The following is a 129,235-nucleotide window of genomic DNA, read 5'->3' as shown; positions in this document are numbered from 1 at the left end:
ATAATAGGATATTATTTCATATGCATTATAATCTCTTCAGTGCTTAGGACTTTTCTTAAGATCTTAATCCAAGCTTGCTTTACAATTAAGACCATAAATATAATCATATTGTGGTACTTATATAGTGACAATATAAATAAGAAGGAACTTTCCCATCTATGCCATTTTACTCGAAGAACTATCTCTGTATAAAGGTCCTTTTAGAACAATTTGAGTTTCAAAAGCTTCCTTTCTTGGTAAAGCAAATTTCATTTTCCATCACATTTTCAAGCCAGTGTAATGCAATCCTTTTTTAATCTCCACAGAGTGTATGATGGATTGAAATCCTGCCGACCTGGAGTTTTCTAAATGGTGACTGTGGAGAGATGCCAAGGAAACTGAATGGTGCCAAATGCAGAATCCTCAAGTTGCTCTCTAAACCAACAGAAATTCATTTGGGAGCTGGATTTCACTGAGGCAGGAAGTATTTCACCTACAAAGATAGTGCATGTGTGGAGATTATATTTGGGATCAGGAAATAAAGAAGAAAAGTAAAGCTACATTGTATTTCAGTAGACGGTCAGAAGAGAACATTCCCTGAAGAGAAAAGGAATGACCTTCTGTGAGGGAAGAAAGAATGCTTCAGCAATGGTTTATAACTACATGTATTTAAAACGTTTCCCTTAGAGTAAATTAACTGTGGAATAAGCTTAATGCATTTTGAAGATACAAGTTCAGTTCAGTTCAGTCGCTCAGTCGAGTCCGACTTTTCGCGACCCCATGAATGCAGCACGCCAGGCCTCCCTGTCCATCACCAACTCCCAGAGTTCACTCAGATTCACGTCCATCAAATCAGTGATGCCATGCAGCCATCTCGTCCTCTGTCGTCCCCTTCTCCTCTTGCCCCCAATCCCTCCCAGCATCAGAGTCTTTTCCAATGAGTCAACTCTTCATATGAGGTGGCCAAAGTACTGGAGTTTCAGCTTCAGCATCATTCCCTCCAAAGAAATCCCAGGGCTGATCTCCTTCAGAATGGACTGGTTGGATCTCCTTGCAGTCCAGGGACTCTCAAGAGTCTTCTCCAACACCACAGTTTAAAAGCATCAATTCTTCGGCACTCAGCCTTCTTCACAGTCCAACTCTTACATCCATACATGACCACTGGAAAAACCATAGCCTTGACTAGACGGACCTTTGTTGGCAAAGTAATGTCTCTGCTTTTGAATATGCTATCTAGGTTGGTCATAACTTTCCTTCCAAGGAGTAAGCGTCTTTTAATTTCATGGCTGCAATCACCATCTGCAGTGATTTTGGAGCCCAGAAAAATAAAGTCTGACACTGTTTCCACTGTTTCCCCATCTATTTCCCATGAAGTGATGGGACCGGATGCCATGATCTTCGTTTTCTGAATGTTGAGCTTTAAGCCAACTTTTTCACTCTCCACTTTTACTTTCATCAGGAGGCTTTTTAGTTCCTCTTCACTTTCTGCCATAAGGGTGGTGTCATCTGCATATCTGAGGTTATAAGCATAGATGTAAAAAGATCCAGAGTTATTTCAAATTTTAAAATGTATGTGTGTGTGTGTGTGTATGTATGTGTGTGAGTCACTCAGTCATGTCTGACTCTTTGTGACCCCATGGACTGTAGCCTGCCAGACTCCTTTGTCCATGGGATTCTCCAGGCAAGACTACTGGAGTGGGTTGCCATTTCCTTCTCCAGTATATGTATATATTTGTATACATATTAATGTATATATGTATGCATATATTTGAAATAACCTTGGGTCTAACCTATTGCAAATATTTATTACACATTTATAGTGAACAAGACACAAGGATGTCAGGGAATACCAAGAAATCTAAGTCCCAGAATCTGTACTCTAAGAATCAAAATGCCAGTTGGGGAGATAAATTAGAGACACGATAATGCCAAGCATCCTGTGGTAAATGCTGAATAAATAATAGAGCCCTAATCTCTAAAACCTTTTCCATCATTAATGTTCTTGGGACCAAGTAAGAGGTGGAACTTGAATAGTATCTCAAAGGACTTGTAGAAATTATAGGGTAAGGAAGGCAATAAAAAGGATTTCAGCTTTCAGAAACACATGGAGGTAGGAAAATACAGAGCGCATCCAGAGACCTTGAGCAGATCCTTTTAACTGAAACAAAGATGCTGGATAAGGAGCTTGGGCCTCTAGTCTGAAGGGTCTGACTACTAAATTAAGACATTTGAATATTATCTTTGTAGGTAGTAAAGAATCAAAGCTGCAATTCCACTTCTACGAATAGACCTACAGAAAATGAAAACAGGAATCCAATATGTTAAATGTACTCCCATGTTTATCAGAGTATTACTCACAATAGCCAAGACATGAAAACTCACCCAAATACCCATAGAAATATGAATGGATTTTTAAAAAATGATGTCACACCTATTGGCTTCCCTGGTGGCTCAGACAGTAAAGAATCTGCCTGCAATGCAAGAGACCTGTGTTCAATCCCTGGGTCGGGAAGATCCCCTGGTGAACTGGTGAAGGGAGATAGTAACCCACTCTGATATTCCTGCCTGAAGAATGCCATGGACAGAGGAGCCTGGTGGGCTACAGTTCACAGGATCACAAAGAGTTGGACACAACTGAGCCACTAATACTTCACTTTTCATTTCACAAATGCCGATTGATGGATGAATGCGTTAAAAAAAGATGAGGTACATGTACATAATAGGATATTATTCAGCCAAGAGAAAGGAGTATATCCTTCTATTTGCAATAACACGGACAAACCTTGAGCACATTATGCTAAGTGAGATAAGTACGGTATCACTTATAAATGGAATCTTAAAAAGTTAAACCTGTAAAAAAACAGACTGAAATCATGTGTACCAGGAGCCAAGGCAGCGGGGGTAGGGGGTTTGGGGGATGGATAAGAGTCGTGGTGTTTAAAGGTACAAATTTGCAATGAGTAGTGAATGAGCCACTGAGATCTAACACGCAGGATAATGAATACAGACAATAACATTGCAATATAATTAGGTAATGTGGTAAATACCACTACACAGCAATCATATTACAATATATAAATGGATCAAAGTAACATGCTGTACATCTTAAACTTACACAATGTCACACATCAAATATATTCAATTAAAAAAAAAAGTCAAACCAGAACTTCCCTGGCAGTCCAATGATTAAGAATCACGCTTCCATTGAAGAGGCCAAGGATTCCATCCCTGTAGGGGAATGAAGATCCTGCATGCCTTGTGGCCCAGAGGAAATTTGGAAAACACAGAAAAGCATAAAAATCAAACCCACCATTCAGAAACACAGTATACTTTCATGGATAAACTAACAGCAGTTTTTCTGGTATATATATTTGTGTGTGTGTGTGTGTGTGTGTGTAAACTGAGAGTATGCTTAATTCATTAACATTATCCTGCAAATATTTTCATATTAAAAATTATAACTACACTATATTTCATCATATAAATATAATATATTATACTTACCCAATTTTTCATTTTCATCCAGGTACAAATAACTAAAGTTAATCCAAGGTTAATCTAAGCAGTATGTTCAATAGATTGTAAGAAGGATGAATTGAGAGCAGGAGTAACAGTCAGGAAGCTTTGGTTGAGGACTGCTTATTCAAAAAAGGCATGTTCACAAACTAGAATCATTTATAACTATCCTATTACAACATAACTCTTATTTCAAAGAACGATGATGCTCCATGTGTATTATTTCAGGATAAACTCCCAGATATATTTTCTCTTCTCACAGTTTCTTAGATTTGGAGTGCTCCAGAACTCAGTCCTTTCTCTTCTCCTCCATTTCCATCTCTTCCCTTGATGATCTCATCCAGTCCCAAAGATTTAAATATTGTCTACATGCTAATCACCTGTGGAAAGAAAGGGTATTCTATATACAGAAGTAGATACAAGTTTTATGAAAACGAATCCGAAACTCTAAGTAAAAAATAGCTCCTCCACTCCAATGCTATCCACTTGGAGAAATTACAAATACAAAATGCTGGTATTCTGCTCTGAGAGGGGTCCTTAGAAGTCAAGGGCCTTGAAACCGGTGGATGCAACAGCTTAATCAAGGGCCTGGAGACAGAAGCAGAAGCATATGATGAAGGAATCAGTAAGGGGGCATCACTTTTCAAAGTCAATGCATGGGATGGTAGGAAAATTCCCCCATCAATTTAGGCAATTTGCTCTTTGACCTTTATTCATTTCAATGTTTGTTGAATAACAACCTGAAACCATTATTTGATTTGGAGTCCTAAAATATGATAACATAACTCATTGTGAAAGGCAGAAAGTTAATGACCAGAATAATGCTCCTGAGACAGAAAGCAAATGTACTTGGTTCTTCATTTCCAATACCTTCTCCATGTCAAAGTTTCTCTCATTATTCCTATTCCAAGCTCTACAGCAAGTTTCTTCAGTCTTGGCACTAATGATACTTACATATGTGTGTGCTCAGTCGTGTCCGACTCTCTATGACCCCATGAACTGTAGCCTGCCAGGCTTCTCTGCTCTTGGGATTTCCCACAAGAACACTGGAGTGGGTTACCATTTCCTCCTCCAGGGGATCTTCCAGACCCTGGGATTGAACCATGTCTCTGGGGTCTCCTGCATTGCAGGAGGATTCTGCTTTTCACCAAATAACACACTCAGCTAAAATCTGCAAAGAATTTTTTTCTTTCCATATTGAAAAGGTCTGGCTACTTTCATATGACTGTGGTTTGCCCCCCATTATTTGTGAATACAAACATGTGAAAATATTTATACATCTCTCCAATCTATAGAAAACCATTTTGGGGTCTTGAAAACAGTCTCTTTACAGATGGAGAGAATCTGAGAGAAATGCCCTCAGTGTACTGGCTAAAAACTGCAATGTCTGCCCAGCACTGTGCCTCCTCTCATAACAGGGGATGCTCTGCTGAATGAGCCCTTGTATGTCAAGATTCAAAACGTTCTTGTTTGCTCCGGTGGAACAAAGCTCTCACAGACAGTGGGATCTGCAGGGTAGCCACCAAGTGTGTTAAACCAATGTTCCCTCCACCGCATTGCCGAGTAGTTTATCGTAATGGCAGTTCTCACCTTCATGTATAGAGGCCGGTGTTCAAGTTGCCATCCTGCACAGAGCTCCCACTGACTTCAAAGGAAATGACATAGAACAGAAACCCATGGTGTAAGGAGAAACAAGCAGCATCTGATCAGAATCAGGCCATATTTTTTTTTTCATTCTCTCTCTATAAATGGCTAAATTTATATACAGAATATCTAAAGGCCACTTTTTACTTCAGCAGTTATGAATTGTCAGATGTACATACACTTATTGGAAAGCTTGACACTGAGCTGTTTTTCATGGAGGAGGAGAAGGGAGGGAGTTGTGTTGTAGAGAAATCCGTTCCAATCCTACAAGTTTTTTGGGGGGTGCTGTCTACAAGAACCCCAAGAGACCAAAGTGATTGGGGCTTGTTTAGTGACTTGTTTTACTTAAAGCTTGCCTTGAGGCAAACCCTAAAAAAAAAAAAAAGGGGAGAAGAAAAGAGGAGGAGAGGGAGAAGAAGAAGGAAGGAGAGGTAGAGAAAAAAGAAAATATAAATTTATATTTATTAAATAGGGGAGGTCTCTTTCTAAGCTTAGAAAAAAGAGGAAGAGTGAAAATATTAGTAAATTTAACTACAAAAAACAAATGAAAAATTCTACATGTTAAAAATCAAAATAAGATTTAAATGGCAAATAAAATGCTGGGGAAAATATTGCTGACAACTGTGATGAGGAAAGGATTAATACTGTTAATATTAGAATTTTCTACAGATTACATAAAAATATAAGTAAGTTCCAAACGGAACTTGGAAATGTTTAACATATTTCTAAAAATGTTTAACAAAAATGTGTAACATTTCTTAAAATGTAAAGTTTCTGAAAATCTTTAACAAAAATAAAGTGTAGGTGAATATCTGATCCCTGGAAGTTAAAAATAACTAACAAAAGATAAAAATATTAGGCCATATGAAAATTTTCAATTCTGTAAATGTGAAAAAAAGAAAATTTAAACCAATCAATTAACTGGGAAGATCCTTGCAGTAAACAGGCTGTTATTCTGAATCTATAAAGAACTCAAGAAAGTTGCTTTTTAAAAAAACATTAAAATTCTCAGAGAAAAAAACAAAAGATGCATACAAGTCACAGAAATATAAATTAAGATGACTAATAAGTATCTGAAAAATGTTCACTGTTACTGCTGCTGCTGCTGCTGCTAAGTCGATTCAGTTGTGTCCGACTCTGTGCGACCCCATGGACTGCAGCCCACCAGGCTCCCCCGTCCCTGGGATTCTCCAGGCAAGAACACTGGAGTGGGAGTAACCAATAAAAGTTATGAAATAAAAACGTTCTTACCCAAGATTGGCAAATATAAAAAAATGGAACTATATATCATAGCCTTTTCAAATATAAGCAATAAACAGAAAACGCAATTTTTTAAAAGTGCCTTTTAAAAATATCCATAAAGCGAATGAGATACCAAAGAATATACATAATAAAACACATGCAGAACCTCAATAAAGGAAATGAACTTCCCTTTCTTCCTGACCAGGAGAGCCGCGTGAGGGCCAGGCCTACGCTAGAAGAGTGTTCTGGCAAGGTGGCAGCCTAAAGGTGTCAGGAAATTGGCTACACACAGTGACCAAGCCGATTAGTAGAATATTGAGGATGATGACAGTAATGTTTTTCACTGTGTGAGAAAATTTATACCTTCCAGTATAAATACGGAAGGAGGAAAGCTAGAATGAACTCTGTAGTATGGATGGAAATGGAACATGTCAGTATGAATTCACGGTTTTCAATATAGGTAGATACAGAAATTGGAAAAGGAAATGGCAACCCACTCCAGTCAGCGTTCTTGCCTGGAGAATCCCATGGACAGAGGAGCCTGGAAGGCCATGGTCCATAGTGTCGCAGAGAGTCAGAGACGACTAAAACAACTAAATACGCAAGCACACAGATACAGAAATAAACACAGATGTAAATGTATGTGTGAATATATGCATATTCCTAGCTCAGTCCAGTAAAAAACCCTAGAAAAGACACTCTTAATAACTGATCTAGTGCGCAGTTTCTATTTTTTGGCCGTGCTGCTTGTGGGATCTTAGTTCCCCAACCAGGGATTGAACCTGGGCCCTGGCGGTGAGACAACTGAGTCCTAACCACTGGATTGCCAGGGAATTCTAGATCTTGGTTTCTAAATAACACCTTCTTCACCACCTAGACTTTAGTCTTTGGAGAGCTTGTCCATTTCCTAAGGCTTCATGATGAAACCAACATTAATATGTCAAAACTAAACCTTTCATCTCAGATGGCTCAGTAGTAAAGAATCCACTTGCCAGTGATGGAGACCTAAGAGACACAGGTTCAATCCCTAGATCAGGAAGATCCCCTGGAGAAGGAAATGGCAACCCACTCCAGTATTCTCGCCTGGAAAATCCCATGGGTGGAGGAGCCTAGTGGGCTACAGTCCACAGGGTAGCAAAGAGTCAGACACGACTTAGTGACTGAGCATGCATTCAAACGTTTTGTCTAAGCCCCATATTAATATATTCAAGATGCTAATTTGACAGCTCTACTTTATTGCCTCATAAGCATTTCAAACTTAAAATAATCAAAATAGAATGTTTGACTTCCCTGTGTTCTCCCTAAACCATTCTTCCCCATTTTCCCTATTTCTATAAATATATATATAAATATAAATATTCACTCAGTCACTAGAGTCAAATAACCAGGAGTCATCCTAATCTCCTCCCTTCCCCCTATCCTTCATACTCACTAATCCATCAACAAGTCCAAATGGTTCTACCTCCAAAGTATATCTTGAAGTCATTCACTTGTCCCCATCTTTCCTTGTGACTATCCTAGTGTAAGGCACTATTCTCCCTCTCCTGGATTACTGCAGTGGCTTTCTAACTGGTCCCTCAACTTCCTTGGTAATCTTCTTGCATTCCATTATCAACACAGCCAGTGTGAACTCTTAAATGTAATTGGAGCATGCCTCTCTCCTTCTTAAAACCTGTCTATTATTTTCCAACCTGTTGGAACAAATCCAAGTGCCTGGCTATGGCCAAAAAGACCCTGCATGATCTGGCCACCTCCCTAAGGCCTCCAACTCCATACCATGTACCTTATCCCACCAGTCAGAACTCTCCAGTCCAAGTGTCCTCTGCAGCCAGAGTTCCTGCAACACAACAAGCTTTTCTCCATTTCAGGAATTTTGCATTTGCTCTTCTTTCTGCTTACAATGTCCTTCTTTCAGTTTTCACATGCTTGGCTCCTTCTCATTCTTTAGTTCTTAGCTTCAATGTCAATTCCTCAAAGCAGAATTTCTTGGCCTATTCTTCCTCACTGCTGTCAACTGTTTATTTTCTTCCTAACACAAGCAGCGGTATTTTTGTTTATTTGTTTGGCTCACTGTCTATTTCTCTCACTAGAGTATAAGTTATGTGAGGGGAGTAACTTGTCTTTCCTGTTTTCTTTTGTATTTGCATACCCTAGTACAGTATCCACTATCTACCATGCAGCTGATGAATTTTAAAAATATATGTAGTAATGTACTTCAAGTGTTAGGGATTTTAGGTATTAGGGATTCAGAAGAACACAAAATTCCCTCAAATGGCTTATAATCTAAAAGAGTGATCAATAGGAAGGTAAATAAGAGACTACAATTCTGCATGATTAGTACTAAAACAAGGAAATTACAATGGAGGGAAGCCCCTAATCTGGGCTTAAGGAAGATCACAAAAGGCTTATTGGAAGATGTGACATGGTAGCAAATCCTGCAGTATAGACAAGGTTGGTTATGGAAATAGAGTGGGAGATATAGTATAGTGGGAGATATGAGAGATATAGTAGAGCAGAGGCAAGGAACAGCATGTGCCTGAAAATGAAGTAGCGTATGACACATTCAGGGAACTAAATGCCTTAGGGTCTTAGGGTGGAGAGTAGACATGAGGGTGAGGAGAATGAATGGTGAGAGATGAAAACTGCAGAAATACGCTGTTATAATGGTTTGTACTTCACCTTAAGGGAATGAGATGGTCACTGGAAGGTTTTCTGCAGGGAGTAACATGAGCGGTTTGTGTTGCACAGAGGTCATTCTGACTGCAGTATATGGCAGGGATTGAAAACCAAGAGTGAGGAAGTTACGGAAACAATCTAGGTGGAAGTTGGTAGGATGATAGTGACCTACTGGAAGAAGCACAAAATGGAATCAAGATTGCTGGAAGAAATATCAATAACCTCAGATATGCAGATGACACCACCCTTATGGCAAAAGTGAAGAAGAACTAAAGAGCCTCTTGATGAAAGTGAGAGGAGAGTGAAAAGTTGGCTTGGTTCAACATTCAGAAAACTAAGATCATGGCATCTGGTCCTATCACTTCATGGCAAATAGATGGGGAAACAGTGGAAACAGTGTCAGACTTTATTTTTCTGGGCTCCAAAATCACTGCAGATGGTGACTGCAGCCATGAAATTAAAAGACGCTTACTCCTTGGAAGGAAAGTTATGACCAACCTAGATAGCATATTCAAAAGCAGAGACATTACTTTGCCAACAAAGGTCCGTCTAGTCAAGGCTATGGTTTTTCCAGTGGTCATGTATGGATAGGAGAGTTGGAATGTGAAGAAAGCTGAGCGCCAAAGAATTGATGCTTTTAAACTGTGGTGTTGGAGAAGACTCTTGAGAGTCCCTTGGACTGCAAGGAGATCCAACCAGTCCATTCTAAAGGAGCTCAGTCCTGGGTGTTCATTGGAAGGACTGATGCTAAAGCTGAAACTCCAATACTTTGGCCACCTCATGCGAAGAGTTGACTCATTGGAAAAGACTGTGATGCTGGGAGGGATTGGGGGCAAGAGGAGAAGGGGACGACAGAGGATGAGATGGCTGCATGGCATCACTGATTCGATGGACGTGAATCTGAGTGAACTCTGGGAGTTGGTGATGGACAGGGAGGCCTGGCGTGCTGCAATTCATGGGGTCGCAAAGTGTTGGATACGACTGAGTGACTAAACTGAACTGAATTGAAGGACCTTTAGTTCCTTCTCAAGGGCTATAGATAATATTCTGAGCCATATCTTGTAAGCTGTCTTATAGATACTGAAACCCTCACCAGGTGTAGAAGTTAACTACATGATGACCAGGCTTTAGCCATGGCATGCTGCTGCTGATGCTAAGTCGCTTCAGTCGTGTCCGACTCTGTGCGACCCTATAGATGGCAGCCCACCAGGCTCCCCCGTCCCTGGGATTCTCCAGGCAAGAACACTGGAGTGGGTTGCCATTTCCTTCTCCAATGCAGAAAAGTGAAAAGTGAAAGTCAAGTTGCTCAGTTGTGTCCGACTCAGCAACCCCATGGACTGCAGCCTACCAGGCTCCTCCGTCCATGGGATTTTCCAGGCAAGAGTACTGGAGTGGGGTGCCATTGCCTTCTCCTGCAACTCCTCTATAATGTCAGTATTAAGCATAACATTCTGACCAAGTCTTCCTACTTTTAAGCTTATTCCTGACTCCAAAATTTTGTCAGATATGCCTACACTTGTAATTCACGATTCTTCTGTCATTTTATTATCTCTAATCTACTTCCATTATTATCTGACTTACATCATCAACCATTGTGATGAAATTTCCCCTGCATACACATGTCTCTCTTGCTTTTTTTTTTTCACCTTGACAAATTCTGATTAAATCTAAATTTCCACCTGTTTATCGCCTGAGTGAGTGAGTGAGTGAGTGAAGTCGCTCAGTCGTGTCCAACTCTTCCAGGCTCCTCCACCCATGGGATTCTCCAGGCAAGAATACTGGAGTGGGGTGCCATTTCCTTCTCCAGGGGATCTTCCCGACTCAGGGATCGAACCCAGGTCTCCCGCATTGCAGGCAGATGCTTTACCGTCTAAACTGAAGGGTTTATCACCTGGACACATCCAATTCTCCATTTAACTCTGCACCCACACCTGTGCAGTTGATTGTGATGGGATAAAAAAGACACACAATCATCACTAACCTCAAATTGGCCTTTAATGCCACTATCGATGAATATTATTTCCTAGTGCAGTCAATCTCCCATTCCACTAGATGACTCCCACATTTTCCTAATTTTCAAACCTTTCATAACTTCTTATTATCCTCACTCTCATCCGATGATATGTGTCTTACTTAGCTGAAAAATACAAGTAATCAAAAGAGAACTTTCCTGTGTTCCCATCACCATATCTCCTCACTGGCCTGCACTTGTGCCCGTACGCTTTGCCTTCTCACCTATTACTCTCACTGGACTGTCTATACTTCTAAGGAAGACCAGTGCACTAGAGCCCATCCCCTTTAGCCAGAGCCTCAGTACAGTAATCCTCTGCTTTCTTTCTGGCATTGTTATTTTTTCCCTCTCTACTGGATCTTTCCTTTTTTAAGAAATTACCTATTTGGCTATGCCAGTTGAAGCACTCAGGATCTTTGATCTTTCCTGCAGCACGCATTTGTGGTGTGTGGCATCTTTAGTTGCAGCATGTGAACTCTTAGCGGAAGCATGTTGGATCTAGTTCCCTGACCAGGGATAGAATCTGGGCCCCCTGCATTGACAATGTGGGGTCTTAGCCACTGGACTACAAGGGAAGTCCCTCCTTTTACTTTTTTGGCTGTGCCACACAACTTGTGGGATTAAACGCACCAGGGATTGAACCTATACCCCAGCAGTGGAAGTGCAGTCCTAACCCCTGGGCCTCCTGGATCCTTCCTATCATTATGAAACCATGGTTTTATTTCTCCCATCTTAAAACAATTTTTAAGAAACTACCATTGACCTCACTTTTCCCTTCAGTTATTCCTCTGTTTCCTTCCTTCTCCTTTTAGCAAAAGTCCTTGAAATGGCTATAGGCAGTAGTCTGCTTGTAGCCATTATCTCTTATCTCTAACCTCTCTCCTCCCACTCTCTTGAATCCACATCGGTCAGGTTTTTGCCCCACCATGTCATTAATTCTCTTGTCAAGATGATCAAAGATTGCCACATGGCTAAATCTAATGGTCAATATCAGTCCTCACCTTGCTTACCTACTAGCAACACGAGACATAGTTAATCCCTCCTAACTTCTTGAGACAATTTCTTTACTTGACTTCCAATCTGGTTTTCTCCCTCCCTCACTGTTTGCTCCTTCTCAGTCTCCTTTGTTGGTTTTTCCTTATCTTTCCAACCTCTGAACACTGAAAAATCTCAGTCTTTGAATTTCTTCTCTTCAATGTACTCATTTTGTGGTAGATTGAATTATGGTTTACAACTATTTGCTTTCTATGAGAACTGTACATCTGTACCTTTTGAATTTGTCTTGAAATGCCTCTTCTGTGCACAATATACATCTTTGCCCCATGCAGGGCTGGGCCATGCGACTTTCTTTGGGTAATGGAATGGAATGGAATCAAGTGATAGAAGCCACATGCAAAGAGAAGCTTCAAATTGAATTTCATTGTTTAGCCCCCTCTCATGGCCTGAAGGCAATGGCACCCCACTCCAGTACTCTTGCCTGGAAAATCCCATGGACGGAGGAGCCTGGTGGGCTGCAGTCCATAGGGTCGCAGAGTCGGACACAACTGAGCAACTTCACTTTCACTTTTCACTTTCATGCCTTGGAGAAGGAAATGGCAACCCACTCCAGTGTTCTTGCCTGGAGAATCCCAGGGACGGGGGAGCCTGGTGGGCTGCCGTCTATGGGGTCGCACAGAGTCGGACACAACTGACGCAACTTAGCAGCAGCAGCAGCATGGCGTGTCCTGAACAGTGGCTGTTTATTCAGTTTAGGCCCAAAATTAGAATAGACTTGAAACAAACACATAGCTGGCCCACAGCCTCGAGCAGAAAAGTAATCAACCTGTTACCCATATGTCACAAGAGCAAGAAATAAATGTTTGTTGCTGTAATCCACTAGATTTTGGAGTTTTTTATTACATCAAAAATGGTGACTAATAAAACTCCCTTTAAATTCTACTGAATGCCAAGCTCACACATCCAGTTGCCAAAATATCTAAAAGGCAACTCAAATTCAATAGTCCAAAAATGAGCTCCTGACCTTCTCTACCAAATCTGGTCTTGAAGTTTTTTCACTTTCAACTTATGGAAACTCTAACCATCAGGACAAAAAAAAAAACAAAAAAAACCTAAAGTCACTCCTAATTTCTCACTTTTGCTTATATTCCATGCCTAATTTATCAACAAATCCTTTTAGTTATACTTGAAATAAATTCAGATTCTGCAAACTTTACTAGTACCACCTTAGCCCAAGCCATTATCATTTTTGCCAATTTACTGTTATAATTATACTAATCCCCACCAAGGGCTTGGTTATTTTTGCCTTCTCCATCCTAAGTTTCAGTTACTAAGCATTATTAAAGTTCTTCTAGCATAAGAAACGGAGGAGGCAACGGCAACCCACTCCAGTACTCTTGCCTGGAAAATCCCATGGATGGAGGAGCCTGGTAGGCTGCAGTCCATGGGGTCGCTAAGAGTCGGACACAACTGAGTGACTTCACTTTCGCTCTTCACTTTCATGCATTGGAGAAGGAAATGGCAACCCACTCCAGTGTTCTTGCCTGGAGAATCCCAGGGACGGCAGAGCCTAGTGCGCTGCCGTCTATGGGGTCGCACAGAGTCGGACACGACTGAAGCGACTTAGCAGCAGCAGCATAAGAAAACAAAAATTAATCAATACCTAACAAATGCTATTCAACCTCAACTAGGTCACAGTTACTCATTCATTATCTACCAATTTTCTCTAATCACTCTTTTACCACCTCAGTATCACCTTAGCACAAGCCACCGTTATCTCTCACCATTATGTTTCACCTGGATCATTTTGACAGTCAGTTTACTCCTGCCCTTGTCCCCAGGATGGGCCTTTTAAAATAGTAAGTCAGATTGTGTTTCTCTTTTGCTCACATCTTTCCTTTTCTCAAATGGCTTCCCACTTCACCAAGAATAAAAAAGTCAAGTCCTTATAATAGTCTACAAACATCCTTTACATTCTGCACATATACCTTCTCCATCTTACTGTTCAAATCTCATGTCTAGAAGATCAGAATGGGGGTTCCTTAAAAAACTAAAAATAGGACTACTGTATGACCCAGCAATCCCACTGCTGGGCATATTCCCAGAGAAAATCATAATTCAAAAAGACACATGTACCCCAATGTTCATTGCAGCACTATTTACAACAGCCAGAACATGGAAGCAACCTAAATGCCCATTGACGGAGGAATGGATAAAGAAGAATTAGTGCATATATACAATGGAATATTAGCCATTAAAAAGATCAAAATAGTTTACAGCCATACCACCCTGAACGTGTTGAATCTCATCTAATTTCAGAAGCTAAGCAGAGTCAGGCCTGGTTAATACTTGGATGGCAAAAAAAGGATCAAAATACTGCCAATTTGCAGTAACATGGATAAATCCAGAGACTGCCATACTGAGTGAAGTAAGTCAGACACAGAAAGAGAAATATCATATAATATTGCTTATAAGTGGAATTTCTATTTAAAAAAGGTAAGATGAACTTATTTACAAAACAGAAGTAGAGTCAGAGATGTAGAAAATAAACTTATGGTTACCAGGAGATAAGGGGGGAGGGATAAATTGGCAGTTTGAGATTGACATATCCACATTACTGTATATATAAAATAGATAACTAATAAGAACCTATCCTCCCAGTACTCTGTAATGGTCTATATGGGAAAAGAATCTTTAAAAAAAAAAAAGGAGTGGGGACTTCCCTGGTGGCCCAGTGGCTAAGACTCCATGTTCCCAGTGCAGGATGCTGGGATTCGATCCCTGGTCAGGAAACTAGATTCCCACATGCAGCAACTAAAGATCCAGCATTCCTTAACTAAGACCCGGTGCAGCCAAATAAATCAATATTTTTTAAAAAAAGAGGGGATATATGTATATGTATAACTGATTCCCTTGGCTATACACCTGAAACTAGCACAATATTATAAGTCAATTATACTCCAATAGAAATTTTTTTAAACTATGTTCTTACCAAAAACATTCCCTCTGTTCTAATGAGGTGGATTAAACTGGAGCCTATTGTACAGAGTGAAGTAAGCCAGAAAGAAAAACACCAATACAGTATACTAACACATATATATGGAATTTAGAAAGATGGTAACAATAACCCTGTGTACAAGACAGCAAAAGAGACACTGATGTATAGAACAGTCTTATGGACTCTGTGGGAGAGGGAGAGGGTGGAAAGATTTGGGAGAATGGCATTGAAACATGTATAATATCATGTATGAAACGAGTTGCCAGTCCAGGTTCGATGCACGATACTGGATGCTTGGGGCTGGTGCACTGGGACGACCCAGAGGGATGGTATGGGGAAGGAGGAGGGAGGAGGGTTCAGGATGGGGAACACATGTATACCTGTGGTGGATTCATTTCGATATTTGGCAAAACTAATACAATATTGTAAAGTTTAAAAATAAAATAAAATTAAAAAAAATAAAAAATAAAACTTTATTACTACTATTAAAAAAAAAAATTCCCTCTAAAAACAAAAATCCAAGTCTCATGTCTTATGACTCAGTTTCCTCATTCAGCTTTAGTCACACTGGACCGTTTGCTGTTCTTTGAACATACCACTTATGTTCCACCTGCAGGGACTTTGCATTTATTATTCTAAGATGCTCTTCCCCCAAATTTCTCTGTGGCTTGTTTCCTGACCTCCTTCAGAGTTATACTCAACAGTTGCCTTCCTGGGACTTTCCTGGTGGTCCAGTGGTTAGGAAGACATCATCCAATGCAGGGGATGCAGGTTAAACTCCTGGTCAGGGAACCAAGATCTCACATGCCTTGGGGCAGCTAAGCCTGGGTGTTGCAGCAACTACTGACACTGTGAGCAGCAAACGAAGAGCACGGCCTGGGGCAACTAAGATCCAACCTGACACAGCCAAATTTTTTTAAAAGTTGTCTCCCTTGATCACTTGATTTTATTTATTGGCTGCACCATGCAGCTTGCAGGATCTTAGTTTCTCTGAAATGGAAACGCTAAGTCCCACAACCATCAGGGAATCCCCTTGACCACTTTTAAGTTTCAGCCTTCCCTCAGAATTCCCTAACCCCCTTCCCTGCTTTATTTCTCACTATCGCATTGATCATAGAGTACATAAATTTTAATATATCTTCAGTTTTGTTTATGTATTATGCTTATTGTTTTTCTCCTTATATAGGAATACCAACTTCATGATCTAAGAGGAATTTTTTGATCTGTGTTGTTCACTGTTGTATCCTTTGAGCATAGTAAGTGCTCAAAAAATATTTGTTGAGAGAATCAGTATAACTAACAAACCATAATATACAGAATATGTAAAGTGCTACTACATATCAAAAGAAATACAAAAAATACCTGAAAAACTAGCCAAGGATATGAATAATGACTTCACAGAAGAAACACAAAATCAATAAACCTAACAAAGGATTTTACCTCACTAGTAATCAGTGAATTAAGCAGAATGAACGCTTTCTTTTTCTTTTTGTGGCTGTACCTTGCAGCATGTGGGATCTTAGCTCCCAGACCAGGGATTGAACCTGTGTCCTCTGCATCCCTGCATTGGAAGTGCAGAATCTTAACCACTGACCCACCAAGGAAGTCCCAGAGCTCTCTTTTCATAGTCATCAGATTTGCAAAAATTTTGAAGTCTAACAACCCTTGGCAAGAAGTAGAGCAACAGTAAATCTCACACACTGCTGGAACAACTTTGGATATTTGAAGTAATCTAGTAAATACTAGATACAGACTTGCCCTTCACCCCACAATCCCAGTCCTGGATCTAAACTCAAGAAATAAGTGCTAACATAGATTTTTACAAGAGACATGAAAGGGAATGTTCATGTCAGCATTATTAATAATAGCCCCAAACTAGAAATTCAATTGTCCATTTATTGTAGAATAAATATATACATTTGGTGCCTTCATACAATGGAATGTTTTACAACAATGAAAATGACTGAACTATAGCCAGACAACAATATGAAAACTATCTGAAATAACCAAACAAAAAGTCAAAGTGTAAGGGATATTGGATGATGCAGTTCCCTGTGATATAGCACAGAGTAGGGAAAGGGTGGGAGATGGTTCTGAAAGCAAGCAGGAAATTGACAGGCACCCCTACGAAGTTGGGTTTGAGTGCAGCTCTTCTTGGTGAGACAGAAGGGCATGTAGTTCAGCCCATTTCCAGGCAATTCAGAATGAGTTCCTGGAATCGTTTTTGGTTTATCCAGTTTGTGATTCTACTGTACCTCTCCCTGTTCACTCTTAACCCCCTCTATTCACCACTCCCCCATTAGTCACTCCTTCATTTATCAGATAGTACATTAGGTATTAGCTATAGAGAACAGAAGGAAGTATAAGATGTAAACTCTGTCCCCCAGGAGTTTAGAATCTAGGGTTTATTTTTTTTTCCAAATAATTAATTAATTAGGCTGCATCAGGTCTTAGATGTGGCATGAAGGATCTTTAGTTGTAGTGTATGAACTCTTGATTGCAACATACAGAAACTAGTTCTCTGACCAGGGATCAAACTTGGGCCTCCTGCATTAGGAGCATGGAGTCTTAGCTACTGGATAACCAGGCAAGACCCTACTTGTATTTTTTTTTTTTTCCTGGCCACATCTCATGTCTTGCGGGATCTTAGTTCCCTGACCCACACCCTTGGCAGTGAAAATGAAGAGTCCTAACCAATGGATCATCAGGGAATACAAAACAATCTAGTTTTCAAGATAATTCTTATTGATGATGAAGTGCCACATTCATTTGCTCATTTAAAAAAATGTTATCATAAGGTAATCTACTAAGTATCCTGGGAACTTAGGCCAGATAGAGATTGCTTCTGACTGAGTGAGACAGGAAGGTTTCCAGGAGAAAGTTGAATTTCAAATATATTTTAGAAAATGGCTAAGGTTCCTGAGAGCACACACGGGGAAAAGCTCATGAATAATACTAATTCATGATGGTAGAGATGGAGTAGGAAATGGCAACCCTCTCCAGTATTATCTGGGAAATCCCATGGACAGAGGAGCCTGGCTACAGTCCATGGGGTCACAAAGAGTTGGACACAACTGAGTGATTGAGCACATGATGGCAGAGAACACAAGGGAGGTTCAGAAGAGGGTATCGAGCAAAGGTGGGTTGAAAGACAGAACAGATGGGTAGGTGCAGAAGAGTAGGAAGAGAAGGGTAAAAAGGAAGGTTGAAATTGTGAATGGAAGAATTTGAAAGGTGTGCTAAGGAGTTTTAACTTCAATGAATAGGTCTTGATACAGAAATAACTTGGTCAAAATGCTATGGAAAAAGAAACTGGCAGTAGTAATGCAGATTAGCTTGGAAAAGTGTGTCTGGAAGCAAATATGTTTATTACAAAAAAGAGATTGTGTTCACTACTTCATGGGAGTTCCCTGGTGGTCCACTAGTTAGGACTCAGAGCTTTCTCTGGTGAGGGTGCCCATTCCATCCCTAGTCAGGGAACTAAGATCTTGCAAGCTGCACAGCACAGCCAAAAAAAAAAAAAAAAAAACACAAAAACAAAAACCCCATACTTCCTATGCATCATTTCATTTAATCCTTACAATAATTCTGTGAGACCATCTTATGATCCTAATTTTTTTAGGATAGAAAACTGAAGTTCAGAGGCAATATACCATTCATTCATACAGAAGAGATGATAGAGTCATTCAGTAGGCAGATGGTATGTCATTCCTCAGATTCAGGTCTCTTTTACTCCAAATACTGTACTTTAACTCTCTTCTACATGGTCTCTATTATAATACTGCCAATTAGATCCTATCCATCTCCAAGGAAGAAATAGTGTATATCTGATCCAGGGTGGTACCAGAAAGGAGTATTACTTCAGAAAAGTCAAAAGCAAATACTGAAAAAAGTGATTTTCCAACCGGAGGAAAGTACTGATGCATGGATATGGTAGGCAACTCTAAGGTGGCCTCCCAGTCATCCCTGGTTCCAGGTATTCATGTCCTGTGTAATAGCCTCCTGTTGAGTATGGGCTTGATTTGGTGATTCATTTCTTTTTCTTTTTTTCCTTGCATAGATAACTTCTATTGTTTGCATATCATATAGCCTAGATTATTCCTCATTACCTTAAAAAATGTAGAAACGCTGATGAGAAACGCTGGGCTGGATGAAGCACAAGCTGGAATCAAGATTTCTGGGAGAAATATAAATAAACTCAGATATGCAGATGACACCACCCTTATGGCAGAAAGTGAGGAAGAACTAAAGAGCCTCTTGATGAAAGTGAAAGAGGACAGTGAAAAAGTTGGCTTAAAGCTCAACATTCAGAAAATGAAGATCATGGCATCTGGTCCCATCACTTCATGGGAAATATATGGGGAAACAGTGGAAACAGTGTCAGACTTTATTTTTTGGGGGGTTCAAAATCACTGCAGATGGTGATTGCAGCCATGAAATTAAGATGCTTACTCCTTGGAAGGAAAGTTATGACCAACCTAGACAACATATTCAAAAGCAGAGACATTACTTTGTCAACAAAGGTCCATCTAGTCAAGGCTATGGTTTTTCCAGTGGTCATGTATGGATATGAGAGTTGGACTGTGAAGAAAGCTGAGAGCTGAAGAATTGATTCTTTTGAACTGTGGTGTTGGAGAAGACTGAGAGTCCTTTGGACTGCAAGGAGATCCAACCAGTCTATCCTAAAGGAGATCAGTCCTGGGTGTTCATTGGAAGAATTGATGTTGAAGCTGAAACTCCAATACTTTGGCCACCTGATGTGAAGAGCTGACTCATTGGAAAAGCCCCTGATGCTGGGAGGGATTGGGGGCAGGAGGAGAAGGGGACGACAGAGGATGAGATGGCTAGATGGCATCACCCACTCAATGGACATGAGTTTGGGTAAACTCCAGGAGTTGGTGATGGACAGGGAAGCCTGTTGTGCTGCGGTTCATGGGGTCACAAGGAGTCAGACATGACTGAGCAACTGAAGTGAAGTGAAGTCACTCAGTCGTGTCCGACTCTTTATGACCCCATGTACTGTAGCCTACCAGGCTCTTCTGTCCATGGAATTTTCCAGGCAAGAGTACTGGAGTGGGTTGCCATTTCCTTCTCCAGAGGATCTTCCCAACCCAGAGACTGAACCCAGGTCTCCTGCATTGCAGGCAGAAGCTTTACCATCTGAGCTACCAGGGAACTGAACATTAAAAAATAGTTGAACAAAATTTGTCCAAATAGAGCTGCACTTCTGTCATTTTTTGCTTTGAGAGTTACAGGGACAGTTGAAATACATGATTTCAACCAAAACACATTTTAACATGGTCTTAAGTTGTTTATGGGCTTCTCTGGTGGCTCAGAGGTTAAAGCATCTGCCTCCAATGCAGGAGACCCAGGTTCGATCCCTGGGTCAGGAAGATTCCCTGGAGAAGGAAATGGTAACCCACTCCAGTATTCTTGCCTGGAGAATCCCATGGACAGAAGAGCCTGGCAGTCTACAGTCCACGGGGTCGCAAAGAGTCGGACATGACTGAGCAACTTCACTTCACTTAAGTTGTTTATATCATTATCTCATGTGTAGTGACTCATTTCTAATGAATAGAGAATATAGAAGTGATGGGCTGACACCTCCAAGATTAGGTTATAAAAGAGACTATGGTTTCTGTACTGGGGGCTCACTCATACTTTCTCTTGGATCTTTAGCTGTGAGGTCATGAGCATCACTACTGAGAAGTCCATGTGACAAGGAACTGATATCTCTGGCCAAGAGCTAGAAAGGACCAAGGCTTACTAACAGCCTAATAACCTTAGAATGGTCAACGCTAAGTTCAGCAGCTTCTCATGTAGTTGTAAGAGGATCAGCTTCAATGATCCTCTCAGTTGGTCATTGTCATCTTGTGATGGCCAGCCACTTTGCTTCTCATCTTCAAAGCTCTTGTCTTCTCTGCACAACTTCTTGAACTACCACGGCACTGTATGTTCCTGAGCAGCTCCTGGCCAAATGTGTCATTGATATTGCAAGTTGTCTCCACTGCTTTACAACCCATTTTTGAACTCAAATAAGAAAATCACTTGAATTTGCTTTTTGTATAACATCACTTTCCTAGTCTAAAATAAATAGAAAATAAACAGCAAATAATAAGTCGCTAGCAAAAAACATAAAGCAAGAAATGTGTATTAAAATGATGTGTAACAAAACTGCATTTATTTAAGAAAGTATCCCAATATCAAACAACAAAGCTCAAGAATGTAAAACCACAATTACTTTTTGCACCAACCTAATACATGGAACAAAAGACTGGTTCCAAATAGGAAAAGGAGTACGTCAAGGTTGTACATTGTCACCCTGCGTATTTAACTTATATGCAGAGTACATCATGAGAAACGCTGAACTGGAAGAAGCACAAACTGGAATCAAGATTGCCGGGAGAAATATCAATAACCTCACATATGCAGATGACACCACCCTTATGGCAGAAAGTGAAGAGGAACTAAAGAGCCTCTTGATGAGAGTGAAAGGGGAGAGTGAAAAAGTTGGCTTAAAGCTCAACATTCAGAAAATGAAGATCATGGCATCCGGTCCCATCACTTCATGGGAAATAGATGGGGAAACAGTGGAAACAGTGTCAGACTTTATTTTTTTGGTCTCCAAAATCACTGCAGATGGTGACTGCAGCCATGAAATTAAAAGACACTTACACCTTGGAAGGAAAGTTATGACCAACCTAGATAGCATATTCAAAAGCAGAGACATTACTTTGCCAACAAAGGTCCGTCTAGTCAAGGCTATGTTTTTTCCAGTGGTCATGTATGGATGTCAGAGTTGGACTGTGAAGAAAGCTGAGTGCCGAAGAATTGATGCTTTCGAACTGTGGTGTTGGAGAAGACTCTTGAGAGTCCCTTGGACTGCAAGGAGACCCAACCAGTCCATTCTGAAGGAGATCAGCCCTGGGATTTCTTTGGAAGGAATGATGCTAAAGCTGAAACTCCAGTACTTTGGCCACCTCATGTGAAGCGTTGACTCATTGGAAAAGACCCTGATGCTGGGAGGGATTGGGGGCAGGAGGAGAAGGGGATGACAGAGGATGAGATGGCTGGATGGCATCACTGACTCGATGGACATGAGTCTGAGTGAACTCCGGGAGTTGGTGATGGACAAGGCGGCCTGGCATGCTGCGATTCATGGGGTTGCAAAGAGTCGGACACGACTGAGTGACTGAACTGAACTGAACTGAATAATTGATATGGAATCCTAAAATACTGTAGAGAAATAAAACAGATTGTTCAGGAGGGAGAAACAGAATGGCATTAGACTTCTCACAGCAATATTGGAAGTTGGAACATAATGAATGAGTGGCTTCAAAATTGTCAGCAAAGTAAATTTGCAGTCTAGAATTCTGCACAGACTGCCAAGTGTATATAAGGGTAGAATAAAAACATTTCAGATATACAAGACCTCAGAAAATTTACCTCCAGGAACCCTTTTTCAGGAAGCTATTGGAGAAAGTATTCCACCAAAACAAATGATAAAAAGCAGTAAACAGGGATAGGTGGAAAGCAGGAAAAGGAAGATGCTATACAGGAGAGGAGAAGGAAATTACCAGAAGTCCCAGGTGGCCAGCTGAGCAACAGGCCTAGAAAGCAGCCTGTCAGAGATTGGAACAGGAGGATGGGAGCCTCGGATGGGCTGTTTATTTATTTTTTTTGGCCAAGTTGCTCACCTTGTGGGATCTTAGTTCCCCAACCAGAGATTGAACCCATGTCCCCGACAGTGGAAGTGCAGTTACTAACTACTGGACTGCCAGGGAATTCCTGGAAAGGATTATTTGTAAGGGGGGGTGGGGTGAGGAAACTCTGAAACTAATCAATCACCTGATGTATTTAAATACATAGGAATTTTACAGGTCTGGGGAGAGGAAAAGAATAAATCATGATGAGTACATAGTAAACAAAGCAAAGAGAAAAATAAGGTAATTTTTATTGCAGTTATTATTATATACAAGTGTGATTAAAATATACTATATGTCTCAGCAGTGAACAGTGTTTACATGAACATAACAATATAAACATAAACATTGAAACAATCAAAGTTCCAATATTGGGAGGATAGAGGTACAGAGAAAGACGAGTTTTCTTTTATGCTGGTTGAGTTTAAGTTATACCTTATGGGATTCCAGGTGTAAATGTCAAAAAGCTACAGAATGTCAAGGTAGAGGCACACATTTTTTCTTTTTTTAGAAATGTGCTTAAACTGTGAACATGGGTAAGATTAGTAAAGTAGACAGTATAGAGACCAAATCAAAGACCAGGAATAGAACTATGACCCTCTTTACGTCTAGATGTAAACAAGCAGTTAGAGGGAGAGGTACTTGAAATACAAAACTTTATGGAAGAAAGGGGAAAAGATATTCTTTAAAAAGGTTTAATAATATAAAATGTATCTGTAAGTTCAAGGAAGATGAACAAAATCTCTTCTTTTGGTTTTACTTTTTATTCTTTATTTTTTAAATATGGGTGAAAAAAAAAATACAAGTTAAAATTAGCCAGCTGGACTCAGTTTAGAGGATCTCAATTTATCAGTCAGGAAACAGTGGAACACATGCCTTCTTCTCTTCATCCAGCCTGATGAGAGTATTGACCTTGGCCACATCAGTGTCATAGAGATTCTTCATAGGCTGTTTAATCTGGCGCTTGTTGACCTTGATATCCACAATGAACACAAGTGTGTTGTCCTCTATCTTCATGGCTGACTCAGTGGTCAGAGTTACCTTGATGATGGCATAGTGACCAGGCTTGTTTTTCCTAGCTCACCTGAGGGTATTTGGGGTGCTTTCTGAGTTGCAGTGTTTTAGGCCATTGGAAGGTGGATGACATTCCTTTCTTCTCTTTTATTGTGGCTGTGGATGCCTTTCATCACTGCCTTCCTTGTCTTCAAAGTCTTTGCTTTCATCTTCATGAAAAGCCAAAGGCTCTTGGTTTTCTTGGTAAGGAAGTCAGTAGTGACCTCTACAGAAGAGGAAAGAGAAGGGAAGAAGAATTAGGGAATGGGGTAAAAGGCAGCAATATGAGAGTCTTAAAAGCTTCTTGGTATTACACGGGGCCAAAGCATCACTCCATGGACTGATTATTTACTGATTGCAATGAAAAACAAATGTAACTTAACAGCGGGAAGATATGGCTGTTGCCTCCTTAACTCAGTGATTAACGTTAGCATCACTAAAAGTGAGAAAGTCAGAAGTTACATGCATAGAGACTTCCCTGGTGGTCCAGTGATTAAGAATCCACCTTCCAATGCAGGGGATGTGGGTTAAATCCCTGGTTGGGAAACTAATATCTTACATGCTTGCACTGCACCTACTGAGCCTGTGTGTTCTGGAGCCTGATGTAGCCATAAATAATAAAGAAAAAGAAAAAAGTTATGTGCCTAAGATGTGATGCAATATAAAGCACATAGCACCAACTACCAATATTCCCAACAAAAATGTTTAAGTTGAATTGAAATCAGCCTTTATATCTCATCTCCAGATTTCAGAAAATACAGGGGTAGATGAATCCCTGCTGCTGCTGCTGCTGCTGCTGCTGCTAAGTCTCTTCAGTCGTGTCCGACTGTGTGGCCCCATAGACGGCAGCCCACCAGGCTCCCCCATCCCTGGGATTCTCCAGGCAAGAACACTGGAGTGGCTTGCCATTTCCTTCTTCAATGCAGGAAAGTGAAAAGTGAAAGTCAAGTCGCTCAGTCGTATCCGACTCTTTGCGACCCCATGGATTGCAGCCTATCAGGCTCCTCCGCCCATGGGATTTTCCAGGCAACAGTACTGGAGTGGGGTTCCATTGCCTTCTCCGAGATGAATCCCTAGTGACACTAAAAAATAAACAATTAGACAAACCCAGAAAGTGGAACATTCAATAGGGACAATGGGCCCAGTCTCTTCAACAACTCAGTGACATAAAAAGAGGGTGGAAAGCACTGTTGAAATCAAAAGAGAAGCCATATAGCAGCCAAGGCAATGCATGGTCTTTAATTGAATTCTACTTTAAAAAGCTAGCATTAAAAAAAAAAAAAAAGCTAGCATTAAAATATATTTTTTAGACCACTGGGAAAATTTAAACATGGTCTGTTACATAAAATGAAGGCATTATTATTAGTTTTGCTAATTATGATAATGACATTTTAAATAGGTGCATTTGAAACTCCAGTACTTTGGCCACCTCATGCGAAGAGTTGACTCATTGGAAAAGACTCTGATGCTGGGAGGGATTGGGGGCAGTAGGAGAAGGGGATTACAGAGGATGAGATGGCTGGATGGCATCACTGACTCGATGGACGTGAGTCTGAGTGAACTCCGGGAGTTGGTGATGGACAGGGAGGCCTGGCGTGCTGTGATTCACGGGGTCGCAAAGAGTCGGACATGACTGAGCAACTGAACTGAACTGAACTGAAAGTATTTAGGGGTAAAATGTCAAGATGTCTATAATTTGATTTAATACTTCAGGAAAAGAAAGATGAAGAAAATATGTCAACTATTAAGACTAGTTGCAAGAATGTAGATATCTATTTTGGTACTCTATTATGGTACTCTACTTTTCCGTATATTTGAAAATTATAATAAATTTTAAAACACAGTTAGTGGTAAAAAGGAAGAAGTAGCTTGAATCTATAATTGGGTCAAGGTTGCCTTTACTGTTGAAATGCTTGCAAGATGAAAGGCAGAAGGCAATACACAGAGCGAGGAACTGATGGAGCAAAGCCAGACAAGTGAGACAGAATGGAATGAAAGGACACTTGAAGAGTTTAGACCCAGAAAGAAGTATCAGCACCTAGTCTTCTGAGACAAGAGGGACAAAAAATAATGAGCGAAGAGATAAGAACATTCTCAAGAGGAAATAGCCAGACTGGGGAATAGCTTTCCACTGGAGGAAGGCTAAAGGTAGACTAAGAATAATGAATGTAGATTTGGGAACTTGAAGAGAATGCAACCAATCAGCACATCTTGATGATTTCCTTCAGGTGTGCTTATCAACCTGGAAATGGAAGAAAAACCAGAGAATGCTAGATCTTTCCTAAAGTGGGGGAAGGAATGGTGACAGTCCTACAAATCAAATAGGTGAGAGTAGGTGTTCCTAGGTTTTTAATTAGCCCATAGATAACTAGCCATTCGTAGGAAATGCCCTGTGTGGAGCTTTGAGTAAGACAGGAAAGATGTTAATAGACTAAAACTAGAAAGAATGAACGGAGAAGGCAATGGCACCCCACTCCAGTACTCTTGCCTGGAAAATCCCATGGACGGAGGAGCCTGGTAGGCTGCAGTCCATGGGGTTGCTGAGTCGGACACAACTGAGCGACTTGACTTTCACTTTTCACTTTCCTGCATTGGAGAAGGAAATGGCAACCCACTCCAGTGTTCTTGCCTGGAGAATCCCAGGGACGGGGGAGCCTGGTGGGCTGCCATCTATGGGGTCGCACAGAGTCAGACACGACTGAAGTGACTTAGCAGCAGCAGCAGTAGCAGCAGAAAGAATGAAAAGGCTAGGAAGTCAAGTCTGTTGTGAGTGAAGGTGTGGGACAAGTAAAGGGAATGACAAGTTGTAGTCATGACAGAAAGCACAGAGGGTAAATGTTTGGAGAAAATAAAATTCCAAGTGGTGTTGAGGTTCCAGGTGTGGTTATACAGATTATGACTGAAGTAGAAACTAGTCAGTCAAGTTATTAGAGGAAAATGCACTTGGATGTGCTTCTCAAGTGGCTCAGTGGCAAAGACTCCACCTGCCAATCTGCCTGCTTAGCCAGGAGCTGCAGGTTCGATCTCTGTGTCTGGAAGATCCCTTGGAGAAAGAAATGGCAACCCACTCCAGTATTCTTGCTGGGAAATTCCATGGACAGAGGAGCCTGGTGGGCTTCAGTCCATGTGGTCATGACTGAACATTCATGCACACACTGGGATATAGTAAGGCAGCCTCTAAGATTGCTCCCCCAAAATCCCCACCTCCTGTTATTTGTACCCCGTGTAACCCTTCCCCTTGAGCATAGATTGGACTTAGTGATTTACTTTCAACAAATAAAATAAGGCAAAAGTAATGGACTGTCATTCCTGAGATTATGGAAAGACTCTGGCTTCCATCTCATGTCCCCTTTCTTACTTTTTCACTCGTTTGCTCTATGAAGCCATATTGTGAGTTGCCCAGTCGAGAGATCAACCAGACAAGGAACAACCCATGAGGACATGAGGCCCACCATCAATCACACGAGTGAGTTTGGAGTGACTCCTCCCCAGCTGACACCTCAACTGCAGTCCTGTGAGAAACCCTGAGCTAGAAGATCCAGAGAAGTCTTGCCCAGATTCCTGATGCACAGAAATTGTGAGATGGTGAATGTCTGTTATTTTAAGCCAGTAAGTCAGGTTGATTTTATACGTAGTCACAGATAACTAATACAATGGATATTGATGACTTAAGAATAGCAGGAGACAAGTTAGAAAGAAAAACCATGAGCCAGAAGCAGCAGTCATCATAATGATTTAAAGTAGAGCTTCTCCAACTCAAATGTGCACACAAATCATTTATAAGGGTCTTGTTAAAATTCAGATTCTGATTCAGTGGTTCTGGTGCCTGAGGAGCCATAGTTCCAACAAGTTCACAGGTGACATTAATACTGTGGGTCCTTTGAGAAGTAGGGATCTAAAAGATTAATGGAGGAGGGCTGCTGCTGCTGCTAAGTCGCTTCAGTTGTGTCCAACTCTGTGCGACCCCAGAGACGGCAGCCCACCAGGCTCCCCCGTCCCTGGGATTCTCCAGGCAACAACACTGGAGTGGGTATGGAGGAGGGCAGGAGGGATAAAAGGTGAACTAGGAGAATCCAAATCAATATGCTTGTGGAAGGGGTCAAATTGTTCAATAAAACAAGGGAGCAGGCTAAGGCATACATAAGCTAGGGCCTAAGATGTAGCCAGAGAAAAACAGAAGGATCAAATGAGATTAACCTGCAAGAAAATGTAAAGCATTAAGTATTGCCTAAGACTGGCTTTTATAGGTTCCCCATGGTATAATCTTTGGCTAGGTCTGTCCCCATTTGGGAGTAGTATTCATTCTCTCTTTCTCACACATACACACAAATTGGTCTTTTTTTTTTTTTTTTAATGTGGATCATTTTTAAAGTCTCTATTGAATTTGTTACAATATTGATTCTGTTTTTTGATTTGTTTCTTTGGCCACAAGGCATATGGGATCTTAGCTCCCCAACCAGGGATCAATCCAGCACCCTCAGCATTGGATGGCGAAGTCTTAACGACTGGACCGCCAGGGAAGTCACCAGATTGCTCTTAATATCTATCTACACCCATGTAATACAACTTGACTTAGAAGGTCATTGGGGTAGATAGAGAAAATTTCATTTGTTCACTCTTTCCTTAATTTATTAAGCAGCTCTACACTGAATAATTAAGTGCTAGGCATTGAGACTGAACTGAACCGAAGGCATTGAGAAAACAGAAGTGGACAGGGACTCTGTCACTGTCTCAACTATTGAAACAGCAAGGGAGACAGGTACATCAAGAACTAGTAGAATACAAGCGATTGGTGCTATAATAGGTATAAAAGTTATGGTTACCTGGTTGGGTGAGTGACTCATTTTTCCCAAGGACCCAGGGGTAGAAGAAGTTTCACAGAATAGGTAAAGTGTGAGCTAGACCTTTAGAGGAGAAGACATTGATAAAGGGAATCAGGGAACTCTAAGCAGATCAATTTATAAATAAATCTCTCTGAGACCCTTTTCCTTGTACCAAAAACTTATGCTCTCACAGCAACAGACTTCTGGTCTTTGTTTCCTTCGTGGGAAGAGAACTTGCAAACTGAGCAACATAAATATCACCCCACTTGGCTGCTACCAATAATTTCTCATTGTAAATGATTAAATTGATTTTCTGATACAAACCAGACTCACGTGAATTTGGGATGCATGACCCAGTTTTTCTTAGGTCCCAGCCAACCCAGGATAAGCCAAGATTGAGGATCCAGATTCACAAAGACAAAAAACCCAGAGAATCTAGAAGAACAACATCTCTGACCATCAACCCACTAGGATTCAATTAGCAATCACATTGTTTAATGAAAGATACAGTAAATACTGTAAGATTTAGGGTCAGGGGAAGAACCCTGGATGAGAACTAGGAAGAGACCTAAGGAACACATTTGAAAAGATACTGAAGTTCAGGTGCTTCAGAAATTTGTGTGCATTAATAGTGGGCTTTCAAAACTATGCTTTTATGCGATAAATACCAATAAAGAGAACAGAACTCGGTGAACTGTTCCTGGGGCCTCTTGGAAACTGTGCTTAAGGTCAGTTTGACATCACAGACTAATGTTCTGCTTGATCAAGTCTGACCAGTTTTTCTCTTGGTTAAGAGGGCAGTTCTTTTGCTGCTCTGTAACTTCCCAGTGGCTTTGAGCTGCTGTGGCGGCGGTACCTGACGTGACCATGGACCAAGCGTGCATGTGCGTCTGTGAGCACACTAAGCCCCATGGGCTGTGGGCTGTCTGTCCTGACCCCATTCTGACTTGAATTGACTCAACCACTGACATCCCAACATAAAACTCTCACCGTGTCCTTAGCCCAACCTGTTGTACTGAGGTCTCTGTTTTTTAAAACCATCTAATCCCTCTTGTCTCCTTTTAATTTATTTTAAAAAATTTTTATCTATTTTTTGGGGCCATGTCACATGGATTTAAGGATCCTACTTCCCCAACCAATGACTGAACCCACATCCTCAGCAGTGTGGAGTACTAACCACTAACCAAGTACTAACCAAGGAACTCCCTGTACTGAGGTCTTGGGTATTTAAGTTCCACATCTAGTTTTTTCTTCATAGGATAAAAATCCTATATGAGTGCCCCCAGGAGAAAATTCCAAGGGCATTATTTCTCCCATTAAAAATTTTATGTCATAGTTAAACAGAAAATCTAATTCACATACAATACCAAATATTTTATTATTGTCTAGTCTTTGTCAGTGTGAACATGTATATTTTTACAGAGACAAAAGCAGGGTCTAAAAGTTTATTTCACATTTCCCACCTTTAGATACACCTCCTGCCTCAGTACAGACCAGATTCTTATCATTTACAGGAGGTACAGAGTATTCCAGTGTGTTGATACAGAGGATTTGCTTAGCCCTGCCATTTATTGTAGGGTTTTGGTTTGTTTCCAGTTTTTTAATATCATGAGTAAAGCTATTATGTACATCCTTGTCCAAATTGCCCCTCCTTTTTTCTATTAGGTTAAGCTTATAACACAGTTCCCCAAGGAAGGATTAATGAGTTAATTGGTGAAGAATGAGGAATCACTGAAAGATTATTAACAGTGAAAGGGTATGATTAGATTTTCATCTTTAAAATATCCGCCCAGCAAGGGTAATACCTACTACAGGGTGACTGCAAATATTAAGAAGAAGTCAAGAAGCTGAAAGACCGGTAAAGAAGCTCTTCAGGTATAGATTATTATACTCAGAATTTGGAATTTAGAATTATTATACTCAGAAGTCTATCTGTCAAAATCTAATCACAGTTAATTGAAAATTATTGATTAATCCCACACTCCAAGTATTTTTCTTGGGTTCTTACTCTATCTTTGCCTGCTAAGGATGAGGCAGTGCCATGGAAAGCAATGAACTCCAACAAATATATATTCAAACAGACTTATTCTTTATCCTGTGGGTAAATAACCTTCTTTAGGAGCCCAGGCCTACCTCAAAAGAATGGCGGTGGCCCACTCTGAAGCCTGACACCTTCTACAACCTGACAAAGAGAAAGGAGACATTATCTAGTCTAGACACGGGCTTAAGGGACAGCTTCTCACATTTCTTGTCTCTCTTTTCATTTTATCCATTGTAATCCTCTTTTTATATTTAAGTCCTATTTTTGTGTCTCTCTTTGTTCCTAAATGCTCAAAATTTCCTGATTTCATCACCTCTTGGCTCTATTTTCTCATCTGGAAAATGAGGAGGTGATCTTGACGGTCTTGTCGGGCACTTGGAGCTCTGATCTCAGGGGTTCTATGGTTCTGTCCACTCTCTAGTTGGCAAGGCCCAGTGTATTGTTGCTTCAATTTCCCCACTGGCTCTTTAAGAACCACTGGCTCTTTAAGGAACTCTTTGTCAGACTATGGCATCCAAATCACTTTAAAACAGGCTAAAAATGCAGATTCCTGGGCTCTAGGCCTACAGAATCAGAACCTCAGGGGTGGGACTTCTCTGGGGAGCCAGTATTTAACAATCTGCCTTGCAATGCAAGGGAAAAGAGTTTGATCCCTGGTCAGGGAACAAAGATTCCAAGTGCCACAGCTAAGACTTGATGCAGCCAAATAAATAAGTAAGCAAGTAAATATTTTTTAAAAAAGCATCTTAGAAGTAAAGCCTGGGGAAGCAGCTTTTATTTTGTAAAAGACATTTATTCAATACAAATAGTCACTGCCTTAGAACGCCTCCCTCTGCAATTCCCTTCACCTTTCACCTTCCTAGTCATTATCTCTTATTTTTCAAGGTTCTGCCTCTATAACAGGTCAAAACAGTCACATCAGAGTCATTTCAAAAACAGCAGGTTCAAATGATGGGATTGGCAGGCATGAGACTCACAAAGAAGGCCTTTTCAATCCCACAGAATCTCAGTCCTATCTGGTCTGCAATTGCCTACCCTACAGTCATTAAGGTTGACACTAAATGGGACATTACAAGACTATCATGGGTTGAGTTGTGTCCCCCTCAACCCTAAATTTATATCTTAAAGCCCTAACACTCCAGGACCTCAAACTGTGAACTTATTTAAAAATAAGGTCTTAATAGATGTGGTTGGTTAAAAGGAGGTCATATCAAAGTAGGGTGGGTTTCCAACACTATTGGCTGGTGTCTTTATAAAAAAGGGAAATTTAGAAAACAGACAAAGCACACAGAGAAAACAACCACGTGAGATCAGGGCAATGTACCTATAAGTCAGGGAAAGCCTATGATTGCCACCAAATGCTAGGAGAGAAGAAGGAGACAGAAGGGGACATTCTCTCTCCCTGCCAATATCTTGATCTCATTCTTCTAGCTTCCAGAACTGTAAGACAATAGATTTCTGTTGTTGAGGCATTCGTTTGTGGTACGTTATTATGGTGTGTGTGTACTCAATCACTTTATTCGTGTCCAACTCTTTGTGACCGTAGGACCATAGCCCGCCAGGCCCCTCTGTCCATGGGGTTCTCCAAGCAAGAATACTGAAGTGGGTTGTCGTGCCTTCCTTCAGTGTATCTTCCTGACCCAGGGATTGAACCTACATCTCCTGCATTACAGGCAGATTCTTTACCACTGAGCCATGGGAGAAGCCCATTTTATCATGGTAGCCCCTAGGAAATGAATGCAGAGACCTTGGTTATGTTCCTGGCTTAGTCACAGGAAGCAGGCTATCACTTTAGCTACTCTGGGCTAGGACATGCTATCTCATCAGAAAGACAGGAATTCGACTGTATTCAATAGAAAGTGAGTGTTGAATGAGGTGTGTGTGACCTGTGAAGTACTGACTGTTAGTAAAATTATTGTTTACCAAGTGGCTAATAGGGAAGTGCTTTGGGAAAATCATAAAGGAATTCCTTGGTAACCAAGACTTATTCTTATTTTTTACCACCAGGTCGTAGGTGTCTTAAGTTATCCAAAATATGCTGTTAGCATAGATGAATTCCCTGTGCTCCTGTTCAAAGCCAGTGCCTTTAACTGTACATACCAGACTGCATCCCCTCTCATCTAGTCAAGGACATCAATCTAGCATTTTTCCCTTTTTCTTCTAAAGTCCTCAATTTTCTCCTCCCATCAACATGCTATTATTTCTCCCAGCTTAAAAAACAAAACAAAAATAACTTTATTTAGCCCTACTCCCTCTGTGAACTACCCTTCACAACTATCCTCCCCTTTGCAGCAAAACTTCATGAAGGAGTTGCTATAACCCCTGTTTCTAGTTCCTCTCTTACCATTTTTAATTTTTTGTAAACTTTATTTTAGACATTCAGAAGTGTGCAGAAAATCCTAAGCGCTCAGTTAATTTTCACCAAGTGAACAATCCTGGTAACCAGCACCAGATCAAGAATTAGAAGATCATAAGCACCAATGACTTCCCTGGTGGTCCAATGCAGGAGGCACGGGTTTGATCCTTGGTTGGGGAATTAAGATCCCATGTGCCAGATGGCGCAGCCAAAAGACATTTTTTAAAAAGGAAGATGGTCATCAGCACCCTTGAAGCTCACTTCCTGATCCTTCCCACTCACCAACCCCAAGGTAACCACTATTCTTACTTCTAGCATCCTAGACTAATTTTCCCATTCTTGAACTTTATACAAATGATGTTATACTCCTTTGTATCTGGCTTCTTTCCCCTCTACATTTTATTTGTGAAATTAGTCCATGGTGTTATGAATAGCAATAGTCCACTCATTCTGACTGCTGTAGACCAGAGATTTGCAAACATTTTCTGTAAAGGACAAGATAGTAAATATTTGAGGCTTTGTGGATATAGGGTTTTAGTACAACTACTCAACTCTGCTGCTGCAGCCCGCTGAAGCAGCCATGGATATTATGTAAACAAATGGTTATGTCTCTGTCTCAGTGCAACTTGATTAAAAAAAAAAAAAAAAAGAAAAACCCTGTGCTGGATTTGACTCTAAGGTTGTAGCTTGCAGACCCCTTCTTAGTCTATAATATTCCCTTGGATGACTATGTTGTAATTTATCTACTCATTCTAATCTTGATGGATGTTTGTGGTAATTCCAAGTTTTGGTTATCCTATTTCATACTTCCTCTCTTCTTGTGCTTTTATTTTTTATTTTTTGTGTGCTTTTATTTTTTAATTAAAATATTATTTATTTATTTGGTTGCACCAGATTTTAGTTGCTGCATATCAGATCTTTCAGTTGTGGCATCTGAACTCTTAGTTGTGGCATGTAGGCTCTAGCTTCACTGATCAGGGATCGAACCCTGGCCCCCCTGCATTGGGAACTCAGAGTCTTAGCCACTGAAAGAAGTGGCTCTTCTTGAGCTTTTAAATCAACTTTATCGAGGTATAATTTATACATAATAAAATGCACCCATTTATTTGTACACATATTCCAATCCAGATTTTTCTCATCACTCCAGTAAAACATTTGTTAGCAAAATCACCAATAATCTCCATGTTGGTAAATCCAATGATCATTCCCAGTCCTCATCTTACTTGACTTTTCAACAGCATTTGACACAGTTGATGTCAGCTATGACATACATACTTCATGTCATGACAACTCCATGACATACTTTCTTCACTTGATTTCCAGAATTTAGCATTTAGGTTACTGGCCTACTCCTTGGACCTCTTCTCTATACATATCATTTCCTTTGTGATCTAATCCAGCCTTTGACTTTAAATATGTCTGTGCACTAGCAACTCCACATCTATTTCCATTTATCTCCAGCATTTTTCCTGTGACCTCCACAATTATACATCCAACAACTTGCCCCATATGCAGTCTTCTCCATCTTAATGGTTGCAGTCATCTGACTTGTCTTTTTCTTTCTTTCTTACATATCACATCTAATCCATAGCAATTCCAACTGTCTCTACCCTTAAATTCTACCCCAAATATTACTATTTCCCACCACCTCCACTCTTACAATCTGGTCCCTGCCAGCATCCTTTCTTCTTGATAACTGAATTGCATTCTATCTGGTTTTCCAATTTCTACTGTTAGAATCAACTTGCAACATAGCAGTCAAAGTGATCTGGTTATAACATAAGAGAGAACATGGCACTTCTTTGCTCAAAACTCTTCTAATAGAGTTCCATCTCATTCAGAGTAAAATCCTACAGTGTAAAAGTATCCTGACAGTGGCCTACACACTGTCACATGATCAGGTCCTTGTTACTTTTCTCCATCTTTCACAGTCCATCCTCCCTGCTCCACACCACCCCTCACCAACTGCTCTACCATCCTAGCTTCCTACTATTCTTCAAACATACTGAGCACACTCCTGCTTTACTGTTCCCTTTGCCTGCTATACTCTTTCCCCAGATGTCCATAAGGCCACTCCCTTCAACTCCTTCAAGTCTGCTCAAATGTTACCTTCTTAAGATGGTCTACCTTAACCATTCTATTTAAGATTGCAACCATCCCTCAGCACTTTCAATCCTTCTTATTCTGCTCTTCTTTCTTTTTCTATAACACTGAAAGCCTCTTCATCCACACCATATTATTTACTTATTAATAAATAAGTCTACTGCTATTCATCTATCTCCCCACACTAGAGTACAAGTCCCATGCAGGCATGAATCTTTGTTTTTCTCACTGATGTATTTCAATCTCCAAGAACAGTGCTTATCACACAGTAGGTATTCGATAAATATTTGCTGAATGAATGAATGAAAGATTAAGAAAATGGGTATTTATATTTCTTTCAAAAAAGCATTAGTCTTGTTTTTTTGGTGCAAATTCTCATCCTGGATTGAAAGCTAAAGGACTCATCTGTCAAGTTCCCAGAGAGTGGTTTGGCAATTATATCAACTACAAGCTGGTCCTCTTAGGTCGATAGACACCTGAGGCTATTTATTTTATTGGTGAAAGCTTGGTGTGAGAGCATTTTTGGTCCAGTTCACGAAAACAGCAGTGTTCTAACCAGCAGCTCCAATAAATCTTACACATTCTTGAGCCCATAAGTCCTGGCCTCCTGCCTCTCTACACATCCATTCATCCAACTAAGAAGAACCTCTTGTTGGAGCACACAGGGGCACTTGATTAGTATGAGCTATGGGAAGGAGCACAATCTTCTTTCCTTTCTGCCCTGGGGATAAGACTTTAGAGCAACCAACTCTTTGCTCAGGACACACAGACTGTGATGAGAAAGACTTTATGCCTCTTTCCACATATACCAGATGGTTTATGGCCCACTGTCCAGAAACAGATAAAGTTAATATACAGAGCCCTTCACTGGTATCATCTTATTCCAAGGCAAGTTGTGTTTACTTCTGGGACTGGCAGTTACTACATGGCCATCAGAGTCTATATAGAAATAGTAGGCTGAGAGATGGTTCATTCAAAATGATGTGTTTCCTAAAATAATTTTCTGATTCCAATCTTCCTATGCCTCTTGCTCATCAATTGCCCCAATAAATACACTAGCAGTTTCTTATAGCTGAGACTATGGCTTATCAATTTGGCTGCAAAGTATAGTAGTTAGGGGCATGAACTCTGAAACCAGTCTGTGTGGGTCAAGTCCTAGCATTAGAAACCAGCTGTATGGGCCTGGGAAACTTATTTAACATCTTTGTGCTTTTATTTTCTGGACTATTAAATACTAACACAGCCTGAAATTGTTGTAAGGATAAAATGTGTTGAAATATGCAAATCACTTAGTACAATACCAGATACATAGGAAGTATAATTGACATACATATATGTGTGTGTGTAATACACATAAAATATATCTATAAATACATGTATAATATAAATATATATTCTTAAATGTGTATATATATGTACATATACATGTGTGTATAATAATTTATAATTTAGAAGCATGTTGTGACTTGACAAGGTGACAGAAATTATCCTAGATTGTCTTTCAGTGTAACTTTTGCATTGGAATCAAGAATGAACCAGCTGTTTGGTTAAAAGACTCTAACAAAACAGTAAAGAGAAAGATCAGTGACTCTGTGTGTACACTTCGAGAACACATTTTTGCCTTCCAGCAGGACTGGGCCAGTCCCATGAAACAAGCTCTCCAGCAGACATTCTGGAAGGGAGACCTCAGGAAACTGGGGATTTTGTGTGACATCACCAAGGAGTGAAGGAGGAGAAGTAGTGGCAAAGTTTGGGACAAACTTTTAATTTGCACCCCCATCCTCCAAAATGAATATTAAATCTTTGTGATCATCATATTCATTCTTGAGTACTGTAAGCTTAGTCTTTATTCCCATCCATATGTTGAAGCCCTAAGATCCCAGTTTGATTATACTTGGAGATAGGGCTTTTAGGAGATAATTAAGGTTAAATGAGGTCATAGGTTGGGGTCATAATCTGACAGAATTCGGGCTCTTATAAGAAGAGGACTTCCCAGGTGGCTCAGTGGTAAAGAATCCACCTGCCAATGCAGGAAATGCAAGTTCCATCCCTGGGTTGGGAAGATTCTCCAGGGAAGATCCCCTGGAGAAGGAAATGACAACCCACTCCAGTATTCTTGCCTGGGAAATCCCATGGACAGAGGATCCTGGCAGGGTCACATGGGGTCCATGGGGTCACAAAGAGTCAGACACAACTTAGTAACTAAACAAGAACAACATATTGAGAAGGATAGAGGGGCTTCCCTGCTGGCTCAGTGGTAAAGACTCCGCCTGCCAATGCAGGGGACACAGGTTTGATCCCTGATCGGAGAGAATCCTACATGCCATGGAGCAACTAAGCGTGTGCACAACGACTGAGCCTGCGCTCTAGATCTTTTGCTCTGCAACAAGAGAAGCCACCTCAGTGAGAATCCCGGCCACCACAACTTGGGGGTAGCCCTCACTCACTACAACTAGGGAAAAGCCTGTGCAGCAACGAAGACCAAGCACAGCCGAAGACAAATAAAATTTTACAAAGAAAAAAAGAAGGATAGAGATCTCTCTCTCTCTCTCTGTGCACCCACCAAGGAAAGTCTTTGTGAGAACACAGCAAAGGAAGTGGTCCTGTGCAAACCAGGAAGAGAGCCCTCATTAGGAATTTAATAGGTCCACACCTTGGTCTTGGATTTCCCAGTCTCCAGAATTGTGAGAAATAAATTTTTGATGTTGAGGTCACATAGTCTATAGCTTTTTGTCATGGCAGCCCGAGCAGACTAAGACAGGTTGAAATAGGAAGCATGCCCAAATGGTCTCTGATGATGGAGGTTTAGTGCTGGGACTCCTGGAACAGCATGAGGAGCCCCCTGTCACCTGGGCAGCCATTCTTGGTCACAGAGCTTCCCAGACAGGGATGATCTATAGGCTCATGGAGAAATAAAACAAAGGCTCGGCATGGACTGGATTATTGCCTGCTCTGTAGCTCGTATTCACATTTCCTGGTTGAGTCCATTTGTCACTGTCCAATACACAGTGTCCTTCCTAGGCAGTTGGACACCAAGCTCTTTTTGGCCTCCTTCTGGCTAGCCCATTCCCATGGGACTTTGGCTCCAACCAAGTGTAGCCGGAGTAGTAGGGTTTGTTTCACCTGGCAAGAAATAGAACAGCTTTATGCAGAACAAACCGCAAATGGCCTATTTCTCAGACAGGGGCTGTGGGCTTAAAAGGCACTTAAGAGACTCAAGGGTTTCTTCTTAGTATAGAGCCTGGACCTTTCTATAACAGAGCTTGAACACCCCATCCTATAATACTTGTACGAGTTTTCCGGGACTGCTGTAAAAAGCAGCATAAACTGAGTGGCTTTAAACCAACATGAATTTATTCTCAACATGAATCAGCCATAGGTATACATATGTCCCCTCCACCTTGAACCTCCTTCCCATCTACCTCCCCATCCCACCCCTCTAGGTTGATACAGAGCCCCTGTTTGAGTTCCCTCATGTCGAGGTTTGACAGAGAACAACAAAATTCTGTAAAGCAATTATCCTTCAATTAAAAAACAAATAAATTAGAAAAAACATTTATTCTCTCACCGTTCTGGAGGCCAGAAGTCTGAAATCAAGGTGTCAGCAGGGCCACACTCCCTTTGAAGGATCTCAGGAAGAATTTCTTTGTTTCTTCAACCTTTTGGTGGTCTCAGGCATTCCTTGGCCTGTGGCAGCGTAACTCTAGTCTCTGCCCATCTTCATCTCAACATGGACTTCTCTGTGTGCATTTCTTTTGTCCTCTTGTATTCTCATGAAAACCCCGGTCACCACTATTATCTAGCACAAAAACCTCATCTTAACTAATTATATCTTCAAAGATCCTATTTCCATATAAGGACACGTTCTGAAGTTCTGGGTAGGTGTGATTTTTTTTTTTTGGAGGGGGGAGCTATTCAATCCACTATGTTGCTTTAGCTAAGATTCTTTAGTTGCAAATTAAAAAAAAAAAAAACGCTTAAGCCGTATTATGTAAAAAAAAAAAAAAAAAGGTTTTATCTGTAGAACACAGGACTGTTTTACAGAAACAGTAAAATAGTCAGGCCACAGGAGGAAGATCCCAGAGCTGTACAGCTATCAGAAGTATTAACCTCTCTCTTCTCATTGCAGTTTTTCCCTTCCTATCAGCCTTATTCTCTCTCTAGACAAGCTTTCTCTACATCTTCATACTCTCAGCAGGCAGCCTATGGCCAACCTAGTACGCCCGAGTTGACATTTCTGTTCAGATGACCATTTCTAATTGGATAATCTTGGTTACAATTCTAAATTCTCAGAAGAGAGAATCTAATGGGTCCATCTAGGATTCAGTGTTCAATCCTGATCCGATCAATTGTAGGTAGTGGGTGGAGTGATGTGACAAATCCAACATGGGGAGTGGAATCATCCTGCTGGATGGTCAGGTGATGCTTTCAAACTGTGGTGCTAGAGACGACTCTTGAGAGTCCCCTTGGACAGCAAGGAAAGCAAACCAGTCAATCCTAAAGGAAATCAGTCCTGAATATTCATTGGAAGGACTGATGCTGAACTGAAGCTCCAATACTTTGGCCCCCTGATGTGAAGAGCCGACTCATTGGAAAAGACCCTGAAATGCTGGGAAAGCTTGCGGGCAGGAGAAGAAGGGGGCAAGAGAGGGCGAGATGGTTGGATGGCACCATCGACTGAATGGACATGAGTTTGAGCAAACTCCAAGAGATAGTGAAGGACAGGGAAGCATGGCATGTTGCAGTCCATGGGGTTACAAAGAGTTGGACATGACTGAGTGATTGAACAATGACAAAGAGAAAGAAAAGTCTTTGGGCGCTGGGTAGAAAGCACAGAATAAGTCTGTACTTATGCTTCATAGCATTTAACAGCATACAGAGTGTTTTCATGTATACTCAAATCCGATTTGTGCAAGTTCATCTGAAATAGGCATAACTGGCATTCTGCCCATTTTACAGATGTAGAAACTGACACGGAGAGATGAGATGACTAGTGCATAGAGATGGTCAGTGTCAAAGACCAGACACAATATTATGTTGTCTGACTCCTGGCCTGGCTCTTCATCTCACCACACAAGACAGAAATGTAACTGACTTTGTAGTTTTTATTGCAACCAAATACCACTTATGCATAGTTATTATCCAAAATGTACTTTCAAAAGTAAAAATTTAATAGTCTGATGTTCACAGCCATTCTACCCTTGCTTTATTCATCTGAAGTTTTCCCCACTTCTCATTTTCCTTCTTATTTTCCAGTCCACAGTCTCTTCACAATTCTAACCCTCTCCACATTATTATTCTCAGAAAGTTTTCACTAGGATTTATATACTAAAAGAAAAATGGAAATCATCTTTCTTTTAGCATTTGAACTCAAATCCCTCCTTTGCATTTTAGAATTCCCTTCTTACTGGCATCCAATCAATTCACAGTGTTTGGGGAAATGGGGCTGTTATGGGATGTAACATTTACAAAGGTGTAAACCTTTGAAATCCTTTTATTTGCCTGATATTTTCTCTGAGGCTTGCCTTCCACAGTCACTGGTTCAGGCCCTCTCTTCTCATTTTCTCACTCACTGGATTCCCCAATCCGACAGCCTCTTAGTGAGTGGTTTTGCCTACTGTTCACTCTTAATTACCTTCTTTAATTCCCTTGAACTTTCTATTTCTGTTTTATATTCACCTTCTTTCCATTAACTCAGGAAAAAAATCTTTCCTGCTCTCCTTAGAGGTAAGAGTTTTCTCTCCTAAAGCTTCCTAAGGCCATTAACCTCACTGAAGTTCTTCTTTCTAACAATTAAACATTTTTTCACCCCAACAACTTTATTTTCTTTAGTTTGCATTTTCAGCTTCTAATTTTTTTTTCCCCTAGGAGAAAATAAATAAATAAGCCAACAACCCAAGCCTTTGACAGGTCTTGCTGCCCTTTCAGTCTTTGTCATACATACATATTTAAGAAATCAGACTTCTTAAATAATCGGTGTTTGCCCACTATCTTCATCTTGCCCTCCTCATCCCTTCCCTTTTTTCAGTCTGATATCCCTCTCCACCACTTTGTTGAAACTTCATTTCTCTTTTATTGAATGTCCTCCATTCCTCTCCTCACTGACCATGTTTTCATTTAAATAGTCAAACATAATAGCTGCTTTAACATTCTTGTCTGTGAATTCTATGCATCTCTATCATTCCTGGGTCTGTTTCTTTTGAGCAATTTTTCTCCTGGTTATAGGTCACATATTTCTGCTTCTTGGCATGTTTAGTAATATCTTACTGGATATTGTGCATTTTACACTGTTGAGTGTCTAGATTTTGTTGCTTTTCCTTAAAGATTTGTGTTTTATTGTGACAGGTAGTAAAGGGTACTTGATCCTTTGGGGGCTTGCTTTTAAGCCTTTTTAGGGCAGATATAAAGTAGCCTTTCTTCCAGGACTAGTTTAGTAAGACTCCTAAAGCATGGCCTTTCTCTAGTCACTATTGAATGTTCCTAGTGATCATCGAGAACACTCCTCTCTGGCTAGTCAGAACTTGTGTAAGCTCAGAAACTGTTCAGCTCACAGCTCCTAAAACTCTTTACCAAACTATGGAGTTTCACTGTATTCAGCAAAGATTCAAAATGAGCCTATACAGATTTCTGGAACTTTCTTTCTAGGTAGCTTCCTCCTCCCTGCAACTCTGCCCTACAGCTTCCATCAGCTTTAGGTATCCTGAACTCCGACCTTTGCCTCCTCAATTCAAGACAATCATTGTGGTTTATAGGGGTTCCCTACTCCATTCCATGGCCAGGCATTTGTCTCAGGGCAGAAAGTCAGGGTCATCTTAGGGCCATCTTTTCTCAGGGGTCACGGTCCCACAATGCCTGTTGTACAAAGTCTGAGAACAGTTGTTTCATATATTTTTTTCCATTTTCCAGCTGTTCAAGATTAATTCCAGTTTCAATGATTTCATTTGGTCAGAAGTTGAAGTGTCTGAAATTTCTCTTTTGAAGAACAGCGGTGATTGCTTCTAAGTAATTCCAAAATCTTTTCCTTATTCCTCTTGTTTCTGGGGCAATATTTAAGTCACTGTCTTCTTAAAATTCTCCTCCCTTAAACCATCCTATCTCCCTGATCATTCCTTCCCTATTTCTCTTCTCCAGAGGGCCTTGTGATTAGGCAAACACAATTATAAAACAGATCATAGATCAAACTGGAAATTGCCAGTTTGATCAGGGAACATGGCTGCAGGAGCCTAGGCAGTTGATCTCTAGGCAAATTCCCACAGGGAGCATCTAATAAACATTTGCTGATTGATTTTGGGTCTACTGTACCCTTATCCATTAGTAGGACAGTTAAGAGTTGACTGTGTTTCCCATGTACATATTTCAGTATGAGTGCTCTTATTTTCCAATGTCTTTTGGGGGAGTTTTGAAAATTTTTCTAGTCTCAAGAAAATATGGTTGAGTAATTTGAAACTCAAATTCAAATGATCAAGAATGTAATCTTTGCTAGATTTATCATGTCCTGTATCTGTTTTGTTTTTCTTGATGGGTCCATTTCAACTTGTGCAACTCTGTCGGTCCTTTCCAGAGCAGACTCAGTTTTTCCTTCTGAGAAAATACGTGTTTCTGTTCTGCGTAGTTTAGCAGTATGCTAACATTTTGGTTAACACTTTGTTTCTTATCTTGGATAAAATTATTGTAGGTTAACATACTCAATTATGTCTTTCATTTATCCTGGTTAATGATTCCAGACCCCTACAGGTAGAGGTATTTATGCATTCAAGATGATTATGCTGTCACTGAGATTGAAGCCTCATTTTCCCCCTTAAGGCTATTTTTATTAATTATATATAACTCCTACACATGTTCAATAGAAGTCAATTTAACTGCATCAAAAAGTTGTCTGTGATTAATAGAATAATGCTTAAAAAATAATATAGTATCCACATCTGTCAAAAGAAAATAATTTGGATATTACAATCACTTGCTATAGCTTTCATTAATATTAGATGACATTAAGATAACCAAACATCAAACAAAGGATAATTATGTATCTTTCAATTATTTTTCCAACCCTCTTTAAAGGAACTTGCCAAACAGGCTTGATGCCTTGAGAAGTAATGCCACTTAAAAAAATCATTGTCGAGTTCAAACTGACAATTTAATGTTTAAAGTCAAGGACAGTTAAATATTTACTTATCCTAGGAGTTCATTTACTGCCCTTGAGACCTTGTTTCCCCTCCTTTAAGAGTGTTTAAAAAATGGAGAGGCAGATTTTTGATAAATGTCCCTCAAAGATAATAATTTACTTAAAAAGCTTTAAAAAAATCAGGTGCATCCTTGCCTATGTTTGAAAGAGAATTCAAACTCAAGTGGCATCCACAAATATACAATATATGTATTTCAAATATACTATAAGAAAACTGATTCTGAATAATAGAATCTTTGTCTTACCCTAGAAAACTGAAGTTGAGGAAAGGGTATATGCTAACTAAGTGGAAATAAGGGAATACAATTCCAGAGCAGCGTGAGTGAATAAAATGGAAGTTGATCAGGGATAGAGAAATAGCAAATGCAAAGTCGTCCTTTAGGGAATTGGCTCTGGTTTCCCCAGAAAACAGTGTGTTCCTTGGTCAAGCCATTTGGAATCATGGTGCCCAGAGTGGTCCATCGAGGTGGAAGGGGAAAAGGAAAGGAGTGCTGGCTCCTGTTTTTCTTCAATCAAACTAGACCACACAGACCTCAAAATGATTGCTGAAGCTCCAATCATTACATCTCCACAGAGCAACATCCAGAAACAGAGGAAGGAAAGAGACGATAGAAACTTTCTTCTCAAGCATTTCCTTCTTTTCAAACAATTCTTTCTTAGAGGCTCCTTGTATGCATCCTTTTATACCCTATTAACCTAAAGTGAGTTGCACATCCCAACTTAGATCAATCAGTAAATGCTGCTGTGTTTAAAACAGATGACCAACAAGGTCCTACTGTATAGCACAGGGAAATCTGCTCAATGTTAGGTGGCAGCTCGGATGGAAGGGCAGTATGGGCGAGAATGGATACATGTATATGTATGGCTGAAACTCTTTGCTGTCCACCTGAACTATCACAACGCTGTTAATCGGCTGTTGTTGTTCAGTCACCAAGTCGTGTCCAACTCTCTGGGACCCCATGGACAGCAGCACACCAGGCTTCCCTCTTCCTCACCATCTCCTGGAGTTTGCCCAAGCTTATGTCAATTGAATTGGTGATGCCATCCAACCATCTCATCCTCTGTCACCCTCTTCTCCTTCTGCCTTCAATCTTTCCCAGCATCAGGGTCTTTTCCAACGAGCCAGCTCTTTGCAGCAGGTGGCCAAAGTATTGGAGCTTCAGTTTCAGCATCAGTCCTTCCAATAAGTATTTAGGGTTGATTTCCTTTAGGATTAACTGGTTTGATCTCCTTGCTGTCCAAGAGACACTCAAGAGTCTTCTCTAGCACCACAGTTTGAAAGCATCAATTGGAGTAATTGGCTGTACTCTCATATAAAATAAAAAGTTTAAAAAAATCAGTGGATGGAGAGACAGAAATTGTCATTATTAACTCCAATCAATCAAGATATATCCTCCATGGCTGAGTATTTTTTGCACATACTTAACTGCAGATCAAAATTGGCCTCCTTCTTGACCTTCTTGCTTCTAGCCAGTATGCTCTTTCTAACAAACATGTTGATGATGTGACTGTCATGCTTGACATTCTTCTAGGGCTTTTCCTCATCTATAGGCAAGTCCAGGTTCCATGACCATTCATATTTCTTCATGTTAACTCATCAATTTCATCTCCTCTCACTCTGCAAAGGGCACTGTGTTTCAGACACATGGAATTAGCTGGAGTTCCCAGGGTACATCATGCCTGTTGTTACCTCCTGTTTTCTATACTATCTCTTCTGACTTTCCCCATTGTCTTCATAGCAACTACAACTTAACTTTCAAACATAGACTTAAATGTACCCTCCTCAGAAAGCCTGCCAAGACATTCCTCCTTTTCTCTCAATAGCATCACTTTTATGACATTGATAGCCTTGTGATAATAATGTATTTCTTCCTCTACCCACTTAATCTGACTGGAAATCCCCAGGGCTTATCTCAGCACCCAGAATGCAGAAGCCACTTGAAACATCTTATTAAATGGAAGATTCCTGTAGATATATGTGATCAATCTCAACCAGGTCTTTATTTGTTTAATTTGTCACTTGGTGAAGCCTGACACCAGGGACTATCACAAACACTCCCCACTCTCCCAGGGCCCAAGTGTAGTCTTCACTTCCCTCATCCTCAACAGGTAAATCTCTATTTCTTAGAGTCCATATATGACATGAAGTTCAAAGTTTTTAATCTTCCCTCATTTGCCTCAACCTCCATTCCCAACATTAACATTTCTCTGTTTTCACTCTCTTCATCGCTGTCACCTGAAAGGAAAAGGTGTCTGTTTTGCCTAAAGATCTCATGCCTCTGACCTGCTCCTTGGACTTCTTGCTCCAGAATCTTTAATCGTCCCTTTGACACCAGCTAGCACTCCAGTTTCTAAGTCACCCATCAGACTGGTTACTCTTGCACTGCCTTATGTACAGAAGACTCCTGTCCTGTGGTCAGTGCCTTCAAACCTAGTAGAGCTTGCTAGAACTGGTGGCTCAGGAACCAGATGCAATTGATAGAAAAATTTCACTTGACTCCCACAGAGTTTTTCCATTTGGAAAATTTAATTAAAAAAAAATAAGGCTTTTGGTCTTCTCTGTAAAGATCAGACAGCTGGCTGCCCTGGGCCAGCCTTTCCACATGGCAACAATGGTCTAGGCACAGCTGCTGTGGATGGGGCATGTGATCATTAGGTCATCATAGTCTCCTCTGACTCTCTTTGCTCACCTGCCAGGGCTTACCTGGTGGCTCAGATGGTAAAGAATCCACCTGAAATGCAGGAGAACTGGAATCGATCCCTGGGTCAGGAAGATCCCCTGGAGAAAGGAAAGGGTACCCACTCCCATATTCTTGCCTGGAGAATTCCATGGACAGGAGAGCCTGGCAGGCTACAGTTTATGGGGTTGTGGAGTCCAACATGACTGAAGTGACTTAGTACACACAGTATATCACCTGCCAGGTCCTTATAAGCATTTGAGTTTGCAGTCCCTTGAGTTTGATTTTGTCCCTGTCTTTCACCTGGAATTTCCCTCTTGAAAGGAAGGGATTTTCCTGGTGATCTGCTAGTGATGAGATACAGCAGTGGATTCTCCATCCTCATTGTCCTTGAAGTTTCTACATCTCTCTATCCTCTCAAGAGACCACATCCAGTTTGGCTTCCTTAGCACATAAGCTCCTGGTTCTATTAGCTCCATAATGCCAATTTTGCTGGCTATTTTATTTCCACCCCCAACATGAAAGCTTTTCCTAAAATTCCTATTGTTTTCTATCCAGGGCCCCTTTCATCTCCAAGGGTTCATCAAGTCACGTGACTTTTGTCATCTATCCCTTTAATGTGAAGAGCTGCCAAATATCTCTCTAACATCTCTTTCTCATATTCTTTTCACAGATCTCCAATGATCTGCTGGAAACATCCCCAGGATGTATTTTCAGCATCTCAGTTTTAATACATCTGAAACACAATTCATTATCTTGCCTTCCACCCCTCCTTCCAACTACCCAGGTGCTTAATTAACTATTGATGGAGTTTTCATGGCAATGCAGTTTGCAAATCACTCCACCCCTTTCCTTTGATATCCAAAGCATTTCTTCAGGTCCTCAAAACTTCTGGCCTCCCAACTGGCCTCCCTGCCTCCTGCCGCTCATTCCTATCTCATTCCTTACACCCTGGCAAAATCATCCTTCTGAAACAGTGCTGTGACTATGCCCTTCTACTGTTCTGCATTCAGTAGCTGAAAGAATGAAACATGCAGTTAGTCAAGGTTCCTGTCCACATCCTTCTCAGCAATCCAGTTATATTTAAATCTCAAAGCAATGACAGTCCATCCTCCCCACAACCATGCTTGGTAGATCAGAAACTTTTAGTAGTTGCCATCTTTTGAAAAAGAAAATCTAAAGCATGACTTTCAACCATTCAAACTCAATTAGGTTTCCAACCTTACCTCCCAACCGCTTCCTGACACCTACCTAATGTCACCTGGACAACCTGAAATTCACCAGACAACTTGAAGATACCTCATGCTTTCTCCCTTTGCTGATGCAGGTCCATTGTTTGTAAGGTTCTCCCCACATCTTTCCAGGCCCATCTCATACTTTTCACTGATAATGCCACCTGTCACATACATTCTTACTTTGTATTTATGGCCAGGTCTTCTCTGATGCACTGTCTTGTACGCTCCTTGAGAGCATCTTTCATCCCAATGGAGGAGTATTTGGCACATGGCACCATTTCAATCAACAAGCATTTAGACAAGTTTTCTGTAACAGCAGACATTGAGCCAGATGCTGGCATACAAATGTGGACAAGGCACAGCCCCAGCCCTGATGGATTTCTCAAGTCTGATGAGCACAGTAGAGGTACACGCAAAGGAAGGAGGGATTTATTCATGGAGGGATGACTAAGAATGGGAAAGTGAGGCCTCACAGGATATGATACTTGAATTGAGCACCAAAAAAAAGAATAGTTAGAGAGGTAGGTGGGAGAAATGTTTGCAGTGAAAGTTAGCTGAGTTCAGTCACTAGGTCGTGTCTGACTCTTGAGATCCCATGGACTGTAGCCCACCAGGCTTCTCTGTCCATGGAATTCTCCAGGCAAGAATACTGGAGTGGGTGGCCATTTCCTCCTTCAGAGGCTCTTCCTGACGCAGGGATCAAACCCTGGTCTCCTGCATTGCAGGCAGATTCTTTACTGACTGAGCTACAAGGGAAGTGAAACTTAGGTCAGCCATATTTAAAACTTATTGGCAATGATGATGCTGTTAAGGTAGCAAGATTGAAGGGTTAGCCCAAATATATTTAGATTATGTGGGTTGTACTTAGATATGAAACAGATGAACCAGAGTTAAATGTCACTCAAGAATGGATTCTATCAAGGGAAATATGTGGAGGAAAAACCAACTGAAGTCACTCTAATTCTTGGTTGTTGACTCCCTCCAACACATACATCACTTTACTGATAGATATGTATTTTAGATCAGCAGTTATTTATTATTGACACTTTAAAAAGAGGGATGCTGCTGCTACTGCTGCTAAGTCGCTTCAGTCGTGTCCGACTCTATGTGACCCCATAGACGGCCTCCTACCAGGCTCCTCTGTACTTGGGATTCTCCAGACAAGAACACTGGAGTGGGTTGCCATTTCCTTCTCCAATGCATGAAAGTGAAAAGTGAAAGTGAAGTCGCTCAGTCGTGTCCGACTCTTAGAGACCTCATGGACTGCAGCCTACCAGGCTCCCCCGTCCATGGGATTTTCCAGGCAAGAGTACTAGAGTGCCATTGCCTTCCCTGAAAAAGAGGGATCGAGAATTGTCAATCAAGATTTGGTGCAGATCAGAAAACAAGTAAAATGCCTTATACAAATTGCAAACAGAGTATCTATAGTCCAAAACTGAATTAGATTTTGGAAGTCTTCTGTCCTCCAAACAGGACTAGAACAGCATTATCACCTGCCAAGGCTGAAGTCACTGCTAATATGGCTTCCTAATGCAAGAGAATCACCAGAAACGTTTTCAGAATGACCTTTGATTTCTTCACTAGAATACACAGCTTTATTTGACTAAGATAAACAAAAAAAGTCAGAAACTTTAAACATAACTGACTTTACTTGACCATCTTAACTGACATCTCTTTCTATATGAGAAAAGATTCCCCATCAGCACTTTTTAAAAGGGACATCTGGCTTCAAAGCTTTTACTGTTTTTTTTTTTTTTTTTTCTATTGCAAAAATATTAAGTAAAGTATTTCTGGGGAGGCATGCAACAAAAATGCCAGCATCAAACTAAGCCCTGCTGATTTGCACTGGGACTGTTTCCACAATAACAAGTGGTTGCTGTTATTTTTACAGAGACGCCAATAAATAAACAGTCCTAGAAACAGCACATGGACAATGATTGATAAAATGAAATAGTTCCCCTCTTTAAAGCTAGTCCTAAAACATCACAGCATTCCTAGTGGAGAACACAGTAATTGGACTTGAAAAGCAAAGAATTTAGTCACAGAAGTTTTAGCCTCCCACCCACGCAGCCTTTATGCTTTAGTAGTTGGTCATCCTTTCTCATCTGCTCCAAAGCTTCGAAGGTATTCAGCCAAGATCTGATAATTCAGCCCTGATCAAACTAGGATCTAACCTTCCATCTCCCACCGAGTGTATTCTTACCATCAAAATTAAGCAATGGAAGTCGGTCACTACACATAGCCCTGAGAGGGGAGTGGACTGTCATAGGTACCTTGTGATATTGAGTCCAGACCTTTTGGCGAAGCCTGCCTAGGTCATCTGATGGTGGTGGGAGGGTTGCAGGGAGGTGGGCAGGGAATGTGACCCACAGTGTGTATCGAGCTGCCCTTTGAACCACATCAATAGAAATCTTTCCTTACTTGTGATAAGTGCCTCCACACACTGATAAGCACCATTTGGAAATCTTCACCACTCTGATAAACATCACAAGGCCACTGTGAGTGTTACTGCATTCTGGGTCTTTCTCTGGGATCAGAAATCACTTTGCAATAAGCCTTTCCGGCAAACTCCAGTTCCCTAGCTAGAAGACTGTAAATATAACAATCCAGAGAATTTCTTCTTCTTTTTTTCTTCCATTGCTTGCTAGATAGCAAATTAAACACACCAGAGGATTGAAAAACCTTAAAATTGTTTGTTGTCACGTTGTTTTACTGGCAGGAGAACAGCTGATTACCCAGTTGAATTCTTTGTCCCTGTTTGCTCTTTGAAGCACAGTGTACAGGTGAGGCTTAGCGGGGGCATCCTTAAGATTGCATGGAAACTGGATGCACTCTTCTTTCACTGCTGGGCGGACTGACTGAGGCCTGGAAGGTGCCAGGACTGGAGGATCGGACTGCCTTTGGCTTCTAAGGCTGGTGTAATGGCTCTGTTCTCACAGAAGTGCTGACAGAACATGACAAATAGAAAACAGATGTGAACTGACCTTCCAAAAATGTATTTCAAGGCTTCTTAATCTTCGCAGGAATCTTTCAGAGTGAGAGGTGCCACCTCCAGGCAGGGATGCACATGACATTGAAAGAAGGGCTGCTGCTCCTGCCTGGGGCCCCCAGCCAGTCCCCCTCCCCTCTCTCACCCCTTCCTTCCTGCACTGACTTTCAGACATCTTTCCCCTCACAGTCTGTTTCATCTATGGCCATCTCCTGGCCCCCGCGCTGTTCCCCCACTTGTCCCCCCAACACATAAGATCTTGGCTTTTATAGATATACCACCTTTTACCAAGCACTGAGGCCACTCCACTTTACCAAGCACTGAGGCCACTCCACTTTACCAAGCACTGAGGCCACTCCACTCCCAATTTTGCTTTGAAACCATCACTGTCACTGGTCCATTACTAGCTTTATGTATTTTTGTGACACTAAATGTTGGTTTGGAACCACTGAGTACACAGGACTTTTGTCCACTTAGAAATCCTGGAATAGAGGGGTACAAAGGCCAGCTGGGGAAACAAGTTCTCCTGTCCCTCCCTTACTGCCTTCAGGGCCCCTGGCTCTGAGGGCAAAGTACCACTCCTTGTGCACGTGATGCGGGCTTGAACCATGCATGATTCTATGGGTTTTGAATCGCTCTGCTTATGCTCTTCATGGACATCTGTCTGCATCCTGCAGGAATCTGGGTGGGATTTCCCAAAATTTTGCCCTTCTAAGAGCTACAATACTTAGTCAAAGACCTTTATTCCTTGACAAGTTGTTGATATCTCACAAAACACTTTATGGCAACATTGTCCCTGAGAAAGAAAGTCACGTAAATTCATTCCCAGTGACGCTGAAGAGCAATCAACTGCATCACCCTGGTTAATCCCAAGCTAGTCTGGCTTCAAAGTCTGGTCACTTCTCAGTGGCCCAAGCTAGCTCTGACCCTGGAAATCTGGGGCATTATCTGCTCAAGAAGTCAGTGCATTCTCCCACTTTTAGACATCATGTGCCAAGACATTCCTATCTTATTTTGAAGTAAACCAAATAGAAAGTTCTGGACAGAAGTGGATTGAGTTTGTGGAACTCAAACATTTGAATCTTTTTCTATTCCAGTATCACTTAAGACTAAATCATTTGTTCAATTTGTAGGACAATCAAAAATGCACTGTTTATTAGAATATACCAGACTTCCATGGTACATTGGATAGGTACAGTTCAGTTCAGTTCAGTCGCTCAGTCATGTCTCACTCTTTGTAACCCTATGAATCACAGCATGCCAGGCCTCCCTGTCCATCACCAACTCCCGGAGTTCACTCAAACTCACGTCCATCGAGTCAGTGATGCCATCCAGCCATCTCATCCTCTGTCGTCCCCCTCTCCTCCTGCCCCCAATCCCTCCCAGCATCAGAGTCTTTTCCAATGAGTCAACTCTTCGCATGACGTGGCCAAAGTTTTGGATTTTCAGCTTCAGCATCATTCCTTCCAATGAACACCCAGGACTGATCTTCTTTAGGATGGACTGGTTGGATCTCCTTGTAGTCCAAGGGACTCTCAAGAGTCTTCTCCAACACCGCAGTTCAAAAGCATCAATTCTTCGGTGCTCAGCTTTCTTCACAGTCCAACTCACACATCCATACATAACTACTGGAAAAACCATAGCCTTGACTAGACGGACCTTTGTTGGCAAAGTAATGTCTCTGCTTTTGAATATGCTATCTAGGTTGGTCATAAATTTCCTTCCAAGGAGTAAGCGTCTTTTAATTTCATAGCTGCAATCACCATCTGCAGTGAACTTGGAGCCCCCCAAAATAAAGGATAGGTACAGTGGAGAGGAATTCCGGGATCACTTCACAAGTCAAAAAAACAAAAATCTAAACAACAATGGTATTTTCTTTTTTGTGGTGGGGGAAGGGGGTTGGTTTTGCTGGGTCGTCGCTGCACGCAGGCTTTCTCTAGCTGGGGAGAGCGAGGGCTTCTCTCTAGCTGCAGTGCAAGGGCTTCTAATTGCAGTGGCTTGTCTTGTGGAGTATGGGCTCTAGGCGCATGGGCTCCAGTAGTTTGACTTGTGAAGTGACACTCTTTGAGGAACACTCATGAGAAGAACTTCATGCTCAGATGTGAATTGGATGGGAAACGAGTCCTTTGGTTGTTGTTGTTTTTTTAATTAATTTATTTGGCTGTGGGTCTTAGTTGCAGCCCCTGGGATCTTCATGGCACTGCTCGGGCTTCTCTCTAACTGCAGTATTTTGGCTTAGTTCACTGCAGCATGTGGGATCCTAGATCCCAGACCAGGGATTGAACCTGTGCTCCTTGCACTGGAAGGTGGATTCTCAACCACTGGACCACCAGGGAAGTCTCTGAGCACTACTGATTTAAATGAGATTGCATAGCAGGGATCACATCTGGATAAGGTATTAAAGAAACTGTATAGATAACTTGTTTGTTAATGTGTAGGAATAGCTGGAAAAGAAGATTGATAATGGAAAACTCCATTTACCTAACTTTATAATGCATCCCACCTCTAACAAAATGAATCAGCTTCAGTGTCACTTTCTCCTTTCATCCTTTCGTATGTCCCGATCCCCCTTTTATATAACATCCCCATCATGCCCACCATCTCTAAGGGAGGCAGTCTGCAGCCCAACCCCATGAGTTTGAATTCTTATTTTGCCTGATTGTGCAAGTTCGGGCTACTCACTTACCCTCTCAGTGTTTGACTTTCCTCACCTTTAAATGGGGACAACAGTGGCACCTGAGCTCTCGAGGTACATCTGTATTAACTGAGAAAATACCTCTCGAGAGCTTATAGCCAACCTGACTTGCAGCAAGCCCTCTGTCCATGTTAACGATTACCATTAGCTGTTTATAGTAGTAGGGGAGGGACTGTTACTAGGCTGGTCACCACAGCATTCTGGCACATGGCCAGTATCTATGAATGTTTGCTGAATAAAATAAATCTGCAGTTGGACAAGCGTAGCACATCCTCAGCCACCAAACCCAACCACCATCATCTCTTGTCTGGATTCTAAAATAAGCCCCTGATCAATGTTCGTGCTTCTCTCCTTTCTCCCCTGCAGTCCAGTCAGAGGGGTCTTTTCAAAAAATAAGTCAGATCAGGTTGCTTGTCTGGTCTTCATGTCCCTTGGAATAACAACTAAAGACCTTGTAAGGGACACCAAGACCCTACATGGCTTGGCTCCCTATTATCCACCTAACCTCATCTTCCACTCCTTTCCCCTTGCTCCATCGGCTCCAGCCACAGTGACTTCTGGGGTCCCCCTGAACACACCAGGAATGTTTTTGCTTTAAGGAGTTTACCATAGCTGTTCCTTCTGCCTGGACCACTATTTCCAGAGACAATTGCTAACTAAATCCATCTCCTCCTCTATGCCTGGCTCTAATGCCACCTTCTCAACAAGGCCTACACAGATCACCTATTTAAAACGGCCACCTCACCACAAGAAAGAAAGAAAAAAGGAAAGGAAAGAAAAAAGAAAGAGGGCAGGAGGAAACTTTTGGAGGTGATAGATACGTTTATGATATTGAAAGCAGTGATGGTTTCATTGATCTATACATATCTCCAGACTCATCAAGTTTCATACTTAAATATGATTAGCTTTTTGTATGTCAATTATACCTCAATAAAGTAGTTTTTTCAAAAGCAAAAAAATAAAATTGCCACCTTATCCACGTGCACCCCCAACACTCCCAACCCCCTTACCTTGCCCTGATTTTTTCTAACTTAACACTTGACTTAAAGCTCTAGTTAACTTATTTATCATTACTGTGTTCAGTGTTTATTTTCTGACGTTCTCTTTTAGAATGCTAATGTCACTAGCACAAGGACATTTGTTTATTCGTTGATATATTCCCAAGTGCTTAGAACAGTACCACATGGCACACAAAATAAATATTCTTGAATCAATGGTTCCAAATGCATGCATATGTACAGCTGTGTATAGTCTTAGTTTGTAGTTACTATGGGATGGTAAGGTTAACAGCAGACCAACCCTTTCAGGTGAGAAAAGCAAAGACTTCACAGAATACCCTAGATAGATAGATTTCATCTAAACGGATTTTTTCAACAGAAGGGGCATGGTAAAAGCCCCATGTTTGTGGGACCTCGACATTATCTTTGGCAGCTGGGATGCTCTGCCATCTAGTGTGGCCCCCACATCTGGTCTTGATGGAATGTCCTGGTTAGTTATCAGATATGCCCAGTCGCTCTGGGGACTAGCTTTTTAGTTTAAGTCCAAAGACAAACCACCAAAGACAAACGGTTTCACACTGGCAGTTCTACTGAAATCCTCCTCAGGCTGTCTCTGTCCTCCTGTGGCTCAAAAGAGCATTCTCCCTCATAGTTGGTCAATCTTTTTCCCTATTGATTACTAAGAACAAAGCGATCATTTCTTAAGTCATGATTACAATGCTCATTTTGACTGAGTATTTCAGTCCTATTCTAACTATTCTGTGGTACATGCAATAATTTTTGTCCTACTTATATTGCAAATAAACTGTAACAGGAATATGTTATTGTATAGAGTTTACAGGGCAGATCTGGGTTCAATATAAGAAGATATAATAAACAGGTAAAGTATAGAATGGGCTGACTCTTAATATAAAACATTTCTTAATCATTGGAGATTATTTATATGAGATGTCCAGAAAAGGCAAATCTATAGAGACAGAGAGGAAATTAGCAGTTACGTGGGGCCAAACGTGGGAATGGGGAGTGATTGCGAGTAGGGACAAGGTTCCTTTTAGGAGTGATGAAAATACTCATCACAACTCTGTTAATTTACTAAAAATCACTGAATTAGACACTAAAGTAGGTGAATGTTATGGCATGTGTCTTAGTTCGCTAAGGCAAGAATACCACAGACAGGGTGACTTAAACAATAGACATCTATTTTCTGATAGTTCTGGAAGCTGGAAGTCTGACAACAAGGTGTCAGTGGAGTGGATTCCTTGGCAGGGCTGTAAGGAAAGAAGCTGCTCTGAGTCTCTTTCCTTGACTTGCAGATGGCCATCTTCTCCCTTTATCTTTGCACCATCTTCCTTCTATACGCCTGTATCCAACATCCTCTTCTTATAATGACACCAGTCATATGGGTTAGGGTCTACAGTAATACCTCATTTTAATCTAATTACATCTTTAAAGACCTTATGTCCAAATACAGTTCCATTCTGAGGTACTGGGGATTAGGACTTAACCTATGAAATTGCAGGGTGATGTAATGGAGACACAATTCATCCCATAACAACATGTAAATTATGCTTCAATACAGCTGTTTTTAAAACATTAATGTATCAATCAACCACTTACTAGGTTCTAGGTTCTGTGCCAAGTACTTTACATAAATCATTTCATTTGATCTTCTCAATAACACTATGAGGTAAGCATAATCATGCCCACCTGAATCATGAGTAAAGTAAGACACAGGTTTGATCCCTGGGTCAGGAAGATCCCCTGGAGAAGGAAATGGCAACCCACTTCAGTATTCTTGCCTGGAGAATTCCTTGAACAGAGAAGCCTGTCAGGCTACACACAGTCCATGGGGTTACAAAGAGTGGGACACAACTGAGCAACTAACACTTTCACAAAAGTAAGACACAGGGAAGTTAAACAATTTGCCTGTGGTCACAAAGCCAGTAAGCAATGGAACCATGATTCAAACCTCGTAGTCCGACTTTAGAGCCCATGATTTTAATCCTTATGATAACAAATGTGCTGAGCTATCAGGCCCTTTAAATCATTCCTCTGATATTGGTTTTATAATTGCAATTATGCAATAGAACACTGAGGCTCAAGGAAATTAAGCAAACTGCCCCAATTCAGACAGTCTGTAATTGGGCTTTCTTCAAAACCCAAGCTGTTTCTAAATATTATGGTATTTCTAATTATGTGTGACTGTGGTTCTCACTGTTTCTGATAGGAGATCTCTAGAGCAAGAAAAAGCTTCCTGGCACACAACAGATGCTCAATAAATAGTTGTGGAATGAACGGAAAGATATCGAAAGGGGCTGGTCTGTGGTTTTAACATCACAGTGATGGACAAAGGAATCTGCTATGCTGGAGACCTGAGATGCCTCAAACCTGAAATTCTGGAGATCACCTGGGTTGCAGGTCAGGGGATCATCTTGCATGTGGAGTTCTTGATACAAACTCTAGAAGTTACCTTTCAGTTGAATTCCTTTGTATGGGGAAATGGTCACCCTCATAGACTCCTGGTGCAAATGCAAACCGGGAAGAATTTTTCATTGGGCAACCTGGCAATGTGTATCAAAAGTCTTATACATACACACCCTTATGTCCTGATAATTCCTCATCTAAGAATTTATGTGTTAAGAAAAAAATTGAAAACAATCTAAATATCCAATAAGAAAAGAATATGGTACCCAGGAGGCCCCAGGTGGTCCTGTGGTTAGGACTCAATGCTTTCACTGCCAGGGCCTGGGTTCAATCCCTGGTCAGGAAACTAAGATCCCTGAAGCTGTGCAGTATGGCCAAAAAAGAAAAATATGGTACAGTCATAGAATGGGATAATAGTCAAGTCCATAAGCAAGGACTTTACTTTTTATTATTATTTATTATTGTTCTAGATAAACTTCATGCTATATAATATTAAGAGAAAAAAACAAAATAAATAAATAAATAAAATCACTTGCAAGGCAGTTCACAAAAAAAAAAAAACCCTCAAATGGCCAGTAAGTACATAGAAAGATATTCAATCTCACTCAGAATGTAAAGAAGTGCAGTTCAAAACAATGAAATATTTTTTACCTATGATTGGCAAAGAGTTGATCAAAGGATAGGGAAACACCCTAATACACAGTTGCTGAAAGTATATAAACTTGTTGATAAACTTTGGGGAGAAATTTGGTACTATCAGTAGAATTTAAAAATATTGAAATTTAAAATAAAAACATAAAATTAATATTAAAATTTAAAAATTGGACCTAGCAATGTTACTTCTAACAATTTTACTTTGTCCTATAGAAATACATATATATGCAAAGATGTTCATTATAGCACTAATTGTAATAGCAAAAAATTGAACATTCAAAAAGTGAAACATAGGTAGCTCTCAAAGTAAATGATTTAGAGTTCTATGTGCTTATTTGCAGAGACATTTACATTAGTTTCAAGGTACAGCCAGGAGCACAAAAGTCACCTCAGATAACTCAATAGAGGGAATTTAACATAGGAATTAATTGCAAAATCAAGATTCAGTTCAGTTCAGTTCAGTCGCTCAGTCAGGTCTCACTCTTTGCAACCCCCTGGACTACAGCATGCCAGGCTTCCCTGTCCATTACCAACTCCCGAGCTTACTCAAACTCATGTCCATTGAGTCGGGGATGCCATCAAACCGTCTCTTCCTCTGTTGTCCCCTTCTCCTCCTGCCTTCAATCTTTCTCAGCATCAGGGTCTTTTCAAATGAGTCAGTTCTTCACATCAGGTGGCCAAAGTATTGGAGTCTCAGCTTCAGCTTCAGTCCTTCCAATGAATATTCAGGACTGATTTCCTTTAGGATGGACTGGTTGGATCTCCCTGCAGTCCAAGGGACTCTCAAGAGCCTTCTCCAACACCACAGTTCAAAAGCATCAATTCTTCAGCACTCAGTTTTCTTTATAGTCCAACTCTCACAAACATACATGACTACTGGAAAAACTATAGCTTTGACTAGACAGACACTTGTCAGCAAAGTAAAGTCTCTGCTATTTAATATGCTGTCTAGGTTGATATCAGCTTTTCTTCCAAGGAGTAAGTGTCTTTTAATTTCATGGCTACAGCCACCATCTGCAGTGATTTTGGAGCCCAAAAAAGGAGTCTATCACTGTTTCCATTGTTTCCCCTTCTATTTGCCATGAAGTGATGGGGCCAGATGCTATGATCTTAGTTTTCTGAATGCTGAGCTTTAAGCCAACTTTTTTACTCTCCTCTTTCATTTTCATCAAGAGGCTCTTTAGTGCCTCTTCACTTTCTGACATAAGGGTGAAATCATCGCATATTTGTAGTTATTGATATTTCTCCCAGCAGTCTTGATTCCAGTTTGTGCTTCATCCAGCCTAGTGTTTCTCATGATGTACTCTGCATATAAGTTAAATAAGCAGCGTGACAATATACAGCCTTGACGTACTCCTTTTCCTATTTGGAACCAGTCTGTTGTTCCATGTCCAGTTCTAACTGTTGCTTCTTGTCTTGCATACAGACTTCTCAGGAGGCAGGTCAGGTGGTTTGGTATTCCCATCTCTTGAAGAATTTTCCAGTTTGTTGTGATCCACACAGTCAAAGGATTTGGCATAGTCAATAAAACAGAAGTAGATGGTTTTTCTGGAACTCTCTTGCTTTTTTGATGATCCAGCAGATGTTGGCAATTTGATCTCTGGTTCCTCTGCCTTTTGTAAATCCAGCTTGAACATCTGGAATTTCACAGTTCACATACTGTTGAAGCCTGGCTTGGAGAATTTTGAGCATTACCTTACTAGCTTGTGAGATGAGTGCAATTGTGTGGTAGTTTGAGTATTCTTTGGCATTGCCTTTCTTTGAGATTGAAATGAAAAGTGACCTTTTCCAGTCCTATGGCCACTGCTGAGTTTTCCAAATTTGCTGGCATATTGAGTGCAACACTTTCACAGCATCATCTTTTAAGATTTGAAATAGCTCAACTGGAATTCCATCACCTCCACTAGCTTTTTTTGTAGTGATGCTTCCTAAGGCCCACTTGACTTCACATTCCAGGGTGTCTGGCTCCAGGTGAATGATCATACCATCATGATTATCTGGGTCATGAAGATCTTTTTGTATAGTTCTTCTGTGTATTCTTGCCATCTCTTCCTAATCTTCTGCTTCTGTTAGGTCCATACCATTTTTGTCCTTTATTGTGCCCATCTTTGCATGAAATGTTCCATTGGTATCTCTAATTTTCTTGAAGAGATCTCTAGTCTTTCCCATTCTATTGTTTTCCTCTATTTCTTTGCATTGATCACCAAGGAAGGCTTTCTTATTTCTCCTTGCTATTCTTTGGAACTCTGCATTCAAATGGGTAGAACTTTCGTTTTCTCCTTTGCCTTTCGCTTCTCTTCTTTACTCAGCTATTTGTAAGGCCTTCTCAGACAACTATTTTGCCTTTTTGCATTTCTTTTTCTTTGGAATGGTCTTGATCAAATCAAGATTATCTAAGCCATTTCTCCTACTCTTTCTGCTTTTCTTTGTGTATCAACGTCAACTTCTGTCTATAGACCAACTTTCAAATTCCTCTCCATGCACATAGACACACGAGCTATTGTTCAAGCACCAGTAATTGTTGAAGATAATCCCAGGAGATAATCGGAGTCAGATAAATCCAATCATTTCTAGCCATGGGCAAGGGCCACAGGACTCACCTCTGTGAGTGGAGATTGCAGTACTCACCAGAGGAAACTACTATGGGAAAAGCCTGTCTACCCTTAACAACTTGGGAAACTAGACTGGTACTGATGCAGTCTATGAAAGCAGGGAGTTCATGACAGGGTAAAAATAGGGATGGAGGATGATAACTTCACTTTTGGACATGCTCAATAGAGATGTTCACAGATCACCCAAATATACTTAGGAAATAAATGATTGTAAAGTCTGGAGTTCAGCATGAGAATTTGGACTAGAAATCCAGGCTTAAGACAGTCAGCATTAAAAGTGTTTGAAGCTATGGGTAAGTGAGAAAAAAAAAAAATGCTAGTTCAAGACAGAACCCCAGAAAATAGAAAATACAGAATAAACACAGTAAGAGGAAACACTAAAAGAGACTGAAGAACACTGCTGAAAGGACTGGTGAAAAGAAAGAAACAACACAGTAAAAATCATGAAAGAAAATAAAGTGGTTAATTCTACTGGACAAGATAAACTCTGAAAATCTCCCAGCTGGCTATGGCCCCAAGGTTCTGATGATGGACATCAGAGTGAAGGAAAAATCTAAATGACAAGGAGTTTAGAGGTTAGGAAATGAATTCCTCATGATTTAATACTTCTGTAGCCACTCATGGAAGAGCAAGGTGACAAGCATTGGTGAAATTAAACGGAAGGAATAAGTTCATGTGCTTTTGATTCACAATTCTTCAGCAAATCTGTACTGTATAGAGTAACTTGGACTAACTTAGTTAACTGGGGACACTTATAAAGGCCCAATCTCAGGTTTTACTCTGAATTCACAGAACAAATCCTAGAGCTCCCTCTTGGGGTTGGCAACTCTTGTATATTCCTCATCTTGCAAATATTAAAAGCATCAGCAAACTGCGGCCCTGTGGCTGCATCTGGTCTTCTGCCTCTTTTCAAATGGCCTGTGAACTAAGGATGTTTTTTTCACATTTTTCAATGTTTGAAAAAAAAAAGGAAAGAATTATGTGATATAAAATTTATATGACATTCAAATTTCAATGTCATTAAACACATTTTCATTGGAAGACAGTGTTCATCTGTTTCAAAATAAATGCTTTCATGCTACAACAGCAGAGCTGAGCAGCAGTGACAGAGGGTATATAGCCTGCAAAGCCTGAAATATTTACATCTAGTCTTTTTCAGAAAACATTGTGGAGCCCTATTCTAGAAGATTGGACAGGGTGGTCCTGAATTGAACTGAACAATGTATGAATACCAATTTCCCTTCAACTCTTTAAATGTTGTCATTATAATAAATGAGGACAGTCTTATATTAATCTGTATTTCTCTGAATACTACTGAGTTCACACATCTTTTCAAATGTTTGACCACGATTTGCACTTTTCCTTTTGTGAATTACTTGATATTTTTTACCCATTTTTCTATTGCATTGACTTGATTTTTTTAAGATTAATTTGTGGGTAATAAATATTATATTATTATATAACATATTATATACTACATATCAATATATACTTTGTATTATATAGTATAATAATAGTATACATGTTATTGCATAAATATACTACATCTATATTATTGCATATTTTCAATATATTGGTATGACACATATATATTGAAGTAATGTTTATGTATATGCACACATAAATATTCTCTTTGAGTATTATCAGATATGTAACAGGAACTATTTTTTTTTTCTTTTTTTTGGTGAGTCACAGATTTTATTCTTTCCTTATAATTATTTTTTAACTTTTTATTTTGTACTGGGGTATATAGCAAATTAACAATGTTGTGATAGTTTCAGGTGGACAGTGAAGGGACTCAGCCACACTCACACATATATCTATTCTCCTCCAAACTCCCTGCCTCTCCAGGCTGCCACTTGAGCAGAGTTCTGTAATGGGAACTATTAATCTTTGATCAGGGCAGCCTGGTGTTGGGAGTGATTAAATGCTGGGTCTTCAGAATTAGACCTGAGTCTCAGCTCAGATGTCTCAGCTCAGGTGCTTCCTTGGCAAAACACTTAATCTCCTGAAACTTAGGTTTTCTTATTTGTTAAGTAGGAAGAAAGACATGCGCTCACTAGGTTGTCTTAGCTAAGTGTGGGGCCATGAAGCATTCAGTAAATGGTAACACTTAGCATTATTAGTTTTTTAAATTGAGATATAATTCACATACCATAAAGTGTACAGGTCAGTAACTTTTACTCACAAGTTTGTACAACCATCACCATCATCTAATACCAGAACAGTTTCATCATCCCCGAAAGAAATCCTTTCTCCATCACTCCCCACCTCCCATACCCCTTCCCCTGGTAACCCCTAATCACTTTCTACTTCTGTGGATTTGCCTATTTTGGACATTCCATATAAGTGGGATGATACAATATGTGGCCTTTGTGCCTGACATCTTTCATTTAGCATACTGTAACAAGGTTCATCCATACTATAGAAGGTTTCAGCATTTTATTCATTTTTATTCTGAATAATAACCCATTATATTGATATACCATGTTTGATTTATTCATTCATCAGCTGATAGACATTTGGGATGTTTCCACTTTTGGCTATTATGAATCATGCTGCTATAAATAGTCAGGTTCAAGTTTTTGTGTGGACCTGTATTTACAATTCTTTTAGGTATATACCAAGGAGTGGAACTGCTAGAACACTATGTTTAATTTTCTGGAACCCCCAAACTGTTTTCCTTAGCAGCTGTACCATTTAACATTCTCATCAACAGTACATGAGAGTTTCAATTTCTTCACTCCTTTGCAAATCCTTGTTATTGCCTGATTTTTTATTACAGTGATTCTAGTGATTATGAACTGATACATCATTTTGGTTCTGATTTCCCTAATGATAAATGATTAATATATATTACCCCAAAAAGCACACCTTTTCATGTGCTTATTGGCCATCTTTATTTCTTCTTTAGAGAAATGCCTATTCAAATATTTTTCCCAATTTTTAATTGGTGTCTTTTTCAGATATATAGTTCACAAGTATTTTCTCCCAGAAAAGAGTTGTCTTTTTATTTTCTTGATAGTGTCCTTTAAAGTATAAACGTTTTTAATGATACAGTCCAATTGATCTATTTTTTTTTCTTTAGTTAGTTAAGCTTTAGGTGTCATATTCCTAAGTATTTCAATCTTTTTGATGCTATTATAAATGGAATTGTTTTCTTAATTTTATTTTCAGTTCATCACTAGTATATCGAAATATAACTGATTTTTGTATATTGATCTTGTGTCTTGCAGCCTTGCTAAACTCATTTATTAGCTCTAATACCGTGTGTATATGTGTATTTCTTAGGATTTTCTAGGTACGAGAACATGTTATCTGCAAATAGAGGTAGATTTACCTCTTCCTTTCTCATCTAGATGCCTTTTCTTTCATTTTCTTACCTAACTGCCTCAGCTAGAATCTCCAGTAGTACAATGTTGAACGGATATGGTGAAAGCAAGCATCATTGTTTTGTTTGTGATCTTACAGGGAAAGCATCCAGTCTTTCACAATGATGTATGATATTAACTGTGGGTTTTTCATAAATGCCCTTTATCAGGTTGAGGAAGTTTCTTTAAATCCCTAGTTTGCTGAAAGTTTTTATCTTAGGAAGGTATTGTATTTTGTCAAATGCTCTTTCTGCATCTATAGAGATGATCATATGTGGCTTTTGTCTTTTATTCTATTAATATGGTGTATATATTAGTTGGCTAGGGCTGCCATAACAAATTACCATGGACTGAGTGACTTAAAAAACAGAAATTTTTCTCATACTTCTGGAGGCTAGACACCTGAGATCAAGCTGTTGACAGGGTTGGTTTCTTCTGAGGCCTTTCTCCCTCCCTGGCTTGCAGATGGCCATCTTCTCCCTGTGTCTTCCCATGTCTTCCGAATCTCTTTTTACAAGAATCCAGTCATATTGGATTAGGACCCGCCCTAATGAACTCATTTTAATTTAATTACCCCATTCAAAGACCTGATCTCCAAATACAGTCACATACATGAAGTCCTAGGGGTTAAGACTTCAATATATGAACTTTGAGTTCATATACCATTTAGCCCATAACAGTGTATTTCACAGACTGTTTTATGGAGGAGGGGGTTAAGGTTTTTTTCTTTCTTTAAACAGCCTGGTCCCTGATGGGGGCCTCTCCATCTTCCCTCTCCAGTTTGGCTACAGTTCTGAACATTGCTGGATTTTGAGCAGCTCCACCTAGAACACCAAGGTTGCACCACTTGGAATCTTTGGGGGAGCTCCCTGTGCTCCATAACCCAGCTCTGATGGAATCACCAGCTTCTGCTTTTCCCCTCACACATCCCTAGCAGCCTCTGGTCCCAGCCCTTGATGAGCTGGCCTGTGCCCAGAGAGAAGACAAATGGTTGGTTCCGGGGCAGGGTGCTGTTAAACGCCGTTCCATCTTCTAGCTTTCCCTTGCAGTACCTGTGCAGGATGTACCTTTTGCACTATTTGATGAGACAGTGGTCTACTCGTTTCTTGACTCTGATCTGCAGCTTCTGGGGAGGCCACCTCAGCCAGGATATGGCCCCCCTTTGCTCACCACCTGCCCTTCCGACCCTCCCAGTCCCCAGCTTTGCTCGTCAATTCCCACCCATCCCCTTCTGCAAAGTCCAGACCCTATCTGGCTACAGAGCGGCTGCCCCAACCAGGAGTTGGGGGGACCCCCATTCACACCACATCCAGTTCCTTCCCGCCTAGTACACCCACATATCTGTGGCTGTTGCAGGGGATCAGCCCCAAGGCACCCACGTGTCTTCACTAGGTGGTTCCAGGGAGCCCCAGTCCTCCAGGGGTACACTCCAGGCTGGCCCTGTGCCTCCTCCTCAATCGCTGCCCCAACTTTGCACCCTCTGGGGCCTGCGAGACACCCAGACTGGTCCCCTGTTGGCCACAGATTGATTTTTATATGCTGAGCCAACTTTGTATTCCTGGAATAAATTCCACTTGATCATGAGATCACTTAATTCTTTCTATATGTTGCTGGATTTAGTTTGCTAGTATTTTGTTGAGGATTTCTATAAGCAGCTACTAACAATATTATGGTCTTTATTCCCACCATTCAAAGTATATTTATATGTGCTATTTCACTTAATTGCATGAGGTGAGTAGTCCAGTCATATTCACACTAAAGTAAACTGAGGCTCAGGAAAGTGAAGTGATTTTCCCCTAATTGTAAATTTGCAGTAGTACTTAGTACACATTGAAACCACAACTACAGATGAGAAGAACATTAGGGAGATGAAAGAAAGGAGGATTTGGTGATAACAAAGAGAAATTTTGTTCGGCTAGAAGTTTACGGGGTCAGTTTGAATGGCATCCATGATCTCGATGACATAAGAATTGAGGTCATCTGCTGATGTGCACAATAAGAGTAAATAGACTTGTGGTTTCAATTCATGCATATTATTAAACCAAGTAGGGGTGACAATTCTCATTAATTTCGAGATCATGATTTGGCCAGATAAACTGGAAGGGGAATAAACCAAAAAATTGATGATAGGGCTTTGACTGTATCAGTATCAGTGTATACTGCAACTTAGATTCCTTCTTTCTTGAGAAACTTCTCTCCAAGTAAACTATCAACTCATACCCTCCCCTCTAAGCCTTAGTGGAGCTATACAGTGATGTACCATGACTCCTCAGTCAATGGATACTGAGTTCAAATTCTACCTCTGGCCCCAGTGGATTGTGTGACTTTGCAAGTCATTTAATATATGCAAGACTTTCAGTTCAGCTCAGTTGCTCAGTAATATCTGACTCTTTGAGACTCCATGGACTGCAGCACACCAGGCTTCCCTGTCCATCACCAACTCCCAGAGCTTACTTAAACTCATGTCCATCGAATTGGTGATGCCATCCAACCATCTTATCCTCTGTCATCCCCTTCTCCTCCTACCTTCACTCTTTGCCAGCATCAGGATCTTTTCCAAGTAGTCAGCTCTCCGCATCAGGTGGTCAAAGTATTGGAGCCTCAGCTTCAGCATCAGTCCTTCCAATGAATATTCAGGACTGATTTCCTTTAGGATGGACTAGTTTGATCTTCTTGCTGTCCAAGGGACTCTCAAGAGACTTCTTCAACACCACAGTTCAAAAGCGTCAATTCTTCAGTGCTCAGCTTGCTTTATACATCCATATAGGACTACTGGAAAAATCATAGCTTTGACTAGACGGACCTTTGTTGGCAAAGTAATGTCTCTGCTTTTTAATATGCTGTCTAGGTTGGTCATAGCTTTTCTTCCAAGGAGCGTCTTTTAATTTCATGGCTGCAGTCACCATCTGCAGTGATTTTGGAGCCTAAAAAATTAAAGTCTGTCACTGTTTCCATTGTTTCCCCATCTATTTGTCATGAAGTGATGGGACCGGATGCCATGATCTTCTTTTTTTGAATGTTGTGTTTTAAGCCAGTTTTTCTCTTTCACCAAATGAGGGAATTGAATTAGATGTTTTCTAAGCTACCTTTCCAGTTTTAGGACTCTATTAATTTAGTGAATAAGCAGAGTGGTGATTCAGTTGACTAAAAATTTTCAAACAGCATGGATGAGGAATTCACTAGGGGTAGATAAGGAATTACTGAAGAGCAATGAAGCCTGGTGGAGAACAGGGAGCAGGTAAGCTAGGGAGGGTAGAAAGTGAAAGTGAGAAAGTAAACATATTGGGGTGGGGGAGGCTACCCGGAGTTAGGGATGTCATGGGGCATATTACACAGGCTACTGGAATCTAGGTAGTTAAGTCATTAAAAACTGTTTTAATTAAATATAACTAAAGAAGGACTTCCCTGGTGGTCCAATGGCTAAGACTCCATGCTCTCAATGCAGGAGGACTGGGTTCAATCCCTGGTCAGGGAATTAGATTCCACAGGCCACAACTAAGAGTTTGCATGCTGCAATTAAGATCCAGTGAGCCAAATAAATTAAATAAATAAATACATTTTAAATATAACTAAAGAAATTAAAAATCCAGATCAGAGAGTCCAGGCTGGGACAGAAGACAGATAAACCCCACTACCTATTTTTACATCAGGATCACAATATTATTTATCTCATTTACTGGATGATGTAGTGAAGAGCAAGGACCTTACCCATAAGCTCCTTCAGCAAAGTTCCAGAAGCCCTGCCCCAAGAGCTTCTTGCTTCATTCACAGGTCACATTTCATTTCTCTGAATGTCACATGACACTTCATAATAATCTGGTTCATAGAAAGCAATGTTCTGATAATGAAAAAATAATGGTTTCTGTATAGCAGAAAGTAACACAACATTGTAAATCAACCATACTCCAATAAAAATGTAAAAAACACATCAATTTTTCCTTTTCATACAAGTTTTGAACTACTTTAAAATTCTCTTTAATGCAAATAAAATGCACTCTTATTGTAAAAAATTCTAACATGCACACACATAATGTAGATAGTGACAATCCCATTCCTTTTCCTATTGTCTCCTCCAAGTCAAGCTTTCTCTCTATACACTAATGTAATATTATTTACAAAAAATGGAATCATGAACACTGTTTTGCAAATTGTCTTTTTGTTTTCTTTTTTCTTTTAAATTACTTAATTTAATTATTAATTTTAATTAGAGGTTAATTACTTTACAATATTGTGGCAGTTTTCGCCATACATCGACATGAATTTTTGCTAACCAACCCCTATAATCCAGGTATTTTTTCATGTCACAGAATATACATCTGCTTTATCCATTTTGACAGCTACAGGGGAGTCCATCATATCACAATATCATAATTTATGCCATTCCTATTGATGGGCATTTACCTTGTTTCCAATTTTTGGATATGTAAACAATACTGCAGTGAACATCCTTGTATATATTTGCATATTTGGGTAAATGTTTCTAAATAATACCTTCTTAAAACTAACTGCTTCAATAAAAAGTTAGGTGTACAAATGTAAATTTTAAAAGTAAGATTGCTGGCTCAAAGAGTATTTTAGTAGACAGTGCCAAATTATCCTCCAAAATGTTGAACCAATTTATAATCTCACCAGTGTACGAAAGCAGATGTTTCCTCACTCTCTAGCTAGCACTGGGCAGTCTTTTTGTTTTTTAAAAAAATCTTTCTCATCTTATATAGATGGAGATGTCAGATTTAGCAAGTAAAAAGTAGAATGTCTAGATAAATTTGAATTCAGATAAAAGATCAACCATCTTCATCTGTGAACTGGCTTCCACGTCTGGTCTCTCCTTTGGTATCATCAGTGATCGTCTTCTCTGATTATCAACACTTATTGTAGACATTTTTCTCATCCTAAATGGATGAGAAAACTTGCTATTTAAATTTACATATTCTTAAGACTTAGTGGGATCAAGGGAACTTCCCTGGCAGTCCAGCAATTAAAACTGTGCTTTTCAATGCAGGGGACTCAGGTTTGATTGCTGGTCTTGGAATAAAGATCCCATGCCACATGGTGCAGCCCCCGCCCCCCTCCCCCCACATCTAGTAGGACTTAGTGAGAGCAGGTATAAGTATAGGCCACTTTCACGTCCTCTTTAGTGCACTACCTGTTTTCATATTTGTTCCTTTTGCCAGTGGTTTATTTGTCTTCCTTAATGATTTCTAAGAATGTTTTTATCATTAAGGAATTAGACACATATATAACTGTTTTCCTTTTAACTATTTTTGTTTTATCCCCCATCTAGAAGTACTGTGTGTACCAGTTAATCAAGCCAAATCACTATGAACAAATGTGTGTGCTCAGCTCTGTCCAACTCTTTGAGACTCCATGGACTAGCCCGCCAGGCTCCTCTGTCCATGAGATTTCCCAGGCAAGAATACTGGAGTGGTTGCCATTTCCTCCTCCAGGGGATCTTCCTGACCCAGAGTCTTCTGTGTTTCCTACATTGGCAGGTGGATTCTTTACCACTGAGCCACCTGGGAAGTTATACTACTGTGACAGTTTCTCAAATCACTTGGATGTTTTGTATAAATACAAATTCCTACGTCTACAATGGGTTCTAGATGTAGTCAATCAAATTTCTGGGAATAAAACTTGGGACTCTGTACTTAAAAACCTCTGTTGGGGGGTTTCTTTCTATCTCCTTCTTTTCTTTTTCCCTTCTTCCTTACTTCCTACCCATCCTTCCAGACTTTTATTTAGAGATCAAGAGTAAAAAATTTTCGAGAATTATTAAAATTAAAATAGAGGCAAACATACAAACAATGTGATCAGAAGCTATATCTTTCTGAGAGAGTGCACTGTGATTAAAATGACTATTCTTTATCAGTTCTTGACTTTAGGGAGAAGAAGAAAAATTTTTTAACTTTTCCCCCCCTAACATTAAAGAAGTTCCTATTATTATGGAAAATTTTAAGCACTTATAAAAGTACAGAGAGTAATTCCCATATCCCATTGCCCAACCTCAGAAATGATCAACATATGGTCTATCTTGCTTTATCTATGTGCCCTATTCCCCTCTACCATCTCCCATTTCCCCAGATTCAAAGCACATCCCAAGAGATTCCTAAACTCATTTGAGATCCAGAACTTCAGGATTTCAGGTTTCCGATTGTGTTTTACAAGTTCTTTCCAGAAAAATATTTACTCATGTTTTTTCTAGCTAGTCCCTGTATAATCTCATTTTCTCTGGTTTCAACCTTAAGAATTTGAAGTCTACAACTTTTTTTTCTTTTTTTTAATCCAAAGACAAAAATCAGCTGGGAACATGTGGGGTAATGCTAAGGAGTAAGTACCTGAAATGTCCTCTACTAGAGATTTCAAATACCTCTTTGATATTCCATCAAACAGGACTTAACACCACAATTTTCTTAGATTTTCTTTAGTTCAGTTCAGTTCAGTCGCTCAGTTGTGTCCGACTGTTTGCAAGCCCATGAATTGCAGCACGCCAGGCCTCCCTGTCCATCACCAACTTCCGGAGTTCACCCAAACTCATGTCCATTGAGTCGGTGATGCCATCCAGCCATCTGTTCCTCTGTTGTCCCTTCTCCTCCTGCCCCCAATCCCTCCCAGCATCAGAGTCTTTTCCAATGAGTCAACTCTTTACATGAGGTGGCCAAAGTACTGGAGTTTCAGCTTTAGCATCAGTCCTTCCAAAGAAATCCCAGGACTGATCTCCTTCAGAATGGACTGGTTGGATCTCCTTGCAGTCCAAGGGACTCTCAAGAGTCTTTTCCAACACCACAGTTCAAAAGCATCAATTCTTCGGTGCTCAGCTTTCTTCACAGCCCAACTCTCACATCCATACATGACCACTGGAAAAACCATAGCCTTGACTAGACAGACCTTTGTTGGCAAAGTAATGTCTCTGCTTTTCAATATGCTATCAAGATTGGTCATAACTTTCCTTCCAAGGAGTAAGCGTCTTTTAATTTCATGGCTGCAACCACCATCTGCAGTGATTTTGGAGACCAAAAAAATAAAATCTGACACTGTTTCCACTGTTTCCCCATCTACTTCCCATGAAGTGATGGGACCAGATGGCATGATCTTCGTTTTCTGAATGTTGAGCTTTAAGCCACCTTTTTCACTCTCCTCTTTCACTTTCATCAAGAGGCTTTTTAGTTTCTCTTCACTTTCTGCCATGGGGGTGATGTCATCTGCATATCTGAGGTTATTGATATTTCTCCCAGCAATCTTGATTCCAGCTTGTGCTTCATCCAGCCCAGTGTTTCTCATGATGTACTCTGCATATAAGTTAAATAAGCAGGGTGACAATATACAGCCTTGACGTACTCCTTTTCCTATTTGGAATGAGTCTGTTGTTTCATGTCCAGTTCTAACTGTTGCTTCCTGACCTGCATACAGATTTCTCAAGAGGCAGGTCAGGTGGTCTGGTATTCCCATCTCTTTCAGAATTTTCCAGTTGATTGTGATCCACACAGTCAAAGGCTTTGGCATAGTCAAGAAAGCAGAAGTAGGTGTTTTTCTGTAACTCTCTTCCTTTTTCGATGATCCAGCAGATGTTGGCAATTTGATCTCTGGTTACTCTGCCTTTTCTAAAACCAGCTTGAACATCAGGAAGTTCACGGTTCATGTATTGCTGAAGACTGGCTTGGAGAATTTTGAGCATTACTTTACTAGTGTGTGAGATGAGTGCAATTGTGTGGTAGTTTGAGCATTCTTTGGCATTGCCTTTCTTTGGGATTGGAATGAAAACTGACCTTTTCCAGTCCTGTGGCCACTGCTGAGGTTTCCAAATTTGCTGGCATATTGAGTGCAGCACTTTCACAGCATCATCTTTAGGATTTGGAATAGCTCCACTGGAATTCCATCACCTCCACTAGCTTTGTTCGTAGTGATGCTTTCTAAGGTCCACTTGACTTCACATTCCAGGATGTCTGGCTCTAGGTGAGTGATCTCACCATAGTGATTATCTGGATTGTCAAGATTTTTTTTGTACAATTCTTCTGTGTATTCTTGCCACCTCTTCTTAATATCTTCTGCTTCTTTAGGTCCATACCATTTCTGTCCTTTATCAAGCCCATCTTTGCATGAAATGTTCCCTTGGTATCTCTAATTTTCTTGAAGAGAGTCTTTCCCAACAGATGGAGTCTTTCCCATCTGTTGTTTTCCTCTATTTCTTTGCATTGATCACTGAGGAAGGCTTTCTTATCTCTTTGCTATTCTTTGGAACTCTGCATTCAGATGCTTATATCCTTCCTTTTCTCCTTTGCTTTTCACTTTTCTTTTCACAGCTATTTGTAAGGCCTCCCCAGACAGCTATTTTGCTTTTTAGCATTTCTTTTCCAAAGGGATGGTCTTGATCCTTGTCTCCTGTACAATGTCACGAACCTCCATCCATGGTTCATCAGGCACTCTATCAGATCTAGTCCCTTAAATCTATTTCTCACTTCCATTGTATAATCCTAAGGGATTTTATTTAGGTCATACCTGAATGGTCTAGTGGTTTTCCCTACTTTCTTCAATTTCAGTCTGAATTTGGCAATAAGGAGTTCATGATCTGAGCCACAGTCAGCTCCCAGTCTTGTTTTTGCTGACTGTATAGAGCTTCTCCATCTTTGGCTGCAAAGAATACAATCAATCTGATTTCGGTGTTGACCATCTGGTGATGTCCATGTGTAGAGTCTTCTTTTTTGTTGTTGGATGAGGGTGTTTGTTATGACCAGTGCATTTTCTTGGCAAAACTCTATTAGCCTTTGCCCTGCTTCATTCCGTATTCCAAGGCCGAATTTGCCTGTTACCCCAGGTGTTTCTTGACTTCCTACTTTTGCATTCCAGTCTCCTATAATGAAAAAGACATCTTTTTTGGGTGTTAGTTCTAAAAGGTCTTGTAGGTCTTCATAGAACTGTCCAACTTCAGCTTCTTCAGTGTTACTGGTTGGGGCATAGACTTGGATTACTGTGATATTGAATGGTTTGCCTTGGAAATGAACAGAGATCAATCTGTCGTTTTTGAGATTCATCCAAGTACTGTATTTAGGACTCTCTTGTTGACCATGATGGCTATTCCATTTCTTCTAAGGGATTTCTTAGATTTTCTTACATGTTACTAATTTTAAACACCAGAATTTTCTTACCTGTTTCTTATCTCAGTTTCACATTCGTGCCACCTGATGTTCATAAAGTCTTAAATTACTCCATTTAGTAAAGAAAGGAGATTTGAGGAGTATTTAGGCATAAGCCTCAAACAATTAAAAATGCTGAGACTGAATATGAGAAGTATTATTGAGGCAGAAAGATGGTCTGAGTCTCATTGTTGAGTCAGCATCTAGCTACAGTCCCTTAATCTCCTACCTATAAAATATGGATAGCAGCGCCTACCACACTTCTTAGAACAATGAGACTTATACTTTGATCTTTAAAGAAGTGAGCTGCCTAATTAGATGAGTTTCCTTTAAGTATTCTTCATGTTTATCTCAATGAATTAATCTTTGGTGGGCTTCCCTGATACCTTGGTTGGTAAAGAATCTGCCTGCAAGGCAGGACACACCGGTTTGATTCCTGGGTTGGGAAGATCCCCTGGAGAAGGGATAGGCTACCCACTCCACTGTTTTGGGGCTTCCCTTGTGGCTAAGTTGGTAAAGAATCCACCTGCAATGCAGGAGACCTGGGTTTGATCCCTGGGTTGGGAATATCCCCTGGAGAAGGGAAAGGCTACCCACTCCAGTATTCCGGCCTGGAGAATTCCATAGACTGTATAGTCCATGGGGTCACAAAGAGTTGGACATGACTGAGTGACTTTCACTTTAATCTTTGGTAAATATTCTCTTCTATTTGTAGAAGAATGAGGAAGTAGAAATCAAGACATGGTAGAATATTTTTAAAGTTTTTATCATTCTAAACAGAATTTGCTACTTAAATGTTTAAAAAATATTTTGAAATAAAATTCACATAGTACTCACTGAAATCATTGTAAAAATGTACAATTGAGGATTTAATATATGCACAAGATTGTGCAATCATCATCACTAATTCCAGAAAACTTCATCATCCCAAATTGGAAATCCCCTTCACATCACCTGGCAACATCGAATCAACTGTTTTTTGTTTAACAAATTTGCCTACTCTGGACATTTCATATCAATGGAATCATAGAGTATGTGGCTTCTGTCTGGCTTCTTTCACTTGGCATATGTTTTCAAGATTCGTTCATTCTGTAGCACAATCAGTACTTATTTCCTTCTTCTGAATGAACACTATTCCATGGTTTAGATATACTATTTTTACTCATTCATTCATCAGTTAATGAATACATGTGTTGCTTCCTATTTGACTATCATAAAGAATTCTGCCATGAACACACATGTACATTCAAGTTTTCATGTTAATGTTTTCATTTCTCTTTGGTACACATCTAGGAGTGTAACTGCTGGGTCATTAGAGTAACCAATCTTAACTCCTTGAGATATAGCCAAACTATTTTTCAAAGTGGCTGCACCATTTTACATTACTGTCAGTGATGTATGAGTTTCATAATTTCTTCATATCCTCACCAACTTGCTTTTGGTTTTGTTTAAAATTATAGACATCCTGGTGGGTGTAAAATGGTCTCTTGTTGCGGTTTGGCTTTGCATTTACGTAATGACCAATGATGCTGGGCATCCCTTCATGTACTTACTGCTAAGTCGCTTCAGTCGTGTCCGACCCTGTGTGACCCCATAGACGGCAGCCCACCAGGCTCCGCCGTCCCTAGGATTCTCCAGGCAAGAACACTGGAGTGGGTTGCCATTTCCTTCTCCAATGCATGAAAGTGAAAAGTGAAAGTGAAGTCGCTCAGTCGTGTCCGACTCTTAGTGACCCCATGGACTGCAGCCTACCAGGTTCCTCTGTCCATGGGATTTTCCAGGCAAGAGTACTGGAGTGGGGTGCCATTGCCTTCTCTGCATGTACTTACTAGCCATTTGTATTTCTTTGGATAAATGTCAATTTAATCCTTTGTTCCTTCAAAAACTGGGTTGTTCTTATTATTTTGATTATAAGGATTCTTTGCATACTTATGGAAGATCTTACTTTAAGCCAAAACAGAAATAAGACCTGACAAAGGGCTAGATCGACTCATGATTATGTATTTTAAACTCTTGTATTCATCTATGCATAAAGTCAGAATTACCTCTATGACCTTTAGCTTTATGAATACATTCTTAGGGGCTAATCTAATGGAATAATGGAGGGATGATCTCCCATGTCAGGGTTCAAGTAGAATGGGACTTTCCCCTTCTTTTTTCTGATCTATCCCCAAGCCTACGCCACACTGTGGGCATTGGGCTAGAGGTAGGGTAAAGTTGAATGATGCCTGGCATAACTAGAAGTGCCATCTCCAACACCCCCAACCAGATCCCCTGGCAGAAATTTCAGACCACAGAGAGTTTTGCATACCTCCATAATGTTTATAAATGTCACAACCTAAAAAAATAAAGCAATAAGGTAAAAAAGTAACCAGTCCACCAAGGCAGATAGATTAAAAGTATCTTAAAGTACTAGTGCCTAGTTATCCCTCTCTAGAAGCTAAAGAATCTGCATTAGGCACAGGCATAGCTTCCATTTTTAGGAACTTGTAACATATTAGTATTACATTTTCCAAATACTTTCCTACTTACTGTTGTTCCTAGATTGCCAAGATGGGTTAGCCAAAAAGGCCTTAAAAATTAAGTACCACTAGTGTTCAAATTAGATGACTCAGAAGTACAGGGCTGGGATGTCCCTGGTGGTCCAGCGGCTAAGACTCTGTGCTTCCAGTGTAGGGGCCTTGGGTTTGATCCGCGGTCAGGAAACTAGATCCCTTATGCTAAAACTAAGACCCAGCATAGTCAGGGGAAAAAAGAAAAAAAAGTAGAGGACTCACCATGTGGATTTGAACAAGACAGTCTGAGGGAGAAGGTAGAGAAATCAGGGGTAGTGTACAAAATTGTTGCATAGATGCATCCTGTGTGTCTTTGGAACATGCACAAGGGATTGAATATTGTTCTATGTGAAAACTAATGACACTGCGGTAGTTAGGCCGAACAATACTTCAGATATGATCTTGGCCATCTGAGAGCTTTGGTATGTTACAATGACTGCAAATCAGAGATACATGGTCACAACACTATGGAGATACATTAATCGTAATGAGAGTTCCACGGGATTCAAGACAAAGAAACCCATCAAGAGGCGGAAATAGCATACGCAGACTACATTTATTCAGTGCTTACTGGACACCGGGCACATCAGATACAAAAGAGCTCGGATGGGGGAGGTAAAAATTTAATATACACATTAATTTTATGACTAATTCTAACTACTAGGGGAAGTACAAAATTTGTATAAGTTATACTTTATAATGAAATTTCAATGCCTGTCAAAAGGATAAGCTATACATACAATGCAATAAAAATGTTTTAAAATTGTGCTTAACATCGCAGAACTACTCCAAAGTGGGTTGGTAAAATACCTATACACCATTCATTCTTATTACACATATATTTCACATTAAAGATTGCTGGTAAATTACAAATACTTTGACCCCATTGCTGAAAAATCTATGGTCGACAACTAGATACAAACTTCCTCTTAGAAACACTGTAGCATCTGTAGTAGATCTCTCCTTTAAAGCCCACCTTATTTTCCGCTTAGCTTACTATCAAGTTGTCTTCAGAACTGTTTATATTTCTTTTGTCTGATCATCTTCTTCCAGTTTCCTGATTTCATTTTTTAAACAATTTATGGTTTCACGACTTGCTTTTAATCTCTCTTTAAGCTCTGCAATTTCAAAGCTTGTTTTTTTTTTTGCAGCTTCTAATTTTTCTCTGGTTTTCACTTCAAGTTCTGCAACTAAAGAAAACAGACTGTTACTAATTTATTGCATTTTTCTCATATGTCTGAGATATGTCACAGAGTAATAAACGTGACATTCCGTTAGGTCAGTGTTTCCATGATGAAATGCAAACAACTTAAGATATGTAACTTTAAACACAGGAAGGTGGGTGAGAAAGTCTGAACTCTCAAGAGAGGATCTAAGATGTTTTCTATCACAAAGAATAAAATTCGGGCCACTAGTATTTTAATTCACACTTAAGATTTTAAGACATAATGTCCTTGTTTTTCTCTATTTACATATTAATCTGGAAATTAGGGAGTATATAGTCCAACAGACTTCCAACTAATAAAACTTCACTAAAAAGAGGATTCTTAAATTTATGTGTAGGTAAAAGTTACATAAACAAAATCACACTGGTAAACCTGTATCTTTTTTCAAAACAGAGTAGAAACTATCTAGGCTTGAATTCTAGCTCTACTAGTTGTGCCACTCTGAATAAGCTATTGTTTTAATCTCCATGCTCATTTCCTCATTTCTAAAATACAGATTATAATTGCAAACACCTGTGATATTTGCTTAAAAGATTTAAAATGAATATCATTTGGCACATAAAAAAACATATTAAGTACTATTATGACAGAGGAACATTAAATATTTAAAACATTCTAGCTGGCTATGTAACAAATAACTAAAGAAAAATATCATTACTGCAAAATAGACTATATTTATTTAAATATTCCACTTGGATAGTGTAGTACCATGTTTTATAGAGAAAAAAATGTCTACTATTACCCAACATTTCCACCTTGTAGACATTTCAGGTAATTGCTGCTGATGACTGTTAAGGCACAGTTGTACTTTTGTTAATGTAAAATGATCACTAGTTGGAAGCAGCATGGATTGAAGGAAAAAAAACTAAAACCCTTTAAAATCAGAAAGACTTGAGTTCAAATACACCTTTGGTCCCTTACTAGCTGAATGTTGATATCTCTCTCACTTAATTTCTTCTTTCTATATAATATAGTTAAAACTTTGTATTTCACAGAGGATTTAGGATTAAGTAATACATGTAAAAAGCATCCAGCATGTTAAAACACATAATGTGTTCTTATTTTGCCCACTGCTGGTGACTTTCTTTTTGTGATACATTTTGTAACAGAGCTAAACTTTAACATTCCCAAAACAATCCACATTTTTCTTTGTAATTTTCCATTGCTTTTATTTTTAAAATTATTTTTGAAAACAGGTAGTACATACATCCGATACAAAATTAAAAGGCGGAAAATCAGGTGATAAATTCCTGTAAATAGTAATTGGTAGGTTGAAGAATAACTGTGCTTGTAGTTTTGGAAGAATGCCAAGTGACTCTTAGAGGTTCTATTATTAATTTATAATCTCATTAGCATAGTATGTCTGTTCCCCTACTGCATCAACTTTTTGGTCTTAAATAATCTGGAAGGTTAAAAATTGTATTTCAAAATAGTTTTAATTTGCACTTCTATTACTTCTGAGATTGATAATCTTTTAATATGGTTAGGGGATATTTCTCCCTTTCTTTCTATGAATTGCCTATTTATCGTTTCCCTTGACTGGCCCCTGCCTTTTAAAAAACTGAGGTATAATTGACATACAACATATGAGTTTCAGGTGTACAACATATGAGTCAATATTTGTATATATTGCATAATGATTATCACAGTAAGTCTGAAGTTAACATCTGTTACCATATATACAAAAAAAATCTTGACGACCCAGATAATCATGATGGTGACTCACCTAGAACCAGACATCCTGGAATGTGAAGTCAAGTGGGCCTTAGAAAGCATGAACAAAGCTAGTGGAGATGATGGAATTCCAGTGGAACTATTTCAAATCCTGAAAGATGATGCTGTGAAAGTGCTGCACTCAATATGCCAGCAAATTTGGAAAACTCAGCAGTGGCCACAGGACTGGTAAAGGTCAGCTTTCATTCCAATCCCAAAGAAAGGCAATGCCAAAGAATGCTCATTGCACTCATCTCACACACTAGTAAAGTAATGCTCAAAATTCTCCAAGCCAGGCTTCAGCAATACATGAACCGTAAACTTCCAGATGTTCAAGCTGGTTTTAGAAAAGGCAAAGGTACCAGAGATCAAACTGCCAACATCTGCTGGATCATCGAAAAAGCAAGAGTTCCAGTTTTAAAAACATCTATTCTGCTTTTTTCTCCTTTGACCTTGTGGATCACAATAAACTGTGGAAAATTCTGAAAGAGATGGGAATACCAGACCACCTGACCTGCAGCTTGAGAAACCTATACGCAGGTCAGGAAGCAACAGTTAGAACTGGACATGGAACAACAGACTGGTTCCAAACAGAAAAAGGAGTACGTCAAGGCTGTATACTGTCACCCTGCTTATTTAACTTCTAATGCAGAGTACATCATGAGAAATGCTGGGCTGGAAGAAGCACAAGCTGGAATCAAGACTGTTGGGAGAATTATCGATAACCTCAGATATGCAGATGACATCACCCTTATGGCAGAAAGTGAAGATGAACTAAAGAGCCTCTTGATGAAAGTGAAAGAGGAGAGTGAAAAAGTTGGCTTAAAGCTCAACATTCAGAAAACTAAGATCATGGCATCTGGTCTATCACTTCATGGCAAATAGATGGGGAAACAGTGGAAACAGTGGCTGACTTTATTTTTTTGGGCTCCAAAATCACTGCAGATAGTGGTTGCAGCCATGAAATTAAAAGACGCTTACTCCTTGGAAGAAAAGCTATGATCAACCTAGACAGCATATTGAAAAGCAGAGACATTACTTTGTCAACAAAGGTCCGTCTAGTCAAGGCTATGGTTTTTCCAGTGGTCATGTTTGGATGTGAGAGTTGGACTATAAAGATAGCTGAGCACAGAAGAATTGATGCTTTTGAACTGTTGGTGTTGGAGAAGACTCTTGAGAGTCCCTTGGACTGCAAGGAGATCCAACCAGTCCATTCTAAAGGAGATCAGTCCTGGGTGTTCATTGGAAGGACTGATGCTAAAGCTGAAACTCCAATATTTTGGCCACCTGATGCACAGAAATGACTCATTTGAAAAGACCCTGATGCTGGGAAAGATTGAGGGCAGAAGGAGAAGGGGAAGACAGAGGAACAGATGGCTGGATGGCATCACCGACTCAGTTGACATGGGTTTGGGTGGACTCTGGGAGTTGATGATGGACAGGGAGGCCTGGCGTGCTGCAGTTCATGGGGTCTCAGGGAGTCAGACACGACTGAGCGACTGAACTGAACTGAACCATATATAGTTATGAATTTTTTTCTTGTAAGGAGAAATTTTAAAATCTACTCTCAGCAACTCTCAAACATGCAATATAATATTATTAACTATAGTCACTATCCTGTAAATCATATCACCTCTTATTTATAACTAGAAGTTTGCACCTTTTTGGCCACGCCCCCCACAACCCCAATCTCTGGCAACCACTAATCTGTTCTCTGTTATTTTTGAGCTTTTGTTTTTAAGAGTCTACATATAAATAAAATTACACTGTATTTGTTTTTCTCTGATTCATTTCACTAAGCATAATGCCCTTGAGGTCATCCATGTTGATGCAAATGGAAAGATTTCTTCTTTTTAATGGCTGAATATTATTCCATTATGTTTGTGTGTACATGTGTATATATGTATGTATGTATGTATGTGTGTGTGTATAAAAAACACTTCTTTATCCAGTCGTCTATTGATGGACACTTACGTTGTTTTCATCTTGGTTATTGTAAATAATGCTGTAATGAACCGGAGAAGGCAATGTCAACCCACTCCAGTACTCTTGCCTGGAGAATCCCACGGACCTAGAAGCCTGGTGGGCTGCAGTCCATGGGGTCGCTAGGAGTCAGACATGACTGAGCGACTTCACTTTCACTTTTCACTTTCATGCATTGGAGAAGGAAATGGCAACCCACTCCAGTATTCTTGCCTGGAGAATCCCAAGGACAGGGGAGCATGGTGGGGTGCTATCTCTGGGGTCACACAGAGTCAGACACAACTGCAGTGACTTAGCAGCAGCAGCAGCTGTAACAAAAATGGGGTGTATATATCTTTGCAAGTTAGTGTTTTTGTTTTCCTTCAGAGCCATATCCAGGAGTGGAATTGATGGATCATATGGTAGTTCTACTTTTATTGTTTTGAGGACCCTCCACACTGTTTTCCATAGTGGCTACACCAGTCAACATTGAGTAAGGGTTTTCTTTTCTTCACATCCTTGCCAACACTTGTTATTTCTAGTCTTCTTGATATCAGCCATTCTGCTGCTGCTGCTACGTCGTTTTAGTCATGTTCAACTCTGTGCAACCCCATAGACGGCAGCCCACCAGGCTCCCCCGTCCCTGGGATTCTCCAGGCAAGAACACTGGAATGGGTTGCCATTTCCTTCTCCAATGCATGAAAGTGAAAAGTGAAAGTGAAGTCGCTCAGTCATGTCTGACTCTTCATGACCCCATGGACTGCAACCTACCAGGCTCCTCCATCCATGGATTTTCCAGGCAAGAGTACTGGAGTGGGGTGCCAGTGCCTTCTCCGATCAGCCATTCTAACAGACATCAAATAATACTTTGTGGTTTTGATTTGCATTTCCCGGATGATAAGTGATATTGAACGTATTTTTGATATCTGTTGGCCATCTGCATGTCTTCTTTGAAAAAATATCTATTTAGCTCTTCTGTCCAGTTTTAATTGAATTGTATGCTTTGTTTGGCCATTGAGCTGTATGAGTTCTGTATATATTTTGGAAATTAACTCTTTATCAGATACACGATTTGCAAATATTTTCTCCCATTCAGTAGGTTTCCTTTTAATTTTGTTGATGGTTTCTTTTGCTCTGAAGCTTTTTAATTACTGGTTATTGGCCTTTTAAAATGATATGCAGGAGCTCTTTATATACAAAAGAAACAAGTCATCTATGATAGAAGTACCATATTTCTTTTCATGGTTTGTCTTTAGACTTGGTTGACAATGCAGAGATTTTTACCCCCTTGCTCCCCTACTCTATTCATATCAATTAAAAGACATACACAGAGTGAAAGCAAGCTTCCCTGGTGGCTCAATGGGTAAAGGCTCTGTCTGCAATGCAGCAGATGCAAGACAGGTAGGTTCAATCCCTGGACTGGGAAGATCCCTTCGAGAAGGAAATGGCAATCCACTCCAATATTCTTGCCTGTGAAATCCCATGGACTTCTGATCTTCCCTGGTGGCTCAGACGGCAAAGAATCTGCCTGCAATGAGGGAGACCTGGGTTCTATCCCTGTGTTGGGAAGATCCTCTGGAGGAGGGCATGGCAACTCACTCCAGTATTCCTGTCCAGAGAACCTGTGTGGACAGAAAAACCTGGTGGGCTAGTCCATGGGGTTGCAAAGAATCAGACACAACTGAAGTGACTGAGCACATACATGGATTTCCAGAGAAGCCTGGCGGGCCACAGTCCACGGAGCCACGAAGAGTTGGACACGACCAAGTGACTAAACAACAGCAGAGTGAAAGGCACATTGACAGAGGCTGGGACACAGACATAGGAAATAGACAAGAAAGAAAAATGCATTACAGTGTCATGAGGTAGTTAGGGAGCTATAAAGCAGACAGGATTCATAACAAGGGGAAAGAGTACGTGTGTGTGTGTGTGTGTGTGTGTGTGTGTATATATATCAAGGAATGTTTATTGGCAGAAGTAAAATCTGAACTGAGTTTTAAAGAATAAGATAGGAATTAGATGAAGTGGGACACAGCAGGCTTTGGAGACAGTACAGAAAGATTTGGGAAACAACAAGGACTTTATGACTGTAACAGGTAGTTTTAAATCTAGTCAGGAAGACTTAATTTAACTCATCTGTTAGAGGACAGCATTCATTGTAGATATAGATCTTTGTTCTTTGATTTAGTCACCATACTGTATTTCTGACAAATCATAAAACTGCCAAGGGTACCATATATTGGAGAAATGGGTTAATTAATGAGGAGATCCTAGAAGAAAACATTTAAAAACTTGTTTTAGCCTGTTCTAGTTTTCTGCTTCCTATATATTAAATGTTAACACATACATTTAAGATATATATATGCATATGCATGTCCGTGTGTGTATGTATGTATGTACACATGTGTATGTATGTATGTACGTGTGTGTGTGTTCAGTCGTGTCTGACTCTTTGAAATTCCATGGGCTATAGCATATATAAATATATATAAAATTTCTATTTTAAATGATGCCTCAATTTACAGTAAACTAATCCAAAGAAGAATTATTAGTTTTGCAAAGCAAATATAACGCACTGGTTAGAAGCACAGGCTTTTTACAAAGAGAAACAACTTATTGGTTAAGAGCACAGACTCTGTGTGGGTTTAAATCCTGGCTCTGCTGAGTGATTTGGGGCAAGATCAAAACTCTCTACGCAAAATGCGGTTAACAGTAGTACCTCCCTCTGATGGCTATCAAGGGAATTCCTAAGGTCTTCCCTTGTGGCTCAGCTGGTAAAGAATCTACCTGCAATGCAGGAGACCTGGGTTCAATCCCTTGGTTGGGAAGATCCCCTGGAGAAGGGAAAGGCTACCCACTCCATTATTCTGGCCTGGAGAATTGCATGGACTGTATAGTCCATGAGGTTGCAAAGAGTCAGACATGACTGAGCAACTTTCACTTCACTTTAGAAATGTAAAGCACTTATCTAGTACATGTAAGCTCTATTAAGTATACAATATCAGTTTAGTTATTCCTTGTAGAAGCAACTTCTATTAAAAGCTAGACCATTAGTGCTTAAGTCAATTTCTGCATGTTTACCAGTATAAATATCTTTATAAACTTTTAATGTGCTTTATAATGAGCAACCTCTATCCTATTACTCTTATCTACAATATTACAATGCTTTTAGACCCTAAGTTCTGAGGACTGCCTAGGAGACTGGGCTGTACCACTAACTCATATTAATTGGGCAAGTTTCTTACCAATGTGTGCCTCAGTTTCCTTTTCTAAATGGATTACCTAAAAAAGTTATTATAGATATAAATGAGCTTGTACATGTACAGATTAGAAAAGTACAAACGGTAAGTACTCAACAAATCTAATATTATTACCAAATATTGAGTATAATGTTCTCAAACTGGTAGAAGTGCATCTATCTTTTTTTACACCTTTGATTAATATTCCCAAATTGCTTTCCTAAAAGGCCTATTCACATAAACAATTCATGAGAACACAGTGTTCACCACATCCTTACTAGGTACAACTATGAAAGATTTCTTTTGCATATTTGATACAAATATAGCCATCCATTATTACTGGTTTGCATTTTAAAAATTACTAGCAGGGTCAAATCTTTTACTTTTTTTTACTAACCATCTTTCTTCTGTCTGTCCACTCCAGGGTCCATTTATCAACTGAAGTTTAAAACTATATTCTATTTTTTTTATTTTAGAGTGTTACAGCTTTTAATCCTTTGTCATATTTCCCAAAAATCTATTTTTTGTTCTTTTGCCCTTTTGAAATGCATAAGTTACATATCTTTTGCAAAAAAATCTTTTTGTCTTTCAATGTAATTTCTTCTAACACTTCAAATTTACAAAGTCTTCCCTAGCCAGGATAGACAGTCATTTCTCTAATTTTTTAAACAGGTTAACTGATATAAAAAAAATTTAGGGACTTCCTTGGTTGTCCAATTGTTAAGACTCTGCACTTCCAATACAAGGGGCACGGGTGTGATCCTTGCTTGGCCATATGCATATGGTATGGCAAAAAAACTCAAAAAACAATTAACTACCATTAATTAAAATGGAACTGATTAAGTGCCATGAAGCAATGATCTAAATTAAGTTTTCTTCTCAAAAGTTATCAACTGTGCCAATACCATTTACAGAATTATGTTTTTATTCCTTATAGATTTGATGCTATTAAGAAAATAACCTCAAGATAGGTGAAAAGACAGCCTTCAGAATGGGAGAAAATAATAGCAAATGAAGCAACTGACAAACAACTAATCTCAAAAATATACAAGCAACTCCTACAGCTCAACTCCAGAAAAATAAATGACCCAATCAAAAAATGGGCCAAAGAACTAAATAGACATTTCTCCAAAGAAGACATACAGATGGCTAACAAACACATGAAAAGATGCTCAACATCACTCACTATCAGAGAAATGCAAATCAAAACCACAATGAGGTACTATTTCACGCATCAGAATGGCTGCGATCCAAAAGTCTACAAGTAATAAATGCTGGAGAGGGTGTGGAGAAAAGGGAACCCTCCTACACTGTTGATGGGAATGCAAACTAGTACAGCCACTATGGAGAACAGTGTGGAGATTCCTTAAAAAACTGGAAATAGAACTGCCTTATGATCCAGCAATTCCACTGCTGGGCATACACACTGAGGAAACCAGAAGGGAAAGAGACACACGTACCCCAATGTTCATCGCAGCACTGTTTATAATAGCCAGGGCATGGAAGCAACCTAGATGTCCATCAGCAGATGAATGGGTAAGAAAGCTGTGGTACATATACATAATGGAGTATTATTCAGCCATTAAAAAGAATTCATTTGAATCAGTTCTAATGAGGTGGATGAAACTGGAGCCTATAATACAGAGTGAAGCCAGAAAGAAAAACACCAATACACTATACTAACACATATATATGGAATTTAGAAAGATGGTAACGATAACCCTGTATGCAAGACAGCAAAAGAGACACAGATGTATAGAATAGTCTTTTGGACTCTGTGGAGGAGGGCGAGGGTGGGATGATTTGGGAGAATGGCATTGAAATATGTATAATATCATATATGAAACGAATCGCCAGTCCAGGTTCGATGCAGGATACAGGATGCTTGGGGCTGGTGCACTGGGATGACCCAGAGGGATGGTACGGGGAGGGAGGTGGGAGGGGGTTTCAGGATGGGGAACACATGTACACCTGTGGCAGATTCATGTTGATGTATGGCAAAACCAATACAATATTGTAATTAGCCTCCAATTAAAATAAATAAATTTATATTTAAAAAAAAAGAAAATAACCTCAAGATAATACAAAAAATGCAGTTTACTAATAAAAACTTCCCAAGGTTGGGGCTTCCCTGGTGGCCCAGTGGTTAATTCAGCTGCCGATGCAGGGGACACATGTAGACCCCTAGTATGGGAAGAGTCCACATGCAGTGGGGCAACTAAGCACATGCTCCACAACTACTGAGGCTGTGCTCTAGAGCCTCTGCTCCCCAACAAGAGAAGCCACTGCAGTGAGAAGTCCACGCACTGCAATGAAAAGTAACCTCCACTTGCTGGAATTAGAGAAGGACTTCCTGCAGCAAAAGACCCAGTGCAGCCAAAAATAAATTTGAAACATGGACCAAGGAGTCTAACATGTGCGCGAGTCAGGGGCTCTGCACAAAAGCCAGGCGTGCAGGGAGGTGGGGGTTGGAGCGGATCGTGCCTGGGGGGTTTCAGGGCACGCCAGTTGGCGAAGCAAGCGCACAGGGTGAGCGGTGATAATGTTGGCCACCCACCCGCCTTAAAAAAATAAACTAAATAAATTAAAAAAAGAAACTTGCCAAGGTTATAAAGCTCCACATATAAGCTTTAATATAGCAAAAGTAGTTTGTGGAAAAGTCTTTTTATAAAACACATTTGTTTTTACCGTTACACACATATGAATTAACGATATTAGTCTTGTTGAAAACACAGAAATGCAGGCACTTGAATTTTAAAAGAGAATTTTCCTCTGTGAATATGAAATGGGAGAAAGATTTATAATGAAGAGAAAATGACCATTAACAAATTAAAACAGCATATTACTGTGCTTTTTACCTTTTCAAAGTGATCATATACATTTCTGTTTTATGTTCACAACAAAGTAGGCCATATTTTCAGATGCAGAAAATGAAGCATGAATCCTTTTAATGAGTGTGATTTGAAATTTTAAACGACTACCAAGTGGCAATTTTAATTAGTATTCAGATCACTTAACTCCCAGTCATGGGTTTCATGAAAACACAAACAAAACACTACTATAATCATTAATGGTTAAACAGCAATCTCTTTCTCCAGCAGGGTATTTTCATCCCCTCACTCTTTTCTTTTACTGGATCACTTCTTTCAGCCTACACTTACTGGTCTACTTACTGGTCTACTTTCCCCGGAAAACACTGGCCTCTGGACCCCAAATCCTGCTTTTCCTACTGCTTCAAGAGCTACTTTCCCTTTACAGGTCAAACTCCAAGACAGGCTTATCCATAGCACCTGTCTCCAGTGTCTCATCTCATTCTCTCTGGATCCACTTCAACTGATGTTCTGTCCTTACCATTCTCCTTCAACTGCCCCACTGAGGTCACCAAGGAATTTCACGTTACTATCACCTATTTCTTGGCTCTTATCTTACTTGCTCTATAAGAGGTACACAGCTAACAACTATTTCCTGATGAACCTTCTTCACTTGGCTCTAGGGTACTATGTGCACCTAGCTTTACTCCCTCCACACCCATGTTTATCTTTTTTTTTTTTTTTAAACTAATTTCCTTAGCCGGTCATCTCCTTAATCTCTAAATTTTGGGAAAGCCTAGGGCTCAGTCCTTGAACCTCTGTTTATCTTCACTTACTCTACTGATGATACCATATGGCCTCACAATTTATAAATCCATCTATATGCCCAGACCCTTCCTTGAATACCAGACTTTGAGTACAATTCCCTTCTCAACATCTCCACTTACATGTCTTACAGGCATTTCACACCCATCATGTCCAAACTTTACTCCTAATTTTTCCCCTCAAAGCTGCCCCTCCCAGACTTCCTATCTCTATGAAAAGCGACAATAATTGTTTGTTTGTTTCCTTGTTCGGGCTCCAAACCTTAAGAGTCATGCTTTGTATTAACACACCTCCTACTCTCACATCTTACTAAACCATCAGCAATCCTATTGTACCTATCTTTAAAACAGAACCTCCATTGCTGTCCCATTGGTACTACTCACAACTCTATCACATCTGGACAACTGCAACAACCTCCTAACTACTCTGCTTCTACACTTTCTGGTTTATAGTCTGCTCTCAATATAGCAACCAGGGCGATTGATCTTTTGAAAATGTTACTCTTGTAAGTCACTCTGCTGCTCAAAACCCACAAAAAAACTTCACATCTCCTTCAGTTTAAAAATCTAAAGTCCTTATAGTTACCCGTAAGACCCTGTTTGACCTGGTCCTCTATTAACTTCTTACTTGTTTGGCCTTGTCTCCCATTCCGTGTTCCCTCTACTTCAGTCACACTGGCCTTTCTGTTGTTCCTCGGATACATCAAGCTTGTTCTTACCGCAGGGCTCCTGCCCTTGCTGCCCCTCTACACATAACGTTCCTCCCTCATGCAGCTGCATGGCTCATTTCCCCACTCCTTTTGGTATCTGCTTGAACGCCACAATTTCAGGAAGCATTCTCTGACCTGATATTTAAAAGTCTAACAATCTCCTTGCACCAGAAGCACTCCCTCACCTGCTCTAGGTTTCTCCATGCCATCCAATCACTACCTAACATTTTATTGTTCTATTTATTGGATATTTCTCTTCCTTCCACTAGAATGTAAGCTCCATGAGGACAGGGCTTTTGTCTGCTTTAGACACTGCTTTATCTTCTGAACCTAGAACAATGCTTGGCATGGTACAGATGTTCAATATATATTGTAAGCAAATAAATGAAAGATCAAAGGAACAACTGAATAAATGGTGACATAAATGTCAACATGGGGTTGGTAAATAGGTTTCATCTTGAATGACAAATGCAAATGATTGATACAGCTGCATGAAATGTTGTGTAGAGAGACAGAGATGCTAACCACAGTACACTAAAGTATAATGTCCTGCAAGGTTCTTCACACCAATCGTTAGCAAAGACTAGTACACACAGAAAATGATTGAGTGATAGGTTAAGCGAGATTAATGACAAGCTACACTTAAATGGAATTAGTGAATAAAAGACAAACAGTATTTCAGAGTGTGTGAGCAGCTGTCTTTTACCTTTTGGAAAGTTGGCCTATTCTGAAAACTATTTAAAAGCATCCTTCTTATTTGTTCTTTAGTAATACATATTTTGTTTCCTAACTCCTAAAAATTTTACCTATACATAATAAAAAATTTAATAGTCACTTATCATACAATCCTTTCACCATCACTGAATACATTATTCAGTTCAGTTCAGTCGCTCAGTCGTGTCCGACTCTTTGCGACCCCATGAACTGCAGCACGCCAGGCCTCCCTGTCCATCACCAACTCCCGGAGTTCACTCAAACTCATGTCCATCGAATCGGTGATGCCATCCAGCCATCTCATCCTCTGTCATCCCCTTCTCCTCCTGCCCCTGATCCCTCCCAGAATCAGAGTCTTTTCTAATGAGTCAACTCTTCATGTGAGGTGGCCAAAGTACTGGAGTTTCAGCTTTAGCATCATTCCTTCCAAAGTATTATTACTCAGGATTATTTATAAACTCATGGCACTTACATTCTGTTTCATGCTTATAGGCTCCTAAGGTAAGCTGACGAGATGTTGTCAATAATTGTTGCATCATTGCTGTTGGGTCTTGAAATATCTAATGGGATAGAATGGAGAAAAAAGCCCTGTAACTTCAAAATCTACAAACTGAAAATGCTTTAAAAACTCTCATTATAAAATCTTACCATTTCATCATAAAACTCTGAAACCACTGTTTTTTTCCCCAGCATTGCATTGGTGTCTGACTGAAACAGCTTTAATAAATGATACAGTGTTACCTGTGAAATAAAAACAGATACAACATCCGTGGATGGTTTTTATCATCATGTGAGATTATCATTTCTCTAACTGATTTACAGTTACAGAAATAACTACTAAAGTAAAGCAGTAAACTTATCAAATTCAGGATCTTGTCAGAACTACAACTTACAATGGCAGATCATCCGAACTCTGACTGTACTTTTATTTTCCTATTAGGTATTAACATCTATCCACATCTATTCAATATGTATGCTACAAAGAGGATAAGTAAAGACTGGCTACAAACCATTCCAGAGAGTGACTATATATAAAAACAATACAAGATACGGCTATGCAAATTAAACTGGGAAATCACTAAGACAAAAAGTCTTTTACTTACACAAATGAAATTTGCTTAACTGTGACAGATAAAGTTTACAAATTCACTGTGAGGCAAAAAGATTTGATTTCAAAAGGAATGATCAATACTAAAATACTCAAGTTTTAGAGGACAAGTTAATTTCTCTGGTAGAATATTAATAATAAGATTATAACATAAGTAGCATAATAAACGAAAAGTTAGCCACTGATAATTCACTTCGGCAAGAGCAACCTCTCTTCAAAATACTTGGAAACATATAAGACATCAATGGAAAAGCTCTGTAGCACAATGTATGATTATTTGAACAAAACAGATTCTAGCAGGTAAAACATCAAGGGTTCATGTTGAAGTTGGAGAAGTAACTGAGAGGACTTGAAGAATTTTCCAAAAAAGTCACCTAAAATCATCATAAAAAGCAGGCATCATATTTAAAGCAGATAACTTGACAAATTTCTAGGATGACAGAAAGCAGATGAGACTACACCAATAGATAAACCATAATGGGGAAATCATAACCTAAAAACTTAGGAAAGAAAACTACATCAGAGATGAGAGACAGTGGCCCCAGTGGAGCCCAAAAGAGACTGGAAGCTCAAAGACGGCAGGTGTAGAAATCAAGAATGCTTTGGCTGGCTGGGTTGGTTAATCTTCCTTCTTCTCCTTTTACTCACAGACAAGAGAGCATATCCTCCTGTTGATCCTAGAATTCTTCACCCAATCAATCGAGTATGAAGTAAAAATAAAGATATTTTTAGAGAGCATTTACTCTGAAAATTTATTTCTTAGGTATCCTTTCTGAAGAAATTCCTCCAGCAAAATGAAAAAAGAAAGAAATATGAAGATAAAGGATCATGTGTCATCCTCAGGAGTTGAGAGGCTCTATCTAAAATGGAAAAATCCAAATTTAGGGATTTAAATACATTAGATACATGGGAGTTAATTCCTAGAGGAACTGAAAACAGTAGCTGTCGTTTTCCTGAAGAAGGCGTCAGAAATGGTGTAACTTCTATGTTATGGGGTTAAATTATATCCCCTCAAAGATAGTGAAGAATCTATACTTATCCTCAGTACCTGTGAATGTGACCATATTTGCAAACAGAATCTTTGGAGATGTAATCAAGTTAAGATGAAGTCATGGGGGGCCCTAGCCCAATATGACTGATATCCTCATAAAAAGGGAAGAGATGCAGAGATGGGGAGGGAGAGATGGCCATGTGACAGTGGAGGCAGAGACTGGAGTTATGCTGCCACAGCCAAGGAACGCCTGGGGCTACCACAAACTACAGGAGGCAAGAAAAGATCCTCCCCTAGAGGCTTTGGAGAGAGCATGGCCAACACTTTGAAACTGGACTTCTAGTCTCCAGAACCAAGAGAATAAACTGTTGTTTTCACCCATTCAGTTTGTGATACTGTTATGGCAGCCATAGGAACCTAATACAGGAAGCTTGCACATTTTATTTTTTAATCTTTTTATAAAACTATATATTATGTGTTTTATAATTTGAGCAGTATTGAAAACTACATCATAAAACTGTCCTTTCCCAGACTTTTTCAGATTTTGCGAGGCATTCATGCAGATACCACGGAGAAGGCGATGGCACCCCACTCCAGTACTCTTGCCTAGAAACTCCCATGGATGGAGGAGCCTGGTAGGCTGTAGTCCATGGGGTCGCGAAGAGTCGGATATGACTGAGTGACTTCACTTTCACTTTTCACTTTCATGCATTGGAGAAGGAAATGGCAACCCACTCCGGTGTTCTTGCCTGGAGAATCCCAGGGACGGGGGAGACTGGTGGGCTGCGTCTATGGGGTCACACAGAGTCGGACACGACTGAAGCAACTTAGCAGTATGCAGATACAGACAATGAAAAATTTCAAGACATATGTCTCTAATTTACACTGATGCTTGAAGATTCTTAGAGCAATGAAAATGCCTATACCTGCTGGCAATATTTCTAGGAATAAAACTCTTAATATTAGTATTTTGCTTTTACAAACAACCATTCCTTTTACATAGTGGCTTGACCTGTAATAGCTTACCAGATAATGGAAGCAAATCACAAGTTACCCATGTCTTTCTTTTATAATTTAAATAAATCTTCATATGACTTATTTTCTATAAGGGTCAACTGAAAAACTATAATAGTTTCATAACACTGAAAGAACACGAGAACAATTTGGAGTGGATAAAATTCAGGTTCATGTAGATCTACATGAAAACCTATTAATAAATTAATCACTGCAGAAGTGCAAAAGAATGTATTACCTTCCTTTCAAGTGTAGACTTTGAGAACTGTCTCATAATGAAGTTACATGATATAATGATTTCTTTCAGAGATGTATTTTCCAAGGAGGGGCAGGGAGGTGAGATGGGGGAGACAGAGGAGGCAGCAGACAGGTAAAGCAGCACATTCTCAAAATAAAATGAATTCAAAGCAACCTTACAAAATTAACAAGAACCTCAGCTCTAATAACATTAATAATTTCTCCCTCTCCCCTCTCTCAGTATCTGCCATATTCTGTGCTCTATATTCCCAAATAGACTATTTTGATCAAGGATAGGTGTAGTGTCTGATCTTTGTATCCTGCCCTCTGAGAAGTATCTTGCAAATATATTTAATAATTTTTTGCCAAACAGAATATCTGTGAAAGTATCTCAGAAAGACAAGAATGGTAGGAGATACCAAAACATTACCACATGGAAGATATTTAAATAACCATTTAGATGGCTCTTCAGGAGGAAAATAAAAACAAACTAATCTATGAATAATTATCAGGAAAAAGTTCAAGGAAGCTTAATATAAAGCAGAACTTTCTGAAAACTAGAACTTCTCCAAATCTGAACAGGATGTTTCACTTCATGATGGAAGCTGGTCTTCTTTTCTTACTATACTGGAGGGGCTGAAGGAAACTTCTATGTAGTGGTCTATGTCAACCGGTCCTAAATCTTACTGTGCATCAAAATTACCTGGGGGTGCTGGCCCCTCTCCAAACCTATGGATCACCATCCAGAGAATGGGGACTAGGTGTCTGAACTTCTAAAAAATACCTCAGGCATTTCTGGTGTAGTTAGTTAGGAACTAATTCTCTGAATCACTGGCCCAGGTACTATTCAACTCCTTTAAAAGCACACTATTTTACAAATGTAATCAGATAATTAAACTGTAAATGTTTGGTGCTGAAGGAATGAACTCAATCTATCAAGATGAAAACTGATGACGATGAATGTTAAAAGCCTGAAAGTGGAGTTAAACACTGGCCATGCAAATGTGCAATGAAATAGCCTGAGTTGTAACTCTTTGTGTTTAACAATAAAACAGGCTTAGTGGTTTTAGTCAAAAGAGTAAAGGAAAGAGTATGACATCTGAATGCAAATATACAGGTTCAAAAACTAGCTCTACCACAATTAACTGTATTTTTGAATACAACTTTATCTCTGAGCCTTAGTATTCTCATGTCTAAAAATGAGGGCTCACCAAGTTGCTGAGGGTTCAAAGTGAAAACTTTTGGGACTTTTTACATTAGCCAGCAACAATCTGAAGAGAGCAAATGATGAAAAAGTCAGTAGTTATAATAAGGAATCATGAATAAGATAAAGCTGCTAGTATTGATGACAGTATGAAAAAGTAAAAAGGCATTCTAGGGTTTTTAAAAAAACTGGACACTCCCATTTCAGAGAGTGTATGGACTCAACTTGTTTATTATTAATAACCAAAAAATACTAATGAATTTTAGACCTTTTTTTGCTGTAGTAATCATATAATTTCCATGATTTATTTCAAATAACTGTTTGTATTGTATTCCTTCTTTTTATACTTGGAAAATAAAAGATTTTTGAAAGGCACTTCATTTAAAAAAGAAAAACATTAATGCATGGCAAGATATAGCAAGACATAAACTTATATAAACTATACCTGAATAAAAAAATGTCAACATACAGCTTGTATATGTTGTCTAATGTACTATTACATTTTCACAATTACTAAAAAATCCATTTTATATCTACAAAGAGTAACATTACTCACAGGTCTTTCATTAGGATCAATGAAAAATATTTTGATGATTATTTCGAATTCACCCCATCCTGTTTCAGTAATCTCATATGGAGGCTTAGTAACAACTAAAAGAAAGAAAAAAGAAAACAATTAGGAATTTTAAATTGCTGATACAGTTTCCTAGTTCTTTTATATTTTGTATGTTATGAATCACAGAACTACTGTACCTCTTAAAGGATTGCCATAGCTTTCATGTAATTTAAATTGGATTTTCTTCACATATGCTGACATATCCTAAAATACAGAGGAATTAATTAGTTCTGCCATCTACATATAAAAATTAGGAGGGAAATACATTTGGACATATGTACTAATTTTATAGATAAGAAATGCCTAAGAAATATGAATTACAACCTGGAGGTTTTTTATTTTAAACAAAGAAAGTTTGTGCCAGATTCTTTCATAATTCATCATATATAAAAATATACATGTCTCTATTCACTTGTGTTGCAATTCTTATGTTATGTACCTTTGAGTATTGTTTGATATATCTCTGTTAACAATATTCAAAATCAATTCTGATTTTTCCATAAAAACAAATACATTTCTTCCATGTGGTAGTAGAATGCATCATTACTTCATTGTATTGCTTAATAATATTTCACTGTATGAATATATCATATTTATCCACTTATCAGTTTGGAGACATTTGGGCAATTATGAGTAATGCCACTGAATATTTACATACAAGTTTTTGTGTGGACTTTGAAAGTTTTGTCTTTTAATTTTAATACAGGATAGTATAAATGCTGAAGAAGAAACATTATCAAGCTTAGTTGGTTTCACTATTTTAATTCAGTCTTTTGGTGAAATATACCAAGAAAAGATAAACAGAAATCAAAGGTCAACTAGAATCTTCTTTGCCCTTGAAATTAAGATAACTTTGGGTGGCATCACTACTTGCTGTGCTGTATTTTGCTCAATTTCTGCTCCAGCGGCCTACATTCAACTAGTCACCTTTAAATTGTGGCTGCACTGAGTTTCTATGTGGGCGTCCCTGGTGGTGCTAGTGGTAAAGAACCTGCCTGCCAGTGCAGGAGATAAGAGATGTGGGTTCGATCCTTGTGTGGAAGATCCCCTGGAGAAGGACATGGCAACCCACTCTGGTATTCTTGCCTGAAGAATCCCACAGACAGAGGAGTCTGGACGGCTACAGTCCATAGGGCTGCAAAGAGTCGGACACGACAGAAGCAAGTCAGCATGCACGCACTGAGCTGAGTCACTATAAACTGTCCTACATGGCAGTTTAATGTGTGGCATATTTTGTTTTATTTACCTCTAAATTATTTATTACCTCTAAATTGATCATCTCTTAATTTATTAAACATGACTGAACACAGTGTGGGGTTACATGGGAAGACGACCCTTAAAACTGACACTATAAAGTTATTTTGAACAGTTACTAGCTTCCGTCACAAAATGTGCCCCTTACATGTGGTAAAAGTATTTGAAGCAGGATATCTTTATCATTATCAAGCTATGAATCTATTCTGTGGTATTTGGCACCATTTTCAACTTTTCAGAAGTTAACATCTCTTCATGACGCCTCTAAATGCTTTCTCAGATGTTTCCAGACGGTGACAAATGATTACAATGATAACATAAATTCTCACTTGCCTTATTGCTTCCACTATATTGGACCAGAAACAGCTGACATACAGAAGGGTTTTAAACAGAGGAATATTTATTCATTCAGTACCTACTGAATACCTACTATGTAGTGACTACATTCCAGGCATTAGAGATTCAGCCACAAAACCAAACTACCAGCAGCCAGATTATGTAGCAGTTTTGTCTTTCATCTTCTCTGATTATCAAATTATAACGTAAATTTGTCATTCCTGAAACATGTGATTATACACTAGGCTACCTTAAGAGGTGGTGATTAGAAGACATACTATGTATACTATGTATACAGGACAGTTCTTGTTGCCATTGTTGTTTAGTCACTAAGTTGTGTCCAGCTCTTTTGTGACCCCACAGACCATAGCCTGCCAGGTTCCTCTGTCCATGGGCTTTCCTAGGCAAGAATACTGGAGTGGGTTGCCAATTCTTTCCCAGGGAATCTTCCCGGCCCAGGGACCGAACCCACCTCCTCTGCATTAGCAGGTGAATTCTTAACCACTGAGCCAGCAGGGAAGCTCATAACTTAATTATAATCAGAAAACAGTTTTGGAAAATTGAATTCTACTAACAAGTATACAAAGATGACAGCTCTTACTTTATTCTTTCAACTTTTGGGGTAACATTTCTACAATGGGCAATTTTTTTTTACCTTTTTTTAAAAAAAAACAACAAAAAACGTTTTATTCTGTACTGCAGTAAAGCTGATTAGCAATGCTATGACAGTTTCAGGTGAACAGTGAAAGGACTCAGCCATACATATACATGTACCCATTCTCTCTCAAACTCCCCTCCCAATAACATTCAGCAGAGTTCCATGCACTACACAGTAGGACCCTGGTTATCCTACAATGGGACAGTTTTATTATCAGTTACTATAAAATGATATTACAATTTATCTTCAAGCAAAACAAACCATAGCTTCAAAAGGTTTTAGGAAAAAGAAATATTTACCTCATTTCTATATGGTTTTACATATACTGTCCACTGATGGGTGTGCCCATCTTCTTCTCTTTTCTTTCCAAAATATCGAGCAACATTACCATAAACTATTGGTTTAACGATAGTAACACCCTAAAAGAAAAACAATTTCAACATAAATTAACATTGTATCATTATCCAAATAAACAGAAGGAAAGCTTTGAAAGCCTGATTAAAGAAATGGCAGGTAGCCTAACAACCTAGGTTTGCATATACCATGGATTTCCCTTAAAAATTAATTCCAGACAATTAGCCTCATCTGGTCCCATCACTTCATGGGAAATAGATGGGGAAATAGTGGAAACAGTGTCAGAATTTATTTTTTTGGGCTCCAAAACCACTGCAGATGGTGACTGCAGCCATGAAATTAAAAGACGCTTACTCCTTGGAAGGAAAGTTATGACCAACCTAGATAGCATGTCTAGTCAAGGCTATGGTTTTTCCTGTGGTCATGTATGGATGTGAGAGTTGGACTGTGAAGAAGGCTGAGCGCCGAAGAATTGATGCTTTTGAACTCTGGTGTTGGAGAAGACTCTTGAGAGTCCCCTGGACTGCAAGGAGATCCAACCAGTCCATTCTGAAGGAGATCAGTCCTGGAATTTCTTTGGAAGGAATGATGCTAAAGCTGAAACTCCAGTACTTTGGCCACCTCGTGCGAAGAGTTGACTCATTGGAAAAGACTCTGATGCTGGGAGGGATTGGGGCAGGAGGAGAAGGGGACGACAGAGGATGAGATGGCTGGATGGCATCACTGACTCGATGGATGTGAGTCTGAGTGAACTCCGGGAGTTGGTGATGGACAGGGAGGCCTGGTGTGCTGCAATTCATGGGGACGCAAAGAGTTGGACATGACTGAGCGACTGAACTGAACTGAACTAAACATCATAGTAATTACAATGTTCCCACTTTGAAAACATCTATTTAATTCATATAAAGTACTTTGAGAGTTTCTATTTTTGCCTTTTTTTTTTTAATAAAGAAACAGAAAAGGTTCTTTATTTACAAACTTTAAAGAACAACCAGGAATTAATAGTCACTAACTTTAACTGTCATCACCTGATGGTAATGTCCTTATTAATCAGCTTACAGCAGGGTTTTCCAAAGCACAGTACAAAAATTAAAGGCAGTTTGGAAGAGAATTTTTTGGTAGAATACGGGAAGCATTTTCTTTTTATTAATTGTGCTTACTTTAATCTATATTAGAAAAACCACAACTACAACTAGCAATTCAAATCACAATTTCATGAACAGTAATGCTTAGGAAGGGACTTTAAACATTAGATTTAACAAACAAATATTACATTTGAATTCAGATAATGGCAGAGGCACTTGGAGGACTCAAGCTTGATAAACACTTGACTGATGGCAAGTCTGCTACATTTGTGCTCAGTTCTGTGATGCATGTACATGTTTCTGCGCACATCTCAGAACTGCAAAGGCAGATTCTGATGAAAAGGAGAGAGAAAAAAATTTCAGGAGAAAATGCTGAATGTTGCACATGAATTTGAGACTAACTGTTGAATAGTAGGAATGTACCTGAAGGTCAAGACCAAGATGTATCATATGTAAAAAGTGTTGGGCCAATGTAATCAACAAGTAATAAGAAGAGGAAAAGCGGTGAACAAATAGAAAAACTTTTTCGTTTTTTTTTCAAACTTGTTATTCTGTATTGTATAGCCGATTAACAATGTTGTGATAGTTTCAGGTGAATAGCAAAGGGACTCAGCCATACATACACATGTATCCATTCTCCCCCAAACTCCCCTCCCATCCAGGCTGTGAGAGTTGCACCTGCTATACAGTAGGTTGGTCATAAAGAGAAAAACTTCATTGTGACTAGGTAATCCTCAAACAAATTCAATACCTATTAGCCTAAAGTTAATTCAGAAGAAGGCAAGCAGTTTGTATGGGAATTAAAAAAAAATCACAGCAAGTGCACTTTTGCGGCACACAAAGATAGGGCCTCACGTTTAAGGACTGAATAAATAACAAAGAGCACTGACAAGGTGACTAGGTAACAGATTCCACAGCACCAGTGTTGACAGGAACTTGTTGAGTTCTTCAAATATTTAAAGGGCTTTCATTTGCCAGTGGACTTTCTACTAGGATGAAATTTATCTAAATTGGAAAAAGATGCTTACAAGATCAGGTAACAATCAGCAAGGAGAAGACACAGGTCCCTAATTTTAAGTTTTAAATGACTAACTCACATCCATTTTTGGTGGAAAAGCATTTGAGGTTTACAAGCCTAATCTCCTCACTTCATTTTGGACTTAAAAGACTTTTAGAACCTAACATGATTACAAATTGAGAAAGCTCTGTAAGTTCTTCTCTGAAAGCCAATCTTATAATCCTCTTTTCTGTTTTCTTTTTTCCCTTATTTTTTATTATTATTTTTAAATCTTTTTATAATCCTCTTTTCTGTAGTACTTTATCATTCCAAAATCTCTGGCCCCAAAGCAGAGAAAATATGTTTATGAAACTCCTGCTACTATAAATTTTACCTGGCCATCTCTTTCCCCTTCCATTTAATTTCAGTAGCTTTTGAAACTTTCAAAGAGCTCTCACGTTATAAGAAACATTAAAGCACTGTGTATGACAATTCATATATAGCATAAATTTATGTGAACAATATGATATGGAGAAGGATTCTTAAAACCTAGAGCAACTAGATTGGTGCAAAAATTGGGTGGTTTCTTTTTGAAAAAATTTTTCTTTCTGTGGTAAATAAAAATCTGAAGGGGGTAAATACCAATGTTATATCAGGAATCAGCCGGTCGTGACATAAAAAATTAATGTTCCAGGTAACGTATTAAAGTGGGAGGGAAATCTGTCACGGTGTCAAACATCACGTCAAGCTCGATTATAACTTTAATTACAAACTAAGAAACTAACGTACTGAATGTTGCCTGTGTGCCAGGCATCTTCTTTGCTTGATTAATTAGTATCCTGGCAGTAGCCTTGAGGCTTTATGAACACTACTAACTTGGGGAAGTCTTCGGGAACTTTTCTATCCGCCAGCTCTATCGTTATCACACTTGTAAATACTGGGAGTAACACTGCCTTTTTAAGGCTGCAATAGGGGCGAGAGAATCCGGTAAAGCATTCACCCACGTGCTTCTTTAGCACGGAATCGGCTGTTGTTATCCCACAATAGGTGGGTGCCCCCCGACCCCGATCTACAGGTGACCTGGGTTGGCAGCGGATGAACACCAAGCCAGGATATGCCAGCCCTCCAAGTGGCTTCGTCCTTGGCGACGACGTCCATCTCTCCCCCAGGCACCAAGGATTATGTCAATTTATTTTGGCTGGGATGGAAGGGAGGGGGTTACACCTGAAGTTGGGGCCCAATGAAACCACGATTTTCCCTTTGGGGCTCTGAGTCGCCGTCCTCCTAGAAACCCCGGTTTCAGCCTGAGGCAAGAAGGAGCGAGCGGGAACAAGCTGACCCTCCCCAGGCCGCGCTAGAAAGAGCCGGGACGAGAAAGATACTCCGTGAGGGGAGGCACCGGCCGCGCACTGACCTTCACTCTCCCGCCGGAGTCAGGCCCAAATTCGGCCATTCTCTTGAACATATTGTCTTACAGTAGAAGCCGCCGCCGCCAGGAAAAGAGACCGGGGCCGGCGGGCTCGCCGCTCCCTCAGAGACCCCACTCCTCCCGCGCGGGCCCAGGAGGAGGGTTTCTAGTCGAAGGAGGACGAGTCAGCGGGACTCCGGTCGCCTAGGAAGCGCCAACTCCTCGCCGCTGTCGGCGTCCCGGAAGCCCATTCAGCTCCGCTTTCGGTGAGGTAGGATCTGGAGTGGGCGGCAGCGGCGACGTTTGTGCGCAGGCGCGACGAGCTCTCTTACACTGCGCACGCGCAGGGCCGTTGCGGTGGGGTGTTGCTGGACCAATCTCGGTTGCCAGGGTCGGAGGAAGCCGGGAATTTCCAGTCAGCACGTCGCAGGCCCAGACCACTTGGCTTCGCAATGACAGAGAAACTGGCTGTTGGAGGTGATACATTGCCATCGCCAAAGCGTTACAGTTCTGAAATTATGCTCATGAAATTTCGTCTACTCACCACTTTTCTTTGCGTTCAACTAGCCGTCTCAGAGGAGAAGGCAATGGCACCCCACTCCAATGGTACCCCACTCCAATGGTACTCTTACTTGGAAAATCCCATGGACGGAGGAGCCTGGTGGGCTGCAGTCCATGGGGTCGCTAAGAGTTGGACACGACTGAGAGACTTCACTTTCATTTTTAACTTTTATGCATTGGAGAAGGAAATGGCAACCCACTCCAGTGTTCTTGCCTGGAGAATCCCAGGGACGGGGGAGCCTGGTGGGCTGCCGTCTCTGGGGTCGCACAGAGTCGGACACGACTAAAACGACTTAGCAGCAGCAGCAGCCATCTCAGGGGACGAGAGAGGATGAGATGGTTGGATGGCATCACCGACTCAATGGATATCAGTTTGAGTAAACTCCAGGAGTTGGTGATGGACAGTGAGGCCCGGCGTGCTGCAGTTCTTGAGGTTGCAGAGTCGGACACGACTGAGCGACTGAACTGAGCAGTCTCAGACTTACATGGTTGCATCGATAATTTATTTATTATTTATTTATATTTATTTTTATTATTTATTTATTATAATTTATTTACTGCCTTCTTCATCTCTTTCCTTCCTATTTCTGCTCAGTTTCGATTCTAAGATCCCTAACGTGACAACAGACCTCCCCTCCTTTGTCCCTTCTGTGGTACTAACTACTTTGCAAGTTTTGTTGTTTGTTGTTCAGTCGCTCAGTCGTGTCTGACTCTATGCCATGGCATGGGGTGGCATACACCAGGCTTCCCTGTCCTTCACTATCTCCTGGAGTTTGCTCAAACTTCTGTCCATTGAATCGATGATCCCATCCAACCATCTCGTCCTCTGTTGCCCTCTTTCCCTCCTGCCCTCAATCTTTCCCAGGATCAGGGTCTTTTCCAGTGAGTCAGTTCTTTGCATCATGTGGCCAGAGTATTGGGCTTCAGCTTCCGCGTCAGTCCTTCCAATGAATATTCAGGGTTGATTTCCTGTAGGATTGACTGGTTTGATTTCCCTGCTGTTGAAGGGACTCTCAAGAGTCTTCTCCAGCACCACAGTTCAGAAGCATCAGTTTTTCGGTGCTTAGATTTCTTTATGGTCCAACTCTCACATCTGTACATGACTACTGGAAAAACCATAGCTTTAACTAGGCGTACCTTTGTCAGCAAAGTTTTGTCTCTGCTTTTTAATATGCTGTCTAGCTTTGTCCTAGCTATTCTTCCAAGGAGCAAGCATCTTTAATTCATGGCTGCAGTCACCATCCACAATGATTTTGGAGTCCAAGAAAACAAAGTCTGTTACTGTTTCCATTTTTTCCCCATCTATTTGCCATGAAGTGATAGACCGGATGCCATGTTCTTAGTTTTTTGAATGTTGAGTTTTAAGCCTTCTCTTTCACTCTCTTCTTTCACCTTCATCAAGAAACTCTTTAGTTCCTCTTCACTTTCTGCCTTAAGGGTAGTATCATCTGCATATCTGAGGTTATTGATGTATCTCTCTGCAATCTTGATTTCAGCTTGAGTTTCATCCAATCCAGCATTTCATATGATGTATTCTGCCTATAAGTTAAATAAGCAGGGTGACAATATACAGCCTTGATGTACTCCTTTCCCAATTTTGAACTAGTCCATTGTTCCATGTCCAGTTCTATCTGTTGCTTCTTGACCTGAGAAATATCCTACAGAAAATAGGCAGTTTAGCTAAACACATGCCTGGTACCAAGACTTCATCTGTCACTTAACTCTAAAATACTGGCAACCAGGCCTTTTTTTCTCTAGTAGAGAATAGGGAGAGGCTGCCCTGGGGGATGTGTCCAGTCTAAGAGGAGAGATCTAAGGAGCCTCAGTGAAACTGACTCAACTGACCAGGTCATCCTTCAGTGAAGTACATATGGTCAAATCCACATAGGCCCTCAGAACCTCAAATGACTTTTAAAGGTTCCCAATCCTAAATTCAAGTAGATAACCAAGGATTGCCAAATAACAGAGAGACTCCTCTAGTATGAAAGATATAATCCAAAGTAAACAAGCAAAATGGCAGATTAGAGGAGACAGAGAAGTTAACTAAAACCAAAATCAATCTAACTGTTATTAATATGCTGTGTGCTGTGCTTAGTTGCTCAGTCATGTCCAACTCTTTGACCCCATGGACTGTGGCCCACTAGGCTCCTCTGTCCATGGGGATTCTCCAGGCAAGTATACTGGAGTGATCTTCTTAACCCAGGGATTGAACCCAGGTCTTCCACATTGCAGGCAGATTCTTTACCATCCAGGCCACCAAGGAAGCCCAAGAATACTGCAGTGGGTGGCCTATCCCTTCTCCAGGGGATCGTCCTGACTCAGGAATCGAACCAGGGTCTCCTGCATTGCAGGTGGATTCTTTACCAGCTGAGCTCCCAGGGAAGCCTTTATCATACTATATCCAAAATAGAGTAAATATATTTATTACATATTATTACTATATAGTAAATATATTAATACTATATACAGAATAAGAAATAGCAAGCATGACACAAAACAAGGAGAAAAGAGTATTCAAAAATGAAAAGGAGTTGTTGGAAATTAAAAATATGATAACAGAAATGGAAAAAAAAACCTCAGAGCAAGGTTAGACTAATGAAATTCTCACTGCCTCTGAAGACCTGAGAGGAGATTTAAATGGAAGACATAGAGCAGTGGGGATTTCGAGGTACAAACTAGCATGTATAAAATAAACTGAGACTTCCTTGGCCATCCAGTGGCTAGGACTCCTCGCTTCTACTGCAGGGTGCCTGTGTTTGATCCCTGCTTTGGGAGCTAAGATCTTACAAGCCATGCAGCACAGTCCAAAATAAATAAGTTACAAGGATATATTGTACCATACAGGGAATATACCCAATATTTTATAATAACTAAATGAAATATAACCTATAAAAATGTGAATCACTATGTCATACACGTCAAACTTAGTAGTATTGTACATGAACCATACCTCAATAAAGAAAAAAGAGACCTAGAGTTTGGGAATTGAACTAATGATAGATACAAATAAAGGTAAGACAGTATAACAATTATGCAGTTACTGGCTCTAGGGAAAATAAATCTTACATAAGAGAAGAAAGTAATTGTATTTGCTGCTGCTACTGCTAAGTCGCTTCAGTCATGTCCGACTCTGTGCGACCCCATAGACGGCAGCCCACCAGGCTCCCCCATCCCTGGGATTCTCCAGGCAAGAACACTGGAGTGGGTACTCATGATTATAACTTTTCATAATTCCCTTTGTGCCTGCTGAGTCGCTTCAGTCATGTCTGACTCTGTGCGACACTATGGACTGTAGCCTGCCAGGCTTCTCTATCCATGAGGTTCTCTGGGTAAGAATACTGGAGTGGGTTGCCATGTTCTCCTCCAGGGGGTCTTCCCAATCCAGGGATTGACCCCGAATCTCTTACATCTCCTGCACTGGCAGACAGTTTCTTAAGCAGTAGCGCCACCTGGGATGCCCCTTGCTGCTGCTGCTGCTGCTAAGTCGCTTCAGTCGTGTCCGACTCTGTGCGACCCCATAGACGGCAGCCCAACAGGCTCCGCCGTCCCCTGGGATTCTCCAGGCAAGAACACTGGAGTGGGTTGCCATTTCCTTCTCCAATGCATGAAAGTGAAAAGTGAAAGTGAAGTTGCTCAGTCGTGTCTGACTCTTAGTGACCCCATGGACTGCAGTCCACCAGGCTCCTCCATCCATGGGATTTTCCAAGCAAAAGTACTGGAGTGGGGTGCCATTGCCTTCTCCGGGATGCCCCTTAGCAACTTAAAAAAAATTTTTTTTAAAGTAAGTCTGCTAAATACAAATGGAAGAAATATGCTCAGGGCTCAGTTATAATTAGTGCCACATGAAAGCCCAGTTTTAATCTGGAATATCACTCTGTGTTTCAAATAATAGCCTGATGTGAAGGTAAGCAACATTGGAATTGAACTTCTTTTAAAAATGATGAAACTTTCATATTGATTTTTACTTTGTCCTCTGAATAAGGGTGAAAATTTGGTTTGGGAACTTGATTGTATTAAAATAACAGGTATAAGTAAGACATGACATTTATCAAAAACACAGCAAAATCTCCAACAAGAATTGCTTTCTCTCTTAGGCCAACTTTTGCTAATCTCTGGTTGTTTCTTCAGTCAGCCATTGTTATGCATCAGTCCTGGTGCTTCTTAGATATATCCTATCTCTGCATCTGAGCTCTTACTCTTCAAGCCTCTCTCCCCTACCTTGACTCATTCTTTGTACACCTCTGGATATCCTGCTATGAATAAACCCACATTCTTTCCTGTTGATTCATATCAAAATGGTCCCAGAATCTTGAAACCTGAGGAGGCACCTGAGTTGGGCCCCTCTGCTGTCCTCCAGGGGACTGGTCACATAGATTTGAGACCTGACCCTTGGAGCCGCAGAAGCTGCTGTACTAGAATTATGTGAGATTGGAGAGTAAAAAACTCTCAGAATGCCCAGCGTGGGGGAATATACTAAATCATCAGGGAGATTCATTCAAGCAGCTGGTTTTTATTGACCATATATCATGTTACAGGCACTGTTCTAGGTATTGGGAATGTGGGCATAAACAAGTGGAAAAACTTTCTGCCCTCCTTGCTGTAAAAACAGTGTCCCAGCATGGTATGTCAGAGATGAAACGCAGTAAAGATATCCCAATGTGGAAGAAGAGCTGACCACCTGAAGGGTATCAAAGCCTGAGTGGAGACAGTCTATTCCATTGTGTGGCAGTGTTGGGAGACTGGTTACATACAGGCAAACTGATTAAATATGTGCATGTGCTCAGGATACATTTTAAGAATGTTAAGGAAAATGGGTACCTGCTTTCTGACTGTATAACAAGGAAGTTATCAACATAAGAAAAGAAAAAAACCTACAATTAACCTTGTGGTATGGGATTGGAATCGGAGGTATTCTATGAACTCAATTTGAGTAGATAAACGTTAGGTAAATACATACATCCTCTAGCTGTGTCCCTTGATGGGACATGGGAACAGTGCCACTCTACTGCCCAGAATTGTTTTTTTAAATACTATTATCCACTGTGAGGGCTAAGAGCTTTTGGAGAAATAGCTGATTCTAGGCTGAAGCAGAAAAAGAACAAGGTGAGCATTAGGACAGCTTGTGCCAGAAAACAAAAAAGTACCCAAAGAATGATGAGGTCATGTCAAGATGATGCAGAAGCTAGCTTGCAGAGTCTCTCTGAAAGGAGAAAAATCAGGGACAATGAGAACATAAAAATAAATGATAGCAATGGATTATGACTCATTATAATTGGAATAAAGTAGGAAGCCAGGGGTCCATACTGATATAATAAGTACATGCAAAAATTGACATTTTGATGAGGAAGAAAATTTCTCAAAGTACCTCATCCTCTCCCAAATACCTCACAGTGGAGGTGACTTACAGACATCACCTTAATCAAATGATCACTGTGAACATCATCCGTAACAGAACATTTCAAAACTGCATGTCAGCTGAAAGGACACAGTGAGAAGAGGACAATATCACATCTGTGGCATCCCTGCCAGAGATGCATAACCTGATCTACTCCAGGGAACATCAGAAAAACCTTAGGCATTTTATACCATAGGTGGTTGAGGTCGTCAAAAGGGTTAAAGTCATAAAAGTCATGGAAACATGAAGAAGTTACCTTTATTGAAGGAAACTGAAAAATGTAACAACCAAATATAATGTGATTCTGAATTAGACCTTTTAATTAGGATTTGTGGGATACTTGATGAAATTGCATAGATCTGATGACTAGGTGGTCCTAATTTTGTCAGTGTTTACCTCCTGATATGGATGTTTTTTTGAGGTTCTGTAGAAATTGCACACTGAAGGATTTGGAGCCATGGGCACCAGTTTCTCAAACTGTTCAGAAAACATAAAAGGCTGTACTGTACTTACAAATTTGGGGTAAGATTGAGATTATTTCAATCTCTTTAAAAAGTGGAAAAAACTCTATTCTTTTGAAAGTTATACTTCATCTAAAAGAATAAGTAAAACATGTCTATCAAAAGGTTACAGGTTTGAGTCCTGGGACACTCCAACACTTAAAAAATCAATCAGCAGAGAAACTGTCAGCCAAGAAGGACTGAGAAGGAGCCATCAATGACACAATATAAAGGAGGAGAGCTGAGGAAGAAAAAGTTTTCAGAAGTAGCAAGTGGTTCACTCTGTCAAATGCTGCTGAGAGATCAAGTAGATTGAACAGAAATCAGGCGATCACTAGAACTGGCCCCAGTGCATCCTGGGAGGAGTCATGTTTGAGCCATTTTCAGCTGAGTGAGGACAGCAGTCAGATTAAGAAGAGATGAAAAGACAAAGGGAGGTGAGAGCATGGAGTGGGTTAACATAGATATCTCACCCCAGAAGTGTTACTGGAAAGGGAGCAGAGAATGATGTTGTAGTTGGAGGGTTCTGTAGAGCCCCCGGAGAGTTCTGTATAACAAGCAAGATTACCAGGGCAGTATGGTGATGGACTGCATGTGGAGACACTGCCACTGGCTGGAGCAGAGGCCCTGCATCCTAGTAATAAAGGGGAAGGAAGGGAAGGTGGGCCCAGGGAAAGATGTGAATTCTGTTTTGATGGCCAGCAGAGGAAAATTTTGTATGAGTTGCTTCTGTTCTATTTTTGTAATATGAGGCCAGGTCATCTACTGAGAGCACATGTCAAATACCAGTGGTTGGGCATGTTTACTGGGAGTTTGAAAAGATTGGAGAAGTAAATAGTGACAGTCATTTTGGAGAGTGGGGACACCAATACAGAAGGATTGAAGAGAAGTGACTAAGATGATTAGGCTGACTTGAGGGTGCATTTGAGATTTATGTTTATGAAAGTAAAGTGAGGGGAATTCCTTGGTGTTCCATGGTTAGGACTCCATGCTTTCACTGTTAAGAGTAAGAATTCAAGCCCTCTTGGGAGTTCAAGAAGACTCTTGAGAGTTCTTGGACTGCAAGGAGATCCAACCAGTCCATTCTGAAGGAGATCAGCCCTGGGATTTCTTTGGAAGGACTGATGCTAAAGCTGAAACTCCAATACTTTGGCCACCTCATACGAAGAGTTGACTCATTGGAAAAGACCCTGATGCTGGGAGGGATTGGGGGCAGGAGGAGAAGGGGACGACAGAGGATGAGATGGCTGGATGGCATCACCGACTTGATGGATGTGAGTTTGAGTAAACTCCTGGAGTTGGTGATGGACAGGGAGGCCTGGCATGCTGTGATTCATGGGGTCTCAAAGTCAGACACAACTGAGTGACTGAACTGAACTGAAGTGGGAAACTAAGGTCCCAGAAGCTGTGTGGCACAGCCAAAACAGATTAAAAATTTAAAACATTGAGAATCAGCATGCTTATGGATTTCTCTAGCAGTATCCACCTGTTTCAGTACAGGTGAGGATGTAGGAAATACTAAGTGTCAGATCATTATTTACCAAATATACACATATGTATTTCTTCAGAGACATTAAATGGCTCTAAACAAAGGAAGACAAGGTATGAATTGCAAAGCTTTTAATGAAAATGTTTGTTTTTCTTTTACAACATGCATAAATTCACATCGGTTTAATAGCAATTAATTCAATGCTTACAAACTTATCTGCCTCTGAATTTAGTCATAATGGATGAATTTAAGCTAATAAAACTAAGGAAAATCAACAGCTCATCTAATCCTTCTTTATATTCCTTCAGGATCAGCAAGATGCATAAATGAGTTCTTTGCAAAGGCTAAAATAGGTTGATGTATAAATTGTAAGTTTATTTTTAAAATTCTGTGCACATGCAACATTTCTACGAAAACATTTAAACCAAATGTCACACTTTTGAAAACAAAATTCATTGATTTGGGTTGTTTCCATTTTTGGCCATTTGACGTTCTTCTTTTTTTGACTGAACAGATGAGAGTTCACATGCCTACACAGGTGGGGCTTTGCCTAAGATCAATTTGCTTAGAGATATTCTTTTGTTATATTTTGTTGAATATTAGGGAGTACTTATACCATTCAAGATTAAGTCTGGGTTATCTCTTTGAAGAACTAAATGTATCAGAGATACATTTGATAATGAAGATTTTAGACAAATATTCACCAGCATTGGTTCTGTTAGCAAGCTGAAAAATGTTGTAGGCCTAATATCAAACAATAAACATGTGAGGTAAACGTCAAGCCTCTTAGAAGAAAGACCATATGCTCCTGCTTCGGTAAAAACATTATTTGTTTGAAAGAGTGATAGTATAACCTTTTACTCAACGATTACTTCCTTAATACGAAAAAGAGACAAAATGAGCTGAAGACAAAAACTCCACAGTTACACTCCGCAACCCTTAACATAACTTGTGAGGTCTCGGTTTTGACACTTGTTTCTCCATGCCACCCTGTAGAAAAAGATGAAACAAATGATAATAAGATTGAAACATATCTTCATTGCGTTATACATACTTCAAATCCTTTGCAAGAACAAAATAGTTAATCAGTACATGAAATACAAGCTACAGACAGATCCAAATGTTGCTATTTATTAACTGGTGATGCATATACCAGGGACATCACATCTCCACAAGCCTACACTATAGCACAGAATGCTGAACACAAATGTTGAGTCTTGTGAAGTCCCCAACAGCACTGCAAAGTGCATTCCACATTTACTTAAATCCAAAAGTAGTTTCAAGGTATTGTGTAGAGAATTCAAACCTCTAGAAATTCCCTAAAATAAACTGAATAGTAAAAGAGTAAAATATTCTGAATCAGGTAAAATAGATGGTTTCTATGTAATACACTTTAGCATAAATCTAAAGCTGCAATTTTCAAATCTCAGTAGCATACTGTAGTCTTCGGAATATTCTCTCACTTCTCTCACATCAGCAGGATAAATCAGCCCTCCTCTTTAATGTTTAACACATACTGTGCTCTTAACAGAAACTAAAGACTCATAAGATTAGTCTTATCCTAAAGACTAATCTATACCTGTTGTAGGTCCATTATACTTCAAACACAAATATACAAACAACCTCATAGGAAAGTGGTCAGATTTGTGGTTACCTGGTGTGGGGCTTGTAGGTGGGGTGAGGGGTAAGGAACTGGACAAAGGCAGTGGGAGGTACTATAGACTTGTAGTTATAACAGTAGGGATGCAATGTACCACAGGCCTATGCTGGTGGCTCAGTGGTAAAGAATCCGCCTGCAATGCAGGAGATGTGGGTTCAACCAGTCAGAATGGCTGCGATCCAAAAGTCTACAAGTAATAAATGCTGGAGAGGGTGTGGAGAAAAAGGAACCCTCTTACACTGTTGGTGGGAATGCAAACTAGTACAGCCACTATGGAGAACAGTGTGGAGATTCCTGAAAAAACTGGAAATAGAACTGCCTTATGATCCAGCAATCCCACTGCTGGGCATACACACCGAGGAAACCAGAAGGGAAAGAGACACGTGTACCCCAGTGTTCATCGCAGCACTGTTTATAATAGCCAGGACATGGAAGCAACCTAGATGTCCGTCAGCAGATGAATGGATAAGAAAGCGGTGGTACATATACACAATGGAGTGTTACTCAGCCATTAAAAAGAATACATTTGAATCAGTTCTAATGAGGTGGATGAAACTGGAGCCTATTATACAGAGTGAAGTAAGCAAGAAAGAAAAACACCAATACAGTATACTAACGCATATATATGGAATTTAGAAAGATGGTAACAATAACCCTGTGTACGAGACAGCAAAAGAGACACTGATGCATAGAACAGTCTTACGGACTCTGTGGGAGAGGGAGAGGGTGGGAAGATTTGGGAGAATGGCATGGAAACATGTATAATATCATGTATGAAACGAGTTGCCAGTCCAGGTTTGATGCACGATACTGGATGCTTCGGGCTAGTGCACTGGGACAACCCAGAGGGATGGTATAGGGAGGGAGGAGGGAGGAGGGTTCAGGGTGGGGAACACATGTATACCTGTGGTGGATTCATTTTGATATTTGGCAAAACTAATACAATTTTGTAAAGTTTAAAAATAAAATAAAATTAAAAAAAAAAAAAAAGGAGATGCGGGTTCAATCCCTGAGTGGGGAAGACCCTCTGGAGGAGTAAATGACAACCTACTCCAGTATTCTTGCCTGGGAAATCCCATGGACAGAGTAGCCTGGCAGGCAACAGTCCATGGAGTCGTTAAAGAGTTGGATGCAACTTAGCAACTAAACAACAACGGTACAATATACAACATGATAAATATAATTAACATTGCTATATGTTATACATATACAAAGGTGAGATGCTGAGATTAAACTTTAAGACTTTTCATTCCACACAAAATTTTTTTTCTTCTCTTTCTCTAATTTTATAGCTATATGAGATAAAGGATGCTTACTAAACTTATTGTGATAATCATTTCATGATGAATATAAATCAAATCATTATGCTATACACCCTAAACTTTTACCGTGCTCTATGTCAATTACATCTCAATAAAACTGGAAGGGGGAAAAAACATACCATGCTCTAATGCCTTGTGGATCTCTGACAACCCTCTTTGCACATGTTACAGCTTGAGTGATGTCATCTTTCAGCAAAGCTGAAAAAGAAGTGGTGAGAAATGAAAACAATCTTCATAGAAATTTCATTTTAAGTTTAGGTTCAGTCAGCTTTATTCTCTTATACTGAGGAAAGAACAACTAATATTATTTTTTAAGAGTCCTTATATCTGTATGAATTTTGGAGGAAAACTCTTTCTTCGTTCCATCCCATTTGGTATGAAATAAAACATTCTGTTTCTCATTTACCAAAGTCAGTGGATGTTCAGGAACTATTAACTAATGTGATACAAGGGTTTCTTTTTACTAGGCAGTGTAAACACAAAACAAACAAGCAGAAACAGTCTAGCAGTTTTTTAATTAGCAATTCTCCTAATGGAAATTTATCCTAAAGAAATCATGGTATGTACCCAAAGATGTGTATACAAAATGTTTCATAGCAGTTTATATAAAAGGAGAAAATGGAAACAGCCTAAGTGCTTAACCCTGAGAGATAGACTGAGGACTCCCTGGTGGCCCAGTGGTTAAGAGTGCACCTTCCAGTGCAGGGGATGCTGGTTCAATCCCTGGTGGGGGAAGGAAGATGTCAAATGCTGCAGGGCAGTTAAGCCTGCACATCCCAACTGGAGAGAAGCCTGCATGGCACAATGAAGATCCTGCCTGTGGCAACTGAGACTTCACATGGCCAAAAAACCAGAATATAAGAAACAATAGAAGCAATATTTTAACAAATTCAACAAAAGTGATATTCAAAAATTCAATAAAGACTTTATTAAAAAATAAAAAATATATTTTTTATTTTTAAAGTATTATTTAAAAATATTTTTTAAAATAAATTAACTGGATACAAAATAATATTCTAAAGACTAATCTTTATAGGATTTTGAATATTTAAAAATATAACTATCAGTTTTGCAATATTTTTTCAATATTTTATGCACTAAAGATTCATATGTTATCTCTACTTTAAAAGGAACTCAATAGATTATTTATTTCATCCCAATTAAACAAATCTGTAAATTAGCTTGTTAGAATGATTATGCTTATAAAGGCACTGTATTTTTTGGAGATGCAAACCAAAGAATTTAGAAATGAAATGTCATAATGTTTCTAAATCAGTTTAAAATCACTCAGCAAAAAAACCCCCATATACATAAAAGAAGTAAATATGACAAAATGTAAATAACTGTAAAAGTACAGTTGATGAGCATATTGATGTTTATTATGCTAATGTTTCTAATTTTCCATATATTAAAACATTTCATAATAAAAAGCAAAAATTATATTTTAAAAAACCACACATATTCTTCTTCTTTGGTTATCCACTAATCTTTTCATTTTCCAATAAAGGAGTGTAGATTAAAAAAAATGAAAACCCCCTATAACCAAATTACCCCTAAACCTCTACAAACAAGGAAAGTAGGAGGAATGGCATTGTTCTCTACAAAGCATCAACATGTCCAGTTATGATGAAGTGATAGGTCACTCCAGATCTTTTATGATACCAGCTCTTTAATTTCTTACTTGAGGAATTATGAAGAGCAAAATAAGGAGTTTTAGGAAGTTAATATGGAATTTTTCAAGGTGCCTGATGAGCCCTTCAAGACCTTTTTATTTCTATTGACTCTTGACCTAAAGGATCATTCCAGTTTTCCCATAAGATGTTTACAGAAAAACCTGAATGAACTTTTTGGATAACCCAACAGGTATAACCAGGTGAGTCCTGTGCCATGACTCCACATTATCCTGTCTTACCGCTGCAGGGTATACCACAGGCGTTAACTGCTCTTGGGGTTTTGCCATCATTGCACCACCAGCGGCTATTGATTTGAAATATCCCATAATCAGTGCTTTTGTCTCCACGATTGTAGTGTGTAGCACGTGTGTTGTAATTGCTTTCCCATCTGGCCAAACACATCCCTGAAAAAAAATTAGTATTAAACAGCAACACGACATAACTTATACTTCACAGCATAATTAGTTCTTTTTAATTCTACTTTACTAACAACTTGTTTTATAAGTATAAAGATGTATCTTACTTGTAAAATATTTTAACACTTTTGTATTAAAGGGCCCTTAAGAGAATTCTTTTGTTAGCAAAACATTAGTTAATACTAATGAAACAACTAACATATTATAAAAGATATTAAAATAGATGTTTCCTTCATTGCTATTACCCTTCCCCTGCTCCCATCGCTCACATAAATTTCAGCCTAGAATAGAAAAATCAGCAGAGTTGAGTGGATTCAGTCATTAGCTGCATATGTGTGAAGTAAGTCGCTTTAGTCATGTCCGACTCTATGCAATGCCATGGACTGTAGCCTGCCAGGCTCTTCTGTCCGTGGGATTTTCCCACACAAGAATACTGGAGTGGGTGGCCATGCCCTCTTCCAGGGGATCTTCTCAACTCAGGTCTTAAATCCATGTCTCTTGTGTCTCCTGCATCAGCAGTTGGATTCTTTACCACTGTGCCACCTGGGAAGCCCAATTAGTAGTATGCTGCTGCTGCTGCTGCTAAGTCGCTTCAGTCATGTCCGACTCTGTGCGACCCTATAGACGGCAGCCCATCAGGCTCCCCCGTCCCTGGGATTCTCCAGGCAAGAACACTGGAGTGGGTTGCCATTTCCTTCTCCAATGCATGAAAGTGAAAAGTGAAAGTGAAGTCACTCAGTCATGTCTGACTCTTAGCAGCCCCATGGACTGCAGCCCACCAGGCTCCACCCATGGGATTTTCCAGGCAAGAGTACTGGAGTGGGGTGCCATTGCCTTCTCCGAATTAGTAGTATCTGCATACACTAATGGAAAAATACTTTTACCTGGAAAAACAAGGAGTTTTTGAGAGGAAAAAAAAATTCTTACGACACCTAAAGTTGAATTTGGATATCAAATTAGAGTCCTGAAAAGAGTCATAGAATAGGAAAGACATCCATCCATCTATCCACTCATTCATTCATAAATAGTTATGGAGGGGAAATGTCTGAATTCAGTCTGAAAAATACAGTGATGACATTGACAAATATGGACTAAAATACAGTCACTTTTCCTTAGGACATATCTTTAATTTTGTGGAAGAAAATTAAAAATAATCAACTGGATGTAGAATAATAAAATGTCTTTCAGGCTGCCTTTCAGGGATCCTTATATAGATATTGATTGAGGGGAAATAGGTTCCTTCTGTCCCTGTTTTAAGAGTTCAATGAAATGTATAAAAACTTTGCCCAGTGTCATGGTAGGGGGACTAAAAATGAGAAAATTACTGCCTTACTCAGGCTTGCAGAGCTCACGTTCCAAACTGGAAATGGCTAGAGTCAAACACCAAGGGCTTGACAGACATATCCCAGGTGCTGAAATATATTTTATAGTCTGCTTCCATATGCCAGCTGGCAAATTTAGTGGTTCTAGAGGAGTATAGCAGTACCTGGCATGCTTCTAATTGTATGGAATTTAACCATCCTATACTTCAATCCTTTACCCAGTACATCTGATTCTAAAGGAAACATTGATATTTTAACCATTGTAAATGTACAAACCCGCCAAGAAATAAGAAAAGTCCATTCACACAATATCCCTTATTATTCATCCTCTATTAATATCTGTTCCACACCTGGCTAACTATTTGGAAGGAGGAAGAATAGTTAACTTACAGTTTGCCAGGCTGACTCCCTTGTAGCCAGCCAATCCAAGTTTCTTCAGAGTTCTGGCAAGCTCACACCTCCCAAATTTCTTGCCCTGGACAGCAACAGAAAGGAGGAGAAGCCCCACAATAAGGAGAGCCTTCATGTTGACAGAAGCCAAATGTCCAAGTTGACCAGGTGAGCTGGACTTGGTATTTAACATCTTTTCACTTCCCTCTTCTCTGACGAGTTTGGGGGCTCCACCCTTGGTGACATGTAAGTTTTCTTCCTTATGTTTAAAGGAATATGTGGATATCCTAAGTATTAACCTGAAAGAAAATAATAAAATGAGATTGCTTAACGACCTTGCTCAGGAAGAACTGGGATTAGCACTATAGCCCAAAGAGGAACTTCCTCCTATGTAAATATGAATTTGAGCAACTGTAAATAAAGGGATATGCTGATATTCTAAGTATTAACCTGAAAGAAAATAATAAGATGAGATTGCTTAATGACCTTGCTCAGGAAGAAGTGGGATTAGCACTATAGCCCAAAGAGGAACTTCCTCCTATATAAATATAAATTTGAGCAACTGTAAAGAAAAAAAAAACTGAATATTTTACACAACTGAAAATGAGCTCAAATCTTTAAGTTTTTTTTCGTTACATTGTTTTATGTGCTTTCACTCTGTTGTCTTCAATTTTTTCACTTGAAATTGTTATATATATTCATTTTCCACAAAACAACATGACACGCTGCCTGGTGTTCTGACAGGTATGTAGCACCACACCATGTCGTTCAACCAGATTCCTCTATCAACTTTTTTGGTGTCTATTGTAAATTCTTAATTTATGAATCCGTATTTTCCTATGATAAGTAAGTTCACGAGAACAACATTCCTAACTCCTTTCTGACAATGCCTTACTTCACATTTCCGTGTTAGAACATAAAAGGTCATTGCAAAGCAAAAGAACTTAACAGTAAAACCTGCAGAAGGATATCAGAATATCCCCAAATCTTCCCCTTTGGCATAAAGACAATTTTGAGCTGAAGGCAATTGAGAGGAAGAAGGTCCAAGAAAAATTCTCTGCCCTCTCCCTAGTTTCCTGAAAGCAGAAAATAAATTTGTGCAGATATTAATCACCAACAACTATTGACACTTATCAGCCCCAAGACAGCACTAGGGGACTGACAAAACATTTACTGAGTAGCTAGTATCTTTCCTTAGCTTCTAATGTATTTATCATCCCAAAATCTGCCACCCTTGAAGCTAGAACTCTTTTCCTATGTCTTGTTGCTACTCTAAAAATATATTGTTTTTAGATTAAGATAATCTGTAAATCCTGGCTCTAGCCATGTTTTTGAGTTACTGCTGCCTGTATTTCACTTAAGTATATATGAAACGTACATGTTAACAAACATGTTTGCTTTTCTCTTAATTTTTTGTTACAGAGCCCCAGCCAAAAACCCTAAAAGGGTTTCAGTTTCAGTTTAGTTGCTCAGTCGTGTCTGACTCTTTGTGACCCCATAAACCACAGCACACCAGGCCTCCCTGTCCATCACCAACTCCCAGAGCCCACCCAAACCCATGTCCATTGCATCAGTGATGCCATCCAACCATCTTATCCTCTGTCGTCCCCTTTTCCTCCTGCCCCCAATCCCTCCCAGCATTAGGATCTTTTCCAATGACTCATACTGTGCATCACGTGGCCAAAGTGTTGGAGTTTCATCTTCAACATCAGTCCTTCCAATGAACACCCAGGACTGAGCTCCTTTAGGATGGACTGGTTGGATCTCCTTGCAGTCTAAGGGACTCTCAAGAGTCTTCTCCAACATCACAGTTCAAAAGCATCAATTCTTTGGCACTCAGCTTTCTTTACAGTCCAACTCTCACATCCATAAATGACTACTGGAAAAACCATAGCCTTGACTAGACGGACCTTTGTTGGCAAAGTAAAGTCTCTGCTTTTGAATATGCTATCTAGGTTGATCATAACTTTCCTTCCAAGAAGGAAGTGTCTTTTAATTTCATGGCTGCAATCACCATCTGCAGTGATTTTGGAGCCCAGAAAGATGAAGTAAGCCACTGTTTCCACTGTTTCCCCATCTATTTGCCATGAAGTGGTGGGACCAGATGGCATGACCTTAGTTTTCTGAATGTTGAGTTTTAAGCCAGCTTTTTCACTCTCCTCTTTCACTTTCATCAAGAGGCTCTTTAGTTCTTCTTCACTTTCTGCCAGAAGGGTGGTGTCATCTGCATATCTGAGGTTATTGATATTTCTCCCAGCAATCTTGATTCCAGCTTGTGCTTCATCCAGCCCAGCATTTCTCATGATGTACTCTGCATAGAAGTTAAATAAGCAGGGTGACAATATACAGCCTTGATGTATTCCTTTTCCTATTTGGAACCAGTCTGTTATTCCATGTCCAGTTCTAACTGTTGCTTTCTGACCTGCATACAGGTTTCTCAAGATGCAGGTCAGGTGGTCTGGTATTCCCATCTCTTTCAGAATTTTCCACAGTTTATTGTGATCCACACAGTCAAAGGCTTTGGCATAATCATAAAGCAGAAATAGATGTTTTTCTGGAACTCTCTTGCTTTTTTGATGATCCAGTGGATGTTGGCAATTTGATCTCTGGTTCGTCTGCCTTTTCTAAAACCAGCTTGAACATCTGGAAGTTCACGGTTCACGTAGTGCTGAAGCCTGGCTTGGGGAATTTTGAGCATTACTTTACTAGTGTGTGAGATGAGTGCAATTGTGCAGCTGTTTGAGCATTCTTTGGCATTGCCTTTCTTTGGGATTGAAATGAAAACTGACCTTTTCCAGTCCCGTGGCCACTGCTGAGTTTTCCAAATTTGCTGGCATATTGAGTGCAGCACTTTCACAGCATCATCTTTTAGGATTTGAAATAGCTCCACTGGAATTCCATCACCTCCTTTGTTCGTAGTGATGCTTCCTAAGGCCCACTTGACTTCACATTCCAGGATGTCTGGCTCTAGGTGGGAAATCACACCATCGTGATTATCTGGGTCGTGAAGATCTTTTTTGTACAGTTTTTCTATGTATTCTTGCCACCTCTTCTTAATATCTTCTGCTTCTGTTAGGTCCCTACCATTTCTGTCCTTTATCAAGCCCATCTTTGCATGAAACGTTCCCTTGGTATCTCTAATTTTCTTGAAGAGATCTCTAGTCTTTCTCATTGTATTGTTTTCCTCTATTTCTTTGCATTGATCACTGAGGAAGGCTTTCTTATCTCTCCTTGCTATTCTTTGGAACTCTGCATTCAAATGGGTATATCTTTCCTTTTCTCCTTTGCTTTTCACTTTCCTTCTTTCCACAGCTATTTGTAAGGCCTCTTCAGGCAGCCATTTAGGTTTTTTGCATTTCTTTTTCTTGGGGATGGTCTTGATTCCTGTCTCCTGTACAATGTCATGAACCTCTGTCCATAGTTTATCAGGCACTCTATCTATCAGATCTCGGCCCTTAAATCTATTTCTCACTTCCACTGTATAATCATAAGGGATTTGATTTAGGTCATACCTGAATGGTCTAGTGGTTTTCCCTACTTTCTTCAATTTCAGTCTGAATTTGGCAATAAGGAGTTCATGATCTGAGCCACAGTCAACTCCTAGTCTTGTTTTTGCTGACTGTCTAGAGCTTCTCCATCTTTGGCTGCAAAGAATATAATCAATCTGATTTCAGTGTTGACCATCTGGTGATGTCCATGTGTAGAGTCTTCTCTTGTGTTGTTGGAAGAGGGTGTTTGCTATGACCAGTGCATTCTTTTGGTAAAGCTCTATTAGCCTTTGTCCTGCTTCATTCTGTACTCCAAGGCCAAATTTGCCTGTTACTCCTACTTTTGCATTCCAGTCCCCTATAATGAAAAGGACATCTTTTTTTGGGGTATTAGTTCTAGAAGGTCTTGTAGGTCTTCATAGAACTGTTCAACTTCAGCTCCTTCAGCATTACTGGTCAGGGCAAAGACTTGGATTATCATGATATTGAATGGTTTGCCTTGGAAACGAACAGAGATCATTCTGTCGTTTTTGAGATTGCATTCAAATACTGCATTTAGGACTCTTTTGTTGACCATGATGGCTACTCCATTTCTTCTAAGGGACTCCTGTCCACAGTAGTAGATATAATGGTCATCTGAGTTAAATTCACCCATTCCAGTCTATCTTAGTTCGCTGATTCCTAGAATGTCGATGTTCACTCTTGTCATCTCCTGTTTGACCACTTCCAATTTGCCTTGATTCATGAATCTAACATTCCAGGTAAAAGGAAACAAATGTTTCCTCTTGTACAGTTTCTAGTGATGAGGATGAGACAGTGAAAGACTGGAACACTCCACTCTCCCTGGAGAATGCAGTTGAGATACAGGATAACTGACAAGAGACCAGCAGAAAGTAAGAATTCTAACCATGTCAGTCTCATGGACATGTTTTGGACAATGGACTGGTTCAAAACTGGGAAAGGAGTATGTCAAGGCTGTATACTGTCACCCTGTTTATTTAACTTACATGCACAGTGCATCGTGTGAAATGCCAGGCTGGATGAAGTACAAGCTGGAATCAAGGTTGCAGGGAGAGATATCAATAACCTCAGATATGGCGATGACACCACCCTTTTGGCAGAAAGTGAAGAGGAACACAGAACCTCTTGATGAAGGATAAAGAGGACAGTGAAAAAGATGGCTTAAAACTGAACATTCTAAAAACTAGCATCATGGCATCTGGTCCCATCACTTCATGGCAAATAGATGGGGAAACAATGGGAACAGTGACTGATTTTGTTTTCTTGTGCTCCAAAATCACTGTGGACGGTGACTGCAGCCATGAAATTAACCAACACTTGCTCCTTGGAAGAAAAGCAAGACAAACCTAGACAACATATTACAAAGCAGAGACATTACTTTGCTTACAAAGGTCCTTATAGTCAAAGCTATGGTTTTTCCAGTAGTCATGTATGGATGTGAGAGATGGACAATGAAAAAGGCTGAGTGCTGAAGAACTGATGCCTTTGAACTATGGTGGAGAAGACACTTGAGAGTTCCTTAGACAGCAAAGAGATCAAACCACTCAATCTTAAAGGAAATCAACTCTGAATAGTCATTGAAGGGACTGATGCTGAAGTTGAAGCTCTGATACTTTGGTCGCCTGATGCATAGAACCATTCCTTGGTAAAGACCCTGAATCTGAGAAAGATTGAAGGCAGGAGGAGAAGTAGATGACAGAGGATGAGATGGTTGGATGGCATCACCAACTCACTGGACATTAGTTTGAGCAAACTCCAGGAGTTGGTGATGGACAGGGAAGCCAGGTGTGCTGCCAACCATAAACAGCCACAAAGAGTCGGACACAACTGAGCGATTGAACAACATTAATAACCATCTCCCAGCTCTCTGCCTGTAGTGCACAGTGAAAAGAGGAGGATAAAATTTCTCCTTGTCTCTTCCCTTACAAATTCACAGTGGCAGGAGAAAAACAGTTGTGAAAACAGATCTTAAATTGTGACTCTTGTGAATTTGTTTTTGGCAATCAACACCTATGGTTATTGATTCTTAGCCTCCCAGAAAGAATCATGCTTTCCTTTGTCTCCATCATTTGTCATAAGGATGAAAAACCATGAGAAGAGAATCTCTATTTGTCTTGTTTTATATACTGAGAACTTTTGTAATGAGTGAGTATATTCCCCCTGTGCCGGGGTCCAGCCCTGGCAGGATCCAGGGAATCCCTCAGGATGACAGCATCAGTGATAAGGAAAGTAAAAGGAGAGAGAAAGAGGCTTGATCTTCCTTGGTTTACACAGAAAGCCAATAAAGCTCCTGACACGGAACTTGCTCTGTTCACGGAGGCTGCAGGCGCCCTCTCGGTGGGGTGAGGACGCAGGACGCCCTCTCCCTGGTGAAGACACAGGGCGCCTTCCTGATTGGGTCTTAGAAGCCCAGGCAAAAAAGTGAATTCAGAGAGCCCTTGTGCCCCAAGGAGTCATCCTGAAAGAAGAAGATAGAAAGAAAGAAAAGGAAAGAAAGAAAGAATGACATTGGGGGACCAAGCTTAGGTGAGCGAGGCCCATAACTTTATTTTCAAAAGGAACTTTTATACCTTGACTTGTACATAGAGGGAAATGAAAGATGCAAAGTCATGCAGAGTCAGCCCAAACATTACATCTGTTTTGTCTTTATCGAAACCAGAATTTTTTCTGCATACCTTTCCCATAAACAATGTTGTGTACATTATCTTCTGGCTTTGGAGGCCTGTGAACATTTTATGACCCTTTTTTTGATAAAGGCTGTTCAACCAGAAAACTTATTTTCCCTTGAAGTGTTTTTTCTTTATATTTATAATCTATGTCAGCCTCAGAAAGTGCTAAACAGAGTTACATTCTCACGGAGCAAAGGTGCAGTGAGTTACAACAAAGAAAGAACCAATTAGCTCAAAGGTCTGATGTGGTTAATTCCAAGGCTACTACTTGCTTTTCTTGCATTCCAACTATGTTAACCAATGCACTGCCAGGTGCACAATGGATAAGGGATATGGGCACTTGGCAGCAAGCATTGGCTCAACAATGAAATCTTACACCAGCACTACTCCAGTAGTTTTTAACTCTTCAAAACGCTCTATATTTTTAGAATGTTTTAGGCTTCCCATGTCTCTCACGGTTGGGAGGCTGGGAACAATCACATGCGTAGCTGCAAGAGTCTGGATAAACCTGTCAGGCAAGCTAGAAAGCCATCAGAGGGGTTTGAATTGAAACACTCCTATCATGCCCAGGAGACTTATTAACTAAAGCCCTAAGTTGACTTTTTCCAGAGAAAGGTGGTCAGGGATAGCCCCCTGTTAATGTCAGAAGAGTTGGTGAAAGGCACAAAATAGTAAGACAGACAGATTCTGGTTTTGGGTTAGATGCTCAAGCAGGTCCAGGGGGTCCCTCGAGTCCTGATCTGCCTTGCTCGTCAGACCTCTTCCACATGACCTTGTCATGGGTGGGATCTCCCGTGCTGGCTCCTGGCACCCCTGGTTTCTGCCACTTGGGTGATGCAGGTTGTCTGTCAGGCTTGTATTAGCAGCTAGCCAGCCAGCTAGATGCCTAAGACATGAAATTAAAAGCAAGCTTCTTTTTGTCCAACCAGGCCAGCTGTCAGGGGTGTTTGTCTTAGTAAAGTCATAATGGGCCTTTATTGCTTCTACAAGATTAGGAGGGGAAGATCAGAGAACAAATGTCAAGAACTACAGATGGCACTCAGCCAGTGTAAAACTTATGTAAATACTGATAGCCAGGAAACTGCTTTAACAGAGGTCCAGAACATTTACAAAAAAGCTTGATATATTGTCCCTTACTCTGTAAGCAGAACCTACCAGGTCCAGACTTTTGTGTATTTGGGGATGGCACTTCACACACAAAAAATACTCAACTAATCTTCCTATCATTAAAGAAAAGAAAAAGATTATAGCAATTATCCTGGATTTCTGCTAACAGGCAAATAGGTCCTTGACTTCCTTCTTAGATAAAATCTACAATTCCTAATCCCTTGAAATATTGATCTTATATCTTTGAAATGTAGGCATTCAAAAAGATAATTGTTGGCTAAAGCAACCTTGGGACTGGGGAAAAAACAAACAGAGAGAGAGAGAGATTTTAAAAAGCAGAATGCTATTTAATATTTCCATAACTCCAGTGCCATAAACTCCCTTGCCAGGTCCCCGATAAGATATCTATTAAAGACAAGTAATACTCTGGTTTCTCTTCCTATCATATAAATCTTTCACTTTTTACTAAAGATTTCTGTGGAGAAGAATAATTCTGAGATCAAGAGGGAGATGATATATGTATAATTATGGCTAATTTGCATCGCTGTAAAACAGAAACCAACACAACATTGTAAAGCAATTTTCCCTCAATTAAAAATAAATTTTAAAAAGGCAAGTAAAAATCTTAAAAAGTCTTCCCATAAATATTGATAAAAGGCTTCAGCCATCTGAGTGGGTAAACTTAACTTGTTCCATCTGCCAGAAACAGCATTTATATCCAACTATTCTGTCTAGTCAAGGCTATGGTTTTTCCAGTGGTCATGTATGGATGTGAGAGTTGGACTGTGAAGAAGGCTGAGTGCTGAAGAATTGATGCTTTTGAACTGTGGTGTTGGAGAAGACTCTTGAGAGTCCCTTGGTCTGCAAGGAGATCCAACCAGTCCATTCTGAAGATCAGCCCTGAGTGTTCTTTGGAAGGAATGATGCTAAAGCTGAAACTCCAGTACTTTGGCCACCTCATGCGAAGAGTTGACTCATTGGAAAAGACTCTGATGCTGGGAGGGACTGGAGGCAGGAGGAAAAGGGGATGACAGAGGATGAGATGGCTGGATGGCATCACCGACTCGCTGGACGTGAGTTTGAGTGAACTCCGGGAGTTGGTAGATGGGGAGGCCTGGTGTGCTGCAATTCATGGGGTTGCAAAATATCGGACATGACTGAGCGACTGAACTGAACTGATTCTTACTTAGCTAGAGAAGGAAATGGGAGAACTCTCTTGCTGGGAGAACTCTAAGGACAGGAGCCGAGCGGGCTACAGTCCATGGCATTGCAGAGCCAGACACAACTTAGCTACTGAAAAACAACAACAAATTCTTGCTTAATAATTATAAGAATATAACTGTTCTCTTCAATATCTTTAAAAACTATTCTAAGTTCGGCCTAAGGTGCTGAACATTCCAAGGGAATGTTTTAGAATTTTTAATCCCTTAAAAATCACTTCCTGCCCTAGGAATTTGCTAGCAGTTGATAATTGTCTAAATGAATATTCTTATGTTTCAAAATTAGTTCTCATGAATTTACACTATTCTGGGCCTCTGCCAGGTGATTTTTATCAGGAGTTTTGTGTTTTTGAAAGAAGAGAGGAGTCTATATACAGATCTTCCTTGATTTCCTGTGGGATAACATTCTGATACTGGACTTCCCTGAAGGTAAAGTAAAGAATCTGCCTGCAACAAGGGAGACCCAGGTTCAGCCCCTGGGTAGGGAAGATACCCTGGAGAAGGAAATGGCAATCCACTCCAGTAATCTTGCCTGGAGAATTGCATGGACAGAGAAGCCTGGCAGGCTACAGTGCATGGGTTCACAAAGAGTCAGACATAAAGCCATCATAAATTAGAAATAAAGTCAAAAGTGCGTTCTATACACCTAGCCTACCAAACATCATAGTTCTGATCAGCATACCTTAAACTTTCCTAGGATGCATACATTAGTGTACAGTCAGGCAAAATCATCTGACACAAAACCTATTTTAGAATAAAGTGTTGAATATCTCATGTAATATATTGAATACACTCCCAAAAATGGAAAACAGAATGGCAGTCTGGGTACAAAATAGTTATATCAGTTGTTTACCCTCATAAACAAAAAATGTCACTAGTCTGGGGCACTTCACTTTCACTTTTCACTTTTATGCATTGGAGAAGGAAATGGCAACCCTCTCCAGTGTTCTTGCCTGGAGAATCCCAGGAACGGCGGAGCCTGGTGGGCTGCCGCCTATGGGGTCGCACAGAGTCGGACACGACTTGAAGCGACTTAGCAGCAGCAGCAGCAGCATCAGTCTGGGACAAGATCACATTTCAAACTCCAGGTATATTCTCTACTGAATGCATACCACTTCCACACCATTGTAAAGTTGAAACACCTTAAGCCATCGTGAAGTTGGGGACTTTCTGTATTGTAATAGCAAATTCAGACACAGGGCTTGCCATGTTCCAGGCATTATGCTAAAAAGCTTAGTATGTATTAACTCACTTTCTCCCCTTGAAAAAGGTATTGTCAACATCCCCATTTTACAGATGAGGAAACAGAAACCCACTGAAGTTCAGCAACTTGCCCATGGCCCCTCTGGGAGTGAGTAAAAGGCCAGCCTGCTCATGCACCGCTATTTCTGTAAGCTTTATCCAATTTTTCAGCAAAACTGCCTAATAAGGGCCCATTAGAATGCCTCTAATGGGCAGTTCATCTGAAAGCAGTTGGGATCTGTGGGAAATGGAAAGACAGGCTTGATGTCAGAGTGCTCTATCAGCCTTCCTTTTATTGTTGCTGTACATTTAGCATTCCATTTAAGTGGTTATACTAAGTTCCATAGAAGCAGACGCCTACCTGTATTTTTGTTTATAGGTTCTATTGCATGCAAGAAGCTGGCAGGGCAGATAATCAAACCCTGTGTTCATTGTGCTCATTGTTAGTAGGGGAATTCCCTGGATCCAAGAGAAGAATAGTTCCAGGGGGAAGTCACAGTTCCCAGGAGCCACCAAATGCTTTCTTCCTCATCAAGAATGAGCCTCTCCAAAGAAACACAGGAAACTTGAGTATGCAAATTCTTGAAAGCATACCCTTGTCTGGAGTGAATCACTACTTGCTTAATTCAGTGCTTAATTAAGAAAACAGCTGTATAAGGACTGGGGGAGAAGAGGGGCCAGGGTGGTGGTGATGGAAATGGTGCTGGAAAGAAGTGGGCAGAATAATAAATAACTGTCAAATGAACTGTATTAATTCCATCTGTAGGTTTTTGTATTTTTAAAAATTTTTGTTGTTTTGGATTTGGGGGAGTTTTTGGGTTTTGGTTTCATTTTGGTTTGTTTTTTTGGTAGATCTTTCTCTTTAATTCTACAAGCTGAGAATGACCAGGTAGACGACAGACCTTCTGATCTTAGTTAAAGTTTCCAAAGTTATTTGTAACTCACTTGGTGGCTGTTGAACTCAGAAAGTTCCTCTTCCTCTTTCTGAAAAAGGTGAGTATTTGGCACTTTTATAAGTTTGCACACAAACAGAAAACATCAGGACTCTAAATTTTGGAAGCAGCTGGGTTTTGGCTTTGTGTCTGGGAGAGAGTTCCTTTATCCAGGAGAGTTGGTTTTAATTTTTCTAAGCTAGGAGGCTTACTGTGACTGCTCCTCTGTCTTCGGCAGCCACAGGTCTGCTTGTTGCCTGGTGTGTGCACCCTCCCCTCGCTTTAGCCACCCGGTGTGGACACGGGAGATTAATTAATCCCTGTGCCATTCCTTTTCTCTGAAGAGTTCTAGGAGACTCTAATTGAGAGGATGTTCTGATTTTCAAGTGAGAAAATTTGCTAAAGTTCTAGTCATTCTGGAGCAGCACCCTGAGACATCTTGACACAAGTTAGAATCCTTGAATTATGGGAGGCAACAACTTAAATTCAAATCTTTTCCTTGCATGTGTGATCTCTCAAGGAAAATGTTCCTAGTCCACCACTTTTAGGTAAAACTGAGCATGTCACTACCTGCGTGATTGATAAAAGATGCTTCTCTGAGAACACACAAGAAAATACTTCTGAGATACTTAGAAATTGAGAACTTGTCTGTCAGCCTTCAGGAAAGCCCAAACCTCATTGCCTTTCTTCCAGATAAACTTTCTGTGGGATTTTGTGTGCTGGGGAAAGGTATGTGCTTCAAGGAAGACAAAGAGTTAGTGTGCAGGGTGTGGATGAGGCCGGGAATGATATTCCTGTCCCCTGTGTCACCCTCCACCCGCATCTTGCTTTTAAAATTTTTGTTCTTTTGCAAGTAAGGTGATCCAAGCAGAGGCATAGTAGGTCTCAGGAGAAAAGTTGCTATGAAGCTAGTAGTTGGAAAAGCGCGGTGTCTAAGATTTGTTGGATGATATTTCAAGACTAAAATGAAGCTATTACTCTGTTTCTTTATGGACCACCTGCAGAATTACTAGAGGTGATTTTTAAAAGAAAGATTTTTCTATACTCCACTCCAAAGCTACCACTAAGCCCTGAGAATCTGCTGCCTTAACAAGCACCCCATGATTTTTCAAATATTAACTGTAAATCTTAGAGCTCTGCAGAGTATTTGATAGATTGAAAGGATATATCCATGTGCACAGTTCTCTCTCTTTAAACAAATTACTTCCACATTGAGAGTAATGGCCAGGCTGCAAAGAGACTCTCTGCCTGCTTCATTTATCCCTGGAAAGGACCCTGTGCCTTGACCATGGCTAATTGGATTTTAGTTAGACTTGGATACAAGGCTGTTGATCATTTTATATGATCGACTTTCTTAAACTTTCAAGTTAAGAAACAAAGCAATTGTAGTTAGTCCATAATGGGTTCTAATATACCAGGGGACTGAATATACCAATGGGCCTATTATAAGGGGCAGAGAGAGAGACCACAAAGACAAGTTGAGCCTCTACCATTGGACAGCTTTGCCCTGTCCAGGTACCTACAATTGGATAGGTTTTGGCAAAAGGTTTGTCCCAGTCTCTCTTGGTAAACCAGGTTTGGTCGTTATGTTAGTCATACATTGCCATACCTAGTTACAAAATTTTTTTTCTTCTGTTTAGGACATTAAACATGTACTCTTAGCAAATTTAAACATACAATAGAGTATTGTTAACTATAGTCACTGTGCTGTATGTCACATCCCCATGACTTCTTTTGTAACTGGAAGTTGGTACCTTTGGACCCCCTTCACCTATTTCTCCCACTCCCCAACCCCTTCCCCACCTTCTGGCAACCATTCATCTGTTCTCCAAACCTATAAGCTTGGTTTTCTTTCCTGTTGTTGTTGTTTGTTATTTAGGCCATGCCGGTCTCTGTTGTGGCCCTGGGATCTTAGATCTTCACTGGGGCATGTGGGATCTTTAGTTGCAACATTTGGGATCTTTTTTTTTTTTTTTTTTAATTGTGTCATGTGGGATCTAGTTTCCTGACCAAGGATCGAACCTGGACCCTTGCAGTGGGATCTTGGACTCTTAATCACTGGACCACCAGGGAAGTCCCTGATGGTTCATAAAGTATTTGTCTTTCTCTGACTAGTTTCATTTAACATAATGCCCTCAGTTCAGTTCAGTTCATTTCAGTCACTCAGTTGTGTCTGACTCTTTGTGACCCCATGAACCACAGCACGCCAGGCTTCCCTGTCCATCACCAACTCCCAGAGTTTACCCAAACTCATGTCCATTGAGTAGGTGATGCCATCCAGCCATCTCATCCTCTGTTGTTCCCTTCTCCTCCTGCCCTCAATCTTTCCTAGCATCAGGGTCTTTTACAATTAGTGAGCTCTTTGCATCATGTGGCCAAAGATTTGAAATTTCAGCTTCAACATCAGTCCTTCCATTGAACACCCAGGATTGATCTCCTTTAGGATGGACTGGTTGGATCTCCTTGCAGTCCAAGGGACTCTCAAGAGTCTTTTCCAACACCACAGTTCAAAAGCATCAATTCTTTGGCACTTAGCTTTCTTTACAGTCCAACTCTCATATCCAAACATGACCACTGGAAAAACCATAGCCTTGACTAGATGGACCTTTGTTGACAAAGTAATGTCTCTGCTTTTTAATATGCTGTTTAGGTTGGTCATAACTTTCTTTCCAAGGAGTAAGAATCTTTTAATTTCATGGCTGCAATCACCATCTGCAGTGATTTTGGAGCCCAGAAAAATAAAGTCAGCCACTATTTCCACTCTTTCCCCATCTATTTGCCATGAAGTGATGGGACCCTATGCCATGATCTTAGTTTTCTGAATGTTGAGCTTTAAGCCAACTTTTTCACTCTCCTCTTTCACTTTCATCAAGAGGCTCTTTAGTTCTTCTTCACTTTCTGCCAGAAGGGTGGTGTCATCTGCATATCTGAGGTTATTGATATTTCTCCCAGCAGTCTTGATTCCAGCTTGTGCTTCTTCCAGCCCAGCGTTTCTCATGATGTACTCTGCATAGAAGTTAAATAAGCAGGGTGACAATAAACAGCCTTGACGTACTCCTTTTCCTATTTGGAACCAGTCTGTTATTCCATGTCCAGTTCTAACTGTTGCTTTCTGACCTGCATACTGGTTTCTCAAGATGCAGGTCAGGTGGTCTGGTATTCCCGTCTCTTTCAGAATTTCCCACAGTTTATTGTGATCCACACAGTCAAAGGCTTTGGCATAGTCAATAAAGCAGAAATAGATGTTTTTCTGGAACTCTCTTGCTTTTTTGATGATCCAGTGGATGTTGGCAATTTGATCTCTGGTTCGTCTGCCTTTTCTAAAACTGGCTTGAACATCTGGAAGTTCACAGTTATGTAGTGCTGAAGCCTGGCTTGGAGAAGTTTGAGCATCACTTTACTAGAGTGTGAGATGAGTGCAATTGTGCAGTAGTTTGAGCATTCTTTGACATTGCCTTTCTTTGGAATTGGAATGAAAACTGACCTTTTCCAGTCCCGTGGCCACTGCTGAGTTTTCCAAATTTGCTGGCATACTGAGTGCAGCACTTTCACAGCATTCTCTTTTAGAATTTGAAATAGCTCCACTGGAATTCCATCACCTCCTTTGTTCTTAGTGATGCTTCCTAAGGCCCACTTGACTTCACATGCCAGGATATCTGGCTCTAACTGAGTGATCACACCATCGTGATTATCTTGGTTGTGAAGATCTTTTTTGTACAGTTCTTCTGTGTATTCTTGCCACCTCTTCTTAATGTCTTCTGCTTCTGTTAGGTCCCTACCACTTCTGTCCTTTATTGAGCCCATCTTTGCATGAAATGTTCCCTTGGTATCTCTAATTTTCTTGAAGAGATCTCTAGTCTTCCCCATTCTTATTGTTTTCATCTATTTCTTTCTTGTTTTTTTTTTTTAATTTAATTTAATTTAATTTTTTAACTTTACAAAATTGTATTGGTTTTGCCATATATCAAAATGAATCTGCCACAGGTATACATGTGTTCCCCATCCTGAACCCTCCTCCCACCTCCCTCCCCATACCATCCCTCTGGGTCATCCCAGTGCACCAGCCCCAAGCATCCAGTATCATGCATCGAACCTGGACTGGCGACTCGTTTCATATATGGTATTATACATGTTTCAATGCCATTCTCCCAAATCATCCCACCCTCTCCTTCTCCCACAGAGTCCAAAAGACTGTTCTATACATCAGTGTCTCTTTTGCTGTCTCGTATACAGGGTTATCATTACCATCTTTCTAAATTCCATATATATGCGTTAGTATACCGTATTGGTGTTTTTCTTTCTTGCTTACTTCACTCTGTATAATAGGCTCCAGTTTCATCCACCTCATTAGAACTGACTCAAATGCATTCCTTTAATGGCTGAGTAATACTCCATTGTGTATATGTACCACCGCTTTCTTATCCATTCATCTGCTGACGGACATCTAGGTTGCTTCCATGTCCTGGCTGTTATAAACAGTGCTGCGATGAACATTGGGGTACACGTGTCTCTTTCCCTTCTGGTTTCCTCAGTGTGTATGCCCAGCAGTGGGATTGCTGGATCATAAGGCAGTTCTATTTCCAGTTTTTTAAGGAATCTCCACACCGTTCTCCATAGTGGCTGTACTAGTTTGCATTCCCACCAACAGTGTAAGAGGGTTCCTTTTTCTCCACACCCTCTCCAGAATTTATTGCTTGTACACTTTT

At 40.0% G+C, this 129,235-nt stretch overlaps 2 protein-coding genes, 1 non-coding gene and 2 pseudogenes across 3 annotated transcripts; 2 read left to right on the top strand and 3 right to left on the bottom strand.

Annotated features, from left to right (window-relative positions):
* The first annotated feature begins 20,382 nt into the window (after positions 1-20,382).
* TRNAW-CCA lies at positions 20,383-20,456 on the top strand. Its single transcript has one exon. It is a non-coding gene; the product is annotated as a tRNA-Trp (tRNA).
* Positions 20,457-62,569: 42,113 nt separating this feature from the next.
* On the bottom strand, positions 62,570-64,930 carry LOC123333383 (annotated as a pseudogene).
* A 10,269-nt stretch (positions 64,931-75,199) lies between these two features.
* YEATS4 (YEATS domain containing 4) lies at positions 75,200-99,387 on the bottom strand. Its single transcript, XM_006058378.4, has 7 exons — positions 99,129-99,387; positions 95,578-95,697; positions 93,168-93,234; positions 92,971-93,065; positions 88,509-88,601; positions 88,333-88,420; positions 75,200-75,852 (listed from the first exon to the last, which is right to left on the bottom strand). The coding sequence occupies exons 1-7, from the start codon at positions 99,177-99,179 to the stop codon at positions 75,683-75,685; spliced, it is 684 nt and encodes a 227-aa protein (XP_006058440.1). The 5' UTR covers positions 99,180-99,387; the 3' UTR covers positions 75,200-75,682.
* Positions 99,388-107,890: 8,503 nt separating this feature from the next.
* LOC102404841 (lysozyme C, milk isozyme) lies at positions 107,891-114,058 on the bottom strand. Its single transcript, XM_006058377.4, has 4 exons — positions 113,851-114,058; positions 111,962-112,126; positions 110,169-110,247; positions 107,891-108,057 (listed from the first exon to the last, which is right to left on the bottom strand). Exons 1-4 carry the CDS (start codon positions 114,041-114,043, stop codon positions 107,991-107,993), a joined length of 504 nt encoding a protein of 167 aa, XP_006058439.3. The 5' UTR covers positions 114,044-114,058; the 3' UTR covers positions 107,891-107,990.
* A 7,498-nt stretch (positions 114,059-121,556) lies between these two features.
* On the top strand, positions 121,557-121,662 carry LOC112584856 (annotated as a pseudogene).
* Positions 121,663-129,235: the final 7,573 nt, after the last annotated feature.

Source organism: Bubalus bubalis, chromosome 4, assembly GCF_019923935.1.
Source record: "Bubalus bubalis isolate 160015118507 breed Murrah chromosome 4, NDDB_SH_1, whole genome shotgun sequence".
NCBI classification, from domain to species: domain Eukaryota; kingdom Metazoa; phylum Chordata; class Mammalia; order Artiodactyla; family Bovidae; genus Bubalus; species Bubalus bubalis.
This window is presented reverse-complemented; position numbering and strand designations above follow the sequence as displayed.

Coding starts and splice junctions, on each gene's coding strand:
- LOC102404841 (XM_006058377.4), bottom strand. CDS start 114,043: ATGTTAAATACCAAGTCCAGCTCACCTGGTCAACTTGGACATTTGGCT. Junction 110,248..111,961: donor CTGTGGTATACCCTGCAGCG/GTAAGACAGGAT, acceptor CTTCTTTTTCAG/CTTTGCTGAAAGATGACATC. Junction 108,058..110,168: donor CCACAAGGCATTAGAGCATG/GTATGTTTTTTC, acceptor CTTTTTCTACAG/GGTGGCATGGAGAAACAAGT.
- YEATS4 (XM_006058378.4), bottom strand. CDS start 99,179: ATGTTCAAGAGAATGGCCGAATTTGGGCCTGACTCCGGCGGGAGAGTG. Junction 95,698..99,128: donor ACTCCGGCGGGAGAGTGAAG/GTCAGTGCGCGG, acceptor TTTTTCTTTTAG/GGTGTTACTATCGTTAAACC. Junction 93,235..95,577: donor TAAAACCATATAGAAATGAG/GTAAATATTTCT, acceptor TCTGTATTTTAG/GATATGTCAGCATATGTGAA.